This window comes from Ranitomeya imitator, chromosome 3, assembly GCF_032444005.1.
Source record: "Ranitomeya imitator isolate aRanImi1 chromosome 3, aRanImi1.pri, whole genome shotgun sequence".
NCBI classification, from domain to species: domain Eukaryota; kingdom Metazoa; phylum Chordata; class Amphibia; order Anura; family Dendrobatidae; genus Ranitomeya; species Ranitomeya imitator.
In genome coordinates this window covers 38,776,666-38,883,383 of record NC_091284.1, presented here as the reverse complement: position 1 = coordinate 38,883,383, position 106,718 = coordinate 38,776,666, and the positions used below count along the sequence as shown (strand labels likewise).

The 106,718-nt window shown below is 45.1% G+C and overlaps 1 protein-coding gene across 1 annotated transcript; it reads left to right on the top strand.

Annotated features, from left to right (window-relative positions):
• The first annotated feature begins 8,993 nt into the window (after positions 1 to 8,993).
• On the top strand, positions 8,994 to 91,149 carry CLIC6 (chloride intracellular channel 6). Its single transcript, XM_069760778.1, has 6 exons — positions 8,994 to 11,690; positions 69,138 to 69,247; positions 74,029 to 74,154; positions 82,784 to 82,890; positions 86,921 to 87,102; positions 89,570 to 91,149. Exons 1-6 carry the CDS (start codon positions 9,108 to 9,110, stop codon positions 89,732 to 89,734), a joined length of 3,273 nt encoding a protein of 1,090 aa, XP_069616879.1. The 5' UTR covers positions 8,994 to 9,107; the 3' UTR covers positions 89,735 to 91,149.
• The last annotated feature ends 15,569 nt before the right edge of the window (positions 91,150 to 106,718 follow it).

Here is a 106,718-nt window from a genome sequence, read left to right as displayed (position 1 = left end):
TTCTGCTGGTGCAGTCACTGTGTACATACATTACTGATCCTGAGTTACATCCTGTATTATACCCCAGAGCTGCACTCACTATTCTGCTGGTGCAGTCACTGTGTACATACATTACATTACTGATCCTGAGTTACATCCTGTATTATACCCCAGAGCTGCACTCACTATTCTGCTGGTGCTCTTACTGTGTACATGTAAAGTGTCAGAGAACAGTAGTCACGACCGAGCTGCTGTCTGAGAGAGGAAACTGCTGGCAATGAAGATGCTGCGGGGGAGCGTGCAGACAGGTGAGCAGTGCTGTGTGTGGATGTGTGTGTGTATGTGTGTGAACGTGTGGAGAGGTGAGTGGTGTGTGTAGGCAGGCAACGTTGGGGTAGTGGTGGAGAAGGCAATGATTGAGTTGTGTGTGTGTGTGTATGTAGGCAATGTTGGGGGTGGTGTGTAGGCAATGTTCCCTAGCAATCAGGCAACCCCCACATGTACTTATGCTGGCTAACAGATGTAAATCATTCAGCTGCAGCGCTAAAAACTAAAACTCCGAGCACTAAAAAATACTCGGAGGACCCCCGAGCATGCTTGGGAAATCTCAAGTAACGAGTATATTCGCTCATCACTACTACCTACCCATAAATGCAGGCATTGGTGAGAGAGGAGTCCACATTCACCCAGGAATTCAAACATCAGCCTAAGAGAGGTATTCATATAGATAGGGACCCATCAGTCTTTGAGACCACCTTGACGTTGGTTGATGGGCAGACATAATTTAGCCAAATTTTGTGCAAAGCGTCTCATTTTTTTTCCTAATATTCAAAAGCCATATTGGTATTCATATTTCATATATTTCACATTGACATGCTTTTGCAATGAAAGAGTGCAACCTTTTTTTGTATATAGACTTTAAGGTTGGACTTCAGAATGGCAAATTTGATAGACTCAAAAAGAGGGTAGGAAAGGTCCAATGGCTGAATATTCCAAAGGACAGAAATGTCCAAGAAGAATGAGAGATTTTGTTACATTAAATTAACAATAACAATCCTGAAAAGATGGAAGAATTGGAAGCATGTAAAGAGACCAGGATGTATGAACACATAACTTAACTTGTTAAAAAGGAAAAAATAAATGTATATTAAATGGAATATCTAAAGAAGAATATAATGCTGTTGTCACACCGTTAATGGTGATAAAGGGGCTGGACAGCGTACTGGGACCCGCACCTGTCCCTGCCACTATAATGGGGCCTTGCCTTTCCCTTATCTCAGGGGTACCTATGATGGTTAGGAGGCCTGAGCCGCCAGCGTATCCCTGTCTCCTGTGCAAACCCTATCAGTGGCCCCCTCTCCCCCAAGGGAGGTGGACTGTTCCAGTGTATAAATACAACAAAAAACAGGGTATACAGACAAGGTAACTAAAAATCTCAAACTCAACAAATGCTCACACAACCACAGAGGTAACACAGAGAAGGGAAGAGAAGGAAAAAACTAGGAAGGAAAAAACTAGGAAGGCAAACAGGTTCAACATGCAACCAAAACAGCAGACACCAATCTCTGTAAATAAACCTCCAAGCTCCTAATGCCAAGTTCCTTCACTCTCCAAGCCAGGCAGCAGAACTGATCACTGACAATAGCTGTAGTCAAGGTTGGGTCTATATAGAGGAGGAGATTACAAAATCCACTTCAGCTGAGAGACCCAGCTCTCAGCAACTCAGCAACAAGGATAACTCCTGCACTGCAGGCACAAAGCAGCCAGGTCAGAATACAGGAGAAGAGCTTCTGTTCACTGTGTGTGAATGAGGCCCAGAGCGCTGCGGTTCTCTGGAACCTCTCTGTCGCGGTAGCCCCGTGACAGCTGTCTGCAGGGAATGCAGGGCAAGTGTTAGAAGAGCTAAAGCCAGTTATGAAGTGGGGCTTGCAAGGGAGAGTTAAAGCAATTACAAAGGAATTTTGTGGTATGGCAAAAGAAAAGACAAAGATGCTATACGATTTTTACCGGATGAAAAGGGCGAAGAGGTAAAAAATGATGTTGAGAAGGACAAACTTTTAAATTCCTATTCTGCATCTGTGTTCTCTAAGAAAACAATTGTAACATCAACTGATCTTCAGGGTGCCATTGAAAAAATAAAAGAATCCACACTATCCATAAACAGAGATGGTGATGAAACACTTAGCTAATTTAAATGAATTTAAATCGCCTGGTCCAGTTGAATTACATCCTACGGTACTGAAAGAGATAGCTGAGGAAACTGCAGAACCACTAGCCAGAATCTTTGAAAAATCATGGAGAAAAAGAAGTCCCATAAGATTGGAAAAAGGCAAATGTTGTCCCTATCTTCAAAAAAGGAAAAAGATGGAGCCAGTGAGCACTACTTCTATACCAGGAAGGACCTTTGAACAAATTATTAAACAGCATGTAAGTACTTGGCTAAGAATGCAGTAATTAAACAGCATGAGTTTGTAACAAAAAAGTCATGCCAGACTAATCAAATTTCCTTCTATGATGGAATCACTGACTGGGTGGATCAAGGAAATGAGGTAGATATAATACGTGTATAGTATATCTCAACTTCAGCAAAGCATTTGATAAAGAATCTCATATGATCTTTATTGAAAAAATGACCAAGTATGGGATTGACAAGACTACATTTAGATGGATTCATAACTGGCTCAGTGACCATACTCAAAGATTAGTAATAAATGTTTACACATTGAATTGGAAGAGTGTTTCAAGTGGGGTACCACAAGGCTCTGTCTTGACCCCAGTGTTGTTCAACATTTTTCATAAATGATCTAGATAAGGGAATTGAAGGTAAACTAATTACATTTGCAGACAATACAAAGCTAGGAGGAATAGCTAAGGGTACCGTCACACAGTGGCATTTTGATCGCTACGACGGCACGATTTGTGACGTTCCAGCGATATATCCGTGACGTTCCAGCGATCTCGCTGTGTCTGACACGCTCCTGCGATCAGGGACCCCGCTGAGAATCGTACGTCGTAGCAGATCGTTTGAAACTTTCTTTCGTCGTCTAGTGTCCCGCTGTGGTGGCATGATCGCATGGTGTAACAAAGGTGTGCATGATATTGTATACGATGTGCGCATAGTAACCAACGGCTTCTACATCGCACATACGTCATGAAATTATCGCTCCAGCGTCGTACATTGCAAAGTGTGACAGCAGTCTACGACGCTGGAGCGATATTGTTACGATGCTGGAGCGTCACGGATCGTGCCGTCGTAGCGATCAAAATGCCACTGTGTGACGGTACCCTAACACTAGAGAAAACAGAGAAAGGATATTTAACAAGGAGAAATGCAAGATTCTATATCTGGGCAAGAAAAATGAAAATTACATTTACAGAATGGGAGGAATAGAACTAAGCAACAGCACGTGTGAAAAAGACTTGGGTATACTAATAGATCACAGACTGCACATGAGTCATCAGTGTGATGCAGCAGAAAAAAAAGGCAAACACAGTTCTTCGATGTATTAAGAGAAGCATAAAGTCTAGATCATGTGAAGTAATTATCCCCCTCTACTCCTCCTTGGTCATGCCCCATCTGTAATACTGTGTCCGATTCTGGGCACCACATTGAAAAATTGGAGCAAGTTCAGAGAGCTACCGATATGGTGAGCGGGCTGCAAATTATGTCCAATGAGGAACGGTTAAAGGATCTGGGAATGTTTAGGTTGCAAGAAAAGGCTAAGAGGAAACATAGCTTTCTGCAAATATCTGAAGGGATGTCACAGTGTAGAGAGATCATCTTTATTCTCATTTGCACATGGAAACACAAGAAGCAATGGAATGAAACTGAAGGGGAGAAGATAAAGATTAGATATTAGAAAAAAAATGTGACAGTGAGGGCAATCAATGAGTGGAACAGGCTGCCACGAGAGGTGGTGAGTTATCCTGCAATGGAAGTCTTCAAACAGAGGCTGGACAGACATCTGTCTGAGATGGTTTACTGAGTCCTGCATTGACCAGGGGGTTGGACAGGATGACCCTGGGAGTCTCTTCCAACTCTAACTCGGTGACCCTGGTCTCACCAACTTGCAGATCCTGACTAATGTCTAATTTCTTTGTACTCACAGGCCAGTTGACCAACACAGTACCAGCTGCAGTAGTGTTGGAGTACAGTACATACAGCCGCTCATCTATCTTTTAAGACAAGGGTGCAATTAACACAGTGCTGACCTGGCTCCATCCTCAAGTTGTTTGTTTGCATTCCTACTGTCCCTCTTTTGTGAACAACAGTCCCTTTAAGTTGTACTGTCTGCAAAATCTCATTTCCTTCCTCATTTTCCCTCTTTTATGTCCCCCATGTTCTTGTCTCGTCATATCTGTATTTTCGAATTTGAGTTAATATATGTATGGTTTTTCCTCTTTGTTTAGATTTAAGCTTATTGAACTCCCTTGTAAGGGAATCTGTTGTTCAATTGCTATGTTATTGAAAATAAAACGTTATTGAAACTAAGTTGTACAGTCCACGGGGACAGAACAGGGTTTCTAGCCTTTTTAGAGTTCACAGTCACGCAATACAGCAGGGGGGGTGCGCAAAACAAACTTGCAGGGGTGTAGAGATACAAAACACTCTGGTCATCCTAGCCAGCACCAGGTGGTTTCCGGCACACTTTAGGGCCTCCTGACCTAAGGAATGCAGAACAGTTCCTTTTAGTGGCTCTTTCCTGTGCAACAGGCACAAGTAAGCCTTCAAGCTGCACCTTACGGACGGCATTTTGGATTCAACCATCTTCATTATCTTCCCCTTTTTCCTCAGGGCGGTTTGGAGATCGTTTCCATCTGCTCCTTGGAGCCCGATTCACAGATGTCTGGGCCACAAGTGACCCCAATTTGCAAAGTACCAGAGCCCTTGACATGTTGAAATGGGCGACAGCCCCCTGTGTCACCTGCATCATCGCCTGTTCTCGCATAGGAGGTGGGGAGCCCCAAGGACCATTCGATCTCTCGGGAGTAGTAGTGCTAGTACAAGCTGCCTCGGGGAGCCTCACCCTAGCCCGTTCACTTTGCAGGAAGGGTTCATCCTGCTCCCTGCCTTCTCGGATGATACCCACTGCATACCAGCTAAGTCACCCCTCCATTTTAAGGAACAATCGAGACAAGTGTTCCGTCTCTACTGCCCGCTGTTAGAACCAGATGTGATAAGGGGTCCCAAACTCCTCTATGGACCCCAATATCCACTGCCAAGTCATACGTAATGACCTTCCCCTGGGACGCCAACTCTCTGTACCTTGCAGTTAGTGGGCCCACTAGCATGTCTCCAACCCTGGTCCTTGCTCACCTCCTCCTCTCTTCTGACCTGCCTAGGCCCCTCAATTATCTCACAAGTTGTTGGATTTTGCTTCTATTGTCCGCAGTTTGCATTAACCCCAACAATAAAAGCCGTAGGAAAACAAAAAAAATTGGAGTCCGGCTCAACAGGACTGGATTTCCTTTTCTCATCAGTCATGAGTAAGACTGCCTAGTGCAGTCGAAACGCGTCGACCTGGTCATGTCGACCATGTAAATTTTTCTTTTGTATGCAGTATATTTTCTTTTGAAAAAGAAAAAGAAAAGGAAATCCAGACCTGTTGAGCCGGACTCAAATTTTTTTCTATTTTCCTTGATGTGAGGCCAGGGCGAGGACGGAGTCTGAGCCCCAGGTGGATGAGCATAGAGCTACTGGGTGAGCTGGAATCAAGTTTTTATAATTAGTAAAAGCTGTAGCTTAGATTCGGGCCTTGGTGGCTCAGGGATGTTGTCCAGTTCTGGACCACAGGCTCCTGCTCCCTCTGCTGCCACTCTATCCTGCTCCGGTTCTTCCAATCTTGAGGTCACACCTTCTGAGGTCTTGCTCAACTCCGCCATGCTCTCACTGATTCACTTTTTACGAATAGCGTCGTCTCTTTCGGTTCCAGGGGACCATCACGGTCTCCAGCAGTTCTTTATCAACTGGCTGTGACGGGAGTGGTTTATTCTTCTTTCGCGCCTCCATTGTGGTCAGGCACTGGTCACCTTGGCCCGGCCTCTCTGGACAAGCCTCTTCCTAGGCTGGATGGATTTTCACACAGTTTCTCCTCTTGTGTGCTCACTATTTTCAGGTCCATCTAACCATGTCATGCCACTCGCCGCCATCTTGTCGTCAGTGCTCAGCGTCATCTTTGTTTTTGCTAGATCCTTCCCCGCATCTGTCAAGTTTTCTTGATGCATAGTTTGAACCTGCTGACTATGCCCAATGTAAAGTGCTGCAGAGTGGTAGTCGTGACCAAGCTCCTGTCCGGTTGCACTTTGGCAATTTATAGACAAGGGGTGTCCCAGTTTCGGTGTACTGTGGGGTGCATCAAACTCATTTGTAAGCCACAGGTCTCCGCTCACTCCAGGCTTCCATCCTCAGGAGATGCCACACACAATGCACGGAACACCAAGTTCTTTGCAACAAACTTTTACTAAACAATCCATGTTCATCAGGTGGATACAGGTGGGATAGGGCACAGCAATTCAGACTTCCTCCCTCCTTAGTACAACTCCTTTTCTGTTCTGCCACACGTTCATCCTAGACTACCTTCAAACCCACTGACTTCCTCAGTCTCAGGGATTCGTTGTCCACTCTGGCAGGGCACCCGGGACCGGCCACCTGCCCCCCATGTAACTCCATGTCCACCGACCTCGTAATGTCAGAAGACCAGGTCTGCTTCATGCTACCTGGCCCGAGCCCTAGGCTCCAGACATTGTCGGAATGTCCATCAGGGATCTCTATTTGGCCACCTGTCACCCCACCTGAACCTGAACTCTCCTCCACACTTCACTGGCTGACACTGAACTCCCCCTTGCCAGGAAGTGCCCCTTTCCTATCCACACTAGTGCCCCCCACTGGGCTAATCCTAACTTTAACCATTTCCTATCTACATGCTAACCTGTTCTGTATCCTATGCTGTCTTAAGCTTATCCTTATGCTATATTTACATTATACTCTAACACTTTATATACGGTACACCATCATAATACATAATATCACATTACATTAGACACAGGTTACTTCACATATAAAACCGCACAACAGTATTCACATAGTGCAACTGCTGTCTTTAGGGGTAGTAACCGGGTAAGACAGTCAAAATCCCTACATACATACATACATTACATTATTTATCCTGTACTGATCCTGAATTAGATCCTGTATTATCCCCCAGAGCTGTACTCACTATTCTGCTGGTGCAGTCACTGTGTACATTACATTACTGCTCCTGAGCTACATCCTGTATTATCCCCCAGAGCTGCACTCACTATTCTACTAGTGCAATCACTGTGTACATACATTACATTACTGATCCTGTACTGATCCTGAGTTAGATCCTGTATTAACCCCCAGAGCTGTACTCACTATTCTGCTGGTGCAGTCACTGTGTACATATATTACATTACTGATCCTGAGTTACATCCTGTATTATACTCCAGAGCTGCACCCACTATTCTGCTGGTGCAGTCACTGTGTACATACATTACATTACTGATCCTGAGTTACATCCTGTATTATACTCCAGAGCTGTACTCACTATTCTGCTGGTGCAATCACTGTGTACATACATTACATTACTGATCCTGAGTTACATCCTGTATTATACTCCAGAGCTGCACTTACTATTCTACTAGTGCAATCACTGTGTACATACATTACATTACTGATCCTGAGTTACATCCTGTATTATCCCCCAGAGCTGCACTTACTATTCTACTAGTGCAATCACTGTGTACATTACATTACTGATCCTGTACTGATCCTGAGTTAGATCCTGTATTATACTCCAGAGCTGTACTCACTATTCTGCTGGTGCAGTCACTGTGTACATACATTACATTACTGATCCTGAGCTACATCCTGTATTATACTCCAGAGCTGCACCCACTATTCTGCTGGTGCAGTCACTGTGTACATACATTACATTACTGATCCTGAGTTACATCCTGTATTATACTCCAGAGCTGTACTCACTATTCTGCTGGTGCAATCACTGTGTACATACATTACATTACTGATCCTGAGTTACATCCTATATTATACTCCAGAGCTGCACTTACTATTCTACTAGTGCAATCACTGTGTACATACATTACATTACTGATCCTGAGTTACATCCTGTATTATCCCCCAGAGCTGCACTTACTATTCTACTAGTGCAATCACTGTGTACATTACATTACTGATCCTGTACTGATCCTGAGTTAGATCCTGTATTATACTCCAGAGCTGTACTCACTATTCTGCTGGTGCAGTCACTGTGTACATACATTACATTACTGATCCTGAGCTACATCCTGTATTATACTCCAGAGCTGCACTCACTATTCTGCTGGTGCAGTCACTGTGCACATACATTACATTACTGATCCTGAGTTAGACCCTGTATTATCCTCCAGAGCTGCACTCACTATTCTGCTGGTGCAATCACTGTGTACATACATTGCATTACTGATCCTGTACTGATCCTGAGTTAGATCCTGCATTATACTCCGGAGCTGCACTCACTATTCTGCTGGTGCAGTCACTGTGTACATACATTACATTACTGATCCTGTACTGATTGTAAGTTACCTCCTGTGTTATCCTCCAGAGCTGCACTCACTATTCTGCCAGGTTTAGAATGAGTACAGGGTAGATCATTACAATGACTCCATCGTCTGAATAGTTGTATTATAGAAATGACAAAAGTGGCAATTTCCAGAGAACAGTCCTACCCGTATCACAAAATCAAAAAATGAAAGTATCGTCTGAAAGGAATCAGGGGTGTGGAGTTTTTATAACTGAGGTGATATGATAGGTAGATCCATTCCTTGTCAGGGGGACATAGAATACATCCCATTCTATGGTTCTGGCTGCTTCTTGCTCTGTGACCTGCAGCTTGAGTGGGGTTGGGAATTCCTCCCGGAGATTGTGGCACCAGTGGGAGGTGAGCAAGGCGTGGGGACCGGAGGGGAGTGGGACACACACTGCAGCACACTTAGAGGATTTGTGAGCACAGCTCTGACTGCAAGGCAATAATCCAGCACTTATCCAGGTCATTCCAGAAGCAGAGAGGCTGGCAGCTGGGGAACACACACTTTCTGTTGGTTTAAGCATGGCAGAGGCGGCAGGTGAGCAGCACCAAGTGCAACAAGTGCTCCAGAAAGTCAGCCTAGGGGAGTGGGGCATAGAGGCAGCACTGAGCAATGGACAGGTGGAGGGAGGAGAGGCTGAGGGGGGTGTGGAGGGTCCTGAGACTCAGGGGTCTGGAGGAATTTTGGCCAGAGACACTAGTTCAGCAGTTGGCCCAGGGGGAATGGAGGAGGTCGTAGACCCCCATAGGGTGGAAGGTGTAGAAAATAAAGAAATTGGTAACCCCAATGTTGAGGAAGGGGCAAGCGAGAAAGGGGAGGCTGTGAAATCCAATGTAGAGGATGGGGCAAAAGAGAAAGTGGAAGCTGTGAACCCCAATGTTGAGGAAGGGGCATGTGAAAAAGGGGAGGCTGTGAACCCCAATGTTGAGGAAGGGGCATGTGAAAAAGGGGAGGCTGTGAACCCCAATGGAGAGGATGGGCCAAGCGAGAAAGGGGAGGCTGTGAACCCCAATGTAGAGGAAGGGGCAAAAGAGAAAGAGGAGGCTGTGAACCCCAATGTAGAGGAAGGGGCAAAAGAGAAAGAGGAGGCTGTGAACCTGAATGTAGAGGAAGGGGCAAAAGAGAAAGAGGAGGCTGTGAACCCCATTGTAGAGGAAGGGGCAAAAGAGAAAGAGGAGGCTGTGAACCTGAATGTAGAGGAAGGGGCAAAAGAGAAAGAGGAGGCTGTGAACCCCATTGTAGAGGAAGGGGCAAAAGAGAAAGAGGAGGCTGTGAACCTGAATGTAGAGGAAGGGGCAAAAGAGAAAGAGAAGGCTGTGAACCCCATTGTAGAGGAAGCGGCAAAAGAGAAAGAGGAGGCTGTGAACCCCAATGTAGAGGAAGGTTCAAGAGAGAAAATGGAGGCTGTGAACCCCAATGTAGAGGATGGGGCAGGCGAGAAAGAGGAGACTGTGAACCCCAATGTAGAGGAAGGTTCAAGAGAGAAAATGGAGGCTGTGAACCCCAATGTAGAGGATGGGGCAAGTGACAAAGGGGAGGTTGTGAACCCCATTGTAGAGGAAGGTGCAAAAGAGAAAGAGGAGACTGTAAACCTCAATGTAGAAGAAGGGGCGAAAATGGAGGCTGTGAACTCCAAAGTAGAGGAAGGGGCAAAAGAGAAAGGAGAGGCTATGAACCCCAGTCTAGAGGAAGAAGCAGCAAAGAAAGAGGAAGTTGTGAGCCCTAATTTTGCAGGGGAGAAAGAGGACGCTGTGAACCCCATAGTTGTAGTTGGGGCAGTGAATCCCAACATTGAAGAGGGTGTAGGAGAGAAAGGAACCAGGGAGAAAATGGAGGCTACTATCATTAATGTGGAGGATTGTGCAGGAGAGAAAGAGGAGGCTGTAAATGTTGAAGAGCGGGCAAAGGAAAAAAGTGAAACAGTGAACCCCAATATAAAGGAGGGGATAGAAGTGGTAGATGTGATTGTGAACTCGGGTGTTGTTGAGGGGGCAGAAGAGACATTGGAGACAAGGAACCCAAGTGTAGAGGTGGGTGCAGGGGAGGAAGCTCGGACTGACAATACTAGTGTGGAGGACAATGCTAAACACAGAGGGGTGACTGAGAACCTCAGCGTAGAAGACTGTGCATGTGAGGTAGATGCTGTGAGCGCAAAAACACAGCAAGGTGAGAATGAAATAACAGGGGAACCATTGATAGAAGGGGTTACAAGCGAAAAAAAGGAGGAGGCTGAGAGCTCCAGGATAGAAGAGCATACAGGAAAGAGTCAGGAGCTGGAGACACTTGTAGCATCTCCAGAAACAGAAACCACTGCTCATGAGGACAAACCTCAGATGCCCACAGAGCCGGATTTAGATGAGGGTAATGCCAGCCTAGACAAGGATGAGAAAGAAGGAGGGAAAGATATCAGTAGTGAGAGCAGTGAAGGAACTTCCAGCAGTGATGAGGAGGAGGAAGAAGAGAAGGAGGAAAAGGAAGCTGGAGATGAAGCTTCTGAGAAGCAAGGTGAGGGGCAGGAGGGAGCAGAAGCTGCAGGACAGGTAGAGGCAGAAGCTGGAGAACAAGTAGATATAGAAGGTATTGCTAGATCAGAGGTAGAGCCAGGGATCAATATTGCACATCAGGTAGAGGAACTACCTGCGGCACACATAGATCCTGGGAGCAGCACTGGAGAAGAAGCATCTTCAGAAAAAGATGTAGAAGATCCAGCTCCACCAGCAAAACATGATGATGGAGATATGAGGCAAGGAGCAAGTGAAAAAGAGATAAGTGAGGAAAACCCAGAAACTCCTGCTCCAGATGTTCCTCATGAGGCTACTCCTGCCAAAGAACATAAAGAAGAAGACAACTTACCAAATGAGAGCCTCATCACAGAAAGCAATGCCACCCTGGAAGAGACAAGTGTGCCCGAGGACAGTGCTGCCAAAGATGAAGAGACCCCAACAGAGGAAGAAGACCAAAATATGGGTTCTGAAGCCAGTGCTGTGGAAGGAAGGAAAGAAGATTTCATCAAAGAAAATGGTACGATGGATACGACCAACGCAGACTCCGCGGTACAAAACAACGAGGTGCCACCGGAGCACGACATATGTCTATTCGTCAAGGTAAGGGTTTCCTTCATACTATTGGATAATACATTTGGTGCAGGCTGCTGTCTGAAGAGTATATTGCCCCTTTAGATGAGCCGATACTCAGGAGCGAGTGTTCTCGCCAATTATGTGTAACACTCACTGACCAGCAGAGATTAATTGAAATATAAAGTATGATAGAAAGTTGTAGAACTTTTAGCTAATACTTTATTAAACGTTATTGGCACAACAGACAACCTACAAATGTAATAAATACAGTGCCTTGTATATTGTATTCATATTCCATGAACATTTCCACTATTTTAAAACAAAAAAATCTAAATATTTTTAAATATAAATGTAAAAATATATATCTGAAAATTGTGATATGCATTTGCATTCAGCCCCCCGTGAGTCAGTACTTTGTAGGACCACCTTTCGCTGCAATTATTTCTGCAGGTCTTTTGGGGTCTGTCTCTAGCAGCTTTGTGTCTAGAGGTGACATGTTTGCCCCTTCTTTGCACACCCGCTCTCGCTCAGTGAGGATGGATGGAGGCATCTGTGATCAGCAATTGTCACAGATTCTCACTGGGATATCAGTCTAGACTGCGACTGGAATATGTTCTGATCTAAACCCTCCATTGTGGCTCTGGCAGGATGTTTAGGGTGGTAGTCCTGCTGGAAAGTGAAACTATGCAAGGCCGCCTCCAGGTTTTCTTGGGCCCCTTTAACACATACCACAATTTATGATGCACAGATAAGAAATATAGGTATTACAATGCCAAAGATTTCATTTCTTACATTATATGAGTGATATCTGTTGTAAATTCTAATACTCCCATTACAGCGCCCGCAGACTTATTTTAGATCAGACAGTATAGTCCTCCATACAGTATTATGTGCCCCGCATAGTGCTCCATACAGTATAATGGGCCCCATACTATTCTCCATACATAATGAGTGGATACCCCCCATTCATCCAGGGCCCCGACACTTGCTGGAGGTGTGCCAGGTGGTGATGCCGGCCCTGAACCTATGCCTGAGTCTCAAGACTTTTTCAGCAACTAACAAGTTTTCCTCCAGGATTGCCCTGTATTTAGCTTCATCCATCTTCCCATCAACTCTGACCAGCTTCACTGTCCCTGATGAAGAAAAACCTCCCCACATGATAATGCTACCACCACCACGTGTGATGGTGGGGATGATGTTTTCAGAGTGATGTGCAGTGTTAGTTTTCCGCCACACAAAGTGTATTACATTTAGTCCAAAAAGTTCTACTTTGTTGTTATCCGACCACAGCTCCTTGGTGGACGGCCATGTCTTGGTAGGTTTTCAGTTGTGCTATACTCCTTCCATTTCTGGATGATGGATTGAATGAGATATTTAGAGCTTGGGCTATTTTTATAACCTAACCTTGCTTTACTCTTCTCCACAACTTTATCCCTGACCTGTCTGGTGGGCTCCTTGCTTTTCATGACGCTGTTTGATCCCTAATGTTCCCAAACCTCCGAGGCTTTCTCAGAACAGCTGTAGTTATACTGAGGATAAATTACACACAGGTGGACTCAATTTGCTCATAATGTGACTCCTGGAGGCAATTTGTCCCTCAGGATTTTATTTAGGGGAATCAGACTACAGGGGGCTGAACACAAATGCACATCACAAATTACAGATTTATATTTGCAAAATATTTAGAAACCATGTATTATTTCCTTTATACTTCACAAACACTTATGGATTTATGTGGTATCCCAATAAAATACATTTAATTTTGTGGGTGTAAGATGAAAAATGATGGAAGTCCCTTTAATGTGCCCTGTTTTGTGCCAAAGGGAAAATAAAAACCAATATTCACCTACGGGCAGTAATAGGTCCTTCGTACTACCACCTGCCTCCCGACTTCCTCTTTCAGTTGGGAGCATCAGGTGATCTTCTGAACAAGAAGAGAGATAATTTCTTCTTCAGCAATAGCAGCATAGAGATCTTTATTCAGAAGTAATGATTAGTGTAGTTGTAAATCCAGCACTGGGGTGAGATAAAACCCTTACTAGACCTTTACTAATAAGCAGCAGCATAGATTGTATTATTCTATAGTACTAAGCAGTGTAGCTGTGAATCTAGCACTGGGGTGAGATTAAACTCTTATTATAATTTTACTAAAAAGCAGCAGTATAGATGACATTGTTCAGCAGTACTGAGTAGTGTGGCTGTGCATCCAGCACTAGGGTGAGATAAAACCCATATTGGAACTTTACTAAAAGGCAGCAGAAGGGGCGTAACTACAACAGGTGCAGGGGTTGCAATCACACCCGGGCCCTGGAGCTTAGGGGGCCCTAAGGCTATGTCACACGATGTGGAATGGGGTGCAGAATTTTCTGCACAAAATCCGCATCTCCTGGCAGGAACCGCAGGTGCAGATTTGCCACGGATTTTATGCGGATTTTGTGTGTTTTTTACCACTGCGGATTTCTATAATGGAAGGGTGCAGAAACGCTGCAGATCCGCACAAAAGAAGTGACAGCGTTTCTGCACGGATTTTTCCGCACCATCTGCACAGCTTTTTTTTTTTCTCTTTGATTTACATTGTACTGTAAATCACAGTGCGGATCTGCAGCGTTTCTGCGCGGAAAAATCAGCTGCGGATCTGCACTAAATCCGTATCGTGTGCACATAGCCTAAAAGTCCCTTTGGCATATAGAAAAAGACTATTACTATTAAAGATTTCAAATATTTGGAGGCCCCGTTCGAGCTTTCGCATCGGGACCCATGAGTTTCAAGTTACGCCACTGGGTAGCAGCATAGGTGGTATTGTTCAAGAGTACCAAGTAGTGTGGCTGTTAATCCAGTACTGGGATGAAATAAAACCCTTACTAGAACTTTACTAAAAAGCACCAGCATAGATGACATTATTCAGCAGTACCAAGTGGTGTAGCTGTGAATCTAGCACTGGGGTGAGATAAAACCCTTACTAGAACTTCATAAAAATCAGAAGCATACATGATATTATTCAGCAGTACCAAGAAGTGTAGCTGTGAGTCCAGCACTGAGGTAAGATGAAACACTTACTAGTAAACAGCAGCATCAAGGACATTGTACAACAGCATTGAGCAGTGTAACTATGAATTGAGCACCGTCATCAGATAAAACACTTACTAGAAGACAGCAGAACAATCTGTCTCTTCCAGTCTATTCCTCCCTCCTCTTTCCCATCCCCTCTCTCCATACACTTTCATAGGCAGCTGTAATCTGATCCCTTTCAGTGAGCTGGCAGCCCATTTTCTTTTAACCAAAGACAGCTGCTAGCTACTTATTGGCATGAATGGTGAGTTCAAGAGGCAGGAGAAGAAATGGCTCATAAGTGGGGAAAGAAGCAGATTTCTCTGATAAGATGTATTACAAAGGTTCTCATATTTGCTTGCACTATTGATATATGGAAAGTTCGTTGATGTGACAGTGATCATTTATAATATTCCGACCTGGAAGGTGTTAATAGGAGCAACAGATAAGCTTTTTGATCTGAATCCCGTTAGTGTAGGTAGCGATTAATGCTGGCCTCATATCTCCTATAGTTGGCAAGCAGTGCAGCGGGTGGAGGTGACCCGATGATATGGAGCATGTATGATCATGCGCTGCTCTGGGGGGAGGGGATTATATTTAGGCTGTGTTCACACGTCTGTTGTACACGTCCTTGTGCTGTTTTTTTTCTTCTCTGATTTAAACGGACCCATAAAGGTCTATTGATCCATACACACATTCATTTTTAACACGGATCCATGTATCCGTCTCTGAGGCTCAGTCAGAACGGGTCCTGTGCTTCTCCGTTTTGGGGATCCATTAAATATAAATAAAAAATTTAAGTCATATCCTTGCTGCGTAGTGACCCACAGGATTGGGCATTTTCCCTGGAATCTGGCAATCCTGCTTTGCTTAATGTTGATTCTTTCTTTCAAGCATTAGGGTTATTGTATGATGAGCCTAATTCTGTGGATCAAGCTGAGAAGATCTTGTTGGCCCTGTGTCAGGGTCAAGAAGCGGCAGAATCGTATTGTCAGAAATTTAGAATATGGTCTGTACTGACTAAATGGAATGAGGATGCCTTGGCGGCAATTTTCAGAAAGGGTCTTTCTGAATCCGTTAAAGATGTTATGGGGGGGTTCCCCACACCTGCTGGTCTGAGTGATTCTATGTCTCTGGCCATTCAGATTGATCGGCGCTTGCGCGAGCGCAGAGTTGTGCACACTGTGGCGTTGTCCTCCGAGCGGAGCCCTGAGCCTATGCAGTGTGGTAGAATTTTGTCTAGAGCTGAACGACAAGAATTTAGGCGTCAGAATGGGTTGTGTTTTTACTGCGGCGATTCTGCTCATGTTATTTCTGATTGCCCTAAGCGTACAAAGAGAATCGCTAGTTCTGTTACCATCAGTACTGTACAACCTAAATTTCTGTTATCTGTGACCTTGATCTGCTCATTATCGTCATTTTCTGTCTTGGCATTTGTGGATTCAGGCGCCGCTCTGAACTTAATGGGCTTAGAATTTGCCAGACGTGGTTTCCCCTTGCAGCCTTTGCAGAACCCTATTCCTTTAAGGGGGATTGATGCTACACCGTTGGCTAAAAATAAACCTCAGTTTTGGACACAGCTGACCATGCGCATGGCGCCAGCCCATCAGGAAGATTGTCGTTTTCTGGTGTTGCATAATTTGCATGATGATATTGTGCTGGGTTTTCCATGGTTGCAGCTACATAATCCGGTGTTAGATTGGAAATCTATGTCTGTGACTAGTTGGGGTTGTCAGGGGGTTCATGATCAGGTTCCTTTGATGTCAATATCCTCTTCCCCCTCTTCTGAAATTCCTGAGTTTTTGTCAGATTTCTAGGATGTATTCGATGAGCCAAATCCAGTTCCCTTCCACCACATAGGGATTGTGATTGTGCTATTGACTTGATTCCAGGCTGTAAGTTCCCTAAGGGCCGACTTTTCAACCTGTCTGTGCCAGAACATGCCGCCATGCGGAGCTATATTAAGAAGTCTTTGGACAAGGGGCATATTCGGCCATCTTCTTCACCATTGGGAGCAGGTTTTTTTTTTGTTGCCAAGAAGGATGGCTCCTTGAGACCGTCTATTGACTATCGCCTCTTGAATAAGATCACGGTCAAATTTCAATACCCTTTGCCTTTGCTTACTGATTTGTTTGCTAGGATTAAGGGGGCTAGCTGGTTTACTAAGATTGACCTTCGAAGGGCATATAATCTTGTTCGTATTAAGCAGGGTGACGAATGGAAAACTGCATTTAATACGCCAGAAGGCCATTTTGAATACCTTGTGATGCTATTCGGACTCTCTAATGCCCCATCTGTGTTCCAATCCTTCATGCATGATATCTTTCGGAGTTATCTTGATAAATTCATGGTTGTATATTTGGATGATATTTTGATTTTTTCCGATGATTGGGAGTCTCATGTGAAACAGGTCAGGATGGTATTTCAGATCCTCCGTGATAATGCTTTATTTGTGAAGGGGTCGAAGTGCCTCTTTGGAGTGCAGAAGGTTTCTTTTTTGGGCTTCATTTTTTCTCCCTCATCTATAGAAATGGATCCGGTTAAGGTTCAGGCCATTCATGATTGGATTCAGCCCACATCTGTGAAGAGCCTTCAGAAATTCTTGGGCTTTGCTAATTTTTATCGTCGTTTCATAGCCAACTTCTCCAGTGTGGTTAAACCTCTGACTGATTTGACGAAGAAAGGCGCTAATGTGACGAATTGGTCCTCTGCGGCTGTTTCTGCCTTTCAGGAGCTTAAACGCCGATTTACTTCTGCCCCTGTGTTGCATCATCCGGATGTTTCTCTTCCATTTCAGGTTGAGGTTGACGCGTCTGAGATTGGGGCCGGGGCTGTTTTGTCTCAGAGGAATTCTGATGGTTCCTTGATGAAACCGTGTGCCTTCTTTTCTCGGAAGTTTTCACCTGCGGAACGCAATTATGATGTCGGCAATCGGGAGTTGTTGGCTATGAAGTGGGCATTTGAGGAGTGGCGACATTGGCTTGAGGGGGCCAAGCACCGTATTGTGGTCCTGACCGATCATAAGAATCTGATTTACCTCGAGTCTGCCAAACGACTGAATCCTAGACAGGCTCGATGGTCCCTGTTTTTCTCCCGTTTTGATTTTGTGGTTTCGTACCTTCCTGGTACTAAGAATGTTAAGGCGGATGCCCTCTCTAGGAGTTTTTTTTCCTGATTCCCCTGGGGTTCTTGAGCCGGACGGCATTCTGAAGGAAGGGGTGATTCTTTCTGCCATCTCCCCTGATTTACGACAGGTTCTTCAGGAATTTCAGGCTACTAAACCTGACCGCTGTCCAGTGGGGAAACTGTTTGTTCCTGATAGATGGACTAGTAAAGTGATTTCTGAGGTTCATTGTTCTGTGTTGGCTGGCCATCCTGGGATTTTTGGTACCAGAGATTTGGTTGGTAGGTCCTTTTGGTGGCCTTCTTTGTCGCGGGATGTGCGTTCTTTTGTGCAGTCCTGTGGGACTTGTGCACGGGCCAAGCCTTGTTGTTCCCGTGCTAGTGGGTTGCTTCTGCCTTTGCCGGTCCCTGAGAGGCCTTGGACGCATATTTCTATGGATTTTATTTCAGATCTTCCGGTTTCCCAGAGGATGTCGGTTATCTGGGTAGTTTGTGACTGGTTTTCTAAGATGGTTCATTTGGTACCTTTGCCTAAATTGCCTTCCTCTTCTGATTTGGTTCCGTTGTTTCTTCAGCATGTGGTTCGTTTGCATGGCATTCCGGAGAATATTGTGTCCGATAGAGGTTCCCAGTTTGTTTCTAGGTTTTGGCGGGCCTTTTGTGTTAGGCTGGGCATTGATTTGTCTTTTTCTTCCGCATTTCATCCTCAGACAAATGGCCAAACCGAGCGAACTAATCAGACTTTGGAAACTTATTTGAGATGCTTTGTGTCTGCTGATCAGGATGATTGGGTGGCTTTCTTGCCATTGGCCGAATTTGCCCTTAATAATCGGGCTAGTTCTGCTACCTTGGTTTCGCCTTTTTTTTTGTAATTTTGGTTTTCATCCTCGTTTTTCTTCAGGGCAGGTTGAGCCTTCTGATTGTCCTGGTGTGGATTCTGTGGTTGACAGCTGCAGCAGATTTGGGTTCATGTGGTGGACAATTTGGTGTTGTCTCAGGAGGAGGCTCAGCGTTTTGCTAACCGTCGTCGGTGTGTTGGTTCCCGGCTTCGGGTTGGGGATTTGGTCTGGTTGTCTTCTCGTCATGTTCCTATGAAGGTTTCTTCCCCTAAGTTCAAGCCTCGGTTTATTGGTCCTTATAGGATTTCTGAGATTATCAATCCAGTGTCTTTTCGTTTGGCTCTTCCAGCCTCTTTTTCCATCCATAATGTGTTCCATATATCTTTGTTGCGGAAGTATGTGGTGCCCGTTGTTCCCTCTGTTGATCCTCCGGCCCTGGTGTTAATTGATGGGGAGTTGGAGTATGTGGTTGAGAAGATTTTGGATTCTCGTTTTTCGAGGCGGAAGCTTCAGTATCTGGTCAAATGGAAGGGTTATGGCGAGGAGGATAATTCTTGGGTTGTTGCCTCCGATGTTCATGCTGACGATTTGGTTTGTGCCTTTCATTTGGCTCGTCGTGATCGGCCTGGGGGCTCTGGTGAGGGTTTGGTGACCCCTCCTCAAGGGGGGGGTACTGTTGTGAATTCTGCTCTTGGGCTCCCTCCGGTGGTTATGAGTGGTAGTGCTGCTCTCTTTGGATCGCAGCATTTATCAAGTGTATCCATTTTTTGCAATTTGGGCTGGGCTATTTAGTCCTGCTTTATCCTTTAGTCAGTGCCAGTTGTCCATTGTTTTTGGAGGATTCACATACATACCTGGTCTCTCCTGTTTTGCTGTTCATTTCAACAAAGATAAGTCCTGGCTTTGTTTTTGCTGTCCACCTGCTGTGGACCTTACAGTTCTGTGCATTTTCATGTTTTGTCTTGTCCAGCTTTGTCTGTGAAGGATTTTTTGCAGCCAAGCTGTGTCTCTGGAGATGCAGATATACCCTCCATGTCTTTAGTCAGATGTGCTGATTTGTATTTTCTGTGGTGGATATTTTCTAGTGTTTGAATACTGCCCGCATAGTGCTCTGTCCTATTCTTTCTTTTTAGCTAGAATGGCCTCCTATGCTAAATCCTGATTTCATGTCTGCGTGTGTTATTTCCCTCTCCTCTCACAGTCAATATTTGTGGGGGGCTGTCTATCCTTTGGGGATTTTCTCTGAGGCAAGATAGTTTTCCCGTTTCTGTCTTTAGGGGAACTGAGCACGGATGCCATGTCGTGTTTAGAAAGCCCCTGATGTGACTAAACAGTGGAAACCCCCAACAAGTGACACCATTTTCAAAACTATACCCCTCAAGGAATGTATCTAGATGTGTGGTTAGCACTTTGAAAGCCTGGGTGCTTCGCAAAAATTTATAACATAGAGCCATGAAAATAAAAAATCCAATTTTTCCCATAAAAATGTTCTTTTAGCTCCAAATCTAGCATTTTCACAAGAGTAACAGGAGAAAATGCAAAAGTACAATTTGTTGTGCAATTTCTCCTGAGTACACCAGTACCCCATATGTGGGGGAAAACTACTGTCTAGGCTCACGACAGTGTTCGAAAGGGAATGAGCACCATTTGACTTTTTGAACAAACAAATGGCTGGAATCGGTAGCGAATGCCATGTCAGGTTTGGAGATCCCCTGATGTGCCTAAACAGTCAAAATCCCCCACAAATGATGCCCTATTAGAAACTATACCCCACAAGGAATATATATAGATGTGTCGTGAGCGCCTTGAACCCCCAGGTGCTTCACCAAAGTTTATAACGTTGAGCTGTGAAAATGTTCTTTTAGCCCAAATTTTTGTATTTTCACAAAGGTAACAGGAGAAATTGCACCATACAACTTATCATGCAATATCTCCTGAGTGCACCGATACCCCATATATAGTCGAAAACTACTTTTGAGGCACAGTGCAAAGCTCAGAAGGGAAGAATGGTTTGAGGGTGGCATATCACATTGGCAGAGCCCCTGAGGTGCGAGAACAGGAGAAACCCCCCGTAAGTGATGTTATTTTCAAACTACACCTCTCAATGAATTCTTCTAGGGGTGCAGTGATCGTGTTGACACCACATGTGCCTCACAGAAATTTATACCGTTAGGCAGAGAAGAAAGAATAATTACATTTTTACAGCTAAAATGTTGTTTTAGCCCCAAATTTTTTATTTTTATAAGGGCTGATAGGAAAATATGGACCTCACAGTTTGTTGTTCAATTTCTGCTTAGTGCGCCAAAACCCCAATCATTAACTACTTTTGCGCCACAGTGCAAAACTCAGAAGGGAAGGAGCAGCATATTATAGTGCAGATTTTACTGTTATGGTTTGCGGGTGCCATGACGCACTGGGAGAGCCCCCGAGGTGCCAGAACAGCAGAACCCTCGAATAAGTGACCCCATTTTACAAACTAAACCCAGGGGTGGACACAGACAGCTTGGGGCCCCTGTGCAGAAAATGTGTCTGGGCCCCCCTCCTTTTAAGGCGACAAAGATAGATATATACAGTATATTATATATAATATACATACACACAAACACTAAGGGACTGTGCTATACATAAGTGAGTACACTTTATTCTAAGGGACTGGGTTAGGCATAATAATCAACAATAACGTCTTCCTCCACCTTCCCCTGTTCCTAAATCCATTATAAATCCCCCTTCCTCCCATCCAAATCCCCCACACCCCTCATTGCCCTCCTCCTTCTCGCATCCCATTATTAACCTCTCCCCCACCCCCATTATTGCTTTCTCCTCACCACCCCATTATTGCCCATTCCACCACCTCCATCATTGCCTCCTCCCCATCACCCCATCATTGTCCTTTCCACTGCCACCATCATTGCCTTCTGCCCCCACCACACCATCATTACCCATTCCACCACCTCCATCATTTCCTCCCCCACCACCCCATTATTGCCCATTCACAACCTCCATCATTTCCTCCTCCCGCATCACCCCCATTATTGCCCATTCACAACCTCCATCATTTCCTCCTCCCTCACCAACCCTATCATTGCCCTCTGTCAACCCAATCATTGCCTTCTGCCCCATCATTGCCCTCAACCCAATCATTGCCTTCTGCCCCATCAACCCCATCATTGCCCTCTCCTTCACCTACACACAGACACACACAGCACCATTCACCTCTCTGCACACACACACAGCACCAGTCACCTCCCTGCACACACACAGCACCATTCACCTCTCAGCACACATACACACACAGCACTAGTCACCTCTCTGCATGCCCACACCTCACCACACGGTATCCCAAATGATCGCACCATTGCCGGCAGCTTCCTGTCTCGCACAGCCGCGGTGCTGAATGAAGTCATACTCATAACAGCTCCAGATCCAACCTGACGGGCATGGTTTGACATCTGCTCCTTCGGGTATATGGCGCCAGCTTGTGCTCTGTCCCCCAGTTAAACAGCAGACGTCTCGTCCTCGTTGCTTCATATCCGTACACCCCCCACCTCGGGGACTGACGCCGCTCCTCACCTGCACCGGACTGCGCGGCTGGCCCCTGGGGGCCCAAGTTGTGCTTGTGGTTGCCATGGTGTCGGGAGCAGCCACGCAAAAGGGCCTCTGAATTTTCTGGGATCTTGTGGCCCTGCCCCCCACAATGTGCAGAGGATTGTGGGAGGATCGTTCAGTCAGCACTTGCACTGCAGCAAGGAAGGCAGGAAGTGAGAGTGAAATGGATCAATTCCCTGCAGCTCTGCTCCCATTTTCTGTTGCAGGCAGCGGAGTGCAGGGATTGCTCCCTAGCCGCCGCACATGAGAGCAATCTGGCCAGGGGCCCCTCGGGGCCGGATAAACTGGCCAGATTGCCCTCATTATTAGCTGCCCTGCAGGAGCCCCCTGGAGCCTCTGGGCCCCAGTGCAGCCACACCGGTTGAACTGGCAGTATGTCCGCCCATGACTAAACCTCTCAATGAATTCATCTAGAGGTGCAGTGATTATATTTACTGATGAGCGAGTATACTCATTGCTCGGGTTTTCCCCGAGCACGCTTGGGTGGTCTCCGAGTATTTATGACTGTTCAGAGATTTAGTTTTCATTGCGGCAGCTGAATGATTTACAGCTACTAGCCTGCTTGATTACATGTGGGGATTCCCTAGCAACCAGGCAACCTCCACATGTACTCAGGCTGGCTAGTAGCTGTAAATCATGCAGCTAAGGTGATGAAAACTAAATCTCCGAGCAGTCATAAATACTCGGAGACCACCCCAGCGTGCTCGGGAAAACCCGAGCAACGAGTACACTCCCTCATCACTAATCATATTGACACCACTGGTGTGTCACTAAATTTTATACCATTGGACAGAGAAAAAAAATAGCTTCATTTTTACCATTAAAATTTTGTTTTAGCCCCAGATTTTCATAAGGGGAAATTTGTAAAAATGCCACCAAAATTTGTCCCACAATTTGTGCTGAATGTAGAAATACCCCACATGTGGCTGTACACTACTGCTTAGCCACATGGCGAGACTCAGGAGGGACAAAGCGCCATTTGCCTCCTAGAGCGCAGATTTTCCTAGAACAGTTTGCAGACAGATATACATATACAGAGTCCATAAGTGCTAGAAGTAGCAGAATCCCCCAAGTGACCCCATTTTGGAAATTATACCCCTTTGGGAATTTATCTACAGGTGTAGTGACAATTTTGGGTCCATCTGTGTTTTCCAAAAACGAGCAGCAGGCATCCACTCACCATGAGGCAACAGAGTTACTCTGGACTCCGTCTGACCTCTGTTCAGCGGTGTCCTTCTTTTCAGAAGTGCCCAAAACTGTGGCCGATGGCACTTTTATGCACACCTAAAAAGATGGACACTGCCTGATCACAGGTCAGACAGTGTCCAGAGTGCATCCATCTGCCTCATTATAAGGAATCTTCTGCCAGAGGTTCTGTCTGAATCACGTATTTCAGAGATTTACACGAAAAGAACAGTGCAAGTGCTCAGCGTAGAGTGCAGGATAAATGTGCGCCGAGGCTTACTGCGATCTTTGGGAGGCAGAATGAATAAATCAAAAATAGATGAAGAATTGGTTTTATTTATTTTTTTTACGCCATTCCTCGTGCAGTATAAGTGATTTATAGGTACCATTTTCGTACATGTGCTTTGATCACTTTCTGTTCTGATTTTTGGGAGGCAGAATGAACAAAAAACATCAATTGAGTAATTTTTGTTGTTTTTTTAATGCCGTTCTGCGTTTGGTAAAAATTGATAAGGCAGCTTTATTCTTTGGGTCAGTACGATTACAGCGATACCACATTTATTTATTTTTTTATGTTTTGGCATAACATTTTTACAGATTTAATTTTTTTTAGCGCATTTTACTCCACTTTTTGTTCCACAGTATTATGAAGAAGCATAGTTTTTTTGCCCCTTTTTTGTTTTTTTCTTTTTACAGTATCCACTGAAGGGGTTAACTAGGGGTTAACTGGTGGGACAGTTTTGTAGGATAGGTCATTCTGGATGCGCTGATACCAAATATGTGCACTTTTTTTACAATTTGTTTTTTACTTTTTTTTACTTTGGCCCACTATTACATTTATTTACATGAAACTTCAATTGCTATTTCTCAGCCCAAGCCTCCAGCTTACATAAATTCTTCTGTGATATTAAATTATCCTCCTCTGCTTATTACCTTGCAGAGTTTAATTTCAAATACAAATACTGAAATTCTACTCTGAATGTCCCCTACAATGTGTGGCGCTCCTGAGGGTTCAGTCGCCACAGAAGTACTGCACCTCACCCAGAGGTGTGGTATCCCACTCTCAGGTAAGGAGGGGGCACTACCCAGGACTCTAACACCAGCATCCAACACCTCACCACTCCAGTCAGGGCACCTGGGCGTACCCTATGGGAGGATGGCCTCATCCCAGTCTGGAGAGGACAACTAGGTAGAGGGTGTGGGTGGAGCCAGTAGGTAGGGGAGGAGCTAATTAGGAGGGAAAGTCAGAGTCTGTGAGAGGAAGTAGATGGAGTGAGACATGCAGAAAGGAGCTTCCTGTCAGAAGGAGCTAGAGAAAGAAGAGTGAGGAGAGGGAAGATCCAGAAGAGAAAGAAGAGGTCCTAGGGGCACGGGTAGTGAGCAATCCACCCATTGGGCCCATATCCACGCCATCTGTAGTTGAGTGGGACCCGGTAACAGTGAGGGGACCAGCCCTCAAACTAGTGGAGAACTGCAAGACTCAGCTAGCCAACCAGAGGCCGTGGTATCTGTATGTGCCACAGCCACATCCACACACATTCGCTGAAAAGGCAGCCATATAGGAGCAAGGGGACTCAGAGGACGTCGCCCGACAAGGTCCGCGGCTGCTGGCTTGGGACACTGTGTGTGAAGGTGCAGGGCAGGAAAGGTGGGAACCAGCGCAGTGAGACAGCCAGGAAAGGAGCATAAGAGAGGAGTCCTGGAGAAGTGTACCCCAACTCATCTGGGGGTTGGACGGACCACAGACCCAGAGGACACAACAAACGGCTGGAGACAGTAATCTGCAGAACTCTGAGTAAAGCGTTGAAAACTGCACCCAGCTTTGTCCTCTGAATTATTCCTGTTTCACTTGCCCTATGGTACAACTACCACAACCACCATCATTACAATTGACACCTATATCTGCCCTGGGGACTAGCTCTGCCCGTGGAGAGCTGAGACATCTTAGCCTCATCACCAACTCACCCAGTGGATCTGAACTGCAGTGTCGGTCATATTGACCAAACACAATGGTTGGCGTCACGAACAATCTCCCCATAAACTTTATTTCCATTTAATTTTATTAGTTCATCGACTTTTATTGGACGCCCAGGACTACTGAGCGGGTCACGGCCCTGTGACTTCCCCAAAGAACTGTCCGACCCGGTTTCAAGTACCCCATGGCCCTGGTGGGCATGCCAGGGCCGTGGGGTACTCGGGCTGGGTCTGGCAGTTCTTAAGGGGATGGTCACAGCAGCAGTGACCCTGTCCGTGGCCCTGGGTGTCCAATAAAAGTTGAAATAAAATGAAAGGGGAGATTGTTCATGACGCCACCTGGGGTATTTGGCAAGGGATAGCCGACGCTGCTTAAAGAGACCACTGGGGCTGATGGTGATGCAGCAGAGTTGGTGCAGCTCTCCACAGGTAGAGGTAAGTCCCAGGGCAATTATAGTGATAAAGTCAATGATGGTAATGGTGAATGTTGTAGTGCAGGGTCAGTGATGCAGGAAATAAATCTGAGGACACAGCAGTATTCAGTTTCCACACTTTACTCACAGCTCGGATGTTATTCCCAACCGGGGTGCTGTGTCCTCCAGGTCCGTGGTCAAGCTAGCTCTCAAGTAGTTTGTGATGCACTTTACCAGGACCCCCTTGTTATGTTCCTTTCCAGGCTGTCTCTCTGCGCTGGCTCTCACCTCTCCTGCCCTACGCCTTCACGCACAGTGTCCCAAGCCAGCGGCCTCGGATCTTGTCGGGCGACGTCCTTTTGGTCCCCTGGACCCTATATGGATGCCTTTTCAGTGAATGTGTGTGGTTGTGGCTGTGGCACATACAGATACCACAGCCTCCGGTTAGCTAGCTGAGTCTTGCAGCCCTCCACTAGTTTGAGGGACGGTTCCCTCACTGCGACCTGGTCCCTCCACCCGACTATGGTTGGTGTGGACGCTACCTGTGCCCCTAGGACCCCTTCTCTCTCTTCTTTCTGTCAGGAGCTTCTTTCTATCTTCCTTGTTTCCTCTTTCTGTCCTCTGGTGCTGGGACAAGCTCCTCACTGCTCAAATCCCCAGCTCCAACTGACTGACTCTCTAACTCACTCCTCCCTCTTGTTTCCATGACAACTCTACTCTCTCCACCCACACCCTGTACCCAGTCCTTCCCTGCGCCTGAGATGGTGTTGGATGTGAGTGTCAGGGTTCTGGGTAGTGCCCCCCTCCTTACCTGAGAGCGGAGTACCACACCTCTGGCTGAGGTGCAGTACCTCTGTGGCGACTGGACCCTCAGGGGCGCCACACATACAGTATCTTATAAATATGTTAAAAAAGAGGGCCCAATACTGACCCCTCCGATACCACCCTGTTTCCTGTAACTGACACTGAGCCAATTGTTAACCCAGTTGAACATATTTTGCCTAGTCCCATTACTCTAATTTTAAGTGCCAGCCTTTTATGTGGCCTTTGAAAATTCCATATAGACAAAATCCATTGTCTTTCCTTGGTCCAGTTCAGAACTTACCTCTACATAGAAGCTGATCAGATTAGTCTGACAGTACTGATCTCTCGTGAAGCCATGTTGATGTTGGGTCATGAGGTTCTTTTTGGTGAGATACTCCAGGATTGCATCTATTAGAAAACTCTCAAAGATGTTTCCAACAGTTGAGGTTACACTTGGTCTGTCTATCACGGTATCAATTCCTGCAGTACTCAGGTTGTATGGAATTTATCTTATCCCTGGTCATGGTGTCTGTTATGGGATTTTCCCTTTAAGGATTTTTGCTTAATCCAAAAAAAAAAAAGAATTTCCAAATTCCCTCACTCTAATTAGATCAATGATGAAGAGGCCCGTGAAAACATTTATATCACAGTTTATACTTATCCCAAAAGATTAAGAATGTTCTCACTGTTCAGAAAGTGAACGCCTTCCAGTTATAGCCATAAATAGCTCCGGGGCCTTGTGAAGCAAATATATATGTGTGATGAGCCCAACGAGCCGCAGCCAGAAATTACAGACCAGGAGAACTTTCATAGTCTACAGAAGCTGCTCATGGGTTTTTGGGGTTATTTTTTTGGTCTCTTTTGGTTTCTTCTGTTTGGCTTCATCAACAAAATCACAGTAATGACGCTGAAAGACGCAGCAAGGACAGCTGCACTCACTACTCTGCTGGTGCAGTCACTGTGTACATACATTACATTACTGATCCTGAGTTACATCCTGTATTAGACCCCAGAGCTGCACTTACTATTCTGCTGGTGCAGTCACTGTGTACATACATTACATTACTGATCCTGAGTTATCTCCTGTATTATACTCCAGAGCTGCACTCACTACTCTGCTGGTGCAGTCACTATGTACATACATTACATTAATGATACTGAGTTACATCCTGTATTATACTCCAGAGCTGCACTCACTATTCTGCTGGTGCAGTCACTGTGTACATATATTACATTACTGGTCCTGAGTTACATCCTGTAGATCTTTTATTATAAAAATGAAAAACATAACAATAATAATAGCAGAAAAAATAACAAAAATATTAGCCAGAAAATAAACAGTATACTGAACACTGGTCCAGCCGCTCATTCTCTCCTCTCACACATATTATACAGTATATACAGAATAACTACTTTGACTCTGGTCCGGTCACCAAACAAAATAATAATAACAAATAAAATAAACAATGGCAAACAAAAACTATATACATTAACTTTTTTTTTAAATAAAATAACTACAAATTAAATAAATATATACAATACTAAGCTATCCTTCATGCACTGACCTGAGAGCTGGTCCTGCATCTCATGCCTCAGTCCATGTCCAACATCCATAGGCCAGATCAGGCAGTGCTAGTTTTCCCCCAAACAACCCAGTGTCCCATAGATCCACAAGATAATCCCACCTCCCCCCTTTTCCCACCACCCAACCTAACACCTACACCCAATTCTATATCCCTATATACAATATATACATTATATACAGCAGCACATACCACAATAATTACACGTCACGAAGCCCAAGTTCGGCGCCTGCAGCCCTACATCACTGTATAATGATCAAACAAAACAAAAATCTACAGTGTCAGCAGCAGCCCACCACCAGGAAAGGAGATGACCAGACTAGGGCACACTAAAAGAAAAGCCCCTCCAGAGGAGAGCGGCCCTCCGTGCGCCCAGTCTCCCATACTCCAGAGAGCGCACCTTCACCAGGTCACCGAGTATGGTCCTAAACACATCTTCCACTGGGAGGATTTTTCGTTGCGTCAATACTAAGCACCGTGCATTCCACGTGTGATACCTAACCACTGCGCTAATTAGAAATAAGGTGCAGCGGTCCCGACCACCAAGGTCTCCGAATGCTCCATAGGCCCATTCCGCATAGGAGAGATCGGCCAGCCGAGACCAGCCAATGAAGGTGCCCACCCTGTTGTACACCTCTGTGTTGAAGGAACAATGAAGCAGGAAGTGGTCCATGCTTTCCAGCAAGGTACCACAATGCTCCCGAGGACAATTCCTGTCCTCAGAGCTCCTACACTTCAGATTGTCCCTCACACACAGTTTCCCATGGAAGCAGCGCCAAGCCAAGTCCCAAAACTTCAAGGGGATCCTGATAGAATTCAAAAGATGCAAACCCACTCCAAGACTTGGGCAGTCCCTGAGCGCCAGAGGCCTCTGGAAATGGGTCAACAGAACCCTATTGTCAAGGAGTTTCCTTGGCAGAGTCCTGATCTCCCACATTCCCAGGCCCCACCGGCGAATTACCTTCAGAACCAAGGTAGCGTAAGCCGGAAGATGTCTGTGTGGTGTGCGAAGATCCTTCAGTTGCCCTCCTGTCTCCCATTCCTGGAAGAAAGGCTGAAACCATACTCTACAGGAGAATACCAATGAAGGAGTCCTCTTTCCAGAGGTTTTTAATATTGATCTAAATGAAGATATCCACAAGGAATACCACAGGGTTGATCATACCCAACCTTCATAGTCTCCTCGTAAGGTAAGTAACCTCCCTCTTGACCAGGTTCAGTCTATTCCTCCATAACAGTTGGAAGAACAAACTGTAGACCCAAGTACAGAGAGGCTCTGGAAAGACTGCCTAGATAAATCAGTAAAGGGAGCAGTTAAGTTTTGATCAGGTTTACCCTTTCCCTTAGGGTCAAAGACCAACCCTTCCATTGGTTCACCTTCTGAGTGATGATCTCTAGCCAGCTGTCCCACTTTTGCTTGGGGCAATCCACCTGGCCAGGATCTACTTCTCCCAGCCAAAGACTCTCATACTTATTCCGGTTAGCTTTAAACATGTCTGCAATGTTTGGCAGCCTGGTCTCTTGCAAATAGAAAATGTCAGCTTCAACCCGGCTGAGAAAATCAAAGGCCACAAATTTGGCTGTATTTGACTTTATGCTGGCGGCATTAATGGACGCCAGCATCAACTGAGTGGGTACCGCCATCATTGGTGATTGAGTTGGATGGCTTTCTTCTTCCCACTCCCCTTATCCTCTGCCTCAGAGGAGGAATCCTTCCCCATATTTAACGTCACAGAGGTATCCATTCCCACTTGTTTTCTCTTGTAATCATCCTCGTTTGGGCACTCTGGGCCAGTCCCTACTTCCAAGGACCTAACATCTCTAGAAGAAGGAGACTTGGTGCCCCCTGTAAGCCCCGCTGAAGTTGGAACCTCACCATCAGCTTTCTCCTCAGAGGAAGAGATGTTCTCAAGGGCTTGGAACCGGTTAGAAAGACCAACCAGAGGGGAGTAAATTTTTCCTGCCTTGGTCAGAGTGGGAGAAGATGTTTTATCTCCCTTTTCTCTCTTCTTTTTGGGGCCAAGCTTACGTTTTTCCTCTAGCCACTGCCTATTATCCTCATCCATACTTTCATAATGGGAGGATTCTGAGGAAGTGGTGCTTTCCTCCCTGTGAATCCTCCTGACCTCCTCATCCAACTCATCATCCCTCCGGGCATCAGCAGCTGGACTGCCACCCAGCTCCCTCTCCTGTCTGCGCTTGTCTAGACTTCTCAGCTGGTCAAGCATCTTTTTATTGCTTTTCCTCTGTGGCCCCTCAGCTCTCACCCCTGTCAGTCACTTCACCAGCATAATCAGCCTCTCATCGGGGTCACGACTGCATTCGCGAAGGATCAAGGACAACGGCTGAATGGCTGACCTAACTCACCACACAGGTGGCACCTAATCTCCACACAAGATGCGGCAAGATGGCCAATATCCCCGCACAATGCATATTTCTGCACAGTGCAGTTTCCAGTGAAGTGTGTGGGGTCGCCACACTTGTGACAGAGCTTCGGTTGCCCCTGGTAGAATACCAGGATACAATCCCTACTGAGGAAGATAGATGATGGAATGTGGGCAACTGTACCACCTGAACGCTTAAGTTTTACCATAAACGTCCAGACCCCTGACCAGATACCAAACTTGTGACGGTTTTTCTTTGGCATCTCCACAACCTCTCCATATCGGCCAAGCCACATCATGATGTCATAACAAGAAAGCAACTCGTTACAAGTCATCACGGTCACTTTCTTGACTTGGTTTTGGCAAGACACTGCAAAGTCTCACCAGCCGGACTCATTTTTTGCCAACTCATAATTCGACCAAAAGAGCTCAAGCCACTCTTGCCGATCAAAGCTGACATCAAACTCAGGCGTGGAATAGGGATGTATCAAGGCGTAGATGTCAATTGTCTTGAAACCTATCTTCAGCAGGAGCTCCACAACCTTAGACCTTGGAGGACACTTATCAATGCCCCTCCACCAAAGACAGACATGGACACAGACTCCCGGGGTCTCTGCAGCCCCCAACCTTCCTCAGAGAGGTCGGTCTCACCTCCATGAGCACTCAGCTTTCCTCCGGAAGGACCGCCATCATGACAGCTTGCAGGCTTCTCCATATTTGGAAATGTTGTGGCTTCTCTTGGTCTCTGCAGACGCGGGGGAGCAGGAGCCACATTGCTGCAACTCCTGGTGGTGCGCCTCACTCCCAGTCCTCTGATGTGCAGGCCGGTTGCTGGTTTCTTCTGCCCCCCGCCGGCCTGGCCCGGGGAACAGAAGCCTGAGTTACATCCTGATCCTGAGTTACATCTGGTATTATACCCCAGAACTGCACTCACTATTCTGCTGGTGCAGTCACTGTGTACATACTGTGACAAAACACTCTGGGATCGCCTTTGCTGGGGTCAAAGGACACGTGGTTTGTGCATTGAATCTGAGGCGTACAGCAGGTTTCTGAGCAGGCTGACCTCAGGTCAGATTTATTAACGTGAAAGCAACACAAAAAACAAAACATAAAAATAAATCCTAGCCTGTCCGGCACTAACTAAACAAATACGTTGCTATCTCAACAACTGGGGGGCTTCTCCCACCCAGCTAACATCACACAGATCTTTGAGCAGAGCCCTTCACTCACGTTTGTCTCACACAGGCAGGCAATCTGTGTGCCCCAGGCAGACACTGGAAACACCCAGCTGGTCATCTTTTATTCCTGCAATCATTAACATATTAGCACCCTGAAGATACTGAGTGGCCTAATTCACATAGGACAAACACCTGGGCGAGATATACCTGCCTCCATCTACCACACCAGCATGAGTCTTACATATCCCCCCCCCTTGCTCAGACCACTCCGGTCGAGCAAGAACACTTTTGAAACAGTGCACTCGGGATAGGGCATCGGCGTTCCCCATCTGCACCCCAGGTCGGTGCTCCACCGTAAAAGAGTAAGCCTGCAGGGCAAGGAACCACCGGGTTACCCGACTATTACGGTCCTTGTGGAGGTGCATCCACTTGAGAGGGGCATGGTCGGTGACCAGCCTAAACTTCCTACCAGCCAGGTAATACTTGAGGGAGTCGAGAACCCATTTAATGGCTAGGCACTCTTTTTCAACCACCGCATATCTCTGCTCATGTACATTCAGTTTCCGACTGAGATAGAGGACCGGGTGTTCGACTCCGTCCCTCACCTGGGAAAGTACAGCTCCGACACCAGTATCAGAGGCATCAGTTTGTACCACAAACTCGCTGCTGAAATCAGGAGTCACTAGTACGGGCTGAGAGCACAAAGCCCGTTTCAGGCTGTGGAAGGCCTCTTCAGCAGCTGAGGTCCATTTTACCATGACGGAACCCTTCCCCTTGGTAAGATCCGTCAAGGGAGTAGCCATGGCTGCAAAATTGGGTATGAACCAGCGATAATAGCCGGCAATCCCCAGGAAAGCCTGCACTTGTTTCTTGTTCACTGGTTGTGGCCAGCCCTGAATTGCCTGTATTTTGTCGATCTGGGGTTTAACCACTCCTCGGCCAATCACGTAGCCCAAGTATCGGGCTTCTTCAAGCCCGATGTGGCATTTCTTGGGGTTTGCCGTTAAACCTGCATCTCGCAGGTCATCAATCACCGCTTGTACCTTCTGGAGATGAGTTTCCCAGTCCATGCTGTAAATTACGATGTCATCCAGGTAGGCAGAAGCGTACTGTCTGTGAGGCCTCAAGACTCGATCCATCAATCTCTGGAACGTTGCGGGAGCTCCGTGAAGTCCAAACGGCATATAGACATACTGGAACAGACCTTCCGGTGTAGCAAATGCCGTCTTCTCTCTGGCCGCCTCGGCCAGAGGAATCTGCCAGTACCCCTTTGTTAAATCCAGGGTCGTAATGTATCGGGCTTTACCAAGCCGGTCGATCAACTCATCGACCCGGGGCATAGGGTACGCATCAAATTTAGAAACTGCATTCAGTTTCCTAAAGTCATTACAAAACCGGATGGAGCCATCCGGTTTAGGTATCAACACAATTGGACTGGACCAGGCGCTGTGTGACTCCTCAATGACTCCTAAGTCCAACATTGCCATCACTTCCCGGGAGACGGCTTCACGGCGGGCTTCCGGAATCCGGTAGGGCTTCACATGAACAGTGACGCCAGGCTCTGTGACAATCTCATGTTTCACCAACTTAGTCCGGCCAGGTTTTTCGGAGAAAAACTGTCGGTTCTGTAACAAAAATTGCTTAACCTCAGATTTTTGTCGTTCTGAGAGAGTCTCAGCAACCTGCACCTCTGGTACAGTAGGTGAACAAACCGGACGGGGCAGATCCGCCGTTAGGGCAGAGCGGTCTTTCCAGGATTTTATCAGATTCACATGATAAATCTGTTCCGGTTTTCTCTTACCCGGCTGGTACACTTTATAGTTCACTTCACCAACTCTTTCTCGGACCTCAAATGGGCCCTGCCATTTCGCCAGGAATTTACTATCCACCGTAGGGATTAGGACCAACACCCTATCGCCGGGTGCAAATGTACGGACCTTAGCGCCTCTATCATAACTTTGCCTCTGGGCTCCCTGGGCCTGTAACATATGGTCCCTAACAATGGGCATGACAGCGGCAATACGGTCCTGCATTTGTGTTACATGGTCGATCACCGTTTTAAAGGGAGTGACTTGACCTTCCCAGGTTTCTTTTGCGACGTCCAGCAGTCCCCGGGGACGACGGGCGTACAACAGTTCGAAAGGCGAAAACCCTGTGGAAGACTGGGGAACTTCCCTAATGGCAAACAGCAAATAGGGTAACAAGTAATCCCAGTTCTTCCCATCTTTGTCTATCGCCTTCCGGAGCATCTGTTTTAAGGTTTTGTTGAAGCGCTCAACCAGGCCATCTGTTTGAGGGTGATAGACAGACGTACGCAACGGGTCTATTTGTAAGAGCCTGCAGAGCTCCTTCATTACCCTCGACATAAAGGGAGTCCCCTGGTCGGTGAGTATCTGTTTTGGAATTCCCACCCGACTAAACACTTGTACCAATTCCTTGGCGATCGTCTTGGTAGCTGTGTTACGCAAAGGGACGGCTTCCGGGTAACGAGTGGCATAGTCCACGATGACGAGGATATGTTGGTGCCCACGTGCGGATCGGGGAAGGGGCCCAACCAAATCCATCCCAATTCTCTCAAAAGGGACCCCGATGATAGGAAGGGGTACCAAAGGGCTACGGAACTGAGATTTAGGGGCCGCGATTTGGCACTCTGGACAGGACTCACAATAGTTACGCACATCACAATGTATTCCAGGCCACACAAAACAATGCAATATCCTTTCTGTGGTTTTCTGTACCCCCAGATGTCCCCCCATTATATGTCCGTGGGCCAAATCCAGTACCTTCCGCCGATAAGGTTTGGGTACCACTAACCGTTGCACTGTGTCTTCCCCTTTTTTTTCTACCTGGTAGAGCAAATCATTTTCAAGAACCATATATGGGTACGCTAGCCTAGTGTCAGGTTCTACGGGTACCCCATCTATCATTTTTACATTTTTCCTAGCCGGAGTCAGGGTAGGATCTTTCATTTGCTCGCTGTGGAAGTCATCCACCTGGACTCCCAAATCTGGCAGGCAGGGTGCCGGATGGCTGTCTGCCTCCGCCTCTCGCTGAAGTTCCTCAGTTTCCTCTGTTTCCCCCGCCATGACGGAGAAGGGGTACTGAAGGTTAGATTCACTAACCTCCCCAGCAACATCTTCCTGTGGGGTCTCCTCTAGGGACTCGGGACCTCCAGATGGCATGGGAGAAGATTCACGGGTACAGCTACCGTGAAGGAGCAACTGATTCTCCCACAACTGTCAGAAATAGGGAAAATCCCTTCCCAGGATTACATCCTGTAACAATGCGGGAACGAGTCCCACTTTGTGCTGCACTGACCCATAGGGAGTAGAAATCCATATGACCGCTGTTAAGTACGAGCGGGTGTCACCATGCACACACGTCACAGAAAACTTGTCAGACGGACCAGACGGAAGTGCCACCAGACTAGCTTTCACCAGAGTCACCACACTTCCAGAGTCTAGTAATGCCACAACATTTTTCCCATCAACAGATAATTCACACAGGTGTTTCACTGTATCATTTTGACCCGCATTCACACTCACTAGCTGTGTAACCAAAGACATGCGTTTTCTAGAGTCTATAACGTCGCACTGCATGGGTTCAGCGGTAACAGGACAGTTCGCAGAAACATGACCCTTCTCATGGCAGCGGAAACACCTAACAGGTCCCCTACTGAGACCACCGTCCAATACTCTTGGTCTCGGAGTGCGAGCAGTCCCGGGCTCCTCCCCCACAGTTTTAAGCGATTTTCCTTCACCCGTGGTCCCTGGAACAGTCTTACCGGTTCCACGAGGAGGAGGCACAGACCGGGGTTTGGCGGTGTCGTCGGGAAGTCCTTCTGCCACGGAATAACGCTCGACCAACTCCACAAGTTGATCCGCTGTTGTGGGATTTCCTTGGCTTACCCACCTTTTCAGCGCTGGGGGTAGTACTCTCAGGTACTTGTCCAGGACAACCCGCTGGATTATTTCGGGTATTGTCAGTACCTCGGGTTGCAGCCATTTCTTTGTCAGGTAGATCAGGTCGAACATCTGAGACCGCGCTGGTTTATCTTGCTGGTATGTCCACTGATGTACCCTCTGTGCACGGACAGCCGTCGTCACACCCAGCCGGGCCAGGATCTCAGCTTTCAGTTTCTCAAAGTCCTGAGCGACCTCCGGGTCCAAATCATGGTAAGCTTTTTGGGCCTCGCCGGAGAGAAACGGGGCAATCAAATCGGCCCATCGTGCCTTCGGCCACTTCTCTCTCAATGCCGTCCGCTCAAACGTTGTCAGATATGCCTCGACGTCATCTTCTGCAGTCAGCTTTTGCCAGTATCGACTCACATGGATCCTTCTGGACTCTGCTTCCGGGTCAGCGTCAGGCATGCTCACCAGGCGCTGCGCCACCTGTTGGAGAAGTTGGCGGTCTGCAACCGTCATGTCCAGTAACTCCTTCAGCTGTGCGGCCATCAAGCGATTAGCTTCGTGCTGTGCGGCAGTGGCCTGCTGCTGTACGGCAGTGGACTGTACTAAGGCTTTCACCATGTCTTCCATGCTGTCGCCTGTGCCACGGTATGCCCGCGTTCTCCACCACAATGTGACAAAACACTCTGGGATCGCCTTTGCTGGGGTCAAAGGACACGTGGTTTGTGCATTGAATCTGAGGCGTACAGCAGGTTTCTGAGCAGGCTGACCTCAGGTCAGATTTATTAACGTGAAAGCAACACAAAAAAACAAAACATAAAAATAAATCCTAGCCTGTCCGGCACTAGCTAAACAAATACGTTGCTATCTCAACAACTGGGGGGCTTCTCCCACCCAGCTAACATCACACAGATCTTTGAGCAGAGCCCTTCACTCACGTTTGTCTCACACAGGCAGGCAATCTGTGTGCCCCAGGCTGACACTGGAAACACCCAGCTGGTCATCTTTTATTCCTGCAATCATTAACCCATTATCACCCTGAAGATACTGAGTGGCCTAATTCACATAGGACAAACACCTGGGCGAGATATACCTGCCTCCATCTACCACACCAGCATGAGTCTTACAATACATTACATTACTGATCCTGAGTTACATCCTGTATTATACTCCAGAGCTGCACTCACTATTCTGCTGGTGCAGTCACTGTGTACATACATTACATTACTGATCATGAGTTACATCCTGTATTATACCCCAGAGCTGCACTCACTATTCTGCTGGTGCAGTCACTGTGTACATACATTACATTACTGATCCTGAGTTACATCATGATCTGGTATTATACTCCAGAGCTGCACTCACTATTCTGCTGGTGCAGTCACTGTGTACATACATTATATTATTTAGCCTGTACTGATCCTGAAGTATACCTGTATAATGTTGGATGGAGCCCTTCTTATGCCTATAGTCGGGGCTGGTTTTGCCTCGTTATTTCATCACCTCCTATTATGTAGCAGCTCTGTATGGTTCTGCCATGATGTGTAATCACTGGCCGGACGTCTTCTGCGCCATTACTCCACATACAGTAGTCTGCGACTCAATGAAAGTGATATAGTGTAAGCAAAAATGTAAGAGCGTAAAACAATGTGATTATCATAATGCCGCTGTATAATCGGTTTCCCTCGGTTGTCGGCTCCAGAACAAAGCCCCCTTTATTCCTATAATTCCTCTTAGGACGTTACAGAGGATATAGGGGTTTTGTATCTATAGTAAATGTTTGGCCGGATTCCCACCAGGTTATTAAGTAAAGATTATGAATAGCTGTGAATATTTTTTGAGGCCAAAGACCGAACATGACATAAAGGACCAACAGAATTTATGTAGGAGTTATTCCGCGTGTGACACTAATCTACTGAACGTCGCTGCCGGAGGCTAATCTCTGCCTCTTAGTTTTGTAGATCATTAACCCATTAAGGATCAGTGCACTTATGGACTCCGCTACATTCAGGTGGCAGTCCTATGTCAATGCCTATATTTGACTAGATCTTCTAAGGGTCGAATTTAGGTTTGTGTTGGATTCCATATCTCTGTATCATCTCAGAGTCAATTATAGGGTGCCTAGTAGTGATGAGCGAACGTGCTGGGATAAGGTGTTATATGAGCATGCTCTTGTGCCAAAGGAGTGACTTCAATAATAGTAAGAGACCTAGCACTCAACTTTAGGTGAGATGAAGCAGGAAAAATTTATTGTAGTAAATACAGGAAAACGTTTCGGTCAATTGTGACCTTCATCAGCGGATACCGCGTCGGGGAGCACGGCAGCTCGAGGAATCTTCCTATTTGCCTATAGCAGGATTGCTTGTACTAACCAGGCTGAACAAGTCTTCATATATGTTCATGCAGGGAATAAATTACCCATAACCGGCTTATATTCAGCAACTACTTGTAACTGATGAAGGTCACAATTGACCGAAACGTTTTCCTGTATTTACTACAATAAATTTTTCCTGCTTCATCTCATCCAAAGTTGAGTGCTAGGTCTCTTACTATTAATCTGTATGGTTTGGGAACCTGTCCTTAGCACCCCTCCTCTAGTAGTGCTCACGGTTAATTTTTCAAAGGAGTGACTTCGACGTGCTCAAAAAATATGTTCGAGACCCTGCGGTTGCATGTCTCATGGCTGTTTGACAGTCGCAAAACATACAGAAATTGAAAGGACCCAATCATAGAACTGTGAAGCCCACACTGCCAATCTTCTCCCCTTAACTGGAACTCCTTTTGTGATTTTCCTCTAGGAGAAATCAGTAATGTGTAGTAGAGGTACTCCTGATGGGCGCAGCTGTGTGTGTGTTATTTGTTCAGTTACATTGCGTTTGTACAGTGGCATGTCAAAGTTATGCACCCCTGCTCAAAATTACTGGTATAGTGAACAGTTAGGCAAGTTGAAGACGAAATGATCCCTAAAAGGCGTAAAGTTAAATTGGACACATTTCCTTTGTATTTCAGGCAAAAAAATAAAATAATAAATGTACTGTATGTATGTGTATATATATTTATACAATTTAAAAATAACAAAAAGGAAAATGGGCATATGCAAAAGGTTTGGCACCCTTGGAGATTTGTTTGCTCAGATAACTTTGACCAAGGTTTCAGACCTTAACTAGCCTTTTAGGGTTATGGATTGTTCACTGTCATCCTTAAGGTACCGTCACACATAACGATTTCTTTAACGATATCGTTGCTTTTTGTGACGCAGCAACGATATCGTTAATGAAATCATTATGTGTGACAGAGACCAACGATCACGCCCCTGCTGGGAGATCGTTGGTCGCTGGGAATGATCAGGATCTTTCTTGGTCGCTGATCACCCGCTGTCATCGCTGAATCGGCGTGTGTGACGCCGATCCAGCGATGTGTTCACTGGTAACCAGGGTAAATATCGGGTTACTAAGCGCAGGGCCGCGCTTAGTAACCCGATATTTACCCTGGTTACCATTGTAAAAGTAAAAAAAAAAACAGTACATACTCACATTCCGGTGTCTGTCACGTCCCCCGCCTTTAGCTTCCCGCACTGACTGTGAGCGCCGGCTGTAAAGCACAGCGGTGATGTCACCGCTGTGCTCTGCTTTACGGCCGGCGCTAACACAGTCAGTGCGGGAAGCTGACGGCAGAGGACGTGACAGACACCGGAATGTGAGTATGTACTGTTTTTTTTTTTTTCACATTTACGATGGTAACCAGGGTAAACATCGGGTTACTAAGCGCGGCCCTGCGCTTAGTAACCCGATGTTTACCCTGGTTACCCGGGGACTTTGGCATCGTTGGTCGCTGGACAGCTGTCTGTGTGACAGCTCTCCAGCGACCACACAACGACTTACCAACGATCACAGCCAGGTCGTATCGCTGGTCGTGATCGTTGGTAAATCGTTTAGTGTAACGGTACCTTTAGGAAAGACCAAGCGATGCAAATTTCCTAGCTTTATAAACCCCCCGCCTCCTCTAACCTTGTGCCAAAAAAATAGCAGCCATGGGTTCTTCTAAGCAGCTGTCTAGCACTATGAAAATGGTGGAGGCCCACAAGGCAGGAGAAGGCTATAAGAAGATAGCAAAGTGTTTTCAAGTCACCCTTTCCTCAGTTCAAAATTTAATTAAGAAATGGCAGTTAAAAGGAACAGTGGAGATCAAGATAAGATCTGGCAGACCAAGCAGGATTGCTAGAGAGGCAAATCAGAACCCCCACTTTACTGCAAAAGACCTTCAGAAGGATTTAGCAGACTCTGGAGTTGTGATACATTGTTCTACTGTTCAGAGAAACCTGTTCAAATATGGCCTTCACAGAAGAGTCATCAGAAGAAATCCTCTCCTGCATCCACACCATAAAATTCACTGTCAGGAGTATGCAAAAGAATATCTAAGCAAGCCTGATGCATTTTAGAAACCAGTTCCTGTGGATCAATGAGGTTAAAATAGAACTCTTTGGTCACAATGATCAAAAGGTATGTGTGGAGAAAAAAGGGATAGAATTTCAGGAAAAAACATCTCACCAACCATTGCGCATGGGGGTGGCTCAATCATGATGATTGGGGTTGTGTTGCAGCCAATGTCACAGGGAACATTTCATGAGTAGAGGGAAGAATGGATTAAATGAAATTTCCACAAATTCTTGATGCAAACATAGCACCATATGCAAAAAAGCTGAAGGTGAAAAGAGGATGGCTTCTACATATGGATAACAATGCTAAACACACGTCAAAATCCACAACAGAAGACCTCAAAAGGTGCAAGCTGAAAGTTTTACAATGGCCCTCAAAGTCCCCCGATCTGAACATCATTGGAAATCTGTGGCTAGAACTCAAAATAACAGAGGATGCAAGACGACCCAGGAATCTCACAGAAGTGGAGGAATTCTCCAAGGGAGAAAGGATGAAAATCCCTCAAACAAGAATTGAAAAACTCTTGGCTGAGCACAAAAAGCATTTACAAGCTGTGATTGTCACAATCCATTTTTGATATTTTTAAATATGCGCGCCAAATTCAGTATGGCTACCCCCTGATGAAGGAGCTGCTCGCTCCGAAACGCGCGTCGGGGTCAGGCCTGCTTGTCCGTTCCTTGTACCTGTGCTGCCTACTGTAGGTATGTTGATACACTGTTAATCTATGCTGTACTTCCCTATGTGAGGGCACTTGCCCTATATATACTGGACTATGTACCGTTCATTATGTGATATGGGGAAGTGTTTTTCAGCACTGTGCTAGCACAGCAGCACGGTCTGTGGATCGGCCTTCAGGTCTGTTTTTTCATTTCCATTTGGACGTACTTGTATCCCTTTCTGTACCCCTGCTCTCTGTCTGGTGTTGGTTTTAATGCATTCTAATAAAGAGTTATTTTTATGGGACCATATGGCTGCCTATCTCCCTTTTTTTGTTTAGGTACATTAGGGGCTCTGCAAACGCAATGTGACGCCTGCAGACCAATCCATCTAAGTCTGCATTCCAAATGATGCTCCTTCCCTTCTGAGCTCTTCCATGCGCTCAAACGGTGGTTCCCCCCCCCCCCACACACACACACACATATCGGGTATCAGCATACTCAGGATCATTCCAAATGATGCTCCTTCCCTTCTGAGCTCTGCCATGCGCTCAAACGGTGGTTCCCCCCACACACACACATATCGGGTATCAGCATACTCAGGACAAATTGGACAACAACATTTAGGGTCCAATTTCTCCTGTTACCCTTGGAAAAATACAAAACTCAGGGCTAAAAAATAATTTTTGTGGAATTTTTTTTTTTTATTTGCACGGCTCTGCGTTATAAACTGTAGTGAAACACTTGGGGGTTCAAAGCTCTCACAACACATCTAGATGAGTTCCTTAGGGGGTCTACTTTCCAAAATGGTGTCACTTGTGGGGGGTTTCAATGTTTAGGCACATCAGTGGCTCTCCAATGCAACATGGCGTCCCATCTCAATTCCTGTCAATTTTGCATTGAAAAGTCAAACGGCGCTCCTTCCCTTCCGAGCTCTCCCATGCTCCCAAACAGTGGTTTATCCCCAGATATGGGGTATCAGCGTACTCAGGACAAATTGTACAACAACTTTTGGGGTCCAATTTCTTCTCTTACCCTTGGAAAAATAAAAAATTGGGGGCGAAAAGATAATTTTTGTGAAAAAATATGATTTTTTTATTGTTACGGTTCTGCATTATAAACTTCTGTGAAACACTTGGTGGGTCAAAGTGCTCACCACACATCTAGATAAGTTCCTTAGGGGGTCTACTTTCCAAAATGGTGTCAATTATGGGGGGTTTCAATGTTTAGGCACATCAGGGGCTCTCCAAACGCAACATGGCATCCCATCTCAATTCCTGTCAATTTTGCATTGAAAAGTCAAATGGCGCTCCTTCGCTTCCGAGCTCTGTCATGCGCCCAAACAGTGGTTTATCCCCACATATGGGGTATCGGTATACTCAGGACAAATTGTACAACAACTTTTGGGGTCCATTTTCTCCTGTTACCCTTGGTAAAATAAAACAAATTGGAGCTGAAGTAAATTTTTTGTGAAAAAAAGTTAAATGTTCATTTTTATTTAAACATTCCAAAAATTCCCGTGAAACACCTGAAGGGTTAATAAACTTCTTGAAATTTGAGCACCTTGAGGGGTGCAGTTTTTAGAATGGTGTCAGACTTGGGTATTGTCTATCATATAGACCCCTCAAAATGACTTCAAATGAGATGTGGTCCCTAAAAAAAATGGTGTTGTAAAAATGAGAAATTGCTGGTCAACTTTTAACCCTTATAACTCCCTAACAAAAAAAAATTTTGGTTCCAAAATTGTGCTGATGTAAAGTAGACATGTGGGAAATGTACAAGTATTTTGTGTGACATATCTCTGTGATTTAATTGCATAAAAATTCAAAGTTGGAAAATTGCAAAATTTTCAAAATTTTCGCCAAATTTCCATTTTTTCACAAATAAACGCAGGTAATATCAAAGAAATTTTACCACTATCATGAAGTACAATATGTCACGAGAAAATATTGTCAGAATCACCGGGATCCGTTGAAGTGTTCCAGAGTTATAACCTCATAAAGGGACAGTGGTCAGAATTGTAAAACGTGGCCTGGTCATTAACGTGCAAACCACCCTTGGGGGTAAAGGGGTTAAAGGGGATTTCCAGGTTTGTGATAAGTCTGCAGTCATTCTTTGTGACTGCAGACTTCTGAGTTCTCACAGTGCGCACTACACGCTGTCAGGATTCTGTCGTGCTGGTGATTTACATTCATGCAGTCATGTGCTGACTAGACATGTGTGGCCTCATTCAATGAAAATGAACTGAGCGAGGCCGGGCACGTCTAGTCAGAATGTGGTCAGAAGTATACAAATCGCATGCTTGTGCTGACATTACTGTCCACCGGCAAGGGAGAATCCTAAAAGTGTGCAGTGCATTAGTTGTGAGAATTCAGAAGCTGCGATGTCAGGATTCAGCTCTGCAGGTTCCAGCAGTCGTCACATGAACACTTCACTCATATATGATTTTCACACTTATGGTCCTGTGACAGCGAGCTTCTCTTCAGCTTCTCTGTTTTTCACTGAACATTGAGAGCATTGGGGAGAGGAGCTCGTGGGTACATGACTAAGTGTGAAAATCGCATGTGTGCTGGGAGGGCGCCAAAATGAATTCTTGCCCCATGGTGCCAGAAGCCCTAGATACACCTCTGCCGGTATGCAACAGCGAGCGGTGATTACCGGGTCCGGTGGAGGGATGTCTGTGCACAGGCAGTGAGGCAGGGACTGAGGGTGTGCACAGAGAGAATGGAGACCCGGAGACTGCCCGTCCCTGTCTACGCCGTAGCCTGGAGCCCTCATTATCATAGGAATATGTCAGTTAATAAATTGTTTTTCTAAAGCTTTATAGTGTAGTTGTAGGTCAGAGGGATTGATAGCGATGAGCTAGCAAGGTGCAGGGACAGGTAGTGATTGCTACTTGCAGACATGAGCAGCACTTGATGTTTTGCACTTGCGGTGAGACAAAAAACACTGCTAGCAGCGTTTTTTTCAATTGCTGCAAATACCGCATTTACCAGATCGCGGCAAAACCGCAAGTGCCGCACATGTCCGCAAGTCACATAGTGTTGTGAATTCAGCTTTTGGGCTCCCTCCGGTGGTTGTAGAGGGTAATGCAGTTGTGCCTGGACTGCAGGATTGGACAGGTGTATCTACTAATTGCAAAACTGACTGGGGTATATAGCTTTGCAGGACTCTTTAGTCCCTGCCAGTTGTCCATTGTTTTTGGAGGATTCACTTCCATGCTGGTCTCTCCAGTTTGCTGTGCTTTTCTACAAAGATAAGTCCTGGCTTTGTTTTTGCTGTCCACCTGCTGTGGACCTTATAGTTCTGTGCATATTCATGTTTTTGTCTTGTCCAGCTTTGTCTGTGAAGGATTTTTTGCAGCCAAGCTGTGTCTCTGGAGATACAGATATACCCCCCATGTCTTTAGTCAGATGTGAATATAAAGAAGTCTAGCACTCAACTTAAGCGGCGATAGATTTGATTTATTTGTAGCACTTGAAACGTTTCAGTCCATAAGGACTTTCATCAGTCACGTGCTGTTAGAAGTCCATAGGACTAGCGGTGGATACCGTGTCTGGAGGCAGTGCCCTTCATCCCGAACACCAGTGCTTTCAGCTTGTGGGTGCTACATCCTGATGTGCGGCCATTGCCCCACCATTACAGCACTCTAATTAAGCTCTATTTTACCTCCATTCTCTATAACGCAAGCTGTGGCGGCGCTTTTTGCACATTCTGTGCATCCCTGCTCTTTCTGAACGCAGCCCTATGGGCTTCTAACAGCACGTGACTGATGAAAGTCCTTATGGACTGAAACGTTTCAAGTGCTACAAATAAATCAAATCTATCGCCGCTTAAGTTGAGTGCTAGACTTCTTTATATTTATATTGAAGGTCTGGGAACCTAGTCTAAGCACCACAGTATAGCTGTGCACACGGTGTTTTCTCTTTAGTCAGATGTGGTGATTCGTATTTTCTGTGGTGGATATTTTCTAGTGTTTTTATACTGACCGCATAGTACTCTGTTCTATTCTTTCTTTTTAGCTAGTATGGCCTCCTATGCTAAAATCTGATTTCATATCTGCGTATGTTATTTCCCACTCCTCTCACTGTCAATATTTGTGGGGGGCTGTCTGTCCTTTGGGGATTTTCTCTGAGGCAAGATAGGTTTCCTGTTTCTGTCTTTAGGGGTAGTTAGATCTTAGGCTGTGCCGAGGGGTCTAGGGAGTGTTAGGTACCCCCCACGGCTACTTCTAGTTGCGCTGCTAGGTTCAGGGTTTGCGGTCAGTACAGGGACCACCTTCTCCAGAGTCCGTCTCATGCTGCTCCTAGGCCACCAGATCATAACAGTACAACTGGCCAACAATGAGTTAATTGCATCTCAGAAGAAGGGAGGGAAGCTTTTGAGCCATTTTTTTTTCCTTAGCCTGTTTGGTATTATCCTCCCTCTTTATCTCTGGGTGGCTACGGAATCTAGTAATAACATGAGTGTTCAGGAGTTAGTTTCTCGTGTGGATCAGCTTGCTGCTAGGGTACAGGGTATTTCAGATTATATTGTTCAGACTCCTGCCTTAGAACCTAAGATTCCCACTCCTGATTTATTCTTTGGTGACAGATCCAAATTTTTGAGTTTCGAAAATAACTGTAAACTGTTTTTTGCATTAAGACCCCAGTCTTCTGGTGATCCTATTCAGCAGGTTAAAATCATCATATCTCTGCTGCGTGGTGACCCACAGGATTGGGCATTTTCCCTGGAATCTGGCAATCCTGCTTTGCTTAATGTTGGTTCGTTCTTTCAGGCATTGGGGTTGTTGTATGATGAGCCTAATTCTGTGGATCAGGCTGAGAAAATCTTGTTGGCCCTGTGTCAAGGTCAAGAAGCGGCAGAATCGTATTGCCAGAAATTTAGAAAATGGTCTGTACTGACTAAATGGAATGAGGATGCCTTGGTGGCAATTTTCAGAAAGGGTCTTTCTGAATCCGTTAAAGATGTTATGGTGGGGTTCCCCACGCCTGCTGGTCTGAGTGATTCTATGTCTCTGGCCATTCAGATTGATCGGCGCTTGCGCGAGCGCAGAGTTGTGCACACTAATACAAAAACAGATGTCGGCGCACTACACTATAACAAATAGTATACAAGGGGTGCGGAAAAAGTGGCAAACAACATGAGCCAAGGGAAAGAGAAAGAGCCACTCTACAAAAATCCGCACACCACAATCAGGTATAATAGTATAAAGGATAAACTTTTATTGATACATAATATTAAAAACATTTAAAAATATCCCCACAAAAAACTCAAATTCTGCCAAACATACATAATGCTAAACACTGTGAAATAACAGTTAATATAGCATACCTCCCAATAGCATGTAAATAATAATATGTCTTGCTGTGGTACCCAAATCGCTGCAATACAACAGAGATAATATACAAGTAATGGTAAACAACAGCCTATATATACAAGCCTGGTGACCTGCCCTCTCTTAATAAAAATGCTACCACCTGTATGCCAGTAATGAATGAACGAATCCGGTAACGTCTGATGTTAGTATAAGTACGTATCAAGTCCTGATAACCTAGAAGGGGTTAAATCACCTAATAATAGCGATTCCAGCCAAGATATAAACCCCTATGAGATCCAGATGGTAAACCAAAGGTTAAATAGTTAAATGGCCGCGGTACTAGCAGAGGTCCCAATGCAAAGATAATCAGTCCCTGGTGCCGATATGAGGTGCAGCACCTGGGTCAGACATGAGACCACAAAAGATGTCGGGCGGGTCACCTGAGAGGATGAAGCGGCAGAAATAAACGTGGGGAAGAACCCTACGCGTGTCGCCGTTACCAGAACGGCTTCATCAGGGGAAGGTAAATAAAACCACCAACAATAAGAGTTTAAATACCTTAGTAAAGGCGTGGATGAGCGCGCAGTCAGATCGGGAGGCCGGAACCGGAAGTGGTCAATAAAGGGGAGGAGCCCGAAAACAGACAGGCGTCCCTGCCGAACAATACACAGTGCGCATGCACTGAAAAGAATATTCAGTGCAGCGCCCGATGTAATGAATAGCGCTATTCACCTAGACACAGATAGGGGGCCGTAAATCACCAAAATATACAAGAAATGAAAAATACAAAAAAAAAAATTTGGCCAAAATAAACTGGAAAAAATATATATACTGTTATATACAAGATACAAATAACATGGAGATAATATATAGATGAACAAATAAACAATAAAAAAAAAAAAAAAAAAAAAAAAAAAAAAAAAAAAAAATAAAATATAAAAACAGACAAAAATAAACAAAAACAAAACGAAATATGAAAGAAAAATATAAAAGTAAATAAATATAAATAAGGATAGTAATAATGAAAAAAGAAAAAAAAAAAAAAAAAGGCCCTTCCAAAGAAAGGTGCTATGTATAATTCTCCATAAACAGCCCATACAGAGCCTTGAGCCAACCAATCTAGGGCCTTTTTTTTTTTTTTTTCCCTTTTTTTTTTTTTTTTTTTTTTTTTTTTTCTTTTTTCATTATTACTATCCTTATTTATATTTATTTACTTTTATATTTTTCTTTCATATTTCGTTTTGTTTTTGTTTATTTTTGTCTGTTTTTATATTTTATTTTATTTATTTTTTTTTTTTTTTTTTTTTTTTTTTTTCTTTTTTCATTATTACTATCCTTATTTATATTTATTTACTTTTATATTTTTCTTTCATATTTCGTTTTGTTTTTGTTTATTTTTGTCTGTTTTTATATTTTATTTTTTTTTTTTTTTTTTTTTTATTATTTATTGTTTATTTGTTCATCTATATATTATCTCCATGTTATTTGTATCTTGTATATAACAGTATATATATTTTTTCCAGTTTATTTTGGCCAATTTTTTTTGTATTTTTCATTTCTTGTATATTTTGGTGATTTACGGCCCCCTATCTGTGTCTAGGTGAATAGCGCTATTCATTACATCGGGCGCTGCACTGAATATTCTTTTCAGTGCATGCGCACTGTGTATTGTTCGGCAGGGACGCCTGTCTGTTTTCGGGCTCCTCCCCTTTATTGACCACTTCCGGTTCCGGCCTCCCGATCTGACTGCGCGCTTATCCACGCCTTTACTAAGGTATTTAAACTCTTATTGTTGGTGGTTTTATTTACCTTCCCCTGATGAAGCCGTTCTGGTAACGGCGACACGCGTAGGGTTCTTCCCCACGTTTATTTCTGCCGCTTCATCCTCTCAGGTGACCCGCCCGACATCTTTTGTGGTCTCATGTCTGACCCAGGTGCTGCACCTCATATCGGCACCAGGGACTGATTATCTTTGCATTGGGACCTCTGCTAGTACCGCGGCCATTTAACTATTTAACCTTTGGTTTACCATCTGGATCTCATAGGGGTTTATATCTTGGCTGGAATCGCTATTATTAGGTGATTTAACCCCTTCTAGGTTATCAGGACTTGATACGTACTTATACTAACATCAGACGTTACCGGATTCGTTCATTCATTACTGGCATACAGGTGGTAGCATTTTTATTAAGAGAGGGCAGGTCACCAGGCTTGTATATATAGGCTGTTGTTTACCATTACTTGTATATTATCTCTGTTGTATTGCAGCGATTTGGGTACCACAGCAAGACATATTATTATTTACATGCTATTGGGAGGTATGCTATATTAACTGTTATTTCACAGTGTTTAGCATTATGTATGTTTGGCAGAATTTGAGTTTTTTGTGGGGATATTTTTAAATGTTTTTAATATTATGTATCAATAAAAGTTTATCCTTTATACTATTATACCTGATTGTGGTGTGCGGATTTTTGTAGAGTGGCTCTTTCTCTTTCCCTTGGCTCGAGTTGTGCACACTGTGGCGTTGTCCTCTGAGTGGAGCCCTGAGCCTATGCAGTGTGATAGGATTTTGTCTAAAGCTGAATGTCAAACATTCAGGCGTCAGAATAGGTTGTGTTTTTACTGCGGCGATTCTGCTCATGTTATTTCTGATTGCCCTAAGCGTACAAAGAGAATCACTAGTTCTGTTGCCATCAGTACTATACAACCTAAATTTCTATTATCTGTGACCTTGATCTGCTCATTATCATCATTTTCTGTCATGGCATTTGTGGATTCAGGCGCCGCTCTGAACTTAATGGACTTAGAATTTGCCAGACGTTGTGGTTTTCCCTTGCAGCCTTTGCAGAACCCTATTCCTTTGAGGGGCATTGATGCTACACTGTTGGCTAAAAATAAACCTCAGTTTTGGACACAGCTGACCATGCGCATGGCGCCAGCCCATCAGGAAGATTGTCGTTTTCTGGTGTTGCATAATTTACATGATGATATTGTGCTGGGTTTTCCATGGTTGCAGCTACATAATCCGGTGTTAGATTGGAAGTCCATGTCTGTGACTAGTTGGGGTTGTCAGGGGGTTCATGATCAGGTTCCTTTGATGTCAATTTCCTCTTCCCCCTCTTCTGAAATTCCAGAGTTTTTGTCTGACTTCCAGGATGTATTCGATGAGCCCAAATCCAGTTCCCTTCCACCGCATAGGGACTGTGATTGTGCTATTGATTTGATTCCAGGTTGTAAGTTCCCTAAGGGCCGACTTTTCAACCTGTCTGTGCCTGAACATACCGCCATGCGGAGCTATATTAAGGAGTCTTTTGAGAAAGGGCATATTCGGCCATCTTCTTCACCGTTGGGAGCGGGGTTCTTTTTTGTTGCCAAGAAGGATGGCTCCTTGAGACCCAGTATTGATTATCGCCTCTTGAATAAGATCACGGTCAAATTTCAATACCCCTTGCCCTTGCTTACTGATTTGTTTGCTAGGATTAAGGGGGCTAGCTGGTTTACTAAGATTGACCTTCGAGGGGCATATAATCTTATTCGTATTAAGCAGGGTGACGAATGGAAAACTGCATTTAATACGCCCGAAGGCCATTTTGAATACCTTGTGATGCCATTCGGACTCTCTAATGCCCCATCTGTGTTCCAATCCTTCATGCATGATATCTTTCGGAGTTATCTTGATAAATTCATGGTTGTATATTTGGATGATATTTTGATTTTTTCCAGTGATTGGGAGTCTCATGTGAAACAGGTCAGGATGGTATTTCAGATCCTCCGTAATAATGCTTTATTTGTGAAGGGGTCAAAGTGCCTCTTTGGAGTGCAGAAGGTTTCTTTTTTGGGTTTCATTTTTTCTCCCTCATCTATAGAAATGGATCCGGGTTAAGGTTCAGGCCATTCATGATTGGATTCAGCCCACATCTGTGAAGAGCCTTCAGAAATTCTTGGGCTTTGCTAATTTTTATCGTCGTTTCATTGCCAACTTCTCCAGTGTGGTTAAACCTCTGACCGATTTGACCAAGAAAGGCGCTGATGTGACGAATTGGCCCTCCGCAGCTGTTTCTGCCTTTCAGGAGCTTAAACGCCGATTTACTTCTGCCCCTGTGTTGCGTCAGCCAGATGTTTCTCTTCAATTTCAGGTTGAGGTTGACGCGTCTGAGATTGGGGCAGGAGCCGTTTTGTCTCAGAGGAATTCTGATGGTTCCTTGATGAAACCGTGTGCCTTCTTTTCTCGGACGTTTTCGCCTGCGGAACGCAATTATGATGTCGGCAATCGGGAGTTGTTGGCTATGAAGTGGGCATTTGAGGAGTGGCGACATTGGCTTGAGGGGGCCAAGCACCGTATTGTGGTCCTGACCGATCATAAGAATCTGATTTACCTCGAGTCTGCCAAACGGCTAAATCCTAGACAGGCTCGATGGTCCCTGTTTTTCTCCCGTTTTGATTTTGTGGTCTCGTACATTCCTGGTACTAAGAATGTTAAGGCGGATGCCCTCTCTTGGAGTTTTTTTCCTGATTCCCCTGGGGTTCTTGAGTCGGTCGGCATTTTGAAGGAAGGGGTGATTCTTTCTGCCATCGCCCCTGATTTGCGACGGGTTCTTCAGGAATTTCAGGCTAATAAACCTGACCGCTGTCCTGTGGGGAAACTGTTTGTTCCTGATAGATGGACTAGTAAAGTGATTTCTGAAGTTCATTGTTCTGTGTTGGCTGGCCATCCTGGGATTTTTGGTACCAGAGATTTAGTTACTAGGTCCTTTTGGTGGCCTTCTTTGTCGCATGATGTGCATTCTTTTGTGCAGTCTTGTGGGATTTGTGCGCGGGCTAAGCCTTGCTGTTCCCGCGCTAGTGGGTTGCTTTTGCCATTGCCGGTCCCTGAGAGGCCCTGGACGCATATTTCTATGGATTTTATTTCCGATCTTCCTGTTTCCCAAAGAATGTCGGTTATCTGGGATGTCTGTGACCGATTTTCTAAGATGGTTCATTTGGTGCCTTTGCCTAAATTGCCTTCTTCTTCTGATTTGGTTCCGTTGTTTTTTCAGCATGTGGTGCGTTTGCATGGCATTCCGGAGAATATTGTGTCTGACAGAGGTTCCCAGTTTGTTTCTAGGTTTTGGCGGGCCTTTTGTGCCAAGCTGGGCATTGATTTGTCTTTTACTTCTGCATTTCATCCTCAGACAAATGGCCAGACTGTGCGAACTAATCAGACCTTGGAGACCTATTTGAGATGCATTGTGTCTGCTGATCAGGATGATTGGGTGGCTTTTTTGCCATTGGCCGAGTTTGCCCTTAATAATCGGGCTAGTTCGGCTACTTTGGTTTCGCCTTTTTTTTTGTAATTTTGGTTTTCATCCTCGTTTTTCTTCTGGGCAGGTTGAGCCTTCTGACCTTCCTGGTGTGGATTCTGTGGTCGACAGGTTGCAGCAGATTTGGGCTTATGTGGTGGACAATTTGGTGCTGTCTCAGGAGGAGGCTCAACGTTTTGCTAATCGTCGTCGGTGTGTTGGTTCCCGGCTTCGGGTTGGGGATCTGGTTTGGTTATCTTCCCGTCATGTTCCTATGAAGGTTTCTTCCCCTAAGTTTAAGCCTCGATTTATTGGTCCTTATAGGATTTCTGAGATTATTAATCCGGTGTCCTTTCGCCTGGCGCTTCCGGCCTCTTTTGCTATTCATAATGTCTTCCATAGATCTTTGTTGCGGAAATATGTGGAGCCCGTTGTTCCCTCTGTTGATCCTCCGGCCCCTGTATTGGTCGATGGGGAGTTGGAATATGTTGTTGAGAAGATTTTGGATTCTCGGTTTTCGAGGCGGAAGCTTCAGTACCTTGTCAAGTGGAAGGGTTATGGCCAGGAGGATAATTCTTGGGTTTCTGCCTTTGATGTCCATGCCGTTGATTTGGTTCGTGCCTTTCATCGGGCTCATCCTGATCGGCCTGGGGGCTCTGGTGAGGGTTCGGTGACCCCTCCTCAAGGGGGGGGGGGTACTGTTGTGAATTTAGCTTTTGGGCTCCCTCTGGTAGTTGTAGAGGGTAATGCAGTTGTGCCTGGACTGCAGGATTGGACAGGTGTATCTACTAATTGCAAAGCTGACTGGGGTATATAGCTTTGTAGGACTCTTTAGTCCCTGCCAGTTGTCCATTGTTTTTGGAGGATTCACTTCCATGCTGGTCTCTCCAGTTTGCTGTGCTTTTCTACAAAGATAAGTCCTGGCTTTGTTTTTGCTGTCCACCTGCTGTGGACCTTATAGTTCTGTGCATATTCATGTTTTTGTCTTGTCCAGCTTTGTCTGTGAAGGATTTTTTGCAGCCAAGCTGTGTCTCTGGAGATGCAGATATACCCCCCCATGTCTTTAGTCAGATGTGGTGATTCGTATTTTCTGTGGTGGATATTTTCTAGTGTTTTTATACTGACCGCATAGTACTCTGTTCTATTCTTTCTTTTTAGCTAGTATGGCCTCCTATGCTAAAATCTGATTTCATATCTGCGTATGTTATTTCCCACTCCTCTCACCGTCAATATTTGTGGGGGGCTATCTATCCTTTGGGGATTTTCTCTGAGGCAAGATAGGTTTCCTGTTTCTGTCTTTAGGGGAAGTTAGATCTTAGGCTGTGCCGAGGGGTCTAGGGAGTGTTAGGTACCCCCCACGGCTACTTCTAGTTGCGCTGCTAGGTTCAGGGTTTGCGGTCAGTACAGGGACCACCTTCTCCAGAGTCCGTCTCATGCTGCTCCTAGGCCACCAGATCATAACACATAGGGAGTGAATGAGGCTAAACGAACTGTTGCCGTAAGTGATGCGTTACGCGGTAGATGCGGAAAAACTGCCGGATCTGCTGCAAAAGGCGACTTTCACATCAGCGATTATTGCCAAAGTCACTGCCGATAGTGTCATACTCACCAAAGGGGGAGGCAGCACTAAAAGTGCCTAGGGCAGCAGAAACTCTAAATACGGCCCTGCATATAGTAGATATTTAGTTGGGCACTTGGGGTCCCCTCACTGCCCCGGGGGTAGAGGCCTCAGAGTGGTCTCTCTATAATCTGGGACGTCTTCTATTATAAAGACTCTTAGGAATACAGATCAATAGTTACCGGACACCAGATGTCTCAAGGAAAAGCTCTTAAATAACGTAAGTGTAAAATAGTTCAAGGTGGGACGGACCCCCTATACTATGAAGTGTAAGATGGTATGCCCCTTTAAATTTACGTAGTATGTAGTGATTCTGACACACTTGACACTTGGGGTACCGGATAATGACACTGACACTCGGGGTACAGGATGATGACACTGACACTCGGGGTGCAGGATAATGACACTGACACTCAGGGTACAGGATAATGACACTGACACTGGGGGTACAGGATAATGACACTGACACTCGGGGTACAGGATAATGACACTGACACTGGGGGTACAGGATAATGGCACTGACACTCGGGTACAGGATAATGACACTGACACTCGGGGTACATGATAATGACACTGACACTCGGGGTACAGGATAATGACACTGACACTCGGGGTACAGGATAATGACACTGACACTCGGGGTACAGGATAATGACACTGATACTCGGGGTACAGGATAATGACACTGACACTCGGGGTACAGGATAATGACACTGACACTCGGGGTACAGGATAATGACACTGACACTCGGGTACAGAATAATGACACTGACACTCGGGTACAGGATAATGACACTGACACTGGGGGTACAGGATAATGACGCTGACACTCGGGGTACAGGATAATGACGCTGACACTCGGGGTACAGGATAATGAAACTGACACTGGGGGTACAGGATAATGACACTGACACTTGTGGTACAGGATAATGACACTGACACTCGGGGTACAGGATAATGACTCTGACACTCGGGGTACAGGATAATGAAACTGACACTGGGGGTACAGGATAATGACACTGACACTTGTGGTACAGGATAATGACACTGACACTCGGGGTACAGGATAATGACACTGACACTGGGGGTACAGGATAATGACACTGACACTCGGGGTACAGGATAATGACACTGACACTTGTGGTACAGGATAATGACACTGACACTCGGGGTACAGGATAATGACACTGACACATGTGGTACAGGATAATGACACTGACACTCGGGGTACAGGATAATGACACTGACACTCGGGATACAGGATAATGACACTGACACTCGGGATACAGGATAATGACACTGACACTCGGGGTACAGGATAATGACACTGACACTGGGGGTACAGGATAATGACACTGACACTCGGGTACAGGATAATGACACTGACACTCGGGGTACAGGATAATGACACAGACACTCGGGGTACAGGATAATGACACTGACACTCGGGGTACAGGATAATGACACTGACACTCGGGGTACAGGATAATGACACTGACACTCGGGGTACAGGATAATGACACTGACACTCGGGGTACAGGATAATGACACTGATACTCGGGGTACAGGATAATGACACTGACACTCGGGGTACAGGATAATGACACTGACACTCGGGTACAGGATAATGACACTGACACTGGGGGTACAGGATAATGACACTGACACTCGGGGTACAGGATAATGACACTGACACTCGGGTACAGGATAATGACACTGACACTCGGGGTACAGGATAATGACACTGACACTCGGGTACAGGATAATGACACTGACACTCGGGGTACAGGATAATGACACTGATACTCGGGTACAGGATAATGACACTGACAATTGGGGTACAGGATAATGACACTGACACTCAGGGTACAGGATAATGACACTGACACTTGGGGTACAGGATAATGACACTGACACTCGGGTACAGGATAATGACACTGACACTCGGGGTGCAGGATAATGGCACTGACACTCGGGGTGCAGGATAATGGCACTGACAATTGGGGTACAGGATAATGACACTGACACTCGGGGTACAGGATAATGACACTGACACTTGGGGTACAGGATAATGACACTGACACTCGGGGTACAGGATAATGACACTGACACTCGGGGTACAGGATAATGACACTGACACTCGGGGTACAGGATAATGACACTGATACTCGGGGTACAGGATAATGACACTGACACTCGGGGTACAGGATAATGACACTGACACTCGGGTACAGGATAATGACACTGACACTGGGGGTACAGGATAATGACACTGACACTCGGGGTACAGGATAATGACACTGACACTCGGGTACAGGATAATGACACTGACACTCGGGGTACAGGATAATGACACTGACACTCGGGTACAGGATAATGACACTGACACTCGGGGTACAGGATAATGACACTGATACTCGGGTACAGGATAATGACACTGACAATTGGGGTACAGGATAATGACACTGACACTCAGGGTACAGGATAATGACACTGACACTTGGGGTACAGGATAATGACACTGACACTCGGGTACAGGATAATGACACTGACACTCGGGGTGCAGGATAATGGCACTGACACTCGGGGTGCAGGATAATGGCACTGACAATTGGGGTACAGGATAATGACACTGACACTCAGGGTACAGGATAATGACACTGACACTTGGGGTACAGGATAATGACACTGACACTCGGGGTACAGGATAATGACGCTGGCACTCGGGGTACAGGATAATGACACTGACACTCGGGGTGCAGGATAATGGCACTGACACTCGGGGTGCAGGATAATGGCACTGACAATTGGGGTACAGGATAATGACACTGACACTCAGGGTACAGGATAATGACACTGACAATTGGGGTACAGGATAATGACACTGACACTTGGGGTACAGGATAATGACGCTGGCACTCGGGGTACAGGATAATGACGCTGGCACTCGGGGTACAGGATAATGACGCTGACACTCGGGGTACAGGATAATGACACTGACACTCGGGGTACAGGATAATGACACTGACACTTGGGGTACAGGATAATGACGCTGGCACTCGGGGTACAGGATAATGACGCTGGCACTCGGGGTACAGGATAATGACGCTGACACTCGGGGTACAGGATAATGACGCTGACACTCGGGGTACAGGATAATGACGCTGGCACTCGGGGTACAGGATAATGACACTGACACTCGGGGTGCAGGATAATGGCACTGACACTCGGGGTGCAGGATAATGGCACTGACTCTTGAATTAGACATTTTATGTTTAATATTTCCCCACAAAGTGACTTCTACTTTTCAGTTTCTTCTGCTCGGCACCATTAACCTGCTTAACAGACGAGGACACCACGTCCTTCTTTGTTGCTATGAAAATTGTGATGATGATTTATAAATATTTGTTGGCTTTTGTCTTGTATATTGTATAGGAAATAAAAATATTATGTATACTGTGCTAATATTTACTGTTTATGGGATATGTGCAAGTCTTGTAATACTGGTTCTGACCACTAGATGGTAGAATGCTAACATGTAATAGTAACATGTCCTGATTCATCATGACACAGGGTATACGTGAGTTCCATGACCTGGAAAAAATTACCCCAACCCCCTTAAACAGATCTCTTAACAATCTAAAGAATAAACTTCTAACGTACTCAAAACAGCAGACGGAGACATATGTTGGATTTAATTGGCCACAGCAGCCATTTTATTAAATAAAAGATAACAGAACTTTTATGACAACCCAGAATAGGAGGGGCGGTCCTCGAAGCCCCAAAGTTATAAAAAACTCAGTATCCCAAAAACTCCACAATGTTCAGCCCAGGATGAGTCTTACCCCCAGCCGTAAAGCACCAGCTCAGGGATAGATAACAACCAATCCTGGTCCACCGAACCCACCCCCATGCCAGGGGTCCATAAATCCACCTCACGCGGGATAACCGTACCGCGCCTTGTTAAATTCTCTCATGGGGTGTCCAGGACCTCTCAAGATCCCCACCCCATTGAACCACGATTTACCATTTCCACCGACTTCGAGGACCTCCACCCCCGCCAACTGCCGTGACAATACGCTGACAGCATTCACATAACAAAATAAATACATTTAGACGCCTCTTAAAACAATACTCCAAAAGCCCACATATGCCGACTTCACCCCCCCCATTACCCTAACCAAAAAAGGGAGGGTGGGCGGGAGATTCCTCACTTGTCACGCAGGCACCTAAAATGGATGCCTGCGTGAGGAGCGTGCCCCTTTTTATGTGCCCCCTCCCCACAGTCCCCTAGTTCCACCCCTTATTTTCAAAAAATGCCCCTAAAGCCACCCCTCAAGTTCCCAGTTAACCCCTTACCACCGTATCCCTTCTAACTGCTCCAGCTCCCCAGGTCCCACGTAACCCCGTCATGGCGGCCTCCCTTTACGTGCCGTGGGCCCCCAGTACGGCCTTTCTTGACATAGGGTATACGTGAGTTCCGTGACCTGGAAAAAATTACCCCAACCCCCTTAAACAGATCTCTTAACAATCTAAAGAATAAACTTCTAACGTACTCAAAACAGCAGACGGAGACATATGTTGGATTTAATTGGCCACAGCAGCCATTTTATTAAATAAAAGATAACAGAACTTTTATGACAACCCAGAATAGGAGGGGCGGTCCTCGAAGCCCCAAAGTTATAAAAAACTCAGTATCCCAAAAACTCCACAATGTTCAGCCCAGGATGAGTCTTACCCCCAGCCGTAAAGCACCAGCTCAGGGATAGATAACAACCAATCCTGGTCCACCGAACCCACCCCCATGCCAGGGGTCCATAAATCCACCTCACGCGGAATAACCGTACCGCGCCTTGTTAAATTCTCTCATGGGGTGTCCAGGACCTCTCAAGATCCCCACCCCATTGAACCACGATTTACCATTTCCACCGACTTCGAGGACCTCCACCCCCGCCACGAACACGAATGGCCTGACACCTTAGCCATTCATGTCCCTCCACACCTTCAAGCTTAATTCAATGCCACTACGGATAGCCAAACACCACATATCATTACCCACCGCGTTCAGGTGCACGCCATCAGCTCTCCAGTAAGCTCCTTGACCCGATTCCAAGTCCACATGTCTCACGGCCAACGCGCCATTCCTCACCATAAACCGAGATATGGCCCTGTTTATTTTAATCCGGGCCCTGTTCACCCCCTCGTGTGATCTAGCACCTCTCCATCTTTTACGGGGAATGATGTCGGACCACACCAACAACACTTTTGGAAACATGACCCAGAACCTCAGGATATCGAATTTGATATCCTTAATCAGCTCCCTACAAGACCGTTTAGCCAAATCATTCCCCCCTAAATGTATCACCACGATCTCCGGCACTCTATCCAGTCTAACAAAACGATGAAATTCAGGTAACCATTCCTTCCACACCATCCCCCTTTTACCGATCCATCGTAAAGTCACTGTCTCTCGAGAAAGACCCAACTGACGACCGTCCGGACGAACCGCAGCACGCAACGCAGCCCATACAACATACGAATGCCCCATGATCCAGACGAGCATCGGATCAGGCCCTGCAACACAGAAAGAAAGGCAACAAACAATTAACTTAACACAGCTTCTAACTCACAATAGGTTTGGGCGAACATACGACTGGAATCTTGAAGATTCCCACCTCCCAATTCTCCGAACCACATCCTCACCAAGGCCCCACCTAGCGGCCTCAGTCGCTGCCCCGATCCTGAAGGAGTGACCACTATATTGTGTTGCAGGTAAGCCCGCTGCCGCCAAACATTTCCTAAAAACAGAAATAAACTGAAAACGGGACAAGAAAGACCCATTTTCGTGCACCAAGAATGGCTCGTCTAACACCCCGCCCTTTGCCATGTACTTCTTCACGGATGCCACCGGGCACACCGGGGATCCTTCAACATTGAACAACACCACTTTGCACCCTTTCCCATACACGTCCGTTTTGGAAGCCTTAATAAACACTACCACCTTATTCCCTTCGACATCCACGTTTTCTCTTAACAAAATACCTTTTTTACTAACGGACGGGCTAACCAACTCACCTAACCGAAATGCCCCAAAGAAGGCCAAAGAAAAGGCTGCACAGAACAGAACCACTTCCCATTCGGAAAAACACACCTCTTGCAACTTCCGCTCAATGGCTGAGAGCACCTCGTAAGATACGGGTCGGCGACCGTCCGAAGCCTTCCAGCCTTTCTTCCAACCCCGAACAACTTGCCGAACCAAGAAGGATTTCGTTATATCCTTACCCCCCCTCCATTTAAGGTTGAAGGCTAGCCCCGCCAGAAACTTATTCAAACGTGTCACAGACCAACCTGCCTCCCAATGATGACCTAAGAACAACAACAAACCATACTCCTCCTCCATGGTCCATACTTGACATCCAGGATTCCCACAAGCTCCAAGCCTGATTATAATGAGACCAAGATGAATCCGCGAGCGATTTGGTAAATAACTCTGTTACGGCCCTCGCGGCAGGTTCCACAACTCCACTGGACAATCCCGGCCCGCGCTCTCCACCTGTGGTGCCAAATCCCGGAAAAGCTGCCACTGAAATTGAGAAAGAGCAACAACTATTGGATCAGGCGCTGACAAGCTAACTTCAGATACAATCCATAAGTTAAACTTAAGACCCAGGAAAACCAAGTGCTGCAAGACCTTCACTACTGCAGGCGTAGCCGCTGACAACGAGTTTACCGCCGTCACCGTTCCAACATGCTCACAATGAAAAGAAATCTTCAAATTCCTCAATTTGTCACCCCACAGGGCCAACGCAACTACCCTGGGGAACAAATGCAACAGTAGCCGGTTGTTTGTTAACCCCTCCTCCTTCCATTCTTCCGGCCAAGCCGCTGCTGACCAGCTACCATGAAAGAAAAGACCAAAGCCACTCATTTCAATGACATGCACCAAAATGCCCAAGGAGGTAGCATCTGCCACCGGCTGAATCCACAGAGATCTGCCATTGTACTCGTCCAGAAAATCCGCCCACATCTTCAAATCGTCCCGAAACTCTTTCTTTATCCTGATGAAATGCAAAGGGGACTTTACCCCTACTGTTGCCAAGGATAGGCGGCGGCAGAACGCTCGACCCATCGGCATGATCCTACATGCAAAGTTCAGTTTCCCTAACAACGATTGCAAACTGCGCAAATTTATCTTCTTCAAACCAATCGTATTAACCACATCTTGGCGCAACGCGGTAACCTTGTCTGCAGGTAGCCTACATTCCATTGCTACCGTGTCGATTTCAATGCCTAGGAAGCTCAACACTGTCACCGGACCAACTGTTTTATCCTCCGCCAAAGGCACCCCGAAGTTTTTTGTCACACTCTCCATTGTATGCAACAAAATCGAACAATCTGCTGATTCCGCTGGCCCTATAAACAGAAAGTCATCCAGATAGTGCGAACATGAGCGTATCCCAGACACATCTTTCACCACCCATTCTAGGAACGTGCTGAAGGCCTCAAAGTAAGCACATGAAATCGAGCAACCCATGGGAAGACAACGATCAACAAAGAAGCCGCCATCCCAAAAACAACCCAATAAATGCAAACTGTCAGGATGAACTGGCAACAAACGAAAGGCCGCTTCGATGTCGGTCTTAGCCAGCTTAGCCCCCTTTCCACATGCTCTAACCCACTCCATCGCTGAATCGAATGATAAGTACGACACCGAACTCAACTCGGGATCAATACCATCATTAACCGAAGATCCCTTCGGAAATGACAGGTGATGGATTAACCTAAATTTATTAGGTTCTTTCTTAGGGACCACGCCAAGAGGTGACACCCTCAGATTTGCAATCGGAGGGGCACAAACGGGCCTGCCATTCTTCCCAGAGCAACTTCCTTATTCAACTTCTCCGACACGACCTCCGGGAATTGTAACGCCGATTTCAAATTTTTTCTTTTTAAACTAACATCCTGCTCAACATAAGGGATTTTGAAACCCTCCTTAAAACCGTCGCGCAATAAAACTGCAGCTGACCTATCAGGGTATCTACTTAGAAAGGCCTCCATCACGACCCACTGCACCGGAGTCACCCCTTTTGTCAGCTGAATCTCCAACTTTTTGCCTGTTACCCCTGAAACATTTTGAAGCGCTATGCACCCCCCCGCAGGTTGAACACTCGTGCCTATATTTACACTTGCTCCCGAATCTGCATATGCCATCATTGAAGGCGAAACACAGTCCCTTCTGCAAAGCCGCCGAGTGTCCTGACTGCCCTGAACTCCCGGCGCCCCCGTGAAAAGGCTGGCTAGTCTGACCTAAACGGGACGGGACCATAACTCTCATCCACAACGCTATGTCATAGTAACATAGTAACATAGTAACATAGTAACATAGTTAGTAAGGCCGAAAAAAGACATTTGTCCATCCAGTTCAGCCTATATTCCATCATAATAAATACCCAGATCTACGTCCTTCTACAGAACCTAATAATTGTATGATACAATATTGTTCTGCTCCAGGAAGACATCCAGGCCTCTCTTGAACCCCTCGACTGAGTTCGCCATCACCACCTCCTCAGGCAAGCAATTCCAGATTCTCACTGCCCTAACAGTAAAGAATCCTCTTCTATGTTGGTGGAAAAACCTTCTCTCCTCCAGACGCAAAGAATGCCCCCTTGTGCCCGTCACCTTCCTTGGTATAAACAGATCTTCTTGTCCTTGTGATCCCACCTGATACTTGGCCTAAAAGCCTTACGCTGACGAAACTGTTCGTCATAGCGTAACCAACCCTGTCCCCCATAGGTCCTGTAAGCCTCCCCTATGGCATCTAAGTAACAAAATAATGCCGAGCAATTTTCCGGGGCCTTCTCCCCGATTACGCTAGCCATAATAGCGAAAGCTTGCAGCCAATTTGAAAATGATCTGGGAATCAGCCTATATCTCCGTTTCTCCTCATCTTCTTTTTTAGAGTCCTCCCTTCTAGGTCTATCCAAATTAAATCTCTCTAGGGGTAAAAGAGAAAATATTTCTATGTACTCCCCTTTCCAGATTTTTTCCCTAACCTCTTGTTTTAAATGTGCCCCTAACGGGCCCTCGAAGCAGACATAGACCTCCCCCCTAGCCGCATCGTCTAGTTGCGGTACATCCTCCTTTTCCTTATCCTGCAAAGCTCCCTCACCTGGTGCATCAATTCCTGACCCAGGCCCTGGTGCTGTTCCGTCCTTCTCCCTTGATGAGCTCCCCGTGTCTGCCGCAGGACCCGCACTGCTGGATGTACCCGTAACTTCAGACAACTGTCTAGACCCCTCAAACGACCCCGTATTTCCCAACCAAGCAGCTGACGGCAAAGACCCCCTGCTAAGACCGGACCCCCACAAGCCCGCTAGCTCCCCTAAACCTCTAAGGATTAAACCCATACCCCCGCTAGCAACTCCCGAAGTAATGTCACTATTCCTAGCTTCAGGGGAAACTATGCCTGGCAAATTAAAGATAGGGAAAATGTTCTCACCTAGCTGCCTGGGTGCTGTGAGCCCAGCAGCCGAAGATCCAGCTCCCAGCCGAATGTGTCCTGCATCCCGACCGGCTTGATCCGCGATGTTGCCCGCCGAACTCCTGGCGGCCGTATCCGTGTCCTGGCGACTCGGTGATGCCGTCGACTGCCCTGGTGCTGCGGAAAGGGAAAAGGCCGAGCCAGCATCCTGCCGCCCGATGGAAGATGTGCGGCTCCTTGCCACGGATACGTCCCCGGCACTGCGTACCGAAGCGACGGAATGTCGCCTGCCGGAATCCGGAAAATTTCCGCCACCACCAGCAGAGGACGCAGATCCAGGAAAGTTCCGGCCATCACCAGCAGAGGGCGCAGATCCAGGAAAATCCCGGCCATCACCAGCAGAGGGCGCAGCTGCAGGAAAATCCCGGCCAACACCAGCAGAGGGCGCAGAACTTGCAATATCCAGGCCACCACCAGCAGAGGGCGCTGCTGCGTTGAAGACTCCAGAGCTGTGCACTGCAGAAGGCCGCACGCTGATGCCAGGGCCAGCCGACTGCCGCCCGCATAATCCTCGGCGCTGAGGGGCCACCGCACCTGACCCCCGTCTCCTCGGCTGTCGCTGCCTCCCACGCTGAGCGGCGCCAGCGGGCATGCTGGCGGCCGCCGTACCGGCTCCTGCTCCTGCCGCCCCACGTCGCCCGGACACTGAAGGAGGGGAGGAAGGTTCCACCCCCCGTTGTAGGCCCCGCCGCACTGGAGGATTCCTCCCGGCGCCGCGCTGTGAGGTGGAGGGAACAGCGCTGCTTACCGGAGGGTCCGCAGAGGGGCTCCTATTTCGGCGCCGGGCCCTGGGGATGATGTCCGGGCTTAGGCGCGCCGGAGGCCTAGTCCTCCGCGGCCGGCGCCCGTCCTGCGGTGCCTGCGATGGTGCTCCCGATGTCCCCTGGAGAAGGCTGTTAACGGATGCATTCAGCCAATCTGTCCCCTGGGAGCTGGCTGCCGTCCGGAGACGCTGGAGGATCGCTTCAACGTCCATTCTGGTAAGTGTGACAGAGATTCCTCACTTGTCACGCAGGCACCTAAAATGGATGCCTGCGTGAGGAGCGTGCCCCTTTTTATGTGCCCCCTCCCCACAGTCCCCTAGTTCCACCCCTTATTTTCAAAAAATGCCCCTAAAGCCACCCCTCAAGTTCCCAGTTAACCCCTTACCACCGTATCCCTTCTAACTGCTCCAGCTCCCCAGGTCCCACGTAACCCCGTCATGGCGGCCTCCCTTTACGTGCCGTGGGCCCCCAGTACGGCCTTTCTGGTCCGGCAGTGATCATGGCTCCCTGTGAGTAATGAATTACTCCAAGGCTGCAGTGCTGCTAACCACATTACTACATGAAGGGGGTAAACACTAAACATGTACATCTTTATAGGATTCAGAATGCTACAAGGGCTCATACATCTGACCAATATGTAGGGGGGGACGGCACAGGTCCAAATTTTGCATCGGGGCCCATCGAACTCTAGTTACACCACTCTATCTATCTATCATCTATCTATCCATCTATCATCTGTCTAAAGGGCCGCAGCGCTCACATCGTCCCCTGTGTGAAGACCACCAGAGAGGATAGCATGTATGGAGCTACAGGCCTGGGTGGGTCTAAGTGAGACCCTGAGATTGTTGCGCCAGAGGAGGTTTCATCTGAGCGCGTCCAGAGTAGAAGGAAGATCGGGAGTGATCCTGCCATTCTGCCATTACTTTATACCGGTGTTGTGTGTGTTCCTGTTGGGGCCCTCTGAGATTTTCAGATCCAGCGCACCTTCTACCAGCCTCTAGGCCTCCGCGGGCACCATGGCCCTGAGCTCCTGCTTCCTCGGCGCCCCCACATCTTGCCAACATTTGATGCCATAATTGCCCTCTGGATGACGGGGTAGATGAAGCGTATCGGTTTGTAGTCCCTTGTCATCTACCTGTTATTAGATCGTCGGGTTCCTCTCTCTATAGTCACTAAGTACCAGACCTTGTGGAAAATTACGGACAAATCCTCACCCTTGTGCGTTAGTGAAATTTACTGTTGCCAGGACAATGGGTCACAAATGAGGAAAACGTGCGGTTCCCAGGAACTTGTCGTCCGAGCTGTAAATTGTGCTGTACAACCCTGATAAATGTATGCCCGGCTCCTTACAGCAAGGTCACTCGTCCCTCGCCGCCTGGGCCTGTGTTTGTAGTGGATCCGCTCCAGGAACGTAAACTTGTCACATTACATGAAAAGTGAGAATTGCATCTCTGGAGCCGCTGTTACATTGTGTCACACGGTACTGAGATTTGTTCGGATGCTTACATTAGTCCGTGCACCCTAGTTATATCGGGAGAGGTGCAGAAAGGCATCGGTCTCATGTACATGGCCATATCATGATCCGTAATACTGGACCGTACTGGCCCTCTAGCTCCGATTATACATGGAGAGCCATCACGGCACCATCACGTGACGTATTATAGCGGCATTGTCCGACAGACCCCATACGGCAACACCACAGTGACTAAAGCTCTGACAGACCCCACACAGCAACACCGCAGTGACTAAAGCTCTGACAGACCCCATACAGCAACACCGCAGTGACTAAAGCTCTAACAGACCCCATACAGCAACACCGCAGTGACTAAATCTCTGACAGACCCCACACAGCAACACCGCAGTGACTAAAGCTCTGACAGACCCCACACAGCAACACCGCAGTGACTAAAGCTCTGACAGACCCCATACAGCAACACCGCAGTGACTAAATCTCTGACAGACCCCACACAGCAACACCGCAGTGACTAAAGCTCTGACAGACCCCATACAGCAACACCGCAGTGACTAAAGCTCTGACAGACCCCATACAGCAAAACCCCGCAGTGACTAAATCTCTGACAGACCCCACACAGCAACACCGCAGTGACTAAAGCTCTGACAGACCCCATACAGCAACACCGCAGTGACTAAAGCTCTGACAGACCCCATACAGCAACACCGCAGTGACTAAAGCTCTGACAGACCCCATACAGCAACACCGCAGTGACTAAATCTCTGACAGACCCCACACAGCAACACCGCAGTGACTAAAGCTCTGACAGACCCCATACAGCAACACCGCAGTGACTAAAGCTCTGACAGACCCCATACAGCAACACCGCAGTGACTAAAGCTCTGACAGACCCCATACAGCAACACCGCAGTGACTAAAGCTCTGACAGACCCCATACAGCAGCACCATAGTGACTAAAGCTCTGACAGACCCCATACAGCAACACCGCAGTGACTAAAGCTCTGTCAGACCCCATACAGCAACACCATAGTGACTAAAGCTCTGTCAGACCCCATACAGCAGCACCACAGTGACTAAAGCTCTGACAGACCCCATACAGCAGCACCGCAGTGACTAAAGCTCTGACAGACCCCATACAGCAGCACCGCAGTGACTAAAGCTCTGACAGACCCCATACAGCAGCACCGCAGTGACTAAAGCTCTGACAGACCCCATACAGCAACACCATAGTGACTAAAGCTCTGACAGACCCCATACAGCAGCACCGCAGTGACTAGAGCTCTGACAGACCGCATACAGCAACACCGCAGTGAGTAAAGCTCTGACAGACCCCATACAGCAACACCGCAGTGATTAAAGCTCTGACAGACCCCATACAGCAACACCATAGTGACTAAAGCTCTGACAGACCCCATACAGCAGCACCGTAGTGACTAAAGCTCTGACAGACCCCATACAGCAGCACTGCAGTGACTAAAGCTCTGACAGACCCCATACAGCAGCACTGCAGTGACTAAAGCTCTGACAGACCCCATACAGCAACACCGCAGTGACTAAAGCTCTCTCAGACCCCATACAGCAACACCATAGTGACTAAAGCTCTGTCAGACCCCATGCAGCAGCACCGCAGTGAATAAAGCTCTGACAGACCCCATACAGCAACACCGCCATGACTAAAGCTTTGGAATACGGACCCCATACAGTGTCGGTGCGCAGAGAGCTGAAAAATGTATGAGCCTGGACTCCTCCAACTTTTCATTTTTGCACTTTTGATTTTTCCTTCCCTGTCTTCCAAGGGCTGTAACTTATTTTTTTCCATCGACACGGCCGTATGAGGGCCTGATTTTTGTGGGACAAGTTCTAGTTTTGAATGACACGATTTAAAAAAAAAGGGGAGAAAAAAAAGGGGAAAAAACTTCTAGTGCAGTGAAATAGTTAAAAAAACACGCAATTGTTCTGTTGGTTTATTAATTTTGTTTTTACAGTTTTTACAGTAGTATAAATGACCTGGCAGCACAATTCTCCATGTCAGTGCGATTACGGCGATACCAAACTTGTGTAGTTGTTTTTTATACTTTATATTTTTATAATTCATTTATACTTTAAAGTTCTAAAAAAACAAAGTTCAGAACTTTGTAAAAGAAAACTTTTCGGTTTGTGTCGCCATTTTCTGAGATCCATAGTTATGAGATATGAGGTCTTGTTTTTTCTGTGTCGTTTGTAGTGTTCCCATTTTGGGGCGCATACTAAATTTTATTTTGGCTGTAGGTTTTTTTTTTACGTAGCTGCAGTGACCTAAAAAACATCAATTCTGGAGTTTCAGTTTTTGTTTTTTTTTCGTTTACCATTCTGGTTTATTGTTTATTATATTTTGACAGGCTGGACCTTTATGGTTGCGGCCGTACCAAATATAAAAAAATAAATAAATATATATATTTTTTATTCACCAGAGAGGATTTGAACCTTCGATAGTGTGATCTCTTGTTCTATACCGTATACAACAGTGACATATATAGCGTATAGTGAAATTAACCTTCTCTTATAAAGCCCAAGGGATGCTATTCATAGGAGGACCAAAATGGCAGCTTACACTCACATGATCGCTGCAGTCAATCTCTGGCCTTGTGTCATCCATGCAGGTTGATCTGCTGATGCACCAAGGAAGTAAAGACAATCGGGGCGTATGGATACATTTTTTTTCTTTTTTTTTTTTGCACATTTTCTGCTTTTAGACAATTTTTTTTAAATTCCTGAACAACCTCTTTACTGCCATACTGTCTATATTATATTATCTTTTCTGTCTGCTCTGGGGGAGTCCATGAGTCCTTATAGGAAATAAGGGTGGGGTTGTTGTAATGTGTTGACCGTACTCTTCAAAAAAGAGTCTCTAAAAAGTGGCCACTAGGGGGAGCCAAACTGACCATGAATTTATGCAGATCCCATTACAATCATTTTACAGAGAAAACGCCAAAGAAACCTATCGCTAATTGCTCCAAGAAATGTAAAAAATGCATTCGTTGTATTAGACACTCACATGCCCCAACAGGTATAAATCATGTCAATAAAAGGGACAGTTAAATGGAGACGTAAATAGTATTATTTATGCACAGATCATGGAGTGAATGTCACAGCCATCAAGTCAAGCAACTTGCACCCGATATATATATTACATTTTAACTTTATTTGATATACAAACCAAGGTTTAAAAAGTTGTCAATGGAGATACACGCGCAAAATATACCGCAACAAACAGGTTTGCACCAATCCAATGCAGAACGTTCACATAAAAATTCCTTATATCTATTAGGGTAAAGGAAAGATCCCCTATGAAGTTAGACTGTTAGTCACATGTCACACAATACATTTGCACAAATGCATGGTATTTATATGTTAACTTTCTGTATTGGACTAGTGCAAACCTGTCTGTTGCGGTATATTTTGTAAGTGTATCTCCACTGACCACTTTTTATACCTTGCTTTGTATATCAAACAAAGTTAATATATTTTCAACTTTAAAAAGTCGCAAATTGATGAATTGTTAAACTCTACCCACAAAGCGGAAAAAAAAAAAAACAGATGAGAGCATACTGTATAAAATAGACTTAAAAAAGGCACCAAAGGAATAATGAATTAGTCAAAAAACAGGTACAAAGGCAATAAAGAAATGGGGCACTAGTCTAAATTTTGATAAATTAGATTCCACTTGTGGAAAAGATTATTCTCAAGCTGTCTCTTGAGCAGCACAGAGCTCTGAACTCTCCATAATGCCAGGTCTCTGGCAGGACAAGCTCTCCTCGGTGAGTGACAGTTCTTGTGAGCAACAGAACTGTAGTATTTGTAGAGCTATAAAGCTCATCACACGATCTGCTATAACACATTGAGCCATCAGTGGTGTGCTATGAGTCGACACTGCTATCCTTGTATTTACACAGAGATAACAGGGCATTTGAACAAGCACACAGCTCAGGAAAGTGAGAGCAGTGATTAGGAGACCGGATCTGGGAGAAACCAATGCTGAGGGCCGGTGATTTTGAAAGATTTATAATAGCATCTCAGTCAGAAGTTGTGAGTGGAGAGGGAGGTGAGCAGATGAGTCTTGTAGAGAAAGAAAGCTGTCTGGTATGTTAGGAGTTAACTGTTCTCCTGGAATGTATCTACTGCACTCTCTCAGGGTCCAGTGGTCAAGCTCAATGAAATCTAGCTGTACACTATGAAAGATAAAAGCTGTTATTGGAGGAGAATGACAGTAGATAGAAAAGACAAATCTATTGTAAACCTGAATAACTAAAGCAGTTTAGTGAAATGAGACTATTCCTTTAATTCTGGGTTTATTTTCAGGCTGGAAGTGATGGAGAAAGTGTTGGTAACTGTCCATTTTCTCAGCGTTTATTCATGATTCTGTGGCTGAAGGGCGTCATATTCAGCGTCACCACGGTGGATCTAAAGAGGTAACTTCACAGTTCTGATCTGTCATTGTAAAGTGTTGTGTTACTACAAAAACTTCACTATATGAAGAAAAGTATTGGGACACACTTTGGTTACTGAATTCTGTTTTTTTCATTCAGTCACATTACCTCCGGTGTGTAACATTCGCCCCTCACTCCCTGTGTAAAACACCTGTCCATATTGCCCCCGTGTATAACAAACGTTCATATTGCCCTCCAATGATTAACATGTGGCACCTAATCACCCCTCACCCCCCACCGCCATCTGCGCTCATATATACAGATACAGGTGCTTCTCACTAAATTAGAATATCATCAAAAAGTTAATTTACTTCAGTTCTTGAATACAAAAAGTGAAACTCATATATTCTATAGAGTCATTACAGTGATCTATTTCACGTGTTTATTTCTGTTAATGATGATGATTATGGCTTACAGCCAATGAAAAGCCAAAAGTCATTATCTCAGTAAATTCGAATACTTTAAAACACCAGCTTGAAAAATGATTTTAAAATCTGAAATGTTGTCCTACTGAAATGTATGTTCAGTAAATGCACTCAATACTTGGTCGGGGCTCCTTTTGCATCAATTACTGCATCAGTGCGGCGTGGCAAGGAGGCGATCAGCCTGCGGCACTGCTGAGGGGTTATGGAAGCCCAGGTTGCTTTGATAGCAGCCTTCAGCTCCTCTGCCTTGTTGGGTCTGGTGTCTCTCATCTTCCTCTTGACAATACTCCATAGATTCTCTATAGGGTTAAGGTCAGACGAGTTTGCTGCCAATCAAGCACAGTGATACTGTTGTTTTACACCAGGTATTGGTACTTTTGACCGTGTGGACAGGTGCCAAGTCCTGCTGGAAAATGAAATGTCCATCTCCCAAAACCTTGTCAGCAGAGGGAAGCATGAAGTGCTCTAAAATTTCCTGGTAGATAACTGCGCTGACTTTGGTCTTGATAAAACACAGTGGACCTACACCAGCAGATGACATGGCTCCCCAAACCATCACTGATTGTGGAAACTTCACACTAGACCTCCAGCAGCTTGGATTATGGCCTCTCCACTCTTCCTCCAGACTCTGTGACCTTGATTTCCAAATAAAAGGCTAAATTGACTCATCTGAAAACAACACCTTGGATCACTGAGAACAGTCCAGTTCTTTTTCTCATTGGCCCAGGTAAGATGCTTCTGGCGTTGTCTATTGGTCATGAGTGGCCTGACACAAAGAATGTGACACTTGTAGCCAGGCCATATTTAGAGTCTCTGCTGCCCTAGGCACTTTTAGCGCTGACTCCCCCATTGTTGAGTATGACACTATCAGCAGTGACTTTGGCAAGAATCGCTGTTGTGAAAATAGCCTTTTGCAGCAGATCGGGCAGTTTTTTCGCATCTGCCGCGTAACGGATCACTTACAGCAACACTGCGTTTGGCTTCATTCATTCCCTATGGGATTTGCGGCACTTGCTGTGATCTGGGAAATGCGGTATCATAAAAATTTTAGGCCACGCCTCTGACCACAACCATTTCACAACTAGTCACACCCATATCCAAGTCCCAACCACACCCATTTAGCACTGCTGATCACACTGTTTCATATACAATAATTATAACCAAAAAAATATGGCCACACAATGCTCCATACTGTATAATGACCCCACATGATGTTCAATACTGTATAATGGCCACACATGATGCTCAATACTGTATAATTGCCACACACGATGCTCCATACTTTATAATGGCCACACATGATGCTCCATACTGTATAATGGCCACAAAGTGCTCCATACTGTATAATGACCACACATGATGCTCCATACTGTATAATGACCACACAGTGCTCCATACTGTATAATGACCACACATGATGCTCCATACTGTATAATGGCCACACATGATGCTCCATACTGTATAATGGCCACACATGATGCTTCATACTGTATAATGGCCACACATGATGCTTCATACTGTATAACGGTAACACATGTTGCTCCATACTGTATAATGGCCACACATGATGCTCCATACTGTATAACGGTAACACATGATGCTCCATACTGTATAATGGCCACACATGATGCTCCATACTGTATAATGGCCACACATGATGCTCCATACTGTATAATGGCCACACATGATGCTTCATACTGTATAATGGCCACACATGATGCTTCATACTTTATAATGGCCACACATGATGCTTCATACTGTATAATGGCCACACATGATGCTTCATACTGTATAATGGCCACACATGATGCTTCATACTGTATAATGACCACACATGATGCTCCATACTGTATAATGGCCACACATGATGCTTCATACTGTATAATGGCCACACATGATGCTTCATACTTTATAATGGCCACACATGATGCTTCATACTGTATAATGGCCACACATGATGCTTCATACTGTATAATGGCCACACATGATACGCCATACTGTATAATGACCCCACATGATGCTCCATACTTTATAATAGCCACACATGATGCTCCATACTGTATAATGGCCACACATGATGCTTCATACTGTATTTTGGCCACACATGATGCTCCATACTGTATAATGACCCCACATGATGCTCCATACTTTATAATAGCCACACATGATGCTCCATACTTTATAAGGGCCACATATGATGCTCCATGCATACTGTATAATGGCCCACCCCCCCTCCCATCCTGTATGCATGGCTCATCTCCCTCTCTCTGTATGCATGGGTGGCTCAGGCTCATCTCCCATCCCCCCCCTGTATGCGTGGCTCATCTCCCCCTCCCATGCATGGCTGGCTCAGGCACTGGCTCATCTCCCATCCCCCCCTGTATGCGTGGCTCATCTCCCCCTCCCATGCATGGCTGGCTCAGGCACTGGCTCATCTCCCATCCCCCCTGTATGCGTGGCTCATCTACCCCTCCCATGCATGGCTGGCTCAGGCACTGGCTCATCTTCCATCTCCCCCCCCCCCTGTATGCGTGGCTCATCTCCCCCTCCCATGCATGGCTGGCTCAGGCACTGGCTCATCTTCCATCCCCCCCTTCCTGTATGCGTGGCTTATCTCCCCCTCCCATGCATGGCTGGCTCAGGCACTGGCTCATCTTCCATCCCCCCCTTCCTGTATGCGTGGCTCATCTCCCCCTCCCATGCATGGCTGGCTCAGGCACTGGCTCATCTTCCATCCCCCCCTTCCTGTATGTGTGGCTCATCTCCCCCTCCCATGCATGGCTGGCTCAGGCACTGGCTCATCTTCCATCCCCCCCTTCCTGTATGCGTGGCTTATCTCCCCCTCCCATGCATGGCTGGCTCAGGCACTGGCTCATCTTCCATCCCCCCCTGTATGCGTGGCTCATCTCCCCCTCCCATGCATGGCTGGCTCAGGCACTGGCTCATCTTCCATCTCCCCCCCACTGTATGCGTGGCTCATCTCCCCCTCCCATGCATGGCTGGCTCAGGCACTGGCTCATCTTCCATCTCCCCCCCCGCCGCCGTATGCGTGGCTCATCTCCTGTCCTGGGCCTGGCTGTATGCGTGGCTCATCGCCGGCTCCCCGACGCTCCCAGTCCCATCCTGTATCATGGCTCCCTGTCCACCGCGGACCTCCTACATCCTCCCTGGCTCCCCCCATCCTCCCTGGCTGCCATCATACTCACCTGAGTCACCTCACACACCGCGCAGCAGAAGAACGGAATTCTCGGAAATTCCTCCACCTCGCTCTGTCCCCGCGCAGCACCGTCCTCCTCGTCCTGTGTGAGCGCCGCGGTCAGGTCAGGTGGTAACGCTCATTTAAGGTGATGAATATGCATGCATATTCATCACCTTAATGAGGCGGCACCATGTGACCGCTCACACAGAGCAGACCAGCCGGCACTGCTGGAGCAGGTGAGGTGAGTATGAGACAGACAGACAGTCATGTCTTCGATGGGGGCTGTGCCAGCACGGAGGCATAAGCGGCAACTGGGGGGGGGGGGTTGTGCTGTCTTATGGTGACCACGCCAGATCGGACTGTATAATAAAAAAAATAAAAAACCCTGCTCAGGTGCCGCCCCCCCCCCGCATCACGCCGCCCTAGGCACGTGCCCTCGAGTGCCTAGTGGCAAATACGGCCCTGCTTGTAGCCCATGTCCTGGATACGTCTGTGTGTGGTGGCTCTGGAAGCAATGACTCCAGCAGCAGTCCACTCCTTGTGAATCTCCACCAAATCTTTGAATGGCCCTTTCTTAACAATCCTTCCAAGGCTGTGGTTATTCCGGTTGCTTGTACACCTTTTTCTACCACACTTTTTCCTTCCACTCAACTTCTCATTAATATGCTTGGATACATCCCTCTGTGAGCAGCCGGCTTCTTTAGCAATGACCTATTGTGGCTTACCCTCCTTGTGGAGGGTGTCAATGTCTGCCTTCTGGACATCTGTCAGGTCAGCAGTCTTCCCCATGATTGTGAAGCTACTGAAACAGACTAAGGGGCCTTTTTACACCCTTAGGAAGACTTTGCAGGTGTTTTTGTTAATTATTCTAATTTACTGAGATAATGACTTTTGGGGTTTTCATTGGCTGTAAGCCATAATCATCAACATGAACAGAAATAAACACGTGAAATAGATCACTCTGTAATGACTCTTTATAATATATGAGCTTCACTTTTTGTATTGAAGAATTTTAATAAATTAACTTTTTGATGATATTCTAATTTTGTGAGAAGCGCCTGTGTGTGTCACTAGCGATCGGTTCTCATATATACAGATATGTGTCAGTTCTAAGCAAGAAATAAAACTTTCCCCTACAGGAAACCGGCCGATCTGCACAACCTGGCCCCTGGGACAAACCCGCCGTTCATGATGTTCGATGGGGAAGTGAAAACCGATGTGAATAAAATTGAAGAATTCTTGGAGGAAAAATTAACAACGCCAAAGTAACTTTTTTTATGGTTGTCTTTATTATATAGTAGATATAGAAAAACTGACTGAACAGCAATCTAGTCTGAACTGGTGCATAACCAAAAAAGTCATAACCAAAAAAGTCATTATTATATATATATATATTTTTTTTTTTATTAAGTACATAGGAAGTAAACAGTTTAGAAGATTTTTTTTCTTTAGAATTAGCCCCCAATCTAAGTTGATCTCAGAATGTCCTACTAGTGTAACCCCCAGCAATCGCCTATCATTTCTATGGGGATTCACGCACTGTAGCGCCCCCACTTGACAATTTAAGCATTACACATTCCCTATGGGCTCTGCATGTATTGCTCAGACTTGATGGTGACAATGGATGACGTAATCCCCATTATTAACCCAAAATACACCAAGAAAGTAATTCAAACGGTTTTTCTAAACTAGACGACCCCTTAAACCAGAGGGTCCTCCAATTCCATTGACAAAAAAATAAAATTGAAATGATCTTAAAGGTCTTTTATTGCTCTTAAATGAAAAGTGCCATCAGGAATTAAATTCAGCTGCAATAAAGCGACCTATAGTACAGAACTATTATCCGGGTATGCTGTAATCTAGACATAGACGTTCTAAAGGGAAGAGGAGGAGGTGAGCTGTGACATCACCTATTGTGAATGGTGGATCCTGTGTTATCTACTGTATATAGAGGTGTTATCAGTCATTGTACAGGAGGAGGAGGAGGTGAGCTGTGATATCACCTATTGTGAATGGTGGATCCTGTGTTATCTACTGTATATAGCGGTGTTATCAGTCATTGTACAGGAGAAGGAGGTGAGCTGTGGCATCACCTATTGTGAATGGTGGATCCTGTGTTATCTACTGTATATAGAGGTGTTATCAGTCATTGTACAGGAGGAGGAGGTGAGCTGTGGCATCACCTATTGTGAATGGTGGATCCTGTGTTATCTACTGTATATAGAGGTGTTATCAGTCATTGTACAGGAGGAGGAGGTGAGCTGTGGCATCACCTATTGTGAATGGTGGATCCTGTGTTATCTACTGTATATAGAGGTGTTATCAGTCATTGTACAGGAGGAGGAGGTGAGATGTGGCATCACCTATTGTGAATGGTGGATCCTGTGTTATCTACTGTATATAGAGGTGTTATCAGTCATTGTACAGGAGGAGGAGGTGAGCTGTGGCATCACCTATTGTGTATGGTGGATCCTGTGTTATCTACTGTATATAGAGGTGTTATCAGTCATTGTACAGGAGGAGGAGGTGAGCTGTGGCATCACCTATTGTGAATGGTGGATCCTGTGTTATCTACTGTATATAGAGGTGTTATCAGTCATTGTACAGGAGGAGGAGGTGAGCTGTGGCATCACCTATTGTGAATGGTGGATCCTGTGTTATCTACTGTATATAGAGGTGTTATCAGTCATTGTACAGGAGGAGGAGGTGAGCTGTGACATCACCTATTGTGAATGGTGGATCCTGTGTTATCTACTGTATAGAGGTGATATCAGTCATTGTACAGGGGGAGGAGGTGAGCTGTGACATCACCTATTGTGAATGGAGGATCCTGTGTTATCTACTGTATAGAGGTGTTATCAGTCATTGTACAGGAGGAGGAGGTGAGCTGTGATCTCACCTATTGTGAATGGTAGATCCTGTGTTATCTACTGTGTATAGAGGTGATATCAGTCATTGTACAGGAGGAGGAGGAGGTGAGCTGTGACATCACCTATTGTGAATGGTGCATCCTGTGTTAACTACTGTATATAGCGGTGTTATCAGTCATTGTACAGGAGGAGGGGGTGAGCTGTGACATCACCTATTGTGAATGGTGGGTCCTGTTATACTGTATATAGAAGTGTTATCAGTCATTGTACAGGAGGAGGAGGTGAGCTGTGATCTCACCTATTGTGAATGGTGGATCCTGTGTTATCTACTGTATATAGCGGTGTTATCAGTCATTGTACAGGAGGAGGAGGTGAGCTGTGACACCACCTATTGTGAATGGTGGATTCTGTGTTATCTACTGTATATAGAGGTGTTATCAGTCATTGTACAGGAGGAGGAGGTGATCTGTGACACCACCTATTGTAAATGATGGATCCTGTGTTATCTACTGTATATAGAGGTGTTATCAGTCATTGTACAGGAGGAGGAGGTGAGCTGTGACATCACCTATTGTGAATGGTGGATCCTGTGTTATCTACTGTATATAGAGGTGTTAAGGTGTTATCAGTCATTGTACCGAAGGAGGAGGTGAGCTGTGATCTCACCTATTGTGAATGGTGGATCCTGTGTTATCTACTGTATATAGAGGTGTTATCAGTCATTGTACAGGAGGGGGAGGTGAGCTGTGACATCACCTATTGTGAATGGTGGATCTTGTATTATTTACTATATATATAGGTGTTATCCACAGTGACCCCAAGAACAGTGATAGCAGCATTAGTCCCATAAAAAGTGACAACCACAATAATCTCCATAAGAGTGACAGTCGCATCAGCCCCTACTAATAATATTAATAGGAATAAAATGCATCTTGTGGTGCTTTGGTTCTTACTAGTGATGAGCGAACATGCTCGGATAATATGTTGGATTCCCCGTGGCTGCATTTCTCGTGGCTGTTCAACAGCTGCCACACATGCAAGGATTGCCTTTTTGTTAGGTGATCCCTGCATGTGTTGTGGCTGTCTAACAGCAATGAGACATGCAGCCGCGGGAACTTGAACATACAGTGGGGAAAATAAGTATTTGGTACACGGCCGATTTTGCAAGTTTTCCCACCTACAAATGGAATGAATGGAGAGACCTGTAATTTTTATCGTAGGTACATTTCACCTATGAGGGACAGAATCTAAAAATAAAAACCAGAAAATCACATTGTATGATTTTTACATAATTAATTAGCATTTTATTACATGAAATGAGTATTTGATACAATAGAATAACAGAACTTAATATTTGGTCCAGAAACCTTTGTTTGCAATTACAGAGGTCACACACTGCAGCAGGGATTTTGGCCCCCTCCTCCATACAGATCTTCTCCAGATCTTTCAAGTTTCAGGGCTGTCGCTGGAGAACATTGAGTTTCATCTCCCTCCAAAGATTTTCTATTGGGTTCGGGACTGGAGACTGGCTCGGCCACTCCAGAACCCTGAAATGCTTCTTACGGAGCTGCTCCTTAGTTGCCCTGGCTGTGTGTTTTGGGTCACTGTCATGCTGGAAGACCCATCCATGACCCATCGTCATTGCTCTTACTGGGGGAAGGAAGTTGTTGGCCAAAATCTTGCGATATATGACCCCATTATTATTATTATACATTTTTATAGCGCCATTTATTCCATGGCACTTTACATGTGAAAAGGGGCAAATATAGACAAATACAATAAACATGAGCAAAAAACAAGGCGCTAACAGGTACATAAGGAGGAAGGACCCTGCCCGCGAGGGCTCACAGTCTGCAGGTGATGGGTGAGGATACACTAGGAGAGAGTAGAGCTGGTTATGCGGCGGTTCAGTAGGTTGAGGATCACTGCAGGTTGTAGGCTTGTCAGAAGAGGTGAGTTTTCAGGTTGTTTTTGGAGGTTTCTATGGTAGGCGAGAGTCTGATGTGTTGGGGTAGAGCGTTCCAGAGTATGGGGGAAGCACTGTTGTGGGAAGAAGAGATGAGAGGGGAGTAGAGAAGGAAATCTTGAGAGGATCGGAGGTTGCGTGTAGGTAAGTACCGGGAGACCATGTCACAGATGTATGGAGGAGACAGGTTGTGGATGGCTTTGTATGTCATAGTAAGGGTTTTGACACATCCATCCTCCCTTCAATATGGTGCAGTTGTCCTGTCCCCTTTGCAGAAAATCACCTGCGCCCTCTAAGTATGATGTTTCCCCCACCATGCTTCACAGTTGGGATGGTGTTCTTGGGATTGTACTCATCCTTCTTCTTCCTCCAAATACCGTGAGTGGAGTTGATGCCAAAATGTTCTATTTTGGTCTCATCTGACCACATGACCTACCCCCAGTACCTCCTCTGGATCATCCAGATTGTCATCTTCAGGAGTCTATCGGCAGGTCACCGTTCTTTAGTGCATACGGTTACCATCCACAGTTTGGTACTTTTGGTGGGGGAGGGGCTTCAGGAGTTCCAGAGGAGGAATGTTTTGCTTCGTCGCTCTCTTTGGTGTGGCGGAGGGTTCTGAGTAATTTGAAGATCATGGGAGACCGGTACTAATGACTGGCTGACAGAAAACGCTTTCCATGTCCAGACCTGAATCTGAATGACTGTGTGGTTGTCTACCAGGAATATCAAGTTGAGGATTCCTTCCTGGAAGTTGGGACCTAGATTTATTGGTCCCTATAAAATAGCTGCCGTCATTAACCCAGCAGCGTTTCATGTTGAGCTGCCCTAGGCCCTTAACATCCACAATGTCTTTCACAGATCTCTGCTCACCTCACCTCTACCGCCACCACCAATAATGGTTTATGGTAATCTAGAGTTTCAGATTTCGAGAATTATAGATTCTTGCCTCCAATGTCGCTCCCTACAATACTTGGTGCACTGGTAGGGTTATGGCCCGGAGGAAAGAATGTGGGTTTCAGCATGAGAGGTGAATGTCCCCAGGGTGGTTCATTCATTCTACGCCTCTTATCCTGAGAACCTTTGTCCTGAGTGTCCGGAGGCAACTCGTAGAAGAGAGGGTACTGTCAGGGGTGTGTCAGATGTAATAGACAGTCGCTCTGTATCTGGCTGCAGAAGTTCTCTCCATATGGCATTGCAGACACCCAGGGCCGCCATCAGGGCACTACAGCCGTGACTGGCGTATGGGGCCCGGTGAGCAGAGGGGGCCCGCATCGGGCCCCCTCTTACCTGCTCACCGGGCCCCTACCGGCAGCCGCAGGCTGAACCGGGCCCTTAGCGGCGGCCGGCGCTACAGCTGTACGCTATTGACGTCAATAGTTAACAGCCGCCAGCCGCAGCGTGCAGGTCGCCGGCGTCTGATGTCATTGTCAGTCGCCGGCGAGTGCACGGTGCAGCTGCGTGGAGAGAGGAGCGCGGCAGGTAAGTAGAACTTTTTTGGTTTTTTGAGAGCGGCGATGCGGGGGGGGGGGGTTCCCAGGGCAGTAAAGCTGGACACAGGGTGGGGGCCGGGGGGCAGTAAAGCTGGACACAGGGTGGGGGCCGGGGGGCAGTAAAGCTGGACACAGGGTGGGGGCCGGGGGGCAGTAAAGCTGGACACAGGGTGGGTGCCGGGGGGCAGTAAAGCTGGACACAGGGTGGGTGCCGGGGGGCAGTAAAGCTGGACACAGGGTGGGGGCCGGGGGGCAGTAAAGCTGGACACAGGGTGGGGGCCGGGGGGCAGTAAAGCTGGACACAGGGTGGGGGCCGGGGGGCAGTAAAGCTGGACACAGGGTGGGGGCCGGGGGGCAGTAAAGCTGGACACAGGGTGGGGGCCGGGGGGCAGTAAAGCTGGACACAGGGTGGGGGCCCGGGGGCAGTAAAGCTGGACACATGGTGGGGGCCGGGGGGCAGTCAAGCTGGACACAGGGTGAGGGCCGGGGGGCAGTAAAGCTGGACACAGGGTGGGGGCCGGGGGGCAGTAAAGCTGGACACAGGGTGGGGGCCGGGGGGCAGTAAAGCTGGACACAGGGTGGGGGCCGGGGGGCAGTAAAGCTGGACACAGGGTGGGGGCCGGGGGGCAGTAAAGCTGGACACGGGGGGGCAGAGTGCTGGGCAGAGTGCTGGACAGAGATGGGGCAGAGTGCTGGACAGAGATGGGGCAGAGTGCTGGACAGAGATGGGGCAGAGTGCTGGACAGAGATGGGGCAGAGTGCTGGACAGAGATGGGGCAGAGTGCTGAACAGAGATGGGGCAGAGTGCTGAACAGAGATGGGGCAGAGTGCTGAACAGAGATGGGGCAGAGTGCTGAACAGAGATGGGGCAGAGTGCTGAACAGAGATGGGGCAGAGTGCTGAACAGAGATGGGGCAGAGTGCTGAACAGAGATGGGGCAGAGTGCTGGACAGAGATGGGGCAGAGTGCTGGACAGAGATGGGGCAGAGTGCTGGACAGAGATGGGGCAGAGTGCTGGACAGAGATGGGGCAGAGTGCTGGACAGAGATGGGGCAGAGTGCTGGACAGAGATGGGGCAGAGTGCTGGACAGAGATGGGGCAGAGTGCTGGACAGAGATGGGGCAGAGTGCTGGACAGAGATGGGGCAGAGTGCTGGACAGAGATGGGGCAGAGTGCTGGACACAGATGGGGCAGGATTGGACACAGATGGGGCAGAGTGCTGGACACAGATGGGGCAGAGTGCTGGACACAGATGGGGCAGAGTGCTGGACACAGATGGGGCAGAGTGCTGGACACAGATGGGGCAGGATTGGACACAGATGGGGCAAGATTGGAGACAGATGGGGCAGGATGGATACGATGGAGACAGATGGGGCAGGATGGGGAGATCATATGGGGCAGAATGGATACCCATGAGGGCAGGATGGGAGAACATATGGCTGGAGCCTGGAATGAGACACACGGGGGCTAGGATGGCGAATATTACCATAGGGGCTAATTAAGGGATATTATTATTGCAGTGATGTATTTATTTTATTTTTTGAGTATACTGTTTTAAATGGGGGGGGAGGTCCTGTTACTGTGTAGAGTGATACTATGTTGCCTTCTTCATGTGGTGTAATGTAGAAGTTGGGAAAATTAAGTAATGTGTTCTACAAGCGGAACTCGAGATAACTGTTTTATTTCCTGCAGAGAGACGAGTCCTGGCTGGATGAAGTGATGGCGGTCTGTGCTGGATGAAAGATGAAGGACTTCACCTAGAGACGTCACTGGTGAGTCAGTGTTACCTATACACTGACACTATACACTGTATACTATATACAGAGGTCCTGTGTACAATGTCACCAGTGATCACTGTATTACCTATACATTATATACAGAGCTCCTGTGTATAATGTCACCGGTGATCACTGTATTATCTGTACACAGACACTGCTTACTAATTACAGATCTCCTGTGTATAATGGCACTGATGGTGATAGTATTGTGGTTTTTTTTTTATTACTGATCAGTATTGTAGTATTCAGTCATTTGTGGTTATATGCTGTCTGGTCATGGTGTAGCGGTATTTGTTCCTTGTATTTTATATTATTCGATCACTGTGGTGGTAATATATCATCTGGTCATAGTGTGGTGGTATTTGTTCCTTGTATGTAGTATTATAGGTCATTTTAAAAACTGAAAAATAAATAAAAATATACCTAAATTGTATTGCATATTTTAACAAATATTTAGTAGGTTACAGTAGAGTAGGGCCCGGCCAAAAGTGTCTACCGTGTTATGGTGGCGGCTTAAAAAATCTTTTGGCCAAAACAAAAGCTGCCGGCTATATGTGTGATCTGGTGATGGGAACTGTCAATGTGTGATAGGTGAGAAGTGGAGATTTTCCAAGAGAGAGCGGTGGGACTGTGGACAGTTCGTGGGGTGGAGCCTGGAGGCGGGGCTGGGGTGGAGCCTGGGTGGAGTTTCAAGGGGGCCCCGAATATTTTGCCAGTATGGGGCCCCGAAATTTCTAGTGGCAGCCCTGCAGACACCTTCCTAATCCTTCTGACTTTTGGACCCAGTGGCAACCTCCCTCCGGCTCTAATTGACACACCTGGACCTTGGTGTTTATAGACTCTCAGTCTGCTTCAGGGAGCTGCCGGTGATATTTACATTTTCCCTTGTGAAGGCTTAGAGCTATAGCAGTTGGCATACTTCCTCTAGGGGCTCTTGGAGGATGTTTGGTGTTACCTCTCTGGAGTCTGCTCAAGTTAAGTTTCCTCTCCCTTGTTTGTCTCCCTTGTTGTCTTTAGTGTACAGTGGGGACTGACCAGTGCACATCCCCCTTTCCTATTCGGGGCCTAGCTCTAGGGATATACAGGGCTAAGGTTTCCTGCTCTGCGATTGGTGTGGAACCAATATAGGGATGGTGGGGGAGACAGGGTGCTATTAGATCTGCCTAAGGGTCTCCAGTCCCCAATTCCCTAGCATTCTCATCACTTCATGTTGCACTTAGTCTTCCCACACTGTGCGTGACATCAGCTGACACCTGGCAGCGAGTACGCATGCACTGCCCCTGTGCACAGGCGATCACCATAACGTATCCATGCATCATAGGTCTGTAAGTACGAGGCGGCCTGGATGTATTGAAATGTCAAAGGTTGTAAAGGAGTTCAAGAAAAACTAACAGATCTGTGAGATCCAGAATTCTTGCTGGTTGGTCGGTGATCAAATACTTATTTCATGCAATTTAATTATTTAAAAATCACACAATGCGATTTTTCTGGATTTTGTTTTTAGATTCTGTCTCCCACAGGTGAAGTGTACCTACGATAACATTTACAGTCCTCTCCATTCTTTGTAGGTGGGAAAACGTGCAAAATCGGCAGCGTATCAAATACTTATTTTCCCCACTGCATTATTCAAGCACACCCCAAATACTCGGATACCACCTGAGCATGCTGACATAACACGTTACCCGAGCATGCTCGCTCATCACTGGTTCTGACACATTGTGGCACTGCCCTTGTGTGCTGGTTCGGCACCACACCCTATTGTAACTCCTCCATTTATCCTCTTATTTAAGGTTTCCAAAACTTGTAACAAATCACCCCGAATCCAACTCGGCAGGAAATGACGTGTTTGCAAAATTTTCAGCCTACATAAAAAATCCCCGGAAAGATCTAAATGAAAGTAAGTAAAGAGTTTCTGAGTTTTTAATGAAATCCATCAGCATGTTTCAGCGGTGTGGCTGTGGAACGGATCGTCCCCCAATAATAAAGATTTTTTTTTATAGAGATACAAAGTGTCAGTCAGGACGAATCTAGTTTATAAGCCATGTGCAAAGCAGGCTGGAAGTGCAATATGGGTGTGTCAATGCCTGTGGATGGAATAAGACACGCCCTCAGTGCACTTCCAGCATGATTTGCATTTGCTTCTAAACTGGATTTCTCAAGATTGGCAGATCGGATCTCTATAAAAAAAAAAGGTGCCTCTGGTGGGGGACAAGAACCTACACAGCTTGTACCACTACCTCCATAGTGTGCGGCACGGTGCAGTGTGCCAGGGGGCAGGAGAACATAGGGTAGATGTTACTGTGATTCCTAGCCATAAAGGAGATCCAAAGACTACTCTGTTACATAGAAGACAACATGAATGATAGATGCGGGCCACAAGTCAGATATTCACTACAACAGATCTGCTGCAGGTTACATCTCCGAGAGAATAGTGAGTGCAGCTCTGGAGTATAATACAGGAGGTAACTCAGGATCAGTAATGTAATGTATGTACACAGTGACTGCACCAGCAGAATAGTGAGTGCAGCTCTGGAGTATAATACAGGATGTAATTCAGGATCAGTAATGTAATGTATGTACACAGTGACTGCACCAGCAGAATAATGAGTGCAGCTCTGGAGTATAATACAGGATGTAACTCAGGATCAGTAATGTAATGTATGTACACAGTGACTGCACCAGCAGAATAGTGAGTGCAGCTCTGGGGTATAATACAGGAGGTAACTCAGGATCAGTAATGTAATGTATGTACACAGTGACTGCACCAGCAGAATAGTGAGTGCAGCTCTGGAGTATAATACAGGATGTAACTCAGGATCAGTAATGTAATGTATGTACACAGTGACTGCACCAGCAGAATAGTGAGTGCAGCTCTGGGGTATAATACAGGATGTAACTCAGGATCAGTAATGTAATGTATGTACACAGTGACTGCACCAGCAGAATAATGAGTGCAGCTCTGGAGTATAATACAGGATGTAACTCAGGATCAGTAATGTAATGTATGTACACAGTGACTGCACCAGCAGAATAGTGAGTGCAGCTCTGGGGTATAATACAGGAGGTAACTCAGGATCAGTAATGTAATGTATGTACACAGTGACTGCACCAGCAGAATAGTGAGTGCAGCTCTGGAGTATAATACAGGATGTAACTCAGGATCAGTAATGTAATGTATGTACACAGTGACTGCACCAGCAGAATAGTGAGTGCAGCTCTGGGGTATAATACAGGATGTAACTCAGGATCAGTAATGTAATGTATGTACACAGTGACTGCACCAGCAGAATAGTGAGTGCAGCTCTGGGGTATAATACAGGATGTAACTCAGGATCAGTAATGTAATGTATGTACACAGTGACTGCACCAGCAGAATAATGAGTGCAGCTCTGGAGTATAATACAGGATGTAACTCAGGATCAGTAATGTAATGTATGTACACAGTGACTGCACCAGCAGAATAATGAGTGCAGCTCTGGAGTATAATACAGGATGTAACTCAGGATCAGTAATGTAATGTATGTACACAGTGACTGCACCAGCAGAATAGTGAGTGCAGCTCTGGGGTATAATACAGGATGTAACTCAGGATCAGTAATGTAATGTATGTACACAGTGACTGCACCAGCAGAATAATGAGTGCAGCTCTGGAGTATAATACAGGATGTAACTCAGGATCAGTAATGTAATGTATGTACACAGTGACTGCACCAGCAGAATAGTGAGTGCAGCTCTGGAGTATAATACAGGATGTAATTCAGGATCAGTAATGTAATGTATGTACACAGTGACTGCACCAGCAGAATAGTGAGTGCAGCTCTGGAGGATAATACAGGATGTAACTCAGGATCAGTAATGTAATGTATGTACACAGTGACTGCACCAGCAGAATAGTGAGTGCAGTTCTGGAGTATAATACAGGATGTAACTCAGGATCAGTAATGTAATGTATGTACACAGTGACTGCACCAGCAGAATAGTGAGTGCAGCTCCGGGGTATAATACAGGATGTAACTCAGGATCAGTAATGTAATGTATGTACACAGTGACTACACCAGCAGAATAGTGAGTGCAGCTCTGGAGTATAATACAGGATGTAACTCAGGATCAGTAATGTAATGTATGTACACAGTGACTGCACCAGCAGAATAGTGAGTGCAGCTCCGGGGTATAATGCAGGATGTAACTCAGGATCAGTAATGTAATGTATGTACCCAGTGACTACACCAGCAGAATAGTGAGTGCAGCTCTGGGGTATAATACAGGATGTAACTCAGGATCAGTAATGTAATGTATGTACACAGTGACTGCACCAGCAGAATAGTGAGTGCAGCTCCGGGGTATAATACAGGATGTAACTCAGGATCAGTAATGTAATGTATGTACACAGTGACTGCACCAGCAGAATAGTGAGTGCAGCTCTGGAGTATACAGTAATACAGTATGTAACTGAGGATCAGTAATGTAATGTATGTACACAGTGACTGCACCAGCAGAATAGTGAGTGCAGCTCTGGAGTATAACACTGGATGTAACTCAGGATCAGTAATGTATGTACACAGTGACTGCACCAGCAGAATAGTGAGTGCAGCTCTGGGGTATAATACAGGATGTACCTCAGGATCAGTAATGTATGTACACAGTGACTGCACCAGCAGAATAGTGAGTGCAGCTCTGGGGTATAATACAGGATGTAACTCAGGATCAGTAATGTATGTACACAGTGACTGCACCAGCAGAATAGTGAGTGCAGCTCTGGAGTATAATACAGGAGGTAACTCAGGATCAGTAATGTAATGTATGTACACAGTGACTGCACCAGCAGAATAGTGAGTGCAGCTCTGGAGTATAATACAGTATGTAACTCAGGATCAGTAATGTAATGTATGTACACAGTGACTGCACCAGCAGAATAGTGAGTGCAGCTCTTGGGTATAATACAGGATGTAACTCAGGATCAGTAATGTAATGTATGTACACAGTGACTGCACCAGCAGAATAGTGAGTGCAGCTCTGGAGTATAATACAGTATGTAACTCAGGATCAGTAATGTAATGTATGTACACAGTGACTGCACCAGCAGAATAGTGAGTGCAGCTCTTGGGTATAATACAGGATGTAACTCAGGATCAGTAATGTAATGTATGTACACAGTGACTGCACCAGCAGAATAGTGAGTGCAGCTCTTGGGTATAATACAGGATGTAACTCAGGATCAGTAATGTAATGTATGTACACAGTGACTGCACCAGCAGAATAGTGAGTGCAGCTCTGGAGTATAATACAGTATGTAACTCAGGATCAGTAATGTAATGTATGTACACAGTGACTGCACCAGCAGAATAGTGAGTGCAGCTCTTGGGTATAATACAGGATGTAACTCAGGATCAGTAATGTAATGTATGTACACAGTGACTGCACCAGCAGAATAGTGAGTGCAGCTCTGGAGTATAATACAGTATGTAACTCAGGATCAGTAATGTAATGTATGTACACAGTGACTGCACCAGCAGAATAGTGAGTGCAGCTCTTGGGTATAATACAGGATGTAACTCAGGATCAGTAATGTAATGTATGTACACAGTGACTGCACCAGCAGAATAGTGAGTGCAGCTCTGGAGTATAATACTGGATGTAACTCAGGATCAGTAATGTATGTACACAGTGACTGCACCAGCAGAATAGTGAGTGCAGCTCTGGGGTATAATACAGGATGTAACTCAGGATCAGTAATGTATGAACACAGTGACTGCACCAGCAGAATAGTGAGTGCAGCTCTGGGGTATAATACAGGATGTAACTCAGGATCAGTAATGTAATGAACTTACACGGTACCTGAGCTTTCCCTGCTAATCTAATGACTGGTTATTTTTTGAATGAGATAACATTTATATAGGAGTAATTCTGTATTTTCTGCTCCTTTTCAGATTTGGAAAAAAACCTGTTGAGATCGTTAAAAAAGCTGAATGACTTTTTGAATTCACCGATGCCTGATGAGATTGATGCCAATTCCACAGAGGAGATCACAGTCTCCAACAGGAAATTTTTGGATGGGAATGAACTGACCCTTGCAGATTGCAACCTATTACCAAAACTCCACATAATAAAGGTTTGATACGTTGCAGATAATACACATGATAGAAGCTGAGCTCTGAGGTTTGGTGCTGACTCTTTTCACCATGTCAAAGTCGTTTATGACCACATCAAAGTTGAATGTGCAGGGAAACAAAAAGCTTCTAAAAGCCAAACGTTGCAACATTTTTAATGAATTCTCTTTGCAAAAATGATTTTTAGCACCAAGTACATGCATTTTAGTGGAAAAAAATCTCCTAATGTGGAAAACCCCTTTATTACTATGTATCTGGTTGTTAAAGCACAAAAATCCCATATACTTCCCATATTCTTATATTGTTAATATACAGTACAAGTCCAACATAAAGTTTCTTTCTTGTATCTTTGTGTCATTTTTCATCTCCTTATGCCCCTCTGTGCATCCAGCTTCACCATTCTTAGCTGCTAAAGCTAAGTTTCCCAACAGCACCTGACTTCTCTTCAGTGCTGCAGGCCCCCATCCTCTGCTCTCCTATATGGCTCCTTGATAGAGATAAATAGATCTCAACATGGGTAATATTTTTTCTCTGGATGAGCTGACCATTGATAGTTTTGAATGTACTCTCTGTGTTCCACAACTGACCAATATTCATTACTATTCAACATTGTATTGGTGGTTCATGGGATTTTTCAGAGTATGATCATGATCTCCTCTGCGTGCATGAGACAGCTGAGCATAGAATAGCTGAGCTGTGATACAACCCGGCTGTCAGAACAATGAAGATTCTGTGAGAAGGTCTTGTCACGGGGCTACCGCGACAGATAGGTTCCAGAGAACCGCAGCGCTCTGGGCCTCGTTCACACACAGTGAACAGAAGCTCTTCTCCTGTATTCTAACCTGGCTTCTTTGTGCCAGCAGTGCAGGAGTTAATCTTGTTGCTGAGTTGCTGTGAGCTGGGTCTCTCAGCTCAAGGTGATTTTGTAATCGCCTCCTCTATATAGACCCAGCCTTGACTTCAGCTATTGTCAGTGATCAGTTCAGCTGCCTGGCTTGGAGGTTGAAGGAGCGTGGTGTTTTAGGAGCTTGGAGGTTTATTTACAGAGATTGGTGTCTGCTGTTTTGGTTGCATGTTAAACCTGTTTTCCTTCCTAGTTTTTTCCTTCTCTTCCCTTCTCTGTGTTACCTCTGTGATTGTGTGAGCATTTGGTGAGTTTGAGACTTTTGTTACCTTGTCTGTATACCCTGTTTATTGTTGTATTTATACACTGGTGCAGTCCACCTCCTTTGGGGGGTGAGGTGGCCATTGATAGGGCCTGCACAGGAGACAGGGATACACTGACGGCTCAGGCCTCCTAACCATCATAGGTACCCCTGAGATAAGGGAAAGTCAAGGCCCCATTATAGTGGCTGGGACAGGTGCGGGTCCCAGTACGCCGTCCTGCCCCTTTATCGCCGTTAACGGCGTGACAGGTCTGATGAATTTTGTTATCATGACATAAGCGCATATGTTTTTCATGAATTTGACAGGGTCTTTAGTGCAAATGTTAGCTGGTATCCATGGCGTCTTCTGTATAGCGCAGCTGAGCTGTGCTGCAATCCGACTGTCAGAGCAAGGAAGACGCTGTGAGAAGGTCTGGGGGATTTTTTATGAGACAGGGTCATTAGGTGCATCTCTTTTCCAGGAATTAGACAGAATCATTAAGTGCAAATGTTAGCTGATATCATAGGGATCTTCAGTATAGCGTAGCTGAGCTGTAATCTGACTGTCAGAGCAAGGAAGACGCTGTGAGAAGGCCTGGGAGATTTTTTATGAGACAGGGTGATTAGGTGCATCTCTTTTCCAGGAATTAGACAGGATCGTTAAGTGCAAATATTAGCTGATATCCTTGGGATCTTCAACATAGCGTAGCTAAGCTGTGCTGCAACCCGGCTGTCAGAGCAAGGAAGACGCTGTGAGAAGGTCGGGGAGATTTTTTATGAGACAGGGTGATTAGGTGCATCTCTTTTCCAGGAATTAGACAGGATCGTTAAGTGCAAATATTAGCTGATATCCTTGGGATCTTCAACATAGCGTAGCTAAGCTGTGCTGCAACCCGGCTGTCAGAGCAAGGAAGACGCTGTGAGAAGGTCGGGGAGATTTTTTATGAGACAGGGTGATTAGGTGCATCTCTTTTCCAGGAATTAGACAGGATCGTTAAGTGCAAATATTAGCTGATATCCTTGGGATCTTCAACATAGCGTAGCTGAGCTGTGCTGCATTCTGGCTGTCAGATGTTTAATTATGCAGACTCATTTGGTGCATTTGGGCATACACGACCAACAGGGGACAGATCCAGTGACAACGGAAGAAAGTGGGTGATACTGAAAATCAGTTAAATATTTAATAATAGGTTGTACTGACAACATATAATTAATTCTGTATGTACGGAAAACTGAGACCACATAATGTTTTGGGGAATAATCATTTAATTAAAAGTTATAGTTATCTAATATTATTATTTTTTTTTTTATTATTATTATTCAGGTTGTTTGCAAAAAATTCCGAAATTTTGAAATCCCAGTGGAAATGACCGGAATCTGGAGATACCTGAAAAATGCCTACACCAGAGATGAATTCATCAACACGTGTCCGGTCGACTATGAGATTGAATTTGCATATTTTGGAGTTGCCAAACAGATGAATATATAAAAGATTTGTTGCCAATTTCTTGAAATATTCCATATGCAGTATTGGTTGGTGTCAAAATCAAATTTACTGTAAATTGAATTAATCTACTAGAAAGTTGACGAGTTACAGAAGGGCAAATCTGAATTATCGTAATTTTATCACTACTTCTAGGCAAGGTGCAGCGATGTCCTTTACACAGTGTAAGGTTATGTTCACACATGGTGGATACGCTGCAGATTTCCTATCTGGATTTGCTGGCGGAAAATTCACAATAGCAGCAAAGTCGACACCAAGCATAGTCATCTACTCCTGGAATAAGGATAGATCTCCTAAAAATCTCTAAACTGAACCTATCTCAAACTTTTTGGGAAAGCAGCTGTTCTGGGAGGCTCCTTCACTCTAAAAAGTAAATGAAGGGGTTGGGAGAGGTCGGGATTGGGAATAAGAAGGCCGATAATGAGTGTAAAGGGTGAGACTTAATAAAAAGAAAAAAAATTTCCTACAGTGAAATCCACAACAAAATCAGCATCAAATCAGCAGCCAAAAAATTGTAAGTGTAAATGTGTCCAAAAGTAAAACTTCATCTTTTAACATTATTGACTTTTTACGTCACAAAATTTCTTAATAGGTTGGAGCGCTCCGAATCCTCTGCCTAGACATAGACTTAACTGATAAAATTCTAAAGAAAATGCCATTTTTTTAGGTCAATACTAGCCAAAACATAAAAGATAAGATATGGTGACATGCCGCCTGAAATGTGAAAGTGCCAATAAGTATATCTGAGCCATATATAGAGAATGACTTCAGGGATTTTAGATATTTTAATACCAGAGCTCCATCAGATTTATTTCTTTTGTAGATGTTGATGCTTTCTTAAGATGAAAAAGAACGGTACTCCTTGTCTTCTGTGCAATATGAGTTTGAAAAAGTCAACTTTTAATAATGTAGTCATAGTTTAGGATTAACACTTAATAAGAATGTGAATGTGTGTGCCATAAGAAATTCACCTCCTGTTTAAATCAGGTTTTTGATGTCAAAGTATTCCTCGTGGGCCGTCCTTCTGTTTCCTCCTTCTCATTGGCACAAAGGAGAGGAGGGGCATATCCTACTCTATATAAAATGGAATAGTGGGGTCCATCAGGCATCCTTCTGCTGAATGGGAACACGATTTTGATTTTTACATGTTTCCATGACCTGTAATAAACTAATAGAACATTCCAAACAATCTGTCATTTATTTTATTAGTTTATTATTGTTAGCATCATATGATGTTTCTTCCACTTTTTTTTTTTAATATCCTGCTTCTTCTAAGCCTCCGACTTGATCTTGTCACTTAATGCAATTCAAGGAAGTCGTGCGCATTTCGCAATGATGTATGTTACCGCAAATAACTGCTATGCATATACCCATATTTGTATTAAACATTACATGCCGTTTTTCGCCTTTTGTTTATTTTTTGCTATTATTATTATTACCATTACTATTATTATTATTAACATTTACGAAACTGAATATATTTTGTTTGGCAAATAAAAAAAAAAAAAATTTCATTGACAGAGGGGGTTTGGCTTAACAATTTCCTTTATGAAAGAGGGGGAGGCTCCTGCTGCAGTTAATTCTTCTAAAGTCAGGCACAGGACAATGAAGAGAAGGAGACAGAAATGCCTAAACTCATAGGATACAGAAAATATTTTTGGTCTCAATTTTAATTGTAAACTGAGACAAAAAATAATTAAAAAAAGGAGATAAATAGAGGATAGAAGATTTTTTTCCCATATTTTCTACATTCAGATCCCATTTTTGTTTTAGTAAATACTTTATAAAATTATACGGAAGCATTTTTTTTTCTTAGAATTCTGTATGACATATTTTTTATTTGTCCTAATATTTTAGAACTAGGCTTCATTTTTTTCCCTTGTCATTATAGTGTATAATTATGACGTCGTAATCATTGACTGATGAGACAATAGATCGGGTTAGTGAGTGGCGCACACTCCAAACATCCGGTTGCCCATAGAGTATAATAATAACATTTGATCTTCCCTTAGCCACCACTAGGGGGCGCTTAAGAGTGTACTGAAGACATCTGTATTACTAAAGTGTCCTTTTTTTTATCCTTATCGTGAATTGTGTCATTTACTTAGGCACTTAAAGGGGATCTGTCACTCGCCATAATTCTGCAATATTTTTTGCCTGGTGTAAATGCCGATGTTCTCCTGAATCAGGCGTTGTTTTTCTTTTGTTCCTACTCCTCTCCGTTCCTGAGATATGACCCATTCTTCACTGTATGTAATGTAGTCTATTAGTAATTGGGCGTGGTCCATCAGAAGACTCTTCTAGAGACCACGCCCACTTGCCTTTAAAAAATAAAATGTATATGCAGAGAAGAGGAGGCTGTATCTCAGGAACGGAGAGGCGCAGGAACAAAAGAAAAACAACGCCAGATTCAGGAGAACAGCGCCATTTACACCAGGTAAAAAAATGTACATTTTTATGACAAATGACAAGTCGTCCTGAAATTAAGTAAAGACAGTAGATAGTGAGGCTAAACTCCATAAATCAGTCAAACATTTGTAGAATTGCTTTCACTTTTAATCACAGCTCCAACCTTTACTACATGTGGTGCAGCCCAAACTAAGCGCTGTCAGGAGATAGTATTTGCCCCCTCACACAGTGAAAGAGGTCGTCAATAATAACAACGTCCTTAGAAATGGTGTGATTGATGCAGTCTTCACTATACAGGTATTTTCGTTACAACTAGATTTGACGTTTTTACAATCATTTTTGAATTTATAGAACAGTTAATTTTAGGAAACGTGGTATCAGCCCAACAATAATTGGCACATATACAGGGTCTTGAAAAAGTATTCATACCACGTGAACTTTTTTACGTTACACCCACAAATTTGAATCTATTTTATTGGGATTTTATGTGATACACCAACACTAAGTAGCGACTATTTGTGAAATGAAAAGCAAATGATGCATGGTTTTCTTATTATTTAAAAAATATTTATCTGAAAATCGTGATGTGCATTTGTATTCAGCCCCCTGCAGTTTGATTCCCCTAAATAAAATCCCAAGTGACCAATTCCCTCCAGAAGGCAAATAATGAGTAAATTGAGTCCACCTGAGTGTAATTTACCCTCAGAATAACTACAGCTGTTCTGTGAAGGCCTCAGAGGTTGGAAGAACATTAGGGATCAAACAGAATCATGAAAACCAAGGAGCCCACCAGACAGGTCAGGGATAAAGTTATGGAAAAGAGTAAAGTAGGGTTAGGTTATAAAAAAAATCCCAAACTCTGAACATCTGTGGTAGCCAATGTTCAATCCATCATCCCAAAATGAAGGGAGTATTGGACAACTGCAAACCTACCAAGACATGACCGTCCACCTAAACTGACATCCCAAACAAGGAGAGCACTGATTACATAGTAACATAGTAACATAGTTAGTAAGGCCGAAAAAAGACATTTGTCCATCCAGTTCAGCCTATATTCCATCATAATAAATCCCCAGATCTACGTCCTTCTACAGAACCTAATTGTATGATACAATATTGTTCTGCTCCAGGAAGACATCCAGGCCTCTCTTGAACCCCCCGACTGAGTTCGCCATCACCACCTCCTCAGGCAAGCAATTCCAGAGTCTCACTGCCCTAACAGTAAAGAATCCTCTTCTATGTTGGTGGAAAAACCTTCTCTCCTCCAGACGCAAAGAATGCCCCCTTGTGCCCGTCACCTTCCTTGGTATAAACAGATCCTCAGTGAGATATTTGTATTGTCCCCTTATATACTTATACATGGTTATTAGATCGCCCCTCAGTCGTCTTTTTTCTAGACTAAATAATCCTAATTTCGCTAATCTATCTGGGTATTGTAGTTCTCCCATCCCCTTTATTAATTTTGTTGCCCTCCTTTGTACTCTCTCTAGTTCCATTATATCCTTCCTGAGCACCGGTGCCCAAAACTGGACACAGTACTCCATGTGCGGTCTAACTAGGGATTTGTACAGAGGCAGTATAATGCTCTCATCATGTGTATCCAGACCTCTTTTAATGCACCCCATGATCCTGTTTGCCTTGGCAGCTGCTGCCTGGCACTGGCTGCTCCAGGTAAGTTTATCATTAACTAGGATCCCCAAGTCCTTCTCCCTGTCAGATTTACCCAGTGGTTTCCCATTCAGTGTGTAATGGTGACATTGATTCCTTCTTCCCATGTGTATAACCTTACATTTATCATTGTTAAACCTCATCTGCCACCTTTCAGCCCAAGTTTCCAACTTATCCAGATCCATCTGTAGCAGAATACTATCTTCTCTTGTATTAACTGCTTTACATAGTTTTGTATCATCTGCAAATATCGATATTTTACTGTGTAAACCTTCTACCAGATCATTAATGAATATGTTGAAGAGAACAGGTCCCAATACTGACCCCTGCGGTACCCCACTGGTCACAGCGACCCAGTTAGAGACTATACCATTTATAACCACCCTCTGCTTTCTATCACTAAGCCAGTTACTAACCCATTTACACACATTTTCCCCCAGACCAAGAATTCTCATTTTGTGTACCAACCTCTTGTGCGGCACGGTATCAAACGCTTTGGAAAAATCGAGATATACCACGTCCAATGACTCACCGTGGTCCAGTCTATAGCTTACCTCTTCATAAAAACTGATTAGATTGGTTTGACAGGAGCGATTTCTCATAAACCCATGCTGATATGGAGTTAAACAGTTATTCTCATTGAGATAATCCAGAATAACATCCCTCAGAAACCCTTCAAATATTTTACCAACAATAGAGGTTAGACTTACTGGCCTATAATTTCCAGGTTCACTTTTAGAGCCCTTTTTGAATATTGGCACCACATTTGCTATGCGCCAGTCCTGCGGAACAGACCCTGTCGCTATAGAGTCCCTAAAAATAAGAAATAATGGTTTATCTATTACATTAATTAGTTCTCTTAGTACTCGTGGGTGTATGCCCACCATCTAGTTCGTTGTATAATCTACAAATCTGGCCTTTATGGAAGAGTGGCAAGAAAGGCATTTTTTTTAAAGCAAGTCCTGTTTGCAGTTTGCAGAAAGCCATGTAGGGGACACAGCTAGTTTGTGGAAGAAGGTGCTGTGGACAGATGAGACCTTATTGTGCTAAATGCAAAATGCTATGTGTGTCAGAAAACTAATACTGCACATCACTCTGAAAACACCATCCCCACAAATAAACATGGTGGTGGCAGCATTATACTGTGGGGAGGCTTTCCTTCAGCAGGGAGAGGGAAACTGGTCAGTGTTTATGGGAAGTTGGATGGAGCTAAATACACTGCAATCTAGAATAAGACCTGTTTAGAGCCTTCAAAATACTTTAGACTGGGGCATAGTTTAACAGTTTCACCTTCCAGCAGAATCACAACCCTAAACATCCTGCCAGAGCCACAATGGATGGTTTAGATCAAAGCATATTCATGTGTGTGATTGGCCCAGTCACAGTCCATACCTACATTGCATTAGAATCTATGGTAAGACTTGAAAATTCAGCAGTGGTAAATGCAGTGACGGCTGATCCTACAAAGTATTGACTCAGGGGGGCTGAGTACTAATGCAAGTTTCACATTTATGTTTTCTTAAATATTCAGAAAACCAAGTATCATTTCCTTTGCACTTCACAAATACTTGCCACTTTGTGTGGGCATATCACATAAAATAAAAAAGTCAATGGGGGTATGAATACTTTTTCAAGGCACTGAATATACAGAAAATATATATGTATACGCTGTATTTGTGTATATATACACTATATACAGTACATGTGTATATATATATATATCTATGCAATAGATTTTCGTATACAGATGAAATGTCTCTTTGTGTTCACTTTACATCCTATAGTTCTCCAGCTATATTGAAACTACAAGTCTCAGCACTGTATAACAGTGGACATCTTTCATGGTATGCTGGGATTTATAGTTCCACACCAGCTTCAAAGCCACTGATTTAGACTTTGTTTCACTTTATTTTTTTTTCTTAACTTATTAAATGTTGGAACAATACGAATGTTCCTCGTCACTAGTTTTGCTAATGTCTTCATGGTGACGTATCACCGTCGTTCAGGTTAAGATTTCCAGCATGGCGGCGTACGGCCGTCTGAGTCACTTGTTTTGAATGCAGTATTTCCAGAAACAAGCTGCAAGAAAAAATAAAAGTGTTATGCTACATAGTGTCACATATAACATTGAGTCAGAAAATTCTGCAGAGGACCCTGTCCCTTTGTACATCTGATTGGCGGTGATAATTGTGGTTGGACCCAAATAAACAGTAAAAGGGGAAGTGGTTATGAGTGGATGAGTGGTATAGTTGCCATTCTGGGAGATTTTTTGATAGGAAGCGTATAGTCAAATGTTGAAAGGCATAGGCGTACCAAACCAGAAAACCTCTTAAAGGGGTCTTGTCACTTGCCAAATATATGTATTTCTTTTACCCAGCGAAAATGCCGCCGTTCTCCTGAATCCAGCGATGTTTTTCTTTTGTTCCTGCGCCTCTCTGTTCCTGAGATATGGCCTCCTATTTCCTGTATGCAACTCAAGTATTTTTAATCAATAAGGTGTGGTCCACAAGGACACGCCCACAGAAAAGAGTTGAGCGCCACACCCACTTTGCTAACCATACTAGGTTTATGTACAGGGAAGAACGGGCCATATCTCAGGAACGGAGAGGCGCAGGAACAAAAGAAAAACAACGCCGGATTCAGGAGAATAGTGGCATTTACACCAGATTTAAAAAATACATCTTTAAGGCGAGTGACAAGTTCTCTTTAAATGCTGTCTCATATACGCCAAATCATATTGAAACTTAATATAAAACTTCTAGAAAGCTTTTTACCTCGTTTCTTGCTTTTCCTGGGTAAATTTTGAGAAATCTTCCTAAAGTGTCTACCCCTCACGGGGGTATTGTCTGCTATTTCGTCATTGTGATCTGCGGACTCTTCTAGATGGAACGGTGGGTTTGGGGGCTCCTCTCGTACTTCATCCTGTACAAGAGAAGATTTGTTAAAGAGGAACGCTACATGAAGGTTTTATTAAGAAGGGCAAGTACAACAAGTTTTTGAAGCAAATCCGAATCCGGAGCAACATGTATATATGTATGAATTTATCCCGCTAAAACTACACTCGGTGGGCTCTATGAATGATAGTGTGAAGAGCTCCCTCTAGTGGTGGGCACAGCTATTTAATATTTTTTAACGAATTGTGCCTGCTGGGTCATGGATAGAACCCCTCTGCGAACAACATGGCTCGGATTATTTCTAACAATTCAGGACCCCTGGCAACTATCCAGAAAGTTTGGAAGGAGTGATGATATTTCCAAAATTTCCACAGTAGGGAATGATGATATTTCCAAAATGTCCATAATTTCTAACTCCTAATTTTTATGGGTGCCATGTAATACTTTATTTTCTCTATGGGGGGCGCTGCAGCAATTCCAGTGGAGCACATTGTGATCAATTTACTTTACACTTGACCCTTTTAAACAGTCAAAACACAATGGGACTCATTAATAAAAATTACCTAAAAAGCCAAACTGTTTGTTGCCCATAGCAACCAATCACAGCTCAGCTTTCATGTTTCAAAAGCAGAATATGAAATGTAAGCTGCGCTGTGATTGGTTGCTCTGGACAGTTTGGCTTTTTAGGCAGCTTTATCATTCTCTTCTATATTAGTACATCAGAAGTTACAGCGGCAGAATTTAAACATTATTTTTCTTTATTTAAAGAGATATTCATATTTTCCTGCAGCAATCATTTTTCAAAAGTGACAACAGTAATATTTATTAGAATTAGTCGGATCCCTTTAAAAGAAAAAAAAAACATGTTCGAGCACTGGAGCGCCACTGATTATTTTCTCTGGGGGGGGGGATACATGTTGCCAAAATCAAAATGGAAGTCAGTTAACTAGTGAAACGAGCCACTTACCAGTCTGTTCTTTTTTCCAAATAACTTGTTGGCTACAAGATAAAAAAAAAAATAAAAAAAAAATTCACAAATGAAAATTGTGAAATTATCTAGAAACTAAAAATATATAACAAATCACGGTTTCATGTATTATTTCACCAGCCAACAGCGCCACTCTTGTCCATAGGCTGTGCCCGGTATTACAACCCAATTTTATTCTGCTGATTGAGCTGCAATACCAGACATGGCCTCTAGACATGAGTGGCACTGTTGCTTTGAAAAAAAAAGAACAGACCCTTTTTCTAATGTTATTAACCCCTTCACTTACATGCAACACAGCCGCAGAATGGAAACACTGCGATCATTTTAGAGCTTCATGGCAAAACATGATCACTTGTGGCATTACCCTAAGTGACAAATGACCTCAGTGTTGCTCCATAGGAAAAATTCATCATTGGGCTTGTCTGTACAGACCAGTATTGTAAAGACGTTAGTATGAAAACTTAACACTTTAAATATTATTTTTATTTAATTTCATGTATTTGGGGCTAAAAATAAGTTTTTTTTGCAATTGGGTTTTATTCAAAATATTGCATCCTATGGAGTATATCCAACTTTTATGCTGTCTTTTATCATAAATCAGCTCAGAAAAATCTACAAACTCTCCTGTCAGAACGAGCTCACTGATGGATCCTTAGTTAGCTCATTCTAAGGATCGGGACACAGAAGCGATAGAAGGTAAACGGTGTAAAATTTTTAATACAACCCAATTACAAAAATGATTATTAGCCAAAAATACATATCAATTAAAGAAATTATCCCCATGATGTGACGGGAGCATTAGCAGTGAGCAGTCTAACCTTTCCCCTTTCCATCTCTTAAATGTTGGGAAAATGGAAGGTGGCAATGTCCATTTTACTGTCCTCCATGTTTACATCTTTGCTCGGTATTCGGGATAACGTTTAGTCGCCCTCCATAGTTGTCAGACCCTCAGTGTACACACGTTCACATTCCCCCTATTTACTGATTCTGTATCCAGGCACTAAGGCATCTGGAGCCGATGGTGACACCACAAGGCGACCTATCCTAGTCCTCCGGAGATGCCGCAAGTCTATAGGTCCCCCCATTATTAGATTTACGGGGTCCTGCACTATTGTAGCAGGTTCAATAATAATATAATGGAGCTTATAGTACAGTTATATGAAAAAGTTTGGGCACCCCTATTAATCTTAAGCTTAATGTTTTATAATAATTGTTTTTTTTTGCAACAGCTATTTCAGTTTCATATATCTAATAACTGTTGGACGCAGTAATGTTTCTGCCTTGAAATGAGGTTTATTGTACTAACAGAAAATGTGCAATCTGCATTCAAACAAAATTTGACAGGTGCATAAGTATGGGCACCTCACCAGAAAAGTGACATTAATATTTAGTAGATCCTCCTTTTTCAGAAATAACAGCCTCTAGTGGCTTCCTGTAGCTTTTAATGAGTTCATGGATCCTGGATGAAGGTATTTCTGACCATTCCTCTTTACAAAACAATTCCAGTTCAGTTAAGTTTGATGGTCGCCGAGCATGGACAGCCCTCTTCAAATGATCCCACAGATGTTCAATGATATTCAGGTCTGAGGACTGGGATGGCCATTCCAGAACAAATTTTGTTTGAATGCAGATTGCACATTTTCTGTTAGTACAATAAACCTCATTTCAAGGCAGAAACATTACTGTGTCCAACAGTTATTAGATCTATGAACCTGAAATAGCTGTTGCCAAGAAAACAATTTTTATAAAACATTAAGCTTAAGATTACTAGGGGTGCCCAAACTTTCTCATATAACTGTATGTAGTATGTGTAAACCCCCCCCCACACACACACACACACACACATCTGGCCTCGGAGGGCATAAATTAGTCATTTTTTTTTCTGTCCCCAAAAATAGGGTGTTTGTAAGAGGTCTCCAAATGTCTGATTCCCCAAAACTAAAACCTTTTTGGTTACCCAAGGTCAGTAAGGAGCAGCACGAGCCAATATTGATGGTTCCCAGTTATAGAGAATAAGTGACGACGTGGAGGTCCAGGACCGATCACGAGAGCGGGGCTCCATCAGTCTGGTGGCCAAGCTCGTACGCCTCTGCTCCTTTCATTGTAATGCGATGACTGCGACATTGTTCTCTGTTTGTCTTGCCATGGAGAACCTCAGAAATGTTTTTTAAAAAATGACGCATTTCTAACATGTAATTTTTGGAGTTTGTTTTTGCAAAAATTTGCTATTTGTGATAGAATCTACACAATTCACATATTACATGCAGAGAAATGATCATCTCAATGTAGGATGTACAGTAAAATCACACTGACAGGTTATAATAGAATAGGTAGAATAGAAATATACACATAGAATAGATAGATACTGTATATACATGTCAGTGACACACACATATACAGTATATGTATTTATATTGAACTGAGAGATAGAAGAAAAAGCGGTAATTCATCTGGCGACTTCTGTAAAATCACTGCCAGTTCCTTTTCCCACCCTCCAGAGTTCAGCGCAGGTCAGGCTGTGAGGCAGCGCAGCATCAGTAATGGCATAGCTAGTCACTGAAGCTGCGCTGGCAGCATCTCATTCACCAGTGGTTTTCAGCCGGGGCGGTCACATCTTGGCACCATCCGGGTTGAAAACTGTATATACCCCAAATATGGATTACGGCGTGGGACACAACTATGGACAGGTATGGGTATATTGTTTTTTTATTATTTTACTTTTATTACAGGAGATCGAGGGCGTCGCATGGATTAGGAGTAACAATAAAATGGTAAAACTGTGTTGTGTTTTATTTCATTAAAATACTTTATTCTGGCTGTATCTTTATTTAACATGTACCAAGTATAGGATTAGTAATGGATAGGTGTCACCTATCCATTACTAAGCCATGGGCTTGATGTCACCTTTCAATACAAAGGTGACATCAACCCCATAGAAGAAGAGTGAGGCTAAGTGCCGAAATTAACACATCTTAGAGATGCGCCTTTTCTAGGGTGGCTGAGTGCTGATGTTTTTATCCAGGGGGGGCAATATCCATGGCTCCTTGCTAGGTTATTAATATCAGCCCGCAGCTGTCTACATAGCCTTTGCTGGTTATTAATTATGGGGGAACACCACATCATATTTTTTTTTTTTTTTGGGGGGGGGCCATTGTAATAGCCAGTAAAGACTAAGTATACAGCTGTGGGCTGATAATAACAGCCTAGGAAGCTCCATGGGTATTACCCCCTTCCCAGGCTATAAACATCTGCCCCGAGTTGCTGGCTTTCCCTCTGCTGGTTTTGAAAATTGCGCGGGAGCCCACACCAATATTTTCCAATAAATAATCGTTTATTAATTTAGCACATTTTACAGTAATTTGCACACACACTGTGCTAATTGTATTTGTCACTGACATCTATATATATACCTATTCTATATGTATTTACTGTATGTAATCCATCTCATATATACTGTCGGTTCCTGAAGTGATTTTACAGAAGCTAACAAATTAATTCCCGGCTATTCTTCTATCTTTCGCTCTATGAAATATAAAGATATATATATATATATATATATATATATATATATATATATATATATATATATGTGTGTCACTGACATATATAGATATATATATATATGTATATATATATATATAGTGTATATACACACACATCTATTCTGTGTGTATATATCCATTCTAACATGTCAGTGTGATTTTACTGTACATGCAAAGGAATTGCCCCATTTTCTTCTATCTATCTATCAATTATATATATATATGTGTGTTTGTTTGTGTGTTTTGACGAATATTTCATTTGAAAACGATGTGTAAATGACATAGAGAACTGCTGTATGTAAATGCTCATGTTAAAATCACTGCATTCGGATGTAAATTGGATGCTAGGTGTGAAAATCGGATTGTACTCGCATGACACTCGTCCGTTTTTTCAGCACAGATTACGGACCGTTTTTTTCCTCAGATATGGGTATGAGCCCTATTTCCGGATATCTGAAAAATGCAACTGCTGGTGATGATACGTGACTAGTGCCGCTAGTGTGTATGGGATATATGTATATATATATATGTGTGTATGTAGTGTGTATTGGATATATGTGTATATATGTGTATGTAGTGTGTATGGGATATATGTGTATATATACGTGTGTGTATGTGATGTGTATGGGATATATGTGTATACAGTTAAGTCCATATATATTCGGACAGAGACAACATTTTTCTAATTTTGGTTCCAGACATTACCACAATGAATTTTAAACAAAACAATACACATGCAGTTGAAGTTCAGACTTTCAGCTTTCATTTGAGGGATCCACATTAAAATTGGATGAAGGGTTTAGGAGTTTCAGCTCCTTAACATGTGCCACCCTGTTTTTAAAGGGACCAAAAGTAATTGGACAGATGAAATAATTTTAAATAAAATGTTCATTTCTAGTACTTGGTTGAAAACCCTTTGTTGGCAATGATTGCCTGAAGTCTTGAACTCATGGACATCACCAGACGCTGTGTTTCCTCCTTTTTGATGCTCGGCCAGGCCTTCACTGCAGTGGTTTTCAGTTGCTGTTTGTTTCTGGGCCTTTCTGTGTGAAGTTTAGTCTTTAATAAGTGAAATGCTGCTCAGTTGGGTTGAGATCAGGTGACTGACTTGGCCATTCCAGAATCTTTGCTTTAATAAAGCCAAAGCAACCCAGGAGTTTATGTTTTGGGTCATTGTCCATCTGTAGTATGAAACGAGGACCAATCCGTTTGGCTGCATTTGGCTGGATCTGAGCACACAGTATGGCGGCTCTGAAGACCTCAGAATTCATTCGGCTGCTTCTGTCCTGTGTCACATCATCAATAAACACTAGTGACCCAGTGCCACTGGCAGCCATGCATGCCCGCGCCATCACACTGCCTCCGCCGGGTCTTACAGATGATGTGGTATGCTTTGGATCATGAGCTGTACCACGCCTTCTCCATACTTTTCTCTTTCCATCATTCTGGTAGAGGTTGATCTTGGCTTCATCTGTCCAAAGAATGTTCTTCCAGAACCTTGCGGCTTTTTTAGATGTTTTTTAGCCTTTTTATTCTTGATGCTTATGAGTGCAGTGAACCCTCTGTAGTTACTTTCATGCAGTCTTCTCTTTATGGTAGATTTGGATATTGATACGCCGACCTCCTGGAGAGTGTTGGTCGCTTGGTTGGCTGTTGTGAAGGGGTTTCTCTTCACCATGGAGATTATTCTGTGATCATCCACCACTGTTGTCTTCCATGGGCGCCCATGTCTTTTTTGCATTGATGAGTTCACCAGTGCTTTCTTTCTTTCTCAGGATGTACCAAACTGTAGATTTTGCCACTCCTAATATTGTAGCAATTTCTCGGATGGTTTTTTTCTGTTTTTGCAGCTTAAAGATGGCTTGTTTCACCTGCATGGAGAGCTCCTTTGACCGCATGTTTACTTCACAGCAAAACCTTCCAAATGCAGCACCACACCTCAAATCAACTCCAGGCCTGTTATCTGCTTAATTGAGAATGACATAACGAATGGATTGCCCACACGTGTCCATGAAATAGCCTTGGAGTTAATTGTCCAATTACTTTTGGTCCCTTTAAAAACAGGGTGGCACATGTTAAGGAGCTGAAACTCCTAAACCCTTCATCCAATTTTAATGTGGTTACCCTCAAATGAAAGCTGAAAGTCTGAACTTCAACTGCATCTGAATTGTTTTGTTTAAAATTCATTGTGGTAATGTCTATAACCAAAATTAGAAAAATGTTGTCTCTGTCAAAATATATATGGACTTAACTGTATATATGTGTGTATGTAGTGTGTTTTGGATATATGTGTATGTAGTGTGTGTGGGATATATGTGTATATATAAGTGTGTGTGTAATGTAGGATTTCCTGCATTTCCAGCATATACATGCAATATGTGTTTATATATACCGTACCATATGTGTGGTTTAGGGGTATGATAAGTAGGTGTGCTGTTATGTCTATGTGTATGACTGGGGTGTGTATGTGAATGTATAATGTTTATCCATTGTGTCTGATGTGTATATGTGTGCTCATGTGTCTTTGTATGTATGGTATGTGCCTGTCAAGTACATGTGATTTATTTAGTGGGTATATGTGTGGTTTATGTTTATGAGAAGTGTGTTTTATGTCTATGCATGTATGGTGGGATATGTGTCTACATATATGTATGCGAGTGTCTGGCATGTGTGGTGTGTCTATGTGTGTATGTGAGTGGTATGTGTGGTGTGTAGTATTTGTATGTATGGTAGATGTATGGGTGTTATGTGTGTATGCAAGTGTCTGGTATGTGTGGTGTGTAGTATTTGTAATTTTGGTAGATGTATGGGTGTTATGTGTGTATGCAAGTGTCTGGTATGTGTGGTGTGTAGTATGCAGGGTCGGACTGGTCCACCGGAGAACCGGAGGATCCTTCTGTGGGCCCAGGCACTGACACCTGCTGGCATATTGGCCAGCAGCTGCCTAGGGCCCCCACTGTGCCAGGGGCCCCCCAGCCAGTGGAGTGTCAGTAATAGCGGCACACCCAGCTGCTATGGGGCCCCTGAGTCAATGGGGGCCCTCCTGGTGCCAGAGAGCAGCAGATGGACAGGAGCCTGCCCCCGCTGCTAAAGAGAAATTAATATTCACGCATCCCCACGCCCCCATGAGCGTGGAGAGGCATGCATACCATTTCACTTTAATGGCGGACAGCGTTAGCCGCAGGCTGAGGCTAACACTGTTTGCCGCTGCTGCTGAATGGGGGGCCCCGGAGGTGGGCCAATAAAGGGCGGCGAACCCTGATTGCGATCCCTGCAGCTTGGGACCAGAGCGGAGCTGCAGGGATCCACGCTGTCCTCCTTCCTGCCCGGCACTTCCTGTCTGAATCAGCGCGGCTGGATGACATCATCATTCAGCGCGGCTGTTTCAGAGAGAAAGTTGCCAGGATGTGCTGCGGCTGTTGGGAACACGGAGAGGTGAGTGGGTGATGTGTGTGTGTGTGTGCCTGCGTGTGTACGGCTGTGTGTGTGTCTGTGTGTGCATCTCTGCCTGCCTGCGTGTGTGTCCCTGCCTCCGTGTGTGCAGCTGTGTGTGTGTGGGGAGGCAATGATGATGATGGTGCTGGAGGCAATGATGATGGTGGTGGGGGCAATGATGATGGTGGTGAGGGCAATGATGATGATGATGGTGGTGGGGCAATGATGATGAAGGCAATGATAATGGTGATGGGGCAATGATGATGGTGGTGGGGGGCAATGATTATGGTGCTGGAGGCAATGATGATGGTGGTGGAGGCAATGATGATGGTGGTGGGGGCAATGATGATGATGGTGGTGGTGGGGGAAATGATGGTGGTAGGGGAAGCAATGATGATGGTGGTGGGGGAAGCAATGATGATGGTGGTGGGGGAGGCAATGATGATGGTGGTGAGGAAGCAATGATGGTGGTGGGGGAGGCAATGATTATGGTGGTGGTGGGTGAGGCAGTGATGATGGTGGTGGGGAAGAAAGCAATGATGGTTGTGGTGTAAAGGACAAAGATGGTAGTGGTGGAAAGGACAATGGTGGTGGGGGAGGAGGCAATGATGGAGGTGGTAATGAGTACAATGGTGGAGGGGAAGAACAATAATGATGGTGGAGGGGACTGCATTATACCCTTTCAGGGGGGCTGCATTATACCCTATGAGGGGGCTACATTATAATTCTGTGGGGCGCTGCATTATTCTCTGAGGGTGCTACATCATACTAATAGAGGGGAGCTGCATTATGCCCTATGAGGGGCTACAGTATATTCTATGGGGGCTGCCTTATGAGGGGTTGGCATTATACTCTGAGGGGGCTACATTTAATTCTGTGGAGGGGCTGCATTATATTATATGTGGGGGCTGCATTATTCCCTCAGGTGGCTACATCATACTATATGAGGGGAGCTGCATTATGCCCTATGAGGGGGCTACAGTATGTTCTATAGGGGGCTGCTTTATGAGGGGGTTGCGTTATACTCTGAGGGGCTACATTATATTCTGTGGAGGGGCTGCATTATGCCATATGAGGGAGCTACATTATATTCTATGGGGGGCTGCATTATATTCCATGAGGGAGGCTACATTATATTCTATGGGGGGCTTCATTATATTCTGTGGGAGGCTACATTATATTCTATGAGGGGGGCTACTTTATATTCTATGAGAGGGCTACCCCAACCCTTGCTACATAATTAAGACATGTACTACCTTATATTATACCCTGATATTAGCGTGTTTTACCGCACAATTGATGGTCTTGAATTTATTTCTATGTAGCTACATAGTGGGCCCCACAAATAATTTTCTTTGGTGGGCCCAAGGTGCTCCAGTCAGACGCTGGTAGTATGTGTATGTGTATGTATGGTGGTTATATTTGTGTATATGTATAGATATGTGTATACAACAAGAGCCGGAGAAACAACACGCCGAGCGGCACTATCCTCGATGGCTTAAAACATCTGACAGGCTGTGTCAACAGATCCGACAAATGGAAGCACAACTCCAACGAATCCTGACTTCGGGTGCTCCTCAGAAAAAACAGTGTTCAATACGATCCAATACAAGAAATGAGGGCACTCACCAGTCTTCACCGTGATTCGTACTTTATTAATAGATACAACTTGTTAAAAATCCATGGCCGGAGTTGAATGAGCCGTAGCTCGTGTGAGCAGGGGGGGTCAGGACGACGATCGTTTCGCGCTGTGCTTGCGCTTCAACAGGTCAATTTGTGGCAAGATCAGGTGGCGGAAATATATATTTTTAACAAGTTGTATCTATTAATAAAGTACGAATCACGGTGAAGACTGGTGAGTGCCCTCATTTCTTGTATTGGATCGTATAGATATGTGTGTCTGGTATGTGTGGCGTATAGCATGTGTATGTATGGTGGATATATGTGTGTACATATATATATATATGTATATATATATATATATATGTACTAGATGGTGGCCCGATTCTAATGCATCAGGTATTCTAGAATAT

Excerpts from the sequence above, each read along its gene's own strand:
- CLIC6 (XM_069760778.1), top strand. The coding sequence starts at position 9,108 with ATGGCAGAGGCGGCAGGTGAGCAGCACCAAGTGCAACAAGTGCTCCAG. Across the intron at positions 69,248-74,028 it reads ACCACGGTGGATCTAAAGAG|GAAACCGGCCGATCTGCACA; the intron begins GTAACTTCACAG and ends TTTCCCCTACAG. Across the intron at positions 87,103-89,569 it reads CAAAACTCCACATAATAAAG|GTTGTTTGCAAAAAATTCCG; the intron begins GTTTGATACGTT and ends ATTATTATTCAG.